Source organism: Triticum urartu, chromosome 3A, assembly GCF_056163025.1.
Source record: "Triticum urartu cultivar PI428250 chromosome 3A, HENAU_Tu73, whole genome shotgun sequence".
Lineage (NCBI taxonomy): Eukaryota > Viridiplantae > Streptophyta > Magnoliopsida > Poales > Poaceae > Triticum > Triticum urartu.
In genome coordinates this window covers 7,625,040-7,746,935 of record NC_141875.1, presented here as the reverse complement: position 1 = coordinate 7,746,935, position 121,896 = coordinate 7,625,040, and the positions used below count along the sequence as shown (strand labels likewise).

General features: G+C 45.2%; 5 protein-coding genes, 1 long non-coding RNA gene and 3 pseudogenes across 6 annotated transcripts; 2 read left to right on the top strand and 7 right to left on the bottom strand.

Annotated features, from left to right (window-relative positions):
• Positions 1 to 2,812: 2,812 nt before the first annotated feature.
• LOC147977653 (protein P21 pseudogene) lies at positions 2,813 to 4,064 on the top strand (annotated as a pseudogene).
• LOC147977652 (G-type lectin S-receptor-like serine/threonine-protein kinase SD2-5) lies at positions 2,939 to 6,558 on the top strand. The gene is made up of 4 exons (XM_087514500.1): positions 2,939 to 3,546; positions 3,647 to 4,060; positions 4,981 to 4,990; positions 5,936 to 6,558. Exon 4 carries the CDS (start codon positions 6,076 to 6,078, stop codon positions 6,556 to 6,558), a length of 483 nt encoding a protein of 160 aa, XP_087370626.1. The 5' UTR covers positions 2,939 to 3,546; positions 3,647 to 4,060; positions 4,981 to 4,990; positions 5,936 to 6,075.
• A 4,872-nt stretch (positions 6,559 to 11,430) lies between these two features.
• On the bottom strand, positions 11,431 to 12,485 carry LOC147977651 (uncharacterized; annotated as a pseudogene).
• A 1,188-nt stretch (positions 12,486 to 13,673) lies between these two features.
• LOC147977650 (uncharacterized) lies at positions 13,674 to 28,170 on the bottom strand. The gene is made up of 3 exons (XR_015617898.1): positions 27,684 to 28,170; positions 14,314 to 14,486; positions 13,674 to 14,124 (listed from the first exon to the last, which is right to left on the bottom strand). It is a non-coding gene; the product is annotated as an uncharacterized LOC147977650 (long non-coding RNA).
• A 628-nt stretch (positions 28,171 to 28,798) lies between these two features.
• On the bottom strand, positions 28,799 to 30,527 carry LOC147977649 (uncharacterized). Its single transcript, XM_087514499.1, has 2 exons — positions 29,423 to 30,527; positions 28,799 to 28,818 (listed from the first exon to the last, which is right to left on the bottom strand). The coding sequence occupies exons 1-2, from the start codon at positions 30,525 to 30,527 to the stop codon at positions 28,799 to 28,801; spliced, it is 1,125 nt and encodes a 374-aa protein (XP_087370625.1).
• Positions 30,528 to 32,225: 1,698 nt separating this feature from the next.
• On the bottom strand, positions 32,226 to 38,968 carry LOC147977648 (uncharacterized). Its single transcript, XM_087514498.1, has 6 exons — positions 37,615 to 38,968; positions 36,730 to 36,782; positions 33,494 to 33,515; positions 32,876 to 32,962; positions 32,592 to 32,821; positions 32,226 to 32,426 (listed from the first exon to the last, which is right to left on the bottom strand). The coding sequence occupies exons 1-6, from the start codon at positions 38,966 to 38,968 to the stop codon at positions 32,226 to 32,228; spliced, it is 1,947 nt and encodes a 648-aa protein (XP_087370624.1).
• Positions 38,969 to 44,811: 5,843 nt separating this feature from the next.
• On the bottom strand, positions 44,812 to 45,378 carry LOC147977647 (uncharacterized). The gene has a single exon (XM_087514497.1). It carries the CDS (start codon positions 45,376 to 45,378, stop codon positions 44,812 to 44,814), a length of 567 nt encoding a protein of 188 aa, XP_087370623.1.
• Positions 45,379 to 63,468: 18,090 nt separating this feature from the next.
• Positions 63,469 to 64,856, bottom strand: LOC147977646 (uncharacterized; annotated as a pseudogene).
• Positions 64,857 to 87,307: 22,451 nt separating this feature from the next.
• On the bottom strand, positions 87,308 to 88,300 carry LOC147977645 (uncharacterized). Its single transcript, XM_087514496.1, has one exon. The coding sequence runs from the start codon at positions 88,127 to 88,129 to the stop codon at positions 87,308 to 87,310; it is 822 nt and encodes a 273-aa protein (XP_087370622.1). The 5' UTR covers positions 88,130 to 88,300.
• Between the last annotated feature and the right edge of the window lie 33,596 nt (positions 88,301 to 121,896).

Sequence of the window (121,896 nt, the reverse complement as noted above, 5' to 3'; positions counted from 1 at the left end):
CTTGCTAAGATGGATGTATAATGATGATATGATTAAGAAAAAGGGTTCCCCGCTTTATATTATAAAGCAACAACGCAACATCAAGAGCACCGATACAAACACACGCCAACACCGCACTCAACACACACACCCAAGGCAAGATACAAAGGTGCTGGGCACCGACACACCACCCCAACGACTACTAAGCACACTACAAATGAGCAAAGAAGAACCGCTTTGAGCCGACGGAGACCGCCACAAGAGCGATCCATCGAGGAGGGCGAGACGGCCAATGTCGGAGCGGGGACTCCAAAACGGTGCCTCCAAGAAGGGCACGATTACGGAAGCCGCCACCGTCCGATCCCGTGGATCAAGTTTTCACCCGGAGCAACACGAAGGGAGTAAGAGCATTGCGATGATGCCTGCAAGGAGGAAACGACGATCGTGTCCGCCACCGCCGTTGGCCAGTCCAAAGACTGGGCAGGTGATGTACCCCGTTGCTCCGACCCCTTCGATGCAACCCCGCTCCACCAACCACCTGCATCCATGCCACCCAAGCGGCCATGTCTGCTCGCCCACTCCCGAGGCGCGCAATCTGCCCAGGACCAACACGTCTCCCACCGCCAGGGCCGCCGCCCTGCACCCAGACCACCCCGAGACCATCAAAGGAGACGGCTTTGGACAGCTGCGCCAACCCCGACCACAGTCGGAACCAGCCGCGACCGTCCCGCCTCAAGCATCGCCAAGAAAGCGACCAGAAAGCACCATGTCGGGGAAGGGGGAAGGGAAGGAGCGGCACACGGCCACGACGGGCACCCCCTGTGCCGGCGACGGGCGGCTCAACCATGTCGGAGCCCCCATACCTCCTACCGGCCTCCCCCCCCCCCCCCCCCCCCCCCGAAGCACCTGCTTCGCCCAACACGGGTACTAGCGCAAACCGGCGAGAGACCCCCAACAGCCGCCCGTCCGCCGAAGGAGGGTAGATCCGCCGCCCCCGTCGCCAAGGATGGACCCAAGGGAAGCCCGCCCCGCGCCGCACGTTGTCGTCCAGATGCTGGGGAAAAGGAGCTGGCAAGAGTCCGGAACGCGCACACACCACCGCCGCCGCGACCACGCCACCAGCACTGCCAGACGAACCAGGGCAGCACCGGTCGCCCGTGGCCCCTGCTGGCCTCAGCCCTCGCCGCCAGACAGGCCACCGGCAGCAGATCCGGCCGGATCTGACTGGGCCATCGCACGCGAAACCACCCAGAGAAGAATCCCCCATCACCACCTTGGACCGCTTCACCAGCAGCCGCTGCGCCGCCTCCAAGCCGCAGGGAGAGGCCGCGCCTCCGCCGGACGGCGCCACCATCCCCACGTGTGCCCGCTGCCGCACCAATGAGCCTCGCCGTAGCCCAGCGTCTCCGGCGGCCAACCGTACCGCAACGGCTAGGGGATCCGCGAGGAGGGGAAAGGAGCGGCCCCGCCGCCGCCTACGCCGGCCGGGCTTTGCCCGGTGGCGCCTCTAGGCGGCGAGGGAGAGGGGGCCGGAGGGGAGGGTGTGGGTGGCGGCTGCGACAGGATCCCCCGTCCGCTCGCGGGAGTGGCTCAGGGGATAAGGTTCGAGGCACTTCATGATATGATTCAACTTCAAGGTATTGTTCTGAGAGATATGCATACGAGAATCAATCTTGTTAATCATTTCTTCGCAAGGTATTGTTCTTAATTCTTTTTCTTCATATTTGATGATGGTTAATAAAGTTAGAAATACACTCCAAAACTCTCTCCTTGGGGAAGCCCCTCCATGGACAGGCGGCTGCTACTCGTGCTCGCAGGAGAAGCAGGAAACGAACGGAACTTTTTTTTGCGAAAAAGGAAACAAACGGTACTGGATGACCAGGCAAAAAAAAACTAACACCGAAGTAACAACTAACTGTCCCAAGCACCCATATTTTTTGCTACTAAAGAGTAAAGACCCATATTTCGGCCCCATTCAAAAATATGGCGCTAACACCAACCGTCGTTCGGTGAAGTTTCATTGCCCACGCGCCCATGCCGGACGATTCCAGCCGACGGCCACCCCAAGCCCTGCCGCTCAAGGCCGTCCGCCCCTACCCACACCACGCTCGCCACGCCGCCCGGTACAGCCAATTCTAGCCGTCCCCAAGACACACCGCGCTCGGCACGCCACCACCTGGTCCTGCCAATTCAGTCCGTCCCCAAGCCACACCGCCGCTCACCGAGCTTGATTCGAATCCGGGCAATGCGCCAAGACCCCAGCCGAGCCGGGCCGCATCGCCACAAATTTTAGTTTGCCTTGAATATGAGTCGAATTGGCATATTCTTTCATTCATGGGTATGAGAAAAGGTTACGCAACAAAGTAGAAAAGGAATTGGCTACCCAAATATTTTCTCTCCTCTATCCATAATGGATTTGGATGCACAAAATTTGTGTGTGCTATTGGAGATTCTCTAACGATGGCCGATGAGTACATCACAACTTGTTATACCATCGAGAGTAGAAACCACGACTGAGAGAACTTGTCAGTAGTACCATATAGCTGAGTTGCCGGCCATCTCAACAGATATACAACAAATCTGGAGTTAACAAACGAAAGCTATGTTCGCACTACAGTAAGGTAAGTTATATGGCCGGGTGACTTGACTGGTAGTGGCGGACGGCAGTTGACCATTGAACGTTTCCAGCACGCATTAACAAGTGTTTAGACAACTGCGTCCTGATGTTGTTGATCTCGGTTCCTCTTAGTTCTTATCCATAATTTCATCCCCAGAAATGTCCTATTACATACTCAGACGAAAGAGAATTTATTCAGTTGTGCTTCAGCTAGCAATGCGAGCAAACTGCACAACACAAATGGCAGCTACGGCTACCTCCTCTCTAATTCTCCCCCACTCGCCTCCCCTCCTCCTCTGCATCCTGCTCCTCCTGCTAGCTGCTACCACCAAGACTACACTGACCATCACCAACCAGTGCCCCTACACGGTGTGTCCAGCCACTTTGCCGGTGGGCGGCGGCTTGCGGCTGGACCCAGGGAGGACATGGACCCTAGACGTGCCCGATAAGACCAAAGGAGGTCGCATGTGGGCACGCACGGGCTGCTCATTTAATAGCAAAGGCAAGGGGTCATGCGAGACAGTAAGCATCCCTTCACGCTTGCGCGGAGTTCTTTCTCGATCAGCTTGAGCACAACAGTTTATTTTACATCTCCCTCGACGACGGCTTCAACGTACCCATGGAGTTCCTGCCAGTGCCGGTCGAGGGGCAAGAGGGAAGGTGCAGGGGGCCACGCTGCGTGGCCGACATCACGTCGCAGTGTCCAAGCGAGCTCAAGATGCCGGGAGGCTGCAACAGCAAATGTCCAGTGGTATCAAAATTGCCCTGCAACTATTCAGACTTCTTTCCGCAGATGTGCCCAGAGGCAATCATTGACTCAAGTGATGCTACCTCAGTTACAGTAAATGTATTCAGCTGTGCATGGGGAACCAACTACCAGATCAACTTCTGCGCTTCAATCAATCTAACGCCTCCACCTCCAAGTCCTCCGCTTCCATCAGAACCTCCGAGTCCACCTCTTTCATCGTCCTCCTCTTTCATCAAGACCTCCAAGTCCTCCTGACTCGACTGCTATTGGGCCATCCAGCACAGGACCTTCGCCTAGAAAAGTAGGCACAGCTATTTCGGTTGTAATTGCGGGTTCCATAGCCAGTTTTGTTTTAATTGTCGCATTCATCCTTTTCGTCGTACATGGAAGAAGAACACCAATTAGGTTCACGTATCAACAGTTAGAAGTGGCAACCGCGAGCAATTCAAAGACAAGCTTGGGGAAGGAGGATTTGGGTCAGTTCTTGAGGGACTGCTAGGCGAGGAAAGGATTGCTGTAAAACGTTTGGATCAAGCTGGTCAGGGAAAGAGAGAATTCATGGCAGAGGTTCAGACAATCGGAAGCATTCATCATATCATTCTGGTAAGGCTATTTGGTTTCTGTGCAGAGAAATCCCACTGGCTCTTGGTTTATGAGTATATGCCGAAAGGATCATTGGACAATGACAACACTGCTCCTCCTTTACAATGGAGATTGTGATTCAAGATTATCTTTTTTTGAACGGTCACCGGGGGGAGAGGATCCCCACCTGGATATATTGCTCAAAAGGTTGCCAAAGCCAAGAGTCACTCCTTAACTTTGGCTGATCCAGTTTATAAGGGAAACCGGATCACAAACCTAAACATGTTGACCCCGTTTATGAGGGAAACCGGGCCGAAAACCGTACAGGTAACAAGGTTAAAGAAGATGAGAAAAAATTGCCACCCAGGAGAAGGCATGACCTAGCTAGCAGGCAGAAAGACAAACACCACGCGAGAAACAAGTAGATGTGAGGTGCTGTCGAGGGATCACAATACTAAGACTCTGGAAACAACCTAACGCACCGCACCGGCGTTCGTACCGAGCCCCACGGCACAACGGAGGATCAACCAAAATCAATCAGTGCCAAACCTAAACACGAACCTTGACTCGGAGATCCACCACGGGCGGTCTAAACGATTAGCAAGTTGGGGAGGCATCATTGCGTCGTCATTGAGCAAATGTGAAGCAAGACAGCACCAAGAGCCCAAAGCTCACCGTAGCACAATGGCAACCATGGGAGGGTCTTGAGCATGCACAGGAACAGGACGGAGACCACGCGAAGGACAGCCAAAGAGAAACACATGAAGAAGAAACACACCACCGTCGGCCCCAAGCTGGCCACACCACCACCACCAAACGCACCACCCCTATCACACGCAGCAACAAGAGCCGTCGCTTTGGGCCCCCAAGATGATGCCTCCAAGGAGGTCGTGCTGTTGAAGACGCAACACCATCATCCAATCCGGCAAGCCCGATCTTAGGTTTTCACCCGGAGACCACAAAGCAAAGTACTGTAGGTGCTGGAGCTCCACAGCGGCACCTCCGGCAAGGAAGGCGACGTCAATAGATGCCGCTACCGCTGACATCGACAAAGTCGATGCAAGGTTCTCACCCGAAGTTTGAGCACATCCCTACAGCAAGACGACCTGAACCATGGCGAAGCAGATCCACGCGACATAGCTCGGAGACCACGCCTCCAGGAAAGTATACGACGCCGGGGTGGCGCCGTCGTGGTCGGCTCACACCATGGGTCAGCAGGGATTTTTCCCAGAGCAACAATGCACCAGACCCGATTCGGACCACTGCAGGACAATTCCCGCACGAGATCGCCGTCCGGGCCATCCGCCACCATGACGAGCTTGCCTCGAGCCAGAAGCAAGCCACACATCCACCAGCGCTGCAGGCAGCGCCAACCAAGCCGCTGAGCACCATCCCACGACCGACCGCCTCGAAGATCGCCAGATCAAAGACGGGGACGTCGACAAACTCCGACCACTACAAAATCTGGAGCTGGCGCGCCAGCCGCTCCATTCCCACCTCGCCCCGCAGCTCCCCAGACTCGAGCTCACCTTGACGCTACACCGCAGCAGCCCCCAAGAGCCAGCAAGAAGCCGACCCGTGTGGAGACGAAGGACCCGAAGGCAGGAAGGGAGGTGCCACCCCACCCCACTCGCCAGGAAGGAGCCACCGGGCCGCAGCCCCCGATCCAGCCAACGATGCCACCGCGGCCGCCAGCCGCCGGAGCCGCGGTGTCGCGCAACTAGGAGGCCAGACTCCCCCACCGTGAGCCCCTGCAAGGCGCCAGATCCGCGCCGCCGGAGGCCTAGCGCGCCCGAGCCGCGCCCCGCATGCCCACTCGTGCTGCCCCACGCCCACCCGTGCCTTCCCGAACGTGACCGCCCATGCCAGCACGATTGCCGCGCCGAGCTCCCGTCGAAGCAGACGGCCCGCGCCGCACCTGCCCGAGCTGGAGGAGGGAAGGACCCCGCCGCCGCCGAGCAGCGCGGGCTTCGCTCCCGGGCCGCCCGCGGGAGCGACCGCGATTCAAGATTATCACTAACATAGCTAAGGGTCTCGCTTATCACCTGGGGCCATAGCTAAGGATGTCAAACCACAAAATATCCTTATAGATGAGGACTTCAATGCTGAACTTTCTGATTTTGGTCTGTGTAAGCTCATTGATAGGGACATGAGCCAAGTTGTTACTAGAATGACAGGCACACCTGGATATTTAGCTCCTGAATGGTTGACATCACAAATTATAGAGAAGGCTGATGTCTATAGCTTTGGCGTGGTGGTCATGGAAATCGTGAGTGGAAGAAAGAATCTCGACACTTCCCGTTCTGAAGAGAGCATCTATCTTATTACCCTATTGGAAGAAAAGGTGAAGAACAATCACTTGGTAGATTTGATTGACAAGAACAGTAATGACATGCAAGCACACGAGCAGGATGTAATTCAGATGATGAAGCTAGCAATGTGGTGTTTCCAGATCGATTGCAAAAGAAGGCCTAAAATGTCCGAGGTAGTGAAGGTCTTGGAAGGTACCATGGATGCAGAGAGCGATATAGATGATAACTTTGTTGCAACAAACCAAGCGAATTTTGGCATTGCTGCAAATGTGACGTCTTCGGCTGCACCTCTCGCTTCACATCTATCAGGCCCCGGGTGAAATGAGACAATCCTGACAAGATAGGCAATTAGATTATGAGCAGGACAGAAAATTTGCTTAGGTAAAGCAAATGAAATGTCTGTTGTGTAGTTGTATCTTCTCAAATTACTAGAATCTGTAAGATACTTCAACATTGAAACCATGTTGTTCTACAACAGCTGGACTGAATTTATTCATTGGAATGTTCAGTTTCACTGTGTAATGCAGGTCTCTTTTTAGATCAATTAATGCAGGTATTTTAGTAGTCATTGTAATTGGAATTTACAGCATGTTCCAAAAAGCTGCTAGGCTCCAAGAAAGCAGAGAAATGGACAGAGTGAAATAAATTTTGACACTAACTAATACAACCCGGATCAGTTAGATACCGGAAGCGCTTTTAAGTTCTCCCAGTTTCGATTGTGCTTGTATTACATGATAATAGGCTGTGATGTGCTTGTAGTGGGTACTGTACATGATAGCCGATCTCCAACTCAATTAGCATTATGGAAGGTAATAATAGAGTGTGGATACCAGGCTGCTCGTCTCTGCTACCGTGACCATGTAATGCTCCTTGGTACCACCATGCTATACTGAATATTAGTGAGATTTGACGAGAATACGAAAATTAATAGCACTCGTGGGACTGGAGGTGCATGAGAAGTTTGTGCATACCATTTAGTGACACTCGCGGGATTCCTGAATTTTGTCCTCCGTACCAGCAGCGAGCGATGGATTGGTACGAGCAGCCCCAGACCTAGAGACACTCAAACCTGTGGTGAATCGTGGCCAACTTCCAGAAGAAAGGAAGAGGAGGAAGGTTCACCTTTCCTGATGCGGTGGCGGTGGCGGAGGAGGAGGTCGACGGCAGCCGCAGTAGAAAGTAGCTGCTGTGGCGGGGGAGGGAAGCGTGCATGGCGGCCTGCCACAGGAAGCGCACGGGAAGCTGGTCCAGTCGCCGGCGACGCCGCCGGGGGGTATGGTGGGGCGACGGAGGAGGGAGGGAAGGGGATGGGCGGACGGGCCCTGCTGACTTTCTCTCCCTGTCTGTGCCAAAAAAAAAACGACTTTCTTTCCCTGGTCGATCTGGGCCACCAAACTAACGGACCCATCCTCCAATGTGGGCCCGCGATAGCTTAGCAGGCTGGCTCACAACAATGCGTTCGCTTTTGAAGGGCCGTTTTTCGGGTGGACGGTGGACCGGTTTAGGAAGCTTCAGCACAAGTTTATTTCCTGTGCATTTTCTATACCCAAAATCTAAAAAGTGGCGGCGCGCTAATTGACGAGAACGAGCGGTCGGGCTTCCTAGCCATGCATGAGTTGTTTTTCTTGTCTGCTAGTGCATGTCGTTATCACCATTTAATGTGTTTAGACTAGTTAGTAGCTTCACGTATAATTATTTTGGTTTTCCGGATTTTTAAAAAGACATATCTTTCAAACCGCACGTCGGATTCAGATCCGTCTTCACTGTTGAATTCTTTGCAACGAGAACTTTGAAACTAGATTGCGCAAGAGTATGTTTCGACGAAATTTTTTTGATGCCAACTTTCACGCTCTATTGTGCACTTTAGTACTGCTTTGTGCAACTTTAATACTGCATGGTGCAATTTTTTTCAAACTCAGTTTTTTGAAGTTGCATCCACAGTAGTTGTAGTTGCACACATAGTAGTCCTAGTTGGCACATGCACGGCCACAGAGTTGCACAATTTGGTCCGCATAGTCGCATATGAATTGTCATAGCTTGTAATGTAGTCTAGTTGCACACACATTGATGTTTAGTTGGCATGTAACGTAGTCTAGTTGCACACACATTGATGTTTAGTTGGCAGAACACTAGTTGCACGCACATATGCTTAGTTGGCTTGTAATTTAGTCTAGTTGCACACATATTGATGTTTAGTTGGCAGGACACTAGTTGCACACACATATGCGCAATTGACGTGGCAATGTACTCTAGTTGCACATAAATTGATATTTAGTTGGCAGGACTAGTTACACACATATATACTCAATTGGCGTGGCAATGTAGTCTGGTTGCACACGCATTGATGTTTAGTTGACAAGACTATTGGCACACACATATACTCAGTTGGCGCGGCAACGTAGTCTAGTTGCACACACACTGATGTTTAGTTGGCGTGGCATGTACTCTATTTGCACACATATTGATATTTAGTTGGCAGGAAGACTAGTTCGTCAAAACATTCTCATATGGGATCTACTTTTGAAGAGCACGTCGCGAGGGTTCTAACGGTGAAAATGGATATTAATTTCGAAGTGCGATCTAAAAGTTATGACTTTTTAAAATTTAAAAACCCAAAATAAATGCGTTCATATCTGTTTACATGTTTGCTTTTGTAGTATTTTTTTTAGTACGTGGTACTTTTTCTAATTAGAATTGTTTTATTAATTGGAAGGGACAAATTATTACCTTTTATGAATTAGGGACTAAAATTGTCTGTTTTAGACCGGCCGCTCGGGATGACTAGCGAGCAGCCGGCCGCTCGCTAGATCGGTCCTTTTCTATATCGATTTTATCTTTTTCCTTTTCTATTTTCCAAATATACGCTGGCTTGTTCCAGATATATGTTGAAATAATTTTGTATACCCATTGAACAGTTTCCAAGTACACATTGAAAAATGTCTGTTCACTAAATACTATGAATAAGTTTTTAACACGTGCAAACATCTGTACAGGGTTAGAACATTTTTCTTTTTGTTGCAACGAACGTGCATATTTACTAATGTACACACATTTTTGAATGGATCATATTTAAAAAAAATACTTGAACATTTTTTTTACATAGAATAAAAATGTGAATGGTATGTTTTTGAAACAGATTAATATTTTTAAAGAGTAAAATACACCACAAGTCCTAAAAGTATTTGAGGGGTGTCAAGTTAGTCCTAATACTATAAAAACTACTCCCTCCGTCCCATAATGTAAGATATTGTTGACACTACACTAGTGCCAAAAATGTCTTACATTATTGGGACGGAGGGAGTAGATGATAACCCGCGTGTTACTGTGGTAACCGGTGCAATATATTTCAATTAGATTTGATTGTGTGGAATATAATTTTTTAGATTATTAACATGTGAACCAAAATGAAATACATATGTCTTATTATATAGTTGTAAAATATTTATTGAACATAAGAAAACAAATAGAATGAAGAACATTTTTCCATGCATGGTTGCATGTGGTGATGGCTCTTTCTTCATGCATGGTTGCATGGTGGGGTTGATCTTATCTAGTCTATAATTATACGGGGCATGCTTGCATGTGGAGATAAATAAGTTAGTGGGGATGAACTTCTTTGGTATATGTAAGATGCATATCTGGATCCTAAATGTTTACCAAGTGTGTCAGCCACAATCCTATTCAGACTCCATCAACTTTCACTTGCACAAATGACAGGTTAACTACTTTCACGTGACAACCTGTTGCAACCCCCCCCCCCCCCCCCCATGTCACCGCTTCTATTTTTTGGTCCTCCTACTTGCATACGTCCTTTCTCTTGCCTTCCTCTCCACTTGGATGGCCGCAGTCCACCTCGGCCCCCGAACGTCGCGAACATGATGAGCTCTTGTGTCACGCGCTTGAAAAACTCTAACACGTCTACTCGCGCCGCCAGGGAAGGTTCATCTGCTGGGGAGAATGTTAGAATAAAACTCTCATACAAAATCAAAGACGATAGCAAGGCACGATATTTGTTAATGAGGTTCACCGAGGCCAGGTACATCCCTGGGGTACTGACTACATGCACTTCTCCCCAAAATGCTGCAACACCTGCCTCCCAGGTACCGACACATGACGTCGGTTCCCCCGTGTGCCTATTGCTATCAAGTCGTCATGGGTTACAAGTTGTGGTGCATCCTCATTATATAAGAGGCCTAAGATACAACTTGTTCGACTTCAACCCGACTCGTGTATCCACTCAATTGCATCTCCAAGTCCATGTAATCGCACATGTACAAATATACGACACAAATATAACAGAGGAGGTGGGGATGGAGTCATCGAGACTTCCGCGTTGTGGTAGGAGGAGGACCGGGGCTGGAGCCTGCCTGCTACTTGCGGCGAGCGCCGCCCTGTGCATCGCTCTTCGGGGAAGGAAGACGCCACTGCATGGGGAGGGGGTCTGGGGCCATCACGTCGGAGAGCGATATTTGCGCAACACAAATGTAGGATGGCGGCGACTAGATCGTGGGAGAGAATCAGAGGAATGAGATGGATTGCTTGGTTAGATTGGGCTAGATGGTATCCATGTAGGTTCTATGCAAAGAGGAGAGCCAAAAAAATGCTGATGCAGCGCCGCTAGGACTGCCGGTGACACACTTAGCAAACTTTTAGGACCCATAGGTGCATTTTCATAGTATTATGACCAACTTGACACACACGGAATAGATTTAGGACTTGTATATTTTACTCTTTTTAAAATGTGATTAAACATTTTGTAAAGTGATATGAACACTTTCTACAATCTGCTTGAACAATTGTTTTGTGTTTTTACGAAAAGAAATTTAAACTCTCTCCTGGCCAAAGAGAAGAGTAGCCAAGTATAACCATGTACACATAAACAAGATACGACGGATCCGACTTCAAATATCACTCGTCCAGCAAGAAATTCCCTGGACTGGGTTATTCAGAAGCGTCTTGCTTTTATGGAGTTAAGATACCCAGATAAAAGAATAATAGATAAAGAATATAGCTAGCTTTGAGATTTCAAACATGCCAAGTGAGTTATAAATTTACTGTTTGATTTGGTATCCTTGAAGACAAAAGACGGCTTAGATGATAACACAGTTCTTCCATCTAGCAAAGGGACGATTACTAAGTTTTATTACCGGGAATTGTTTACCATCTTCAAGTTGTTAGTGAACATATTATACTTATGATATAAAAAAGGATGAGCAATCACCTGGTGGATAGAAACTCTTGAAAAGATAGAAGCCATAGACATCCTCGGTTGTATAAAGTCTCTTGGATTCCATCGACTTGAGTTGAACCATGTATACATTCTCATCCACACACAAAAAAATTGTATTAGTAATCTCATCATAGCACACTATAGTTTTCATTATAGGTAACTCAAGCTGGGGAGGGAGGCCAAGAATGATGTGCATTTGAATGGTTTTCCACGGCACCCATGTGCCAACACCACGACAGTTCATGTTTCTCTGCCACATTTGAAAATGCGGGTAAGACAAGACGGCAAAGCCAATAGCGCCATCCTCAGCCAGGATGATCGGACGCTCGCGGACTTCCTCTGTACCAGGAGGCACACTGATCACAGCTAGACTTTGCTCTTCCAAATCAAACTCAATTATGGTATCACTACCCGTGGACAACCAGTAAAGAGCCGTGCCAACAAGCAACCCAGGACAACCGGCCTCAAATACTTGACGTGGACCGACCATCGAGATGAGATTGCCCCATGCATCAGTCTCGGAGAAATAAACTTAAAGGGGCCCGAATGACAGGCGCCGTGCACATGGCCAGGGTCGCTGGCAGTGCACATCACTGTACCCATGAAACAGCCCCTGTCGAACTCCGTCGGGATGGGCACGCGCTGCTGCTCGCCGGTGATGGGAGCGCACACGACGAGCTCCCACCTTTCACCGTCTACGATGAGAACGCGGCCGTCCCGGCATCCGAGCATGGTGCAGTACCGTTCGAAGTCGATGCTCATTGGGACGCTGTCTGGAGGGTCCAAGATTGGGTGGAACACGACAACCTCGTAATGCTCCGGATAGTCTTTCACAAAGAAACCGAGGATGGGCGGCCCCTCCTTCCCGTGGTGGTCGACGAAGCTGGAGAGGAATGTGGGGTCGGTGACGAGGCCTCGCCACCGCTTGCAGACTGCGGAGGCGCACGGGAGGGAGGACGGCAACGTCGAGAGACGGAGGAGGATCTCTCGGAGCAGATCGTCGTCTTCGAGCGCCATCAAGCTGCCGCGATGGCTAGTCGTTTCAATCGGCACCCTCTTTGTCACGGAGAGCCCGCGGCAGGCCGAGGGAGCACGGCGGAGAGGCAGGAGGGAGTGGCGGAGGACGGCTCGTCGATGGATCGGGAGAACGGCGGGGAGGCTGCGTGCCTGCCGGAGCCACGGGCAGACTTATGTTGGTTTTATGACGCTAGATCAATTCACCAGGAGCTGAAACGGCGTACGTGCAAAGCTAGCTGAAGAAGCAAGCTAGCTGGCAGCCTCCTCTTAGGTGAACCTCGCTAGCACCCTGAGGTGCTTATACACGTAACACGTCCACGAGGAACTACGAAGACAGACTAGGACTAGAAATCCTAATCCTACTACGACTCGTACTTGCTCCTATTCCTAATCCTACGTGTACTGAGGCACCGTGGTTAATTTCTAGGGTGTGTCTAGGGCATATCTAGATGTGCTCTATTTATTGCACATCTAAATGGGTGAATCAAGCATAAAGAGGAAAAGAAAAAAGAAAAAAAAAGTATATACAAGAATCTCAACGTAAGATCAATGATATAGGACTTAGATGTGCAATACTTATGACACATCTAGATGTGCTTTAGCAAAACTGTAACTTCTACTCCCCTGGTGGTTTTGGTTTCGTGTTCAATCTTTTCCTTTGGGGAAGTACAATTCACACCTGGACTCTTTTCCAAGAAAGTCAGGAGCATCACCGTCACGTGTGTTTACTGTTTACTCACCTGTATATACAGCAGGTATATACAGTATGTGTGTTTACTCAACTTTGACGTTGCTGCAAGTAGCCAAGTTTCCTGGCCAACAACATCACTGTCACACGTCGAGCCACCAGTTTGGCTTGTAAAATTACCACTCCTTTGTAGTTTAGAAAATAAAAAGGTTTTGGGATTCCGATAAGGGTACCCTTCCGATAATAGAGATGGCAGTAGGAAGAACGAACATCGATACGAATATGATGAACTTGATGATTGCGTGACAGTGAGTGAGGTAGTAGAGATACTAGAAGATGAGGTCGATGGCTTGCAAATGCCTTCGAAGCTAGATTCGTACTCCCTCCGTCCCAAAAAACATGTCACAGGCTTAGTTCATTTATAATTTTGCTAAAAAGCCCTCACAGATTTAAAACCATCTCAAATAAGTCCCTCCATCCCCGTCTTCTTCCTCCGCCTTCCTCCGCCGTTGACAGGGGCCGGCGCCGCCCAGCTGCGCGATTCGTCGCCCACCGGGAAGTCCTCCGCCACCGTCGCCACGTACCCGCGCCCGCCTCAAGCTCCAGCGCGTCCTCCTTGAGCTCCCGCGGATCCTCCTCGAGCTCCCGCGCGTGCGCCGCCGCAGTTCCTCCCGGCCGTGATCCCCTTCGGGCGTCGCGGGAAACTGGACCAGGAGCTCGCGTGCTTCCTCCTCGATCTCCCGCGCGAGCCCCTACTGCTCCTTCTCCCCTGCCCGCGCGCCCGTGCGGTTGCTTCTCCCCTGCCGCCGGTGGAGCTCGTCTGCCCCTGCTGCTGCTCATCTTCCCCTGCTGCTATTGCTCGTCTGCCCCGACGCTGCCCGTGCGGCAGGGCCGTCGCCGCCGCTGCTTCCCTGACGCTGCTCCATCCCTGCCCGATCGAGGTGATTTCTCCTGCCACAAGAAACAAATTGATTCCAGTGTCAAGCAAAGTGATTCCTGTACATGATTCCAGTATTATTGGAAACAAATTGATTCTAGTGAGAAAATCAAGCAAAGTGATTCCAGAATTTTTGAAAACAAATTGATTCTAGTGTTATTAGTGAGAAATTCAAGAAAATTGATTCTAGTGAGGCGCAGGACCTGCTACTTTGCTCCCGTGAGCCTGCCCGTCGTGCTGCTACTCTGCTCTTGCTAACTGCTTGCAGTGTTGCTGCTGCTGATGCTCCATCGCCCGTGCTGCTGCTGCTGACCATCTGTTGTTGATCCAAGTGACCGTGGTGCTACTGTCTGATCTCTGAAGAGGGTACTGCTACCTAAAAATTGTGTGCCTGGTAGATCAAATGATTGTGTTGCTCTGCAGTCAAATTTAAAAATCTCTGTTACTGTAATTGCAGTAGATCAAATGATTCAAATCCAGTCACTGTTACAAGATCCTGAAAATTCAAATTCAGTCACTGTTACAACCCCAAAAAGAATTTATGGGTGCCTGATAGATTAAAATTTTAAATTGTGTGATTGATAGTGTTGGAAGCAATTGTGTGTGACTGTTGACTGCAAATTTTCGGAATGCAAATTTGTAATGCATGAAACATAAGGCACATATTCACACTAAATCAATTTCGATAGTGTCAAATCATACAGTAGTAGTGACAGTAATTTTGATAATTCAAGCAAATTAATTGAACCTATCTATGCTTGACATGGCACAGAAAAAATGAGTAGATGCAGAGCAATTATGATCTAAACAAACATTGTCTCTAGAACTGTTACTAGAGGAACTACTGTAAGTAGAGTAAAGTTGGTGGTGAATGAAGAGAAAAAAAAATGGGCCAGTTGTTAAGCCAAGCAGAACAAGATGATTTAGTGGCATTAGCACTTTAGCAGAGCACATCACGGTTCAGAGATAGAGAAGAAAAAACCTGCTCCAAAGTAGCAGAAATAAGACAAATTCATTCATGGCAGTAAAAAAGAGGTTAGGAGCAGAATCATGAGATGATAAGTAGAGTAGTTATATATGGCACTTGCTAGAGGAACTGCTACTAGCTCTGGGACCTCTATCAGTACTAGAGGAACAAACAAGTGAATGGCTGTAGAAACTACTATAAGTAGAGTAAAATTCAATTAAAACTACTGTAAGTAGAGTAACTTCAGTTAAAACTACTGTAAGTAGAGTAACTTCAGTTAAAACTACTGTAAGTAGAGTAAAGTTCAGCAAAACTACTCTAACTAGAGTAAAATTCAGTAAACTGGATTAGTTTGACATGAAGGTACACTGAATGCATTTCTCTGACAAAGTCCTGTTACAGAAATTGACAATATATACACATACATAAAGTAACTCCCCATTGGAAGTCAAGAGAAGCAAGCAAGCAAGAAAGGAACAAGGCATGGTCAAAATTCAGTTAAGATACATACAGTAAAATCCAATTGTATGACAGGAGTTGAAATCCAATTCTTTCTGAAATGACAGGAGTTGGAAGTTTCATAAGAAATGAAATGGTGTTACAAAGGCTCCTGTCATAACATTTCTTAGTCAGTAGTTCACATTTTTGTAATGGTTGCAAGGCTCTTGTCATTCTACTCATTTTTTGTGTGTATATCCTTGTTATGGTACCATGATGTACTCATCTTTTGTCATTGCTAGCAGGAGTATGGATTTGAACATGATGCCTCAAGAGGAAGACGATGAAGGTATTAATTTGAATTTGATGCCTCAAGAGGAGGAACCTCAAGTGGCAGAGAATGTAGTTATGGATTTGAACTTGATGCCTCAAGAGGAAGACGATGAAGATATGAATTGGATGCCTCAAGAAGATGAAGGGAAAGAGGATGAAGCTCAAGAGGAAGAGGATGAAGTTATGAATTGGATACTTCAAGAGAAGAGAAGAGAATTGTCATATAAGGAGAGACATGGTGTTTACTTTGCATTGCTGGTAATCCAGCTCAGAGATGGATCTGTTCAACCAGACGACAAGCTGCTAGTCTCAAACCTGTTGGACATAAGTGTACGATCTGTTGACAGAATCTGGGAACAGACTAAAAAGCAAATTGTCGATGGCAAATAAGTAGATGTGTCAAGCAAGAAGCCAGGAAGATCCGGCCGAAAGAGAAAGGAGTTAGATCTAGAGAGGACCTCAACAATCCCACTGAATAAAAGAAGAACAATTCGATCTCTGGCATGGTCTCTAGGTGTGGCCCGATCGACCCTACATAAGAGGTTCCAGTTGAATGAGCTCAACCGCATCACAAGCACCGTGAAGCCTCACCTCAAGCTAGAGAACAAGCTTGCGAGATTGAAATTTTATATGTCCATGGTCGATGACAATTCGATCTCAACTTCTCGGGCTATGTTAAAACCAATGACGAATATGGTTCACATCGATGAGAAGTGGTTTGACATGACGAGAGTGAAGAATATTTACTATGTACTTCCAGGAGAACCTGAACCGAAGCGCACCGTGTCAAACACTCACAGCATTGGGAAGGTGATGTTCCTAACAGCTGTTGCCAAGCCTCGATATAACAATGAGGGGGAGCTAACATTCGATGGGAAGGTCAGCATTTGGGCATTCGTCGAAGAGACTGAGGCGAAGCGGACAAGTCAAAACAGAACAAAGGGAACAAAAGTGTTGACATCAGTGAAAGTAACCAGGCCTGTGTGCAGAGATTATCTAATCAATAAGGTTATCCCGGCAATTCAGGATAAGTGGCCTGACGATGATGAGGGAGCAACAATATTCATCCGACAGGATAACGCAAAGCCTCATGTCCTTCCCAATGATGTAGCTTTTCGAGAAGCTGTGGAACAAACTTATCTTGACATCCGATTGCTACAACAGCCCCCAAATAGCCCTGAGTTAAATTGTTTGGACCTCTGCTTCTATAACTCTCTCCAGTCTCTAACCGGCTGCAGGTCACCTACAAACATCCAGGAACTGGTACAGGGTGTGGAAGAGGAATTCGAGAACTACGATCCCGACAGGTTGCACAGAAGCTTTATCACATTAGAAGCAGTTATGTTTGAAGTTATGAAAGACAAAGGAGAAAATCAATATAAGTTGCCCCACTTGCACAAGGATCGCGTTCAGAATGCTGGAATGGAAATAAGCGGTGTATATTGCGATAGTCGGGTAGTTGTTGATACTAGGGCCATTATAGAAGAAATGGAAATTGCAATAGGAAAAGAAAGTGAAAGGAAAGAATTAGCTAGAGAAGGGAAACGAAAGAAGAGTAAAGGGAAGGGAAGGGAAGTGAAGTGAAGAAATGGCCAGAGAAAGGAAAATAATGTAGCCAAGAGGGGACAAAAAGGCCCTTATGTCATGTAGTCAGGTAGTCGTTGATACCTGGTGCTCCTTGTGTATGTCTTGTGTAATCTTGTGTCAAGAGGGGACAAAGAGGCCCTTATGTCATCTCCTTGTGTATGCCTTGTCTATTCCTTGTGTCAAGAGGGAATTATGTGGGTTATTTGGATTAATTGAATTATCTGGGTTATTTGAATTAATTTGGGTTATTTGGATTTATTTGAATTATTTGAATTGATCTGGATTAATTTTAGTTATTTGAATTAATTTGGATTAATTTTAGTTATCTGAATTAATTTAAAATATTTGGATTTACAATGTGCCTCAACTATCCTATCTTGGAGCAACAAATGATCATGTACAATTTGAATTTGAATTTTTTGTTCTAAAGACGGTTTGAGCATTATGTTGGGGAACATAGCAATAATTCAAAATTTTCCTACGTGTCACCAAGATCAATCTATGGAGTCATCTAGCAACGAGGGAGGAGTGGATCTACATACCCTTGTAGATCGCGCGCGAAAGCGTTCAAGAGAACGGGGTTGATGGAGTCGTACTCGTCGTGATCCAAATCACCGATGACCAAGTGCCGAACGGACGGCACCTCCGCGTTCAACACACGTACAGCCCGGTGACGTCTCCCACGCCTTGATCCAGCAAGGAGAGAGGGAGAGGTTGAGGAAGACTCCATCCAGCAGCAGCACAACGGCGTGGTGGTGGTGGAGGAGCGTGGCAATCCTGCAGGGCTTCGCCAAGCACCACGGGAGACGAGAAGGACTTGGGAGAAGGGGAGGGCTGCACCAGAACATTGGTATGGCTGCCCTCCCACCCCCCACATATATATAGGGGCAAGGGAGAGGGGGGGAGGCGCAGCCTTGGCCCTTCCTCCAAGGAAGGGTGCGGCTAGGAGGAGTCCCTCCTCCCCAAGGCACCTCGGAGGTGCCTTCCCCCTTTAGGACTCTTCCTTTCCCTCTTCTCTTGGCGCATGGGCCTCTTGGGGCTGGTGCCCTTGGCCCATATAGGCCAAGGCGCACCCCCTACAGCCCATGTGGCCCCCCGGGGCAGGTGGCCCCACCCGGTGGACCCCCGGGACCCTTCCGGTGGTCCCGGTACAATACCGGTGACCCCGAAACTTGTCCGCTGACCAAAACAGGACTTCCCATATATAAATCTTTACCTCCGGACCATTCCGGAACTCCTCGTGACGTCCGGGATCTCATCCCGGACTCCGACCAACATTAGGTAACCACATACAAACTTCCTTTATAACCCTAGTGTCATCGAACCTTAAGTGTGTAGACCCTACAGGTTCGGGAGACATTCAGACATGACCGAGACGTTCTCCGGTCAATAACCAACAGCGGGATCTGGATACCCATGTTGGCTCCCACATGTTCCACGATGATCTCATCGGATGAACCACGATGTCAAGGACTTAATCAATCCCGTATACAATTCCCTTTGTCTATCGGTACGATACTTGCCCGAGATTCGATCGTCGGTATCCCGATACCTTGTTCAATCTCGTTACCGGCAAGTCTCTTTACTCGTTCCGTAACACATCATCCCGTGATCAACTCCTTGATCACATTGTGCACATTATGATGATGTCCTACCGAGTGGGCCCAGAGATACCTCTCCGTCACACGGAGTGACAAATCCCAGTCTCGATTCGTGCCAACCCAACAGACACTTTCGGAGATACCTGTAGTGTACCTTTATAGCCACCCAGTTACGTTGTGACGTTTGGCACACCCAAAGCACTCCTACGGTATCCGGGAGTTGCACAATCTCATGGTCTAAGGAAATGATACTTGACATTATAAAAGCTTTAGCGAACGAACTACACGATCTTTGTGCTATGCTTAGGATTGGGTCTTGTCCATCACATCATTCTCCTAATGATGTGATCCCGTTATCAAAGACATCCAATGTCCATGGTCAGGAAACCGTAACCATCTATTGATCAACGAGCTAGTCAACTAGAGGCTTACTAGGGACATGGTGTTGTCTATGTATCCACACATGTATCTGAGTTTCCTATCAATACAATTATAGCATGGATAATAAACGATTATCATTAACAAGGAAATATAATAATAACTTATTTATTATTGCCTCTAGGGCATATTTCCAACAGTCTCCCACTTGCACTAGAGTCAATAATCTAGTTCACATCGCCATGTGATTAACACTCACAGGTCACATCGCCATGTGACTAACACCCAAGAGTTTACTAGAGTCAGTAGTCTAGTTCACATCACTATGTGATTAACACTCAATGAGTTCTAGGTTTGATCATGTTGCTTGTGAGAGAGGTTTTAGTCAACGGGTCTGAACCTTTCAGATCCGTGTGTGCTTTACAAATCTCTATGTCATCTCCCAGATGTAGCTACCACGTTCTATTTGGAGCTATTCCAAATAACTGTTCTACTTGGAGCTGTACTAAATTTTTGCTCCATTATACATATCCGGTATCTCTACTCAGAGCTATCCGGATAGGTGTTAAGCTTGCATCGACGTAACCCTTTACGACGAACTCTTTTACCACCTCCATAATCGAGAAAATTCCTTAGTCCACTAGTTACTAAGGATAACTTTGACCGCTGTCCTGTGATCCATTCTTGGATCACTCTTGTATCCCTTGACTGACTCATGGCAAGGCACACTTCAGGTGCGGTACACAGCATAGCATACTGTAGAGCCTACGTCTTAAGCATAGGGGACGACCTTCGTCCTTTCTCTCTATTCTGCCGTGGTCGAGCTTTAAGTCTTAACTTCGTACCTTACAACTCAGGCAAGAACTCCTTCTTTGACTGGTCCATCTTGAACACCTTCAAGATCATGTCAAGGTATGTGCTCATTTGAAAGTACCATTAAGCGTTTTGATCTATCCTTATAGATCTTGATGCTCAATTCTCAAGTAGCTTAATCCAGGTTTTCCATTGAAAAACATTTTTCAAATAACCCTATATGCTTTCTAGAAATTCTACGTCATTTCCAATCAACAATATGTTAACAACATATACTCATCGGAAATTCTATAATGCTCCCACTCACTTCTTTGGAAATACAAATTTCTCATAAACTTTGTATAAACCCAAAATCTTTGATCATCATCAAAGCACACATTCCAACTCCGAGACGCTTACTCCAGTCCTTAGAAGGATTGCTGGAGCTTTGCATACTTATTAGCATCTTTCAGGATTGACAAAACCTTCCGGTTGTATCACATACAGCCTTTCCTCAAGAAAATCATCGAGGAAACAATGTTTTGACATCCTATCTACAAGATTTCATAAATAATGCAGTAATCGCTAATATAATTCCAACACACTCTTAGCATCGCTACGAGTGAGAAAGTCTCATCGTAGTCAACTCCTTGAACTTGTCGGGAAACTTCTTAACGACAAGTCGAGCTTTCTTAATGGTGACATTTACCATCATTGTCCGTCTTCCTTTTAAAATCCATATGTACCTAACAGCCTTACGACCATCAAGTAGTTCTTCCAAAGTCTACACTTTGTTTTCATATATGGATCCTCTCTCGGATTTTATGGCCTCGAGCCATTTATCGGAATCCGGGCCCACCATCGCTTCTCCATAGCTCGTAGGTTCATTGTTGTCTAGCAACATGACTTCCAAGACAGGACTACGTACCACTCTGAAGTAGTACGCATCCTTGTCATCCTACGAGGTTTGGTAGTGACTTGATCTGAAGTTTCATGATCACTATCATAAGCTTCCACTTCAATTGGTGTAGGTGCCACAGGAACAACTCTTTGTGCCCTGCTATACACTAGTTGAAGTAACGGTTCAATAACCTCATCAAGTCTCCACCATCCTCCCACTCAATTCTTTCGAGAGAAACTTTTCCTCGAGAAAGGACCTGATTCTAGAAACAATCCCTTATTGCTTTCGAATCTGAGACAGGAGGTATACCCAACTGTTTTGGGTGTCCTATGAAGATGCATTTATCCGCTTTGGGTTTGAGCTTATCAGCCCGAAACTTTTTCACATAAGCGTCGCAGCCCCAAACTTTTAAGTAATGACAGCTTAGGTTTCTTTAAACCATAGTTCATACGGTGTCATCTCATCGGAATTACGTGGTGCCCCTTTTAAAGTGAATGTGGTTGTCTCTAATGCCTAACCCATAAACTATTGTGGTAATTCGATAAGAGACATCATGGTATGCATCATATCCAATAGGGTGCAGTTATGATGTTCGGACACACCATCACACTATGGTGTTCCAGGCTGTATCAGTTGTGAAACAATTTCCACAATGTCTTAATTCTGTGCCAAACTCGTAATTCAGATATTCATCTCTATGATCATATCATAGATACTTTATCCTCTTGTCACGACGATCTTTCAACTTCACCCTGAAATTACTTGAACCTTTCAATAATTCAGACTCGTGATTCATCAAGTAAATATACTCAACATCTACTCAAATCATCTGTGAAGTAAGAACATAACGATATCCACTACACGCCTCAGCACTCATTGGACTGCACACATCAAAATGTATTACTTCCAACAAGTTGCTTTCCAGTTCCATTTTACCGAAACTGAGGCTTTCAGTCATCTTGCCCATGTGGTATAATTTGCATGTCTCAAGTGATTCAAAAATCAAGTGAGTCCAAACGGTCCATTTGCATGGAGTTTCTTCATGCATAAACACCAATAGACATGGTTCGCATGTCTCAAACTTTTCAAAAACGAGTGAGCCCAAAGATCCATCAACATGGAGCTTCTTCATGCGTTTTATACCGATATGACTTAAGTGGCAGTGCCACAAGTAGGTGGTACTATCATTACTATCTTATATCTTTTGGCATGAACATGTGTATCACTACGATCGAGATTCAATAAACCATTCATTTTAGGCGTAAGACCATTGAAGGTATTATTCAAATAAACAGAGTAACGATTATTCTCCTTAAATGAATAACCGTATTGCGATAGTCATAATCCAATCATGTCTATGCTCAACGCAAACACCAAATAACCATTATTTAGGTTTAACACCAATCTCGATGGTAGAGGGAGCGTGCGATGCTTGATCATATCAACATTGGAAACACTTCCAACACATATCGTCAGCTCACCTTTAGCTAGTCTCCGTTTATTCCGTAGCTTTTATTTCGAGTTACTAACACTTAGCAACCGAACCGGTATCTAGTACCCTGGTGCTACTAGGAGTACTAGTAAAGTACACATCAACACAATGTATATCCAATATACTTCTATCGACCTTGCCAGCCTTCTAATCTACCAAGTATCTAGGGTAATTCTGCTCCAGTGGTTGTACCCCTTATTACAAAAGCACTTAGTCTCGGGTTTGGGTTCAACCTTGGGTTTCTTCACTAGAGCAGCAGCTGATTTGCCGTTTCATGAAGTATCCCTTCTTGCCCTTGCCCTTCTTGAAACTAGTGGTTTCGCCAACCATCAACAATTGATGCTCCTTCTTGATTTCTACTTTTGTGGTGTCAAACATCACGAATATCTCAAAGATCATCATATATGTCCTTGATATGTTATAGTTCATCACGAAGCTCTAGCAGCTTGGTGGTAATGACTTCGGAGAAACATCACTATCTCATCTGGAAGATCAACTCCCACTCGATTCAAATGATTGATGTACTCAGACAATCTGAGCACAAGCTCAACAATTGAGCTTTTCTCCCTTAGTTTGTAGGCTAAGAAAATCGTCGGAGGTCTTATACCTCTTGACGTGGGCACGAACCTGAAATTCCAATTTCAGCCCTCGAAACATCTCATATGTTTCGCGACGTTTCAAAACGTCTTCGGTGCCTCAATTCTAAACCGTTTAATTGAACTATCACGTAGTTATCAAAATGTGTATGTCAGATGTTCGCAACATCCACAGACAACGTTTGAGGTTCAGCACACTGAGCGGTGCATTAAGGACATAAGCCTTCTGTGAAGCAATGAGGACAATCCTCAGTTTACGGACCTAGTCCGCATAATTGCTACTTTCAACTTTCAACTAAATTTTCTCTAGGAACATATCTAAACAGTAGAACTAAAGCGTGAGCTACGACATAATTTGCGAAGACCTTTTGACTATGTTCAGGATAATTAAGTTCATCTTATGAACTCCTACTCAGATAGACATCCCTCTAGTCATCTAAGTGATTACATGATCCGAGTCAACTAGGCCGTGTCCGATCATCACGTGAGACGGACTAGTCAACATCGGTGAACATCTTCATGTTGATCGTATCTACCATACGACTCATGCTCGACCTTTCGGTCTTCTGTGTTTCGAGGCCATGTCTGTACATGCTAGGCTCGTCAAGTCAACCTAAGTGTTTGCATGTGTAAATCTGTCTTACACCCGTTGTATGTGAACGTTTGAATCAAACACCCGATCATCACGTGGTGCATTGAAACAACGAACTGTCGCAACGGTGCACAGTTAGGGGGAACACTTTCTTGAAATTTTAATGAGGGATCATCTTATTTACTACCGCCGTTCTAAGCAAATAAGATGTATAAACATGATAAACATCACATGCAATCAAATAGTGACATGATATGGCCAATATCATATTGCTCCTTTTGATCTCCATCTTCGGGGCTCCATGATCATCATCGTCACCGGCATGACACCATGATCTCCATCATCATGATCTCCATCATCGTGTCTTCATGAAGTTGTCTCGCCAACTATTACTTCTACTACTATGGCTAACGGTTAGCAATAAAGTAAAGTAATTACATGACGTTTATGTTGACACGCAGGTCATAAATAAATAAAGACAACTCCTATGGCTCCTGCCGGTTGTCATACTCATCGACATGTAAGTCGTGATTCCTATTACAAGAACATGATCAATCTCATAAATCACATATATAATTCATCACATCCTTTTGGCCATATCACATCACATAGCATACCCTGCAAAAACAAGTTAGACGTCCTCTAATTGTTGTTTGCATGTTTTACGTGGCTGCTATGGGTTTCTAGCAAGAACGTTTCTTACCTACGCAAAGACCACAACGTGATATGCCAATTGCTATTTACCCTTCATAAGACCCTTTTCATCGAATCCGATCCGACTAAAGTGGGAGAGACAGACACCCGCCAGCCACCTTATGCAACTAGTGCATGTCAGTCGGTGGAACCAGTCTCACGTAAGAGTACGTGTAAGGTCGGTCCGGGCCGCTTCATCCCACGATGTCGCCGAATCAAGATTGGACTAGTAACGGTAAGCATATTGAACAAAATCAATGCCCACAACTACTTTGTGTTCTACTCGTGCATGGTAACTACGCATAGACCTAGCTCATGATGCCACTGTTGGGGAACGTAGCAATAATTCAAAATTTTCCTACGTGTCACCAAGATCAATCTATAGAGTCATCTAGCAACGAGGGAGGAGTGGATCTACATACCCTTGTAGATCGCGCGCGGAAGCGTTCAAGAGAACGGGGTTGATGGAGTCATACTCGTCGTGATCCAAATCACCGATGACCAAGTGCCGAATGGACGGCACCTCCGCGTTCAACACACGTACAGCCCGGTGACGTCTCCCACGCCTTGATCCGGCAAGGAGAGAGGAAGAGGTTGAGGAAGACTCCATCCAGCAGCAGCACAACGGCGTGGTGGTGGTGGAGGAGCGTGGCAATCCTGCAGGGTTTCGCCAAGCACCACGGGAGAGGAGAAGGACTTGGGAGAAGGGGAGGGCTGCACCAGAACATTGGTATGGCTGCCCTCCCACCTCCCACATATATATAGGGGCAAGGGAGAGGGGGGAGGCGCAGCCTTGGCCCTTCCTCCAAGGAAGGGTGCGGCTAGGAGGAGTCCCTCCTCCCCAAGGCACCTCGGAGGTGCCTTCCCCCTTTAGGACTCTTCCTTTCCCTCTTCTCTTGGCGCATGGGCCTCTTGGGGCTGGTGCCCTTGGCCCATATAGGCCAAGGCGCACCCCCTACAGCCCATGTGCCCCCCGGGGGCAGGTGGCCCCACCCGGTGGACCCCCGGGACCCTTCCGGTGGTCCCGGTACAATACCGGTGACCCCGAAACTTGTCTGCTGACCAAAACAGGACTTCCCATATATAAATCTTTACCTCCGGACCATTCCGGAATTCCTCGTGATGTCTGGGATCTCATCCGGGACTCCGAACAACATTCGGTAACCACATACAAACTTCCTTTATAACCCTAGCGTCATCGAACCTTAAGTGTGTAGACCCTACGGGTTCGGGAGACATGCAGACATGACCGAGACGTTCTCCGGTCAATAACCAACAGCGGGATCTGGATACCCATGTTGGCTCCCACATGTTCCACGATGATCTCATCGGATGAACCACGATGTCAAGGACTTAATCAATCCCGTATACAATTCCCTTTGTCTATCGGTACGATACTTGCCTGAGATTCGATCGTCGGTATCCCGATACCTTGTTCAATCTCGTTACCAGCAAGTCTCTTTACTCGTTCCGTAACACATCATCCCGTGATCAACTCCTTGATCACATTGTGCACATTATGATGATGTCCTACCGAGTGGGCCCAGAGATACCTCTCCGTCACACGGAGTGACAAATCCCAGTCTCGATTCGTGCCAACCCAACAAACACTTTCGGAGATAACTGTAGTGTACCTTTATAGCCACCCAGTTACGTTATGACGTTTGGCACACCCAAAGCACTCCTACGGTATCCGGGAGTTGCACAATCTCATGGTCGAAGGAAATGATACTTGACATTATAAAAGCTTTAGCGAACGAACTACACGATCTTTGTGCTATGCTTAGGATTGGGTCTTGTCCATCACATCATTCTCCTAATGATGTGATCCCGTTATCAACGACATCCAATGTCCATGGTCAGGAAACCGTAACCATCTATTGATTAACGAGCTAGTCAACTAGAGGCTTACTAGGGACATGGTGTTGTCTATGTATCCACACATGTATCTGAGTTTCCTATCAATACAATTATAGCATGGATAATAAACAATTATCATGAACAAGGAAATATAATAATAACTTATTTATTATTGCCTCTAGGGCATATTTCCAACACATTATGGTTATGGTTCTTCACAAATTACACTGTCAATTTCATTCTTTAAACAGTGTGTTGCAAGAGAGATAATTCTAAGAAGTCAGAAAAATTCAATCACAAGAAAATTAACAAAAAATGAAAGATAACCTAACATTACTCCTCCGTTGTACTCCAGTGGAGAGCATTATAAGAGAAATGCTCAACTGTAGGTAATGCAACATCATGGGAGCCAAAAGAAAACAAAGATAGTGGCTGAAAAAATTACTCCAGTTCATTGTGCTGGAGTACTCCATCAGCAACAATCGTAAGTGGCAAAGAATATTCAACTTAACAATCAGCAGCAGCTTCATTATTCCATTAACAGTACTGGAGTAAGCTACTGAAGCTACAACCAATTAGGAGGCCCACACTACTATCCTGGAAGATGCAGCTATTACTCCTTTGGTTTACAAACTGGACTTTTAACTGACTTTTAAACTGAATTTTTACTTCAAAATAAGAGTACCATGCCTTCTTAATTGAATTTTTAACATAATCTCTCTCTTGGCCTAGGAGTACTCAATTTCAATCTCTCTCTTAGCGTAGGAGTACTGAATTTTTACAGTAGATTTACACTGATTTTCCAACTCAAGCAGTATCCATTCACTTATTTTGATTTTCCAACTCAAAATAAGAGTACCATGCCTACTTAACTGAATTTTTAACATAATCTCTCTCTTGACCTAGGAGTACTGAATTTTTGAACAATAAATGGACACACATGACGGCTACTCTTGTTTGCAGTAAGATGAATGTATTACGGCTAACTTGGGCAATTTACTGCATAAGCAAGTTTTAGGCTCTCAGAAACAACTGCACAGAGTATAATTCACAAGTTGACATCACACTTTACAAAAGCACATCTCAGTTTACAGGAGTACATCTCACATTCACTAAAATTCAGTAGACAGAGAATAAGTGGTTCAGAGAATACACACATTCAGTAAATTCAGTAAAGATGAAGTTGGTGACTAGCAGAGATGAAGTGATTCAGTAAAGATGAAGTGACTCAGTAAATTCAGAGAATACTCAAATTCAGTAAATTCAGTAAGTACTTCATCTCGGGCACTGGTTTACAGAGAATACTCAAATTCAGTAAATTCAGTAGACAGAGAGGTTCATACCCAGGTTGTAGCCGCCGCCGCTGCTGCCCAGGCTGTAGGACTTGGAGATGCTGGAGAAGATTTGTAGTGGCCGCTGCTGCTGCCAAGTGAGCAGGCACGACCCACTGGACAGCCGTTGCCGCTGCCGCGGTGTTACAGCCGCCGCCTCCGCCGCTGCCGCTGCCGCGGGTCTTCCACCAGAGAAACAACGAAGAAGAAGAAGTCGCAAATCCACGAGCAAATCCACGAGCTTAAGCTTGTTGTCGTCGTCGGGCTCATCAGCGCGGCGGTAGCTGGGGAAATCTAAGATTTTTATGAGGAAGGGGGGAGCTTGGGGAGGAAGGTGAGCGGCAGATGCAGCGGCGGAGCAGGAGGCAGCTGCGGCGGGGGAGCGGGGAAGCGACGGCGGCGGGGAGCAGCGCAGCTGGGGATTCTGTCGGAGGAGGAGGACACGACGAGTGCGGATTTGGTCGGGAGAAACTGAAGGGTTTTTTTGAAAAAATATCCTCGCGACATGTTTTTCAGGACGGAGGGAGTATGACAGAAAACCTCTGGGGTGGCAATGACACCGGGTTAGGCGGTATATAGGGGAAGAGAGGGGTGGTAGGAAGTGCCTGTGGCCGGATTAATGCCTTGATTAATGGCAGGTGCAGCGAGGCAGGTGGCGTGCAGCAGGCAACTCGACCTGTGTGGGAGTCCATACCGGCAGGGGACTCGGAGCCGTGTGGGTCGCCATTCTCTTCCAACGAAGAATGATGAGTCCTCTGGCTTATATGAACCATAACAAATAACTGGACAACAGCAGCAAGAAGTCTTCTCACCATCGAACAAATTTCTACCATGCTAATTTTGTCGTTCATGAAAGCATCAAATTATTTGTAGACTGGAACCAAAACTGAAATGTTAAAATTTCGTTTGGATAGACAAGATTACATGCCAATTATTTCTTTTTGAAAAATTACAACACTTATATTTCCCTTATCTGGTATATTCTGCGATACTTCCTTCGGCCCTGTGTTTTTCCCATTAATCTCAAGGCATAAAAAAAGAGCATGGGTAGATCCTGATCACAATCGATCTATGGTGATGAACATGCTTGTGAAAAACTAAAACAGTTTAATTCTCACAAACTATATTCAAGTGATATTCTTACTTGCTGAACGATTTCAGCACATTATTAAATCAAAAAATGAAACATTCATCCCAATGCACTGTGCTGCGCTTCAGCTCAATCACATCCAGCAGTAATGCCTATGCCTAGAAGCATAAAATTTAATTAATGAGAATGCCGACGAAAAGAGAAATGGATAAGAGAAGACAATAGTAGTTGGTAATTAACATATATAGTTGAGCTTAGAAATATCACTTGAGCAAAATATCTCATTTCCATCTATATGTTACATAGTGTTGGTGCAACGGACGTGTTGATATGGACCTAAAATTAATAACTAGATCAAAATAAGATAAAAGTACAAGATAGAAAATATAACTAGCTTTGAGGTAACAAACATGCCAATTGAGTTACCGATTTGTCATTTGATATGGTATCTCGGAAGAGTGAAAACATCTATACTGGATGATAGTTACTAAATAGTACCACTATATGTCCGTTTGTATATCTAGCATAGGAAGAAATTATAATTAAATTTAAGTTGTTATTGAATAGTATAGTAGCATAAGGATAATATTTGGGCAATCAAGTGTAAGATATAACCAGATCATACACATATATAATATAAGGCCTAAGGATGAACAATCACCTGGAGGACGGAAACTCTTAAAAGGATAATAGCGACAGCTTGCATAATTAGTGACTCCATCAAGTTTCTTGAATTGCATTGACTTAAGTTGAACCATATAGACTCCCCCGCGCATATGTAGAACTATTGCTTCAGTATCCTCATCATACCCAATCAATCGTGTCTTTTTTATCTTAACCCGCGGAGAGATCCCAAGAATTGCGTTATTCCGCAACAACCAAGTGGTAACACCTTGATAATTGACCTTCATCTGCCACATTTGAATGCTATATTCAGTTAACACGAAAAGACCAACATGACCATCCTCTGCTTTGATGAGCCGATGTTCGTGGGGTTCATTAAGACCAGGCCCCTTGATCATGGTGAGCGTCCCTCTATCCAAATCAAATTCAAGTATGTCATCTTTCATGGGCAACAAGTAAATGGCACTACCAGTTAGGGTCCCATGATTATGAGCATAAAAACTCGCACGTGTTGCCGATGTGGAGACGTAACTACCCCATATACCAGTCTCTGAGGAGTAAACGCATGCGCTGAATGTTTTTGTATATGGAGTCATGGACATCAGTGCCACCTTGTATGAGCTGGACTGGCAGCTACCGTGCATGCAGTCAGGCGCTGTGGCGGCACAAAGCACCACCCCGTCGAGGTGGCCACGGGTCCACTGGAATTCTGCCGGAATCGGCACGCGGTGTTGCTCACCTGTAATGGGTTCGCACACAACAAGCTCTGCCCGCCACCTGTCTTTGATGAGGACACGGCCGTGACCGCAATCGAGCACACGATAATCACGGCGATCGCTGCAGTGTCCAAGGTCAAAACGCTCCAAAGGGGTGCCCTCCGTGGGGTCTAGGATGGGGGTGAACACAATCTCCTTGTCGCTGCACACGAGGGCGCCAAGGAGGGGCGGCTCCAAGCGGCGGCGGAGGAACCTGGGGTCGGCGACGAGGCCTCGCCAACGCTTGCAAACTGCGGAGACGCGCCGGAGAGAGGACCGCTGCGGTGGGAGACGGAGAAGGATCTCCTCGAGGAGATCGTCGTTGTCCAGCGGGGAGGCAGGCGCCGCCGGAGGCGAGCTGCTGCTGGTGGTAATTTCGTCGCTCATCTTGATTGGGGATCAGGAGTTCGAGACGACGGAGGAGACAGGGAAGTAGAAGACGTTCGGCGTACGTTTCTTTGCAAGGCAAAAGCAAAGCAACAGCGAATTGTTTCCCCGGTCCTGCGCGTGCGTGCATCCTTTTAAACAGCCTCGTACACTCGTCCAGATGGAAACAAATCTGATTTCACGTTCTGGCGGACGTGTACGTGGGCAACACGGAAGTCTTTTGTAGTTGGAACCCTCAACTGATCTTGCGCCTTGGAAGCTAATCGGTGTAGCTTTCACAGCTAGTTTCCATCTCGTATTTTCTGACCTAGTATGTTTCCTTTTCTTTCTTGTTTTTTTGGAAAAACTTCCAATCTAATCATCAATTTTCAAGATAGTACAAAGAACACCGAAAGTAAAAATTGCATCCAAGTATGCAGACCATCTAATGACTACAAGCACTAAAGCAAGAAGAAGGCGCGCCGCCATCATGGCCCTGACTCAGCGGAATCGGGCAAACCTTATTGTACTAGATAGTTGGGAAGTCATTGTGCTAAGATCCTACAGTCCAGTGCATCAGAATAACAACCGCCGCCTATAGAGAGGGAAGCATTAACCGGAAGAATCCAACATGTAGACACACGAATACAGACGAGCGAAGACCGGATCCACGTGGATCCACTGAAGACAAACGCTGGTCGAATCCCGCGAGATCCACCGTAGACAAACCTTCACACGCCTTCCAACGATGCTAGAAGCATCGCCGGAACAGAGGCTAGGTGGGGAGACATTATACCATCTTCAGACATTTTAGTTTGCAGGACATACATTCGTATACAACAATGTCATACAGTCAGTAAGTAAATTGTAAAGCAAGAAGTACCGTAGTTATAATTTTGGGTCCTCCACAGACAATGCAATCTCAGTAGCGACAACTCCATTATTTGACTTGTCGACACTATCTGTATCCTCAGCTTTCTGATATGGAGAGATGCCACCTTGTTCCTGCGAAACTGCATTTGTCCCACATACCTATGCTTCAGAATGTACAAGCTCCCAAACAAGCAGGTTCTAGGCCCTTTTCTTGCAACCTTTGCGAAAACAGAGCTGCATTATCCTTGATAGTTCGATTTATAAGCTTCTCGTACTCCGTCAATTTGCCTGAATACGATTAGAAAGATGAAAAGATAAAAAAAAAAAAGAGCACAAATATAAGCCTGAAGTACAATAACAAATAAGTACATTGCCTCTATTAATGTAAATGCAACCTCTTGTTAACGAGGAATCGAAGTATGACCATAATTTCAAATGAGCATGAAAACTGAAGTAAATTAGTGCATCTCTGGCCAATTTCTTGAAATGTAAGGCACTTATATGAACCCTTATCACTTATATAGACAAATATTTCAACATTCATAGCTTAGTTTAGTTCAAACAATAGTGCAAACACTGATATAGGTAGCATAATTTAGTTCAAACTGCACTGTAGATTACGAAATTAAACTAGTCCAAGGAAAGGTCGGTCACTTCTGCGCGCGTCACCTCGAGCTGCTCGAACGCCTCCCAGTTCTCCTGTACCTCATGTCCGGATACCACTCGGTGGTCGATTTCGACGGGCGTCAGCATATTTGGTGTGCCGGTTGGGAAGCTGATCTTTGCTTTGCAGCCGTAAAATGCCACCGCCTTGATGTCGTACGCCTTCGCCGCGAGCTCCGTTGATTAGTGGGAGCCCAGCCAGTACCGGACGCCTGTGTCAGTGTCTCTGATTTCTGACACCCACGTCCCCCATGACCGCTGCTGCACACCGTGGTACTTATTCTTCGTCAGCGGCGGCAGCGGCAGGTCGGCATTGAGCATGAAAGGCGGGCGTCGCTGCATGGGAGCATGAGACCAATGCATGCATGAGATCCTCCTCTCTAGCTAGACAAACATTGCAACGGCTAAGAGGTTTAATGTGTTTATGCTTGAGGGTAGCTTCATCAGGGAGAATTCCACATAGTACTCTCCACCAAAATACTCTCACCTTGGGCACAACTTTGAGCTTCCGGAGAGATGTTCACATCTGTTGTTCTGATTTTGAGGTACCATAACAGTCCCTTCCTCTACAGCAACACTCTCTTTTTGATTCACAAGAGCATCATACGCCGACTTGACAGAGTACACACCTGAATTTTCAGAAGCCCAAGCAAAGAAATCATCCCCACCACCAACGCGGATTGATAAATTCAATATAGGTTCCGCATCCGGGGCTAGGAATGTTTCACGAACAAGTTCTGTTTTCCATGTCCAGTTACCATTATCAATAAGCTCATCCACTGATTGTAGAGATGTATTAGTAGGTCTGAACATAGGGGACATACTTATGGTACCTGGGATCCACTTGTCGTCCCAAATCGAGATGGAACGACCATCACCAACGCGCATGATCATGCCCACCTGAAGAGCCTCCCGTCCTGCTACAATCGTTCGCCAAATAGGAGAGGCAGATTGCGGAACCGTAGCTTGCATGAAATTTGTATCCGGGAAGTACTGACCCTTCATGACACGTGCACACAAGGGATCAAGACTAACCATGAACCTCCAACCATGCTTAGCAAGAAGCGCTAAATTGAAAAGTTCCATGATGCGAAATCACATTCCACCTTTGACTTTTGGAGATGCAAGTGCCTTCCAGGAAATCCAGTGCAAAGACCTTTTATCCAGAGAGCTACTCCACCAATATTTAGCCATACTTGAGGTATATTTCTTACACACTTTCTTCGTGAGCCGAAAAAATGACATGTTGAACGTAGGGATAGCTTGGATAATAAACTTGAGCAAAATCTCTCTCCCTGCACAAGCAAAATTACGTTGAGACCATCCCTGCATATTACCTCGAGCTCTTTCTCCAATGTGGTCGAAAGTCTTCTTCTAGTTAGGATTTTTTGTTTGTACATCGGAATATCGCGGGCTATACACTGTATTTTCTCATCCCCCCAAAAAATCACTTCGCCCAGGAGCAGCCTGCATCTGCGAACAATGATGAAAAATGATAGTTCAAATCAGTGGTAAATGTGCATGTCCATAGGAAATTCAGAACCACTGTGTGGGGATCCTCCCAATCGGAGCCCAACCGCAGCTCGCTCGCTGGAGAATCATTCTCGGTCATACACTCGAGAATCACCGCCTTTTAGCTCACAACAACAATTTGTGGAATCGTCGCCTCTTGGCAAGAAATCAACAGCATCGCCGGCATAGCCTTACATTAGATACAGACCTCTCCTCCCTCTCGCAACAGGTTATGCCTGTTCGATTGGACAGATGTAGACATGTATTTTCCTATCCCACATGATTTCCAGCATCTGATGGAGCAGTTGTTTTCAAGCTTTTGCACAAACTGCAAATTCCTTTTGCCAAGTGTGCGCATGTCTGCTTGGTTGGTTTCAGGCAATATGTATAGTTACGTACGAATGAATCATGCAAAGTTTGATCATAAGGCAAGTTAATTTTTTTTCCACCATTGGGCGTTAGTATTATGGGCGGCGACAAGGCAGGGTGCTGCTACTGAATCGAGTGAAACATTCAAGCGGAGGGCGAGGTGTTTTACCGCTGCAGATTCAAGTTGGATTCTAATTTGTGCAAAACAGATACTCTACTTGGAACAGAAGCTATCCAAGGAACTGACGTCGACAACAAGAACCTGATGGTGCATGTCCAACTGACGGAACATGCGTTGCACTATTTAAACGATATATGTGCTTCATGAGGCTACTATACTAGTTTAAACGATATACCTTGAAGAGAAATCCGGAAAGATTGTGCAGCCTACTAGTTTGCTTTCTGTTATCATCGCAGGAAACGCTTTTGCATCTTTTAGAAGCTGCTCACCCTGGTCATTATTCACCCTTTGTATAAACTGCTTTAGCAAATATGCCCAAAAAATAATCCTACTCTTCTTTTGAACTAGCACGCAACAGTGTACCGAAAATGGTAGATGTGTGCGTGCCTCTCATGGCAGTCCTCCGTCTACAAAGTTGGCTGGAGTACATACTGATACCGGATCCGTTCTTAATTACGAGTCCCGACACTTTGTTCGGATAAGCAAGATTACATGGTATCACTACAGGATCAACATGGTGCAGCAGACTGTCTATAATTCTCTACCATTCAAACCACTGTTCGGCCTTTCTCCTAAAATGACTGAACACATGGACTTTCCGCACCCAGCATGCCACTTTGTAACACATTCTATAGCAATTTCCTGTCATCTTGTTAGTTCAGACCAAATAGCATTTTGCACACTCTCTCTAGTCACATATCTGACAATGCACTATAGTAATTTCCTACTATTAAGCGCAAGGGAAAAGAAGAGCACTGATGGATCAGGACCACATTAGATCGAACATCGACGGCATGCTTTTCATACCACAGCTGCCAAGCACACACAAACAAACACATAGCTCTAGATACTTGGGCAAGAAACACTCATTGTCGAAAAGAAAAGCTGCCAACCACAAACATGTAAAAAAACAAGATGTACCAAAATCCGAATTGAAACGATACTCAGAAAGCTGAAATTCCCAGGAATAGGTGTTCAAAAGCATCTTGCTACATTAGACTAGAGTAGCATGATAATTTTTTAGATACTAACATATAAACAGTGCCGACCACATTGTTGCCGTGTAAAAAAATTGAAATGCCCTAGAAGTCCACCAGAAAATTACAAGCTAAGAACGCAACCTCACTCGCTGCCGTTCAGTCCCACATCTTTGGCAGTAAACAACTGCTGTGAGAATGGAGAACCCTCTGGCTCCTCGCTATTTTGAATGGATCCAATTCTATTGAGTCGGACTCATAGTGATCATTTCTCTTTAACAATGAATGACCAAACGGGATCCATTTACACGGAAGTAATCTGAAAAAGAAATTCAATTCTATCGTCTTCAAGAAAAAACAGAAATTATGTTTTCATTATGGTCTAACAGAACGACAATTACTTAGATATGTACATATCGCTGGAAAAGCATATGAACAACTACAAAGTACTGGCTAGCAGTACCAATCTCACTCCCAGGGCAAGAAAAATCTAGTCTCTGCCAATTAAATTTCTACAACAATAATTCCAGTTGTGTAAATGTCAAAATAATTTGTAGGCTGAGACCGAGAGAGTGCCTACAAGTGCTTGTTTTGGGCAAATCTGTCCACATCTGATTTGATATAACTCTCTGAAATGCAAAAGATGCAAAAGTTGTAAAAATTCTAGAGCAACTTACTGGCATTGGGATGCCATTCTTTTCAAACCACATCAGAGGAGCACACACAAACATACAAGTCTAAATATGACAGCATGAAATCAAAAGCATAAATGTCAAAAGAAACTCTCCTGGCTGACCAAAAGAACTGCCAAGCACACACATGTAGAAAAAGCATGACAGCATGAAATCCGACTCGAAATAATAATGGGATAATTAAGCTGAAGTTCCCCGGATTAGGTATTCAAAAGCATAATACAATACATACTTGCCTAGACTAAAGTGCACACACAACAAGTTTTTCAGATAACATATAAACACTGCGGACACATGGATGCGATGCAACAAACTTGGCAACAACTAACAACTGCAGCATCCCTTCTTCAGCTGGAGAAAACAAAAGCGTTAATATGTTAGTAACCTGATGCAGATATAGACAAAACCTAATAGTAGCATCTACGAGTATGTAACAGCGTATTAACAAGGCGTATGTACAAACTCATGATCAACTCAGAAACATAAAGTAGAGCTATATCATATCTCCTCATAAAAACGGAAGAGCCATATCATATGAAAATAAAATAAACCCTTTAGCCTTTTGACAAAAAATATAGGTGATGAAATTGAATGAGGTGAGTGATGTTTGTAATAGCGAAATGGGCTAGTAATATGTTACTTTCAACTTAGAAATTATCAAACAGCAAAACCAAAGGGAGAACTTTGGGCATACAACATGTGGACCATCTGCATATCATTTATGATCCAACATGAGTCGTTTTCTAATTAGCGTCGCCTCCATTTCAATTGTTTCGCTGTGTTATCAGCATGTGCTAATCTTTATAGCCAAATGGACAGTAGCTTGAGGGTGCATGGTACCCACACTGGCCACCATATATCCTCCAAAGAGAAAATCAAACAGTCCAAATCTCACAAACTATATTAAGAAGACCTTCTTACCTGTTGACTCGTTTCAGAAAATTTGCACATCAAACCAGAGTCATCCTGACATTTTCAGCTCCATTGGTTCCACCGTCAATGGTTCTGCCTAGAAGCATAAAAACTCCGACAGTTAACACCAGTTCCACAATAAGGACAGATGGATTGGAGAAGGCAACATAAGAGAGTTAGAAAGATGAGCTGAGAAATATAATTTGAGCAAAATAATTTGCCAACATAACTTATATCTACAGATGTGTTATAAGTCACTCTTGACACTAGCAATAGATAAACAAAACCACATCCGGTGTAAAATGCAAGGAACATTCATACAAGCAGCATACTTAGCTACCTCATAATGGAGAATTTAGCTTGTAAGGAGAAAAACATGACCTGTAAATTTACTCATGTGAACTCATTCATCGTAATGTCAAGTAGACAAAATTATGCCAAAACAAACTCTAGAAGCAAAAGTGTTATTGGCTATTCAGCTTTAAATGAATGCATTCCAAGACAAGAAATGCAATATATTTCTATGTGCTACAAACATAAAAATCACCTAAAGAAGGGGTCATGAACAAATGAGAAATGGAAATTATTTAAAGAAATCATGAATTTAACAGAGATAATAATAATAATAGATAAACTAGCTAGGGCGCTGAAACTAACCAACTAAGCTAATCATTCGACATTTGATTTGGTATCTTATAATACAAGCACATGGAAACATAACATATAATAAAGTAATATATATGGCGATAAATTCGTACATCTAGCAAAGGTGCAATTAATAACTAAGTTTTATCACAGGAAATTTTTTACTAAGTTTAAGTTGTAAGTGGACATTTAAGAATCAAAATAACTGTATGCGAGAAATCATGTAAAGAACATAACTAAATTGGGTTACCCCTAAGATATAAAGACCAAGGATGAGCAATCACCTAGTGGATAGAAACTCGTAAAAGTATAACAATAATGTGTAGAACCGGTTCCATTAAGTATCCTGGCTTCCAATAACTTGGGCTGAACCATATAGACACCGTCGTGCCCAGCTAATAAGATTACATTATTATCCACATCATACCCCACCACTTTGAGCGATTCATAACTCTGCTCAGTCCGAGGAGGGACCTTAAGAAGTTTACGCAATGAAACAGTCTTCTGCAACAACCATATGGCAACACCTTGACAATCAACCTTCCTCTCCCACATTTGAAGTTCAAGGTGAGACAACGCAGCAAGACCAACAGCGCCATCCTCTGCTTGAATGATATGGAAGTTGTCGAAATCATTCACATTCATACCAGGAGGCCCCTTGATGACGGCAAGGTTTTGTGCGCCCAAATCAAACTGAAGAATGCTGTCTCCCTTATCCTTAGCCGGCCAGTAAAGGGCATTACCTATAAGGGTGCTAGGAGAAACACCAAAAGGAGTATCATCTGGAGCCTCTGTTGAGATGATATTGCTCCATGTGCCAGTCTCGGAGGAATAAACGCAGGCGTATGGATGCTTACATTTTCTGTAGGACAACAAGACCACCTTGAAAGGGCATGAGTGGCAGCTGCCATGGACGTGATCATGGGCCGGGGCGGCGCAAAACACCGCCCCGTTGACCAAGCCACCAATTCTCTTAAACACCAGCGGAATGGGCACGCGATGCTGCTGCTTGCTGGTGATAGGATCACACACAACAACCTCTTCACGCACCCAGCCGTCGACGATGTCCCAGCTGGTGAGGAGGACGCGGCCGTGGCGGGAATCCAGCACCTCGCTAACCTCGGAGTTGCTGGAGCGTTGTTCAAGGGAGAAGCTCCCGGGTAGGATGCGGTCGGGAGCGGGGGTGAACCTGATCTCCTCATGGTCGCCGTGCTGGAAGAATCCGAGGAGGGGCGGCTTACGATGGCGTGTATAGAACCGGTGGACGAACTTTTGATCGACGACGATGCCTCGCCACGGCTTGCAGACGGCGGATGCGCGGGAGAGTGAGTGAAGGTCCAGGGGGAGGCGGAGCAGGATCTCCCTCAGGAGATCCTCATCTTCAAGCGGAGAGGCGTCGTCGCCCACCTCGCTCGCGTGAGTCTGGGGGCGGAGGCGCTTACCGCGGCTGCGGCGGGTCGCTCGTTCGCCCACCTCGCTCGCCTGGATCTGGGTGCTCCGGCGCGTGCTGCGGCGGTGGCTGGCCACTCCGGCGCCAGCCTCATCTCGTGGGTGCGCCAGCCCGGCGCCCTCGTCGCCCGCGTGGATCTGGGAACGGAGACGCGCGCTGCGACGGCCGCCGGGGTGGAGGTGGCTCATGTCGGCGCCGCCAGAGGAAGACCTAGCTAGCTGACGAGTGGGGACTGGGGTTGGTTTCTTTCTGTCTGCTGCTATGCTATGCTAGGCTAGGCAGTGGGCTTTCTGTCTGCAGCAGTGAGCGGTGGGCCCTGCCCCTGACCGACCCATCAAGTGCATGCAACTCTCCTACTACCTCAAAATCAAAAAACAAAAATGCATGCAACTCTTTTTTTGTCGGGAATCTGAATGTGAGTGAACAATGGAGACATACATACAATTTGATTTTCAGTTTCGTCAGAGCTCACACTATGCGGCAGCTAATTATATGCATCTGCACATATTTGTCTCGGTATAAATAAACCCATTCATGTTAATTGAGTCTCAATTCTACTAGTGGGTCATGTACAATTTCCTCGCCCGATGTTTGACAGTAATTTCCTCACCATATATGTTCACTTCTCCACTCCGCCCCGATGAGCACACGTACAATACTTACTTTTAAAATGTTTATGTACTTTTCAAGCTCAGGCATTGAGCGGAACATGAACGACTGTGTATATTCTCTCCGTGGTATAGAATATTTTTTTAAAATAATTATTGAACGACACAACGGAGTGGCAATGCATCTTGTCGTGGCGAAGCAAGAACACATAAAAAAAATACATCGAGTACATGGTATCAACCCAACGCAAATAAAAACCTCGAGACCTAGGGAGTTGACTGATGCAACCCGGATTATATGCCATAACCATAGTAAAAGGAAACACTAGCAGATAGACGGTGCAGAGTCCAAAAGAGACCACATGAGAGCTCTAATAAAGGCAACGCCGAAACCACCGGCAGAGACCACGAGTAGTTGTCATCAAGGAGATGTGCTATCGATAACCCTCCAACTGCACACATAGGAGTGGTAGCATCTTTTTTTATGCAAGGACATTTTGATAGCAGTGGGTTCACTTAAATCACTGAGAGATGATAGTGATCTCCTAGGAGAGATCGTCATCCGCCTGCTGCCGCAGTTGTCCTTCCGCGGACCTCCTATGTGTGCATTGGGTCATTGGAACCCTATGGAGAGTTGTCGCATTGGGTCATTCCAGGGACCTCCTTGTTTGTATGGATATGAGAATGGAGTCACGGGTGCCACTGAGACCAAGAGGAAGCGGAGCGACAGTTGCGTGGGCAATTGCCACCTACTAGTGGTGGGGCATGCTACTACCTCATCACCCGGTTGTTTTCTGAAAGTTTGTCAGGATACTCGGATCACATCCCGTGTCCAAAAAAATCATACTTTTCTTCTTCCACTGTTCTTAGCTGCCGATGGTATGATATCAAGCAATCTGAAATCAAACGGGGCTTTGTAGGAATGAATCAGGGTGTCTCTCTGCTATTGTGCTGCTAGTCCTAGGATCATTTTGTAAAGATAAAGAACATGCCTTTCAGCTATCAAAAGTTAGGAACCCATTTTGTCCGACATCCTCGAGGCCTCGATAGCGGCTACAGACGACAGAGGCGCGCGGGAGGGAGGACGGTTGCGGCCGGAGGTGGAGGAGAATCTCCTGGAGCATATCGTCGTTGTCCGGCATGAAGGCAGGTGCCTCAGGCGAGGCGTCGCGTCAACGGCGTGCCATTCTGTAGTTCTCCTAGCTCACGTGGATCTGGGGGCGCAATCATTCCGGGGACTGATGCGCGTGAGCTCTGGTGGCCTCGTCGCTGGTTTAAATATGGAGGTACGGAGGCTCGGCGGATACCTAGATCAGTATTTGGGTGATAGGGTTAGGTGGGCAAAGGGTTTTTTTTCTCTTTTCTGAACTGGTGTGGCATGCTCTGGTTCTATGTCGTGACGCGTAATTTTTGTTCTTCTGTGTTCTCTCTTTCTATATACTTTGATAGAGCAGATACACGCTTGTTCTCTGATCTGATTCCCAAATCTTCGTTCGTGCAACATTTCTAGTACATACTGAATTAACATATTTTTGTTAACGGCTATACCATGCCGAACCACCTATTACCATGCATGATATACCCATGTTCCCCTTTAGATGCATCTCGTGTCAATACTTGCCTCCGTTTCGTTTACTGCAGTTGCGTCATTTTTTTTCTCACAATTCGATTTTGCCGTTGAGCGCGAGCCGAATAGGCTCTCCCTGCTGAGCAAGGTTTTTCTTGCCAGGCCAGACTAGCTAGCTCCTTAAAACAAGTTTATTTTAGCGCTACCAAACACATGACCTAGCCCAGCGTGGCTATAGCTAATAAACCAAACGCACCCCAAATTACCCTGAAACAACTGCAAGTGGAGGTGGTGCGCCTTGGATTGCTTGCCATATGGATGCTGTAATAATCTTAATTGTGGTTTGTGATAGTTATTCAACTGAGAAAGACTGCATTGTCGCTACCGTTTCCCTTTTTCCGAATGTTGTTAAGCATTCAAAACGTCTGCTGAAAATGTAACGGGCCCTTTTGCTCCAGAAATAAAATGGTTGACAGTTGCTTGTTTCATTCAGGCAATGTTTGACACATTTCATTTTAGAGAAATGAATGATACTAACTTTGGTTGCAAGATAGATGATTTCTCATCTCACACATATTCCTTTTTGTGGTAGCCTACTTTGGGGAGCTGCCCCAGGAACCGATGGTGCATGACCATGGGAAGAAACAGAATTGTTTTGAACCAGCGGGCTATACTACTAGTTTTTTCTTCAGTATGTCTTGTAATTACTACTACTTTCAACAGACCAGATAGGCTACACCTGTTTTTCAGTGAGATTTCCTAACACCAGAGGAAGTTCCTTCTGTGCAACATCCATATCACACATTATATACAGTTCATCAAGATCACGATTTGAAAATAAAAAAATTAAATGCAAACATTCTGCTGCAAGTTCCAGTTCGTGGCAGAATGCATGCACCCCGCAGAAAGATTTGCAAATAGAATGCATATTCTGTAAAATGGTACAAATAAATGAACTGCTGGATGTCTGAAAGTAACAAACATGCTATCAGCTTCCCTAAATAATACTTTTGTATAGAAACCAGCATTGCAGCAAGCATGGCATTGAATTAAATTAAATAATGTGATGAGAAAAAAGAGCATGGACAATCGGTTATCTCCGAGAGCCAATCCTCTTTGACTGAGACAACCCACTAATAATTGACCCAGAGCTGACTCTGGCCTCCAATTATCAGTACAACTATATGACAAGATACTGGCATTATATATACACGGTATTTCTATATATTTCTTGTTATAATGTTACTAGATAAATAAATAGTAGAGTGACGAATAAAACAAAGGTAATTCTCAAGCCAAAAAGTATGTCTTTATATAAGTAACTGATCAACAAGGAGACTAATAACTAGGTATTTGTTAAGGATATCATGGTATTAACAGAATACTTTACTAAATGCCTCTGAAGCATTTCGTGTCTTCTTCTAACAGTCACTGAAACAAACACAAATCCAACTATATGCAGCTTAAAATATTGAAGACAGTCTCTGTTCAAAGCATTGTGGCAACCTGAAATCCAACTACGTAGAGTTTTGAGTGCCTACAAACTGAATGCCACCAATTATTTCACCAATGTATTCGCTATAATAATAAGCATCCAAGTCTACAAAGGAATGCAAGATTTTTTTTGTAGCATATGATTCAAATGCTGATACTTGGGGCTGAAATTGGCATGGCTCGAAAAGAGCTGCCAAGCACACGCAAGTAGGAAAAAGCAAGACATGATGAAATTCGACTTGAAATAATACTAGGATAATTAAGCTGAAATTCCTTGTATTAGGTATTCAAAAGCATCCTGCTACATTACATACTTGGCTAGACTAAGGCACGACAAGTTTTTGAAGATAACATATGAACACTGCTGGCCACATTAATGTGATGCGACAAACTTGTGACAACTAACAACTGCAGCAGCCCTTTCTTTACCTGGAGAAAAACCAAAGTGTTCATTTGTTAGTAACCCATTATGGACGAATATAAAATCAAATAGAAGCACCTATGTAACAAAGTGTACGGACAAAGTTGCACATGCTCTGCTCCCTCCCCGTGACTTGACTTCAGCCACGTTCCCAGTCTTTCCGTCTACTACGTTGTGGCTAAATCAGGAATGTGCATGCGGCTCCTACTGGCGCACATGCTTATGATCAGCTCAACAAAAATAAATCAACTCAACACTATAGAAAATAGCTATTTCATACCCCCCCCCCCCCCCCAGACACAAATTTGTTTGGTGGAGGAGGTGAATGATGAGACTGATGTTTCTAATAGTAAAATGGACTACTAATACATTGGTTTCAACTTACAGAACATAAACAAGCCAAATCAAGGGAGGACTTTGAGCATACAATATGTGGATCATTTGCATATCTTTTATGATAGAACATGAGTCATTTTTACTTAGCATCGCCACCATTTTAACTATTTGTCTATGTTATTAGCATGTATGAATCCCTATAGCCGAATGGGCGGTAGCTTGACGGTGCATGCTACCCATTGGTCGCTAGATAATATCCAAAGACAAAATCAAATAATCCACATCTCACAAACTATATTCATAAAATCTTCTTACCTGTTGAACCATTTCAGCCCATTAGCACATCAAATCAGACAGTCGTCCTAACATTTCAGCTCCATATTCAGCAGTAATAGTTGTGCCTATAAGCATAAGATCAAGTCAGCCATTAAATTCGACAATAAAGAAAAATGGATAAGAGAAGGCAACATGACTGTTGCAAAGATGTTCTAATTTGATCGAAATAACTGCCTTTTATAGATGTTCTAATTTTTTGTGAGCAATAGATGTGTTATAAGACACTTGAGGCTAGCAATAGATAAACAAAACCACTTCTGTCATAAAATGCAAGGAATATTCTAAAAACAATATACTTAGCTACCTCATAATTGAGAACTTAGTTGGTAAGAAGAAAAAAAAAGGCAATTATACTCATGTAAACTCATTTGTCAACATGACAAAATTATGCCAAAACAACAAACTCTACCAACAAAAAGTGACACTAGATATTCTGTTTCTGTTTTAAATAAATGGATGTCGAGACAAGAAAATTATCATTTATGTGTTACAACTGTAACAATCACGTGCAGGAGGGGTCATTAACAAATGAAAAAATCACTATTATTTCAGAAAGCATGTATTGAATGGGAAGTTGATTTGATGGAGTTAAGATTAATCATAAGCTCAAAACAGATAATAACAGATAAAAAGATATGGCTAGCTTTGAGATTTTAAACGTGCCAACTAAGTTACATAGCTTACATTTGATTTGGAATTTTCGAGGATGGAAGACAACTGTATCAAAATATAATAGATACTAAAATAATATGGCTACAAGTTGGTCCATCTAAGCAGAGGGATAATTACTAACTTTTATTACTAGAAACTGCTTACTAACTTCAAGTTGTAAGTGAACATTCAAGAATGACAATAACTATTTGTGAGCGATCATGTCCAGAGCATAACTAGATTTGGTTATTCCTACAATATAAAGAGCAAGGATGGGCAATCACCTGGTGGATAGAAACTTGTGAAAGGATAAAAGTAACTAGCAGAACGGATCCCCTTAAGTGTTTTGGATTGCATTGACTTGAGTTGAACCATATAGAGATTGTACTACATATATAAAAATATTGCATCCGTGTCCTCATCGTACCCCACGAATTTGCCACACAGTTCCCTCCATTTCCTAGTCTGAGGAGGGAGCTCAATAATGTCATGCAATGCCACATTCTTCTGCAACAACCATATGGCAACACCCTGACAGTCGACCTTCCTTTGCCACACTTGAAGGTTACGGCAAGAGAACACAGCGAGACCAACATCCTCATCCTCTACTTGGATGATCTAAAAGTCAACGCAATTATTGATACAACGAGGCCCCTTGATCACCATAAGGTTCTGACTATCCAAATCAAATTCAAGTATGTTGTATGGCCCATACCTAGACGACCAGTAAAGAACATTACCAACAAGGGTGCCAGGAGAACGATCAAAAATATAACGTGGAGCCTCTGTTGAGATGATGATATCACCCCAGATGCCGGTCTCCGAGCAGTAAACACAGGCGACGGGTCGATGACCCCGTTCGAACACCAAGACCACGTTGAAGGGGTATGAGTGGCAGCTGCCATGCACATGGCCCTGGTCACCAGCAGTGCAGAACACTGCCTCGTTGAGGTAGTGTTTGTTGATCTCCGGCAGAATAGACACCCGGTGCTGCTTGCTGGTCATAGGATCGCATACAATGATCTCTTTCCCCGCCCAGTCTTCGATGAGGACGCGGCCATGGCGGCAACCGAGCACTTTGTTATACCGGGGGTTGCTGTAGCGTCCAAGGGAGAAGCGTTCTGGCGGGATGCGGTTCGGAGGGTCCAGGATGGAGTGGAACTTGGTCTCGTGGTCGTAGATCATACTCGAAGACGCCGAGGATGGGCGGCCCCTCCTTCTGGTGGTGGGCGCGGAAGCTGTGGAGGAACCTGGGGTCCATGACGAGGCACCGCCACCGCTTGCAGACTGCAGAGGCGCGCAGGAGGGATGGCAGCCTCGGGACGCGGAGGAAGATCTCCCTTAGGCCTTGTACAATGGTAGGTGCCTAAGGAGGTGCTTAGAAAAATAAACCGGATTTTTCTGTAGCACCAGTGCCTATTTCTGTAGGAGAGACGCTTAGTTAAGCGTCTACCCTATACAAATAGGCACTGGTACTTAAGAAAAGCCTGATTTATTTCTCTAAGCATCTCCCCTAAGCACCTTGCATTGTACAAGGCCTTAGGAGATCATCGTCTTCCAGTGGGGACGGAGGAGCCGCCGCAGCGGCGGCCTCACGCTCACTCATGTGGATTCAGGGTTCGAGGGTGAGCGCCTGTGAGGGCGGGTTAGCACGGCGCGGAGGCAGGCGATGCGGCGACTGAGCACGATGGATTGGCGCGAGGCATGGAGGACGACTCGGCCGTGGGGAAGGAGGACGGGGAGGATGGCGTGCCTAACGGAGCGATGGGCGGATGACGAAGATCCGCGGAGGTCGGGGCAGGGCTGGGGATAATCTCAGTTGTGGCGTGACAAAGGGTGAATGGGCAGTGCAGATGGCCGGCCGGAGTGCAGCCGCCGCCACCGTGAGAGGTGATGAGGTTGGGGGCTAGGATTGTTTTCCATTGTTTGAAAAACGAAAATCCTAGACTTACGAACGAGTTACGAAAGCTTACGTAACTTTCCTCAACACAATTCTCTCGCCACCCCTGATTTTAACTGGGGTGGGTCCCCCCTTCGCACCGCCCCAATCATATTTTGCCATGTGGCTAATTACGTAGCATTTACGTTAATGCCTTCGTAGGTGTAGCAAAGCCCTTTAAAAAAATGGTTCCTCCTTGACCATTTGGTGCGGGGTAGTATGGTCTTTCCCTTTGCAAAGTACTAGGTCATCTTTTTAGACTCATTCTTTGGATCAACTTTAGTTTTTTTTTGCAGGTAAACCTTTTTTTTTCTGTGAACCGCCCCCAAGGCATTTTATTCATTTTGGCGGAATAAGTCTGATTGTACAACGTCAACCAGAAAATCAGGAATTACATGAAAATCAATAGAACTAGTGTGGATCGCCAAAGACTCTTTGGCAAAAGTATGGGCAGCAACTTTTGCATCACCTCTACAAAAAAAATGCCCTGCTATACCTGGTACACCCAATATATAAAATGAATAAATCAATTATCACTTGTCATTTTGTGACTCAAGGGACCGAATTACTGAGGCTATGACAGGATTGGACAGCTAGTTCTCTTCCGTTAATTGATAGATGACTCAATAACATCACCAATATCGATGCTTTTTTTTTGCATGTCCATTATCGATGCATTTAACGGAAGTCCATTATCAATCGACAACAAGACATGTTACAAAGATGTCGGAAAGCATCGATGAAGGCTTGGGGCCATTCTTAAGCGACAGTGGGCACATCCATATCGAGCAGTCTAACCATTTATCCTCTAAGTTAATTACCATCTATGAGGATGACTACGATGATAAATATATGACAAAGGTCTCAAGCACTATCTTCCAAAAAGTTGTAGTCCCTCCTATTCAAAATAAGTGCCGTGATTTTACTTCAAATTTGAACTAAAAACATGACACTTATTTTTGATCGGAGGGACTAGTAAATAGTGTCTGTTTAGTGTGAAATCATGTGCTAATAGTTTATTCCGTATGAATTTTTATTTGGAACTAGGCAGATGTAGTATATACATGGAAGATGCCATTGTATATATGCTCATGCTTGCAGTCTAGAATCGTTTGTCGCAAAACACATATACTAGCAGTCTTAGTAATCATGTCATATATATTAGAACTTTGAAGTACATGTTTGATTTGCCTCTCCATTGGTCGTATCTTGTGCATGCAAGAGCTTTTCTTATTTTCCAATCTCAAACATAAATAAATAAATAACAATTTTTTTTTGTTTGAAATGAGAGGGGTTACCCCTAAATAATAAGATCTTAGCAGAGATTAGAGAAACTAGCAATTGTTTGAGAGAAACGAACAATCATTTCATACTTATGGTACCTTTATACAACTACTAGTACTGTTTTGATGTTCAAAATGTTGAATTTAGTTTTTTTTGGATAAAACTCTCTGTTTGAGAGCATGTTTTGGGACTCCATCAAATGAGCCCAAATTTTCCCTATGTGCTTATATGATCAATTAAAGTCACCATGCCAAGTTATTTTGTTTTTCTACAAATTTTGCATTTTCTAGAGTTTTCTTGGTAAAAAAAGGCCGATAAATGGATGAACGTATTGCTACTTGCATACGTGTCGGAAATCGTTCAAACCTGACATGGATGCCTACCATGGACATGCCCACCTGCTTGCAAAAGTTGGGGTCATTTGAAAGATGTCCAAACATAGGCCATGTTTAACGGAGGGTGTTCGCACAGGCCAGAAGGTTTCGTTTGAGAGCACGCTATTTTCCGATATCCTTGAAATGGCCGCAATGTTTTTTTCCATGGCCTTGTATGACCAAATAAAGGTACCATGCCAAATTGTTTTAGTTTTGGACATTTTTTGCATTTTCCGAAGTTTTCTCCGTCGAAAAAGGTTGATAAATAGCCGAACATGTCGCAACATGCATACGGTGTCGGAAATCATTCAAACCTGCTATGGATGCCTGACATGGGCATGTCCACCTGCTTGCAAAATATGTGGTCATTTCAAGAATGTCCAAAACTAGATTGTGTTCAACGGAGGGTGTCCGGGTAGGCTAGAAGGCCGAGGAGAGAGAACTGCAGGCGTGCGGGTGCTTGAGGAGGGAGAGCAGCGTGTACAGGGGAGAGGTGGCGTGCGTGGGGGAGAGATTTTCAGGGAGGTTGGGGTTGATCGGTGGGATGAGTGGCTTGTTGCGCTCAACATCGTTGGTGAGGTTTTGAACAATTAGATTATGTGATACGGTGTAGATGCTGATTTGGATATGTGCTTTTGTGTTTTTATACGGGTATAGTAGAAATATAACGGTAACCAATGTGAACCTGTTTGGTTTTCTTTTTTGTCAGTTTATGTTTGGCCGATTTTTCTTCTCTATTTTTCTATTTTTTATTCTTTCATTTTCATTCCCTCTTAAAATTCTTGTACTTTTTCAAAATCATCAACTTTTTCTTAAATCTGTGGACTTTCCAAATTAGTGAGCATTTTCTTAAATTTGTGAACTTTTGTTTCAAATCCTTCAACTTTTTTCCAGAGCCCATGATTTTTTTCAAATTGATGAACTTTTTTCCAAAACTAATGAAATTTTCTCAAATTCGTAATTTTTCCCAAAATCGATGAGATTTTTTCAAATCTCTGAACTTCTTTTCAAAATATTTGTTTTCAAAATCGATGAACATTTTGAAAATTGATGAACATTTTCAAAATCTGTGAATTCTTTTTCATCAAGATCACCATCAACTTTTCGGAATTTGTGAATTTGTTTTCAGAATCACAATTTGTTCCGGAATTCATGAAATCTTTTTAATTTTGCGAACTTTTATTGAAAGCCATGTTTTTTTTAATTCATGAGTTTTTTTCTTTTTTGCTTTTTTGGAGTTTGTAATTTCTTCTGTTTTTTATCAAAAAGTTCACGAGCGAATTAATGAAAGCGACCTGGGACGAGCGAATGAATGCGGCCTTTTGTGTTGAGCATACGAGCGAACGACGAGCAAAGAAAAACTTGTCCAGCCTTGAATACAGTTGCGTGGGTGCCAGTTCTCCTGGAGTTTCCTAACGGACGCTCTTCGCGTCAAGTAGTCGTACTTGGCACAGAGGCGTGCGCCCTGGCGACTGAGATGGGCCGGCCCAATTTTCTAACGTACGGAGGTGCTACAGTATCCGGTTTTGGAAATTTCTAGAAGGTTCCTGAAACGGTTTTCACAGCTTTTTATTTTTTGTTTCTTTTTTTATTTTTCTTTTTTCTGTTTCTCTTTTACTTTTACTTTTCTTTTTTCTTTTCTATTTACTTTTTTCAGTTTTACTATTTCTTTTCTAATTCCTTTTGCTTCTGGATTTTTTTGTTTCTATTGTTTTCTAGATTTCAATTTTTTTCGAAAATTCAAAAGAAATTCATAAGTTCAAAAAATTTCCCTGTTATTATTTTTTTTCAAAAATTCGAAAATATTCTCGATTTTACAAAATGTACGCATATTTGAAAAAGTATTCTCCGCTAAAATAATGTTCTTGTTTTAAAATTTTGTTCCTAAATTAAAAAAAGTTTGCACATTTCAAATAACGCTATTTCCTTATTTTCTTCATAGTTTCAGAATTTGTTCACATATACAAAAAATGTCCCTTCATCATAAAATGTCCATGTTTTCAAAAAAAAATCCACTTTTTCAAATTTTGTCCACAATTTCAAGAAATGTTCCATTTAAAAAACTTTCATAGACCAAAAAGTTGTTCACACCTTTAAAACTTGTTCCTGATTCTCAAAAAAAGTTTCCGTTCTAAAAAAAATTCAACAATTAAAAATGTTCTTGTTCGCAAAATTAGTTCACTAATTAAAAATTGTTCCTGTTTTCGGGAAGTGGTCACCAATTCAAAAATTGTTTGCACTTTTTCAAAACTTGTTCGTGATTGTTCAGAATTTGAAAAAATGTTCCTAATTTTTCAAGATTTGTTGAGCGATTCGAAAAACGATCATGTTTTTTTTTAAATCGCAATTCGATAAATTGTTCACATTTTCTGAAAACTTGTTCGTTTCTATCAAAATTGATCGTAATTTTATAAAAAGTTCCTGCTGTTAATATTTGCCTACAACTTCAAAATTGTTCTTGGTTTTTGAAATTTGGTTACAAATTCGAAAAATTGCTAACATTTTTTTAAACTCATGTCTGTTCTGTCAACAATGTTTGGACATTTTAAAAAATATATTCATAATTTACAAGAAAAGATTAAAAATGGAAAACAATCCGATCTGCCGATCTGACCAGTTCTAAAGTTTTCGCATTGCCTTTTCACCACCAACATGAATCAGGCTTAGTGGCTAGCTAGCTCTGTCCACAGGACCACGGTCGCGAACTTGAATCCCAGCTGAAGCTTCGCGTTTCTCGTTCATTTTTTACACCACTCATTGCCTGTGTGGGCCAGCCCAGTCGAGGAACTAACCTGTGCGAAGCATCGTCATTCTGCAACAGAATGCGGCAGATAGGAAGTCCCTGTTCTCCTAGCCGGCGCTTAAGGTGCCGACTAAGAAGTCTCGTTGTGCTTGGCTCAAATCTGAATCCCAGGCCCAAGAGCACATCTATATAAATGATAGGCTAGAAACAAACACATCCCAAGGGCCCTGGGTGCATGGGGTTCAGCTCCAACCCTTTTTTGGGTAAAGGGCGTTTTATTATCTCAAAAATGTAGCTCAAGCGGATACAAAGCATTATGAGTGACACTCGGCCTTTGCATAACTAAGATGCACACAGCCAATTCTAAAAAGTTTGACAGAAAGAAAAGAAACAAAATTGACGAAACGGCAACAGTAGAGTTCTATAGACCAACACTATATATACCTATGTCGAAAGCGATGGTGGGTCAATCCGGAGGTTATGCTGCCATCCATGTTGGGAAAAAATCTCCATAGCCACCTGCTCCAATCGCGTAGACACCGTCTGAAACAGCGGTTGGTACTCCGCTCGCTGTAGTGTAGACCATGTACGAAGCGAGTGCGTACACCTGAAAATAACCTATAGAGGAGAAGCATTTTTGTCATTAGAAACCAAATCATTTCTACATAGCCATAGCGACCACATTAAGGCATACGCTTCCACCCTTATTAGCGTTTTGAACTTATTTGGAATACCATCCAACCAATGACCAAAAATATTGGTAACACTTGTGGGCGGATACAAGTTTGACGCTATTTGGATGTTTGACCACGTAGACGTGCGAACTTGCATTGAAAAAAGAGGTGTTTGATTGTCTCGTCATGAGTACAAAAACAATACTTCTTACTCCATTGTCAGTTGCGCCGTGCGAGGTTGTTTTTGGTTAGCACAACCCCCCTACGAAGATACCACATGAAGATTTTGACCTTTAGTGGAATCTTCGACTTCCTTACTTTCTTATTATTATTCACCGGTACCTCAGAATGCGTGAGTGCACGGTACATGGAGTCTACTGTGAAAGACCCCGATGAAGTAAGGTTCCAGCGAAACACATCCCGACCTTGTGTCAGGTTAATCGAATCCAGCTTGGAGAATACATTATGCCATGACGTGAGGCGAGGCCCAATCAAATCCCGCCTGAACGAAATATCCGGTGGAGATGAACTGAGCACCTGCGCAATAGTATTATTCTTGTCGCGAGCAATGATAGCTTGGGGAGATCATAAGACCTTGTATCAACCCCTGAAAAAAAAGATCTTGTACCGGTATAGTTTTTTTCACAGCAAGTTGCAACTTCAGCTCGCCTTGTGGATGGGTATTCTTCACCCTCTCTTCTATGAAAATATGATACGCATGCTTATGCTTATGCGTATTCTAGAGAGAAAAATTCAGTGCGCCTTTATGATGAGTGATTATATTACAACTTTAGATGTATGCATTAGGTTTAGTTCTACTGTACTTGCTACTCTCCAGTGATTATAGAGTATTCCACACCATTCTTGCTAATCGAATATTTTAGCTTGCTTAGCTGGTAAAAATAATCATGGGAAAACTTAGTTCATGAAAAACATTTAAGCATAGAATGAGTGGAGAGTCGAGGTGAAATTCTCAAACCACAAGTCATGGATCATTTCATACTTCCATTGAAAGTCCATACTTTTCTTGATCCCTTTTATTTTCTCTCAAGGATTTGCTTAGATTCATGGCCACAACGCCCATAAAAATATTACCTGAAGCTTGTGCCATGGGCAAGGCTTAGATTCATGGCCACAATACCCATAAAAATATGAGCTGAAGCTTGTGACATGGGCAAATAAGTTTGTGTGAGATCGTATGAGAAAACATAAGAGACCGTTTAGAGTATTGAATTTAAGGTGGTGTGCAAAACTCTAAAAACGTTTAGGGCCCCTCACCGCTCACTCAGTTGAGCTCGAATAATTTATTTTATTGTTTTGATTTTCCTCTACTAAGCAATTAGTCACTAAAGACATGGAAGCTTCTTTGATAATTTGTTTGAAGTAGTATGCTAGTACTCATGTAAGATGTTGTAACTTTTATGAGCACCAGCACGCTGCAATGCTCTCATTCAATTGTAACGACTCTTGCTTCATGAACATAAATAACCTTATTCTCTCTACTACGATTTTGCTCTAGGACATGAAAAAGTCAAAGCTTGGGAATGACGATGAGCGAATTTTGCCTCATATTTTACTTAGTGTTTTAACACCCTAGACGTAGGATTTTCTATGTTATTTTCTGCAAATCGCTCGCAACTTGTTATCATATTTTACCGGGATGCCCAACCAGAAAACACATATTTTGGTTAAAAAATATGTTGATTGAACATCATAAAAATATTCCTTGTGAAGAGATGAATTGGTGGGAAAGAACTGCGCTGCCTTTGGGTCTCCAGAAGAGCAGACGGCTCGTCTCTCTCGTACCAATGGTCACCTCTCCACCATTTTTCCTGATCGACTATTCTCATGTCATGCAACAACATCTTAACTACGAGGAACAGAGAGACTCCACCATATGAAAGAATACCAGAAACCTCACCTCCCTAGGGGTAATCAGTAGAAGGGCATCCATCTCGCCATTGCTTTGCTCAAGGTGGCTAAGACACCGAGCTTGTCCATCTCCATCAACATCCACGCCATTGCCATATACTCTCTCATCCATCGCATTAAAATCCCAAAATCTGTGGTAGATCCGCACTTGTGTCACTTTAACCATTCACTCGCTATTCATATGATTACCTCTATGATGCGTTGTGTCCCCGTGTCTGAGTAGTTTCCTAATTCTTGGGGGAGGAACCCTAGTATCGATATGATGCTTTACTAGTTCGATAAATGACAGTCTCTAGGGAAAAGGCCATTTAATAAGATCCAAAATGGATTTAGGTAATCACGGGCCTTGAATCAGAATGTGGCGGGGTTGTGGTCAGCAAGTGGTGGGCGAGGTGAGAGAAATACAAAATAATCTAAAATAGGAAACCAAACGAATACATTGGATTACGGGAAGAGTTGGCCACACATAATTGGTTGGCTACGAGTTCCTTCAGATTTTCTTTTCAAAATGGCTTGCACCAATACAAGGAAAAAAACAAAGAAAAAATGATGATTCTGCTACCTCTTGAGCTTGCGTTGGTTTTCCCCGAGGAAGGGATGATGCAGCAGAGTAGCGTAAGTATTTCCCTCAGTTTTTGAGAATCAAGGTATCAATCCAGTAGGAGGCCACGCTCAAGTCCCTCGTACCTGCACAAAACGATAGCTACTCGCAACCAACGCGATTAGGGGTTGTCAATCCCTTCACGGTCACTTACGAGAGTGAGATCTGATAGATATAATATTTTTGGTATTTTTGATATAAAGATGCAAAGTAAAAAGTAAAGGCAAAGTAAAAAAGCAAAGCAATATTAAAGTAATGGAGATTGATATGATGAGAATAGACCCGGGGGCCATAGGTTTCACTAGTGGCTTCTCTCAAGAGCATAAGTATTCTATGGTGGGTGAACAAATTACTGTTGAGCAATTGACAAAACTGAGCATAGTTATGAGAATATCTAGGCATGATCATGTATATGGGCATCACGTCCGTGACAAGTAGACCGAAACGATTCTGCATCTACTACTATTACTCCACTCATCGACTGCTATCCAGCATGCATCTAGAGTATTAAGTTAAAAACAGAGTAACGCCTTAAGCAAGATGACATGATGTAGAGAGATAAATTCATGCAATATGAAATAAACCCCATCTTGTTATCCTCGATGGAAACGATACAATACGTGCCTTGCTGCCCCTTCTGTCACTGGGAAAGGACACCGCAAGATCGAACCCAAAGCTAAGCACTTCTCCCATGGCAAGAACTACCAATCTAGTTGGCCAAACCAAACGGATAATTCGAAGAGACTTGCAAAGATAACCAATCATACATAAAAGAATTCAGAGAAGATTCAAATATTATTCATAGATAAACTTGATCATAAACCCACAATTCATCGGTCTCAACAAACACACCGCAAAAAGAAGATTACATCGAATAGATATCCACGAGAGAGGGGGAGAACTTTGTATTGAGATCCAAAAAGAGAGAAGAAGCCATCTAGCTACTAACTATGGACCCGAAGGTCTGAGGTAAACTACTCACACTTCATCGGAGGGGCTATGGTGATGTAGAAGCCCTCCGTGATGACGGCCCTCTCCGGCGGAGCTCCGGAACAGGCCCCAAGATGGGATCTCGTGGATACAGAAAGTTGCGGTGGTGGAATTAGGTTTTTGGCTCCGTCTCTGTTCGTTTGGGGGTACATAGGTATATATAGGAGGAAGGAGTACGTCGGTGGAGCATCGAGGGGCCCACGAGGCAGGGGGCGCGCCCTAGGGGGGGCGCCCCCACCCTCGTGACCGCCTCTCTGATGCCTTGGCGTAGGGTCCAAGTCTCCTAGATCACGTTCGGTGAGAAAATCACGTTTTCGAAGGTTTCATTCCGTTTGGACTCCGTTTGATATTCCGTTTCTTTGAAACACTGAAATAGGCAAAAAACAGCAATTCTGGGCTAGGCCTCCGGTTAATAGGTTAGTCCCAAAAATAATATAAAAGTGGAAAATAAAGCCCAATATAGTCCAAAACAGTAGATAATATAGCATGGAGCAATCAAAAATTATAGATACGTTGGAGACGTATCAGATTCATGTTAGGACATCCCTCTCCCTGCAAAAAACTTTGGTGGGTCTTGGCAATGACACACCTAAGTGGTGCCAGCAAACAGTTTCAGGGGTGGTTGGCGAAGGCCGAAGCAGGACTTGTCGTCGATTGTGGAAACCGAGAAGTTATTTGTGCTTGCATAATTTTAGAGGTAGGCAGGATGAGTCTATAAGAGGGGAATTGGTTAGGGGGCTCATCGACACCAAAAATTTTAGAGATTTTATGGTGGAGCCTCCGATCGGAGATGAAGAAGACAAGAGGAAAAACAATATGCTTCGTCAATTGGGGGTAGAGGGGATGGGGGACGAGGTTTTGTGGGGTTGTAGTGCCCTCTTTATAAGGCCGAAACATCATACCATGGATGTAGTTTCTGAAGGAGCTCAAGGAACTATGATGGATCCGACGAGGTGTTGTAGACAGGCTAAGAGGGCGAATAGAGGGGATGGAACCAATGACATGCAGAGGGAGGTTGAGATGCATGAGATCTGTGTTGGCAACTCCTTGGTGCAAGAGAGTCATCTGCTCAGGAGGAAGAAGAGAGAGAGAGAAGGGAAGTGAGTCAGGTAGTGCATCTTGCGGCTAGCTACAGAATCTCAGGAGCCCGCCGCGCGATATAGGCGACCGGGCACGCAGCGGTGTAGATGGGAGACCATGACATGCGCACATCGCGGTAGAGCGCCTGATGGTACAATGTTGTCGTGTTTGGTCTCCAATTAACATGCCAAATGACAAGAGAAAGTCCAAAACAAACTTTGAAGTTGTAGACGAACGTTAAATCAAACCCTAAACTTCGAATCCCAAAAATTGGCACTCTGAACTTGTATCCCGGTCTATTTTGGCTCCTATACCTGTTTGGCATACTAGGAATAGTACAATCCCGACTGGGATAACCTGCTACTCTGACACACATGAACTTGGGCTGGCCCACTATACTAGAACAAGAATTCGTGAAGCTTAAAAAATCTTCGCGCATTTCTAAAATTGTTCATAAGTTCAAAAAATATCCATGTCTTCTATTTTTGGCACAAATTCAGTTTTGTGTTTTTACAAAACTGTTTTGAATTTCAAATTTCTAATTGCATTTCTAGAAACTGTTTGCGATTTAAAAAAATTGTCAAAAAATGTTCAGAATTCCAATAGTTTTTAACATGCTATGAAAAATGTTTCAGATTTTCAAAAACTCAGTCACATTTTCTAAATAATTGTTTGGAATTTTTTTTGTGTTTTGAAAAACTCAGCATTTCAAAATTGTTCACAATTTTTTAAGAATGTATTGATTTTTTTCATAGTTTTTTTATATATAAATATTTTTGTTTGTTCTTATAAAGGACGCACTATCTACCATCACTAGTAGTCGTTAGGGTGAGTGGCTACTGGCGCGCACCTTGAGTGCGAGGTCGCTGGTTCGAGTACGTTGTTTTTTTAGGAATATGATTTTTGTAGTAAGTTTTCTACGGAAGTTTAAAATAGACCGTGTTCTATAGGGAAGTTTTTTTAGGAAGATTTTCAGGAAGTTTAAACTAAAATTACGTTTATTCAAAAATATGTTTTGAGGGAAGTTTTTTTAACAAGTTTAAAAAAGGTTACAGTGTTTTTTAGGGAAGTTCAAAAAGTATTACCGTGTATTCAAATAAGAGCTGAAAACATGTATTTTTAAAATTGTTGATAATGTATTTGAAAAATGTCCAGAGTGTATTAAAAATTATGTTTTTAGGGAAGTTTATTTTATGAAATATTTTAGGGAAGTTTGAAATATTTTTATTGTCATTAAGAAATATACTGTGTGTATTTCAAAATGTTTGCTGTATATTCATAAACGTGCTTAAAATAAGGATTTTAAAAAATATACATAATGTATTTTGAAAATGTTCAAAGTTTATTAAAAAAATACACATGTGCCCTAAAAATGTACATTGTATACTGAGAAAAAGTAGACATGTGTCAAAAACAAAACCAATTAAAACCGGCAAAGAAAAAATACAAAGAAAATCAAGAAAGAAACAAAAGAAAACCAAAAATATAATGAAGAAAGAAAAAAAACAGTGAAAACATAAAGTATAACGAAGGAAAAAAGAAAACTGTTGAAAAATCAAAGAAAAGCTAGAGGAAAAAGGCAAAAGGGGGGAAAAACATAGCAGAGCGAGCGAACCTACAACTATGCATGTGCGGCGTGAATGACCACTAATGTGCCGGGCTAAACACTCTCAAGGCTCAAAATATACCGGGATTGATAAATTCAGAGTGCCAATTTCCGGGTTTCAACGGTCAGGATTTGATTTAGCTTTCGCCTACAAGTTTAAGGTTTGTTTTGGACTTTTTTCAATGGACAACTGTTTGCCATGCGGTCTGGAAAATGTTCGTTGCTTGTCTCAGCAACTGCAACTGACGGGAAGTTTTAATGCATTGGTTCGACCCACTATTGATAAAGGTTGGAAATTATAGTCAAAAAACGTGTAGATGTGATTATGAAAAAGAAATCATGGTGATCTTTGTTCCATTTCTCTTCTTTAAAAATCAACATGCTCAAAAGGATCCAACAAAATAGATAATGGGCATGAACATCCTAGGTGACATATTGGAGGATCTACGACCAGTCTCCTCAAACACCCTTCAAACGCCCGGAAGGATGGCCCGGTTAGTGCCTAGTCAAAAAAAATGCGACCCTGCCGGCACCTCAAACCGGCCTCAAACGACCTAGTTGACCGGCACCCTTCATATCCAACACAAATATGGGGTGGATATGGTGTGGACCGGGTGCGCCCGAGCGCGTCTGCCATGTCGGAGCCCACAAACGCTGGCCCACCCAACCCTACATATATTCATCCCCATCCGCTCCCCGGAGCAAACGCTAGCCACTCCATTCTAATCCCTTCCCCTCCGCCCCAAGCTCAATTCCGCCGAACTCCATCCTTCTCGAGCATGGCGGGTAGCGGATCCGAGTCCTCCATCGGTCGATATGCCCCAAGATCTTATCCCACCGGGCCCAAGGAGGAGATGGTCACCCGCATTGCACTTCGCCACGCCTGCGAGGAGAATGCTTGACAGCGGTCAGACTCGATCTGCCGAGAATCGATCACCTCCGCCCAAATGGCGCGTAGATCAGATGCGCGGTGCGTCGTCGCTGCCTCGCCGGAGGCAGTGCGCTCCATCTGGTGTCTGAACGCCTTGGCGGACGTGCAGCTAGCCCCTACGTTGTCGAACCAACGACGAGGCCATCTGCGGCCCTTTCGCTGAAGGTATGGCGCGACGTGCCCACCATGTCAAGCAGAGGGAGCAGGAGAACAAGCTGAGGGTATGGTGTCGGCCTCCCCCAAACACAACGGAATGCTCCTTGAAGGTATAGACCTCTCATCAATCAACACCGTGAAGGCCCCGGACACCGACTAGGAAGAGTAGGTCATGGGAGACGGTAGCACCTCGAGTCCCGTGAACCGGTGCGCGTCGCATGTCCTACTCAATCTCGGTGACCGGAGCAACATTTCAAGGGGCGCAGCCAACCGCCGGAGATGGGCATGGCAGAGCCGGACAACCTCCACTTAGATTAGGTTTGACGTAATTGTATGGATTTGAGGTTTCATAATTTTTTTTGAAAGATCCAGCACTGCTGGCGTTTCATTGGTTTAGAAAGAAGAAGGCGGGAAACATGATCAAGTGATCAGGTGGGTGGCTAGAGTAGAGCCCAAGAAAAAGAAAAATAAAGCGGCCTTGCTGTGCAAGCAGCAGAGGGCCAAAGAAAAGATCCTTAGGCTATAATTTTCGGACTGTCTCCGAAGGGGCTCATGAGATGCTTTGCTCCCGCCACTCTCCATTGATCCAGAGCGCGCCGGACTGCGGCAAGAATGGATGTGGCCGAAGGGCACTTGCCTCTAAAAGTTGCCTCATTTCGCTCCTGCCAGATCTCCCAAGTGATCAGCACGATCATCGACTTAATCCCCTTCCGCGCCTCGCTCGGGGTTTTTGCAGTGATCTCTCTCACCAAGGCAGTGGCGTTGGTGTTTGGTCTCCAGGTGCCCGGATGGAGCGCGCCGCAGCCGTGCCATGCAACCGCAGCTTGCCAAACTGCTCTGGAGATGGTACATTCCCAGAACAAATGCTGGGAGGACTCCAGTTGTCTTGCACACAGGCCGCAGAAGTAGTTGTTGGGCCATCCTCGTCGTTGCAATCTGTCGTTGCACCATAGCCGATCCTGGTGGAGGAGCCAGGAAAACATCTTTGTTTTCGCCGGCGCCCACGTCTTCCAAAAGAGATTGGTGAAGCCCGGCCTTCTTGAGGTGTCGCATTGGGCCAGGTAAGCCGAGGACGTGGTGTATACGCCGGAGTTGGACGCCGTCCATCTGATGTCGTCCAGGACCCCTTGCACCAGAGCGAGGTCAGCCGATCCAAGGACGCGCCACAGGCCGATGAAGTCAACCACCAGATCAGTGCAGTTGCCGTGCTGAAGATCAGCGATCCACCGGTCTCCTGACAGGGCCTCGGCCACCGACCGATTCTTCCTCCTTGCATGCTGATACAGCGCGGGAAAGCGCCTGTATAGCGCCCCCTCCCCTCCCCCCCACGTAGCCAGTTTGAGCGCCAGAAAATTGCCTGCTTCCCGTCGTGCACCGAGACCTTGGTGCAATCCTCGAAGAGCCGCCGGTCTGTGTCATCGCACGGGGGATCCGTGCCCACCCATGGACGCTTCGGGCTTGTCCAGGCGAGCCAGAGCCAGCGTAGGCGGAGCGCTCTGCTGAACTTATCAAGATTGTGGAGACCCAGACCCCCGGAGTTAGTCGGAGAGCAGACGCGTTGCCAGTTCACCTTGCAAGTGCCGCCGGTGATCTCCTTCTCATGTGCCCACAGGAATTTGCGATGAATCTTGTCCACTTCAGCGAAGAACTTCTTTGGGGCTCGTAGAACGGTGATTGCGAAGGTGGGCATGGCCGACAGAACAGACTGAACCAGAACGTGCCGGCCGGCCAACGTCAGGAGCTTGCCCTTCCATCCTGCGAGGCGGTTTCTGATTCTATCTAGAACAAATTGAAGCTGCACCATCCTTAACCGCCCCAAGGTGATTGGCAGCCCTAGATACATTAGGGGGAAGCCCACCTGCTTGCCACCGAAGCTCTGAAGGATCTCTGCAAGGTTCAGATCAGAGCATCGGATCGCTGAAACCGTAGATTTCTCTTGGTTGATCGTTAGCCCCGTGGCCTCCCCAAAGAGTTTCGAAATCTTCATGAGCGCCTCAACCTCCCCTTTGTCAGGGTTGGCGAAAATCACAGCGTCGTCGGCATAAAGGCTAACCCGGGTACTGCTGAGCTTGCCAGGGAGGGGCGCAAGCATGCCATTTTCCGTGGCGGCCTGTAGGATACGATGCAGCTGGTCGATCACTAATATGAACATCAGAGGGGACAGGGGGTCTCCTTGACGTAGCCCTCTTCGATGCTTGATGTGTTTCCCCGAGACCCCATTGAGCATGCATTCAGACGTTGATGAAGAGAGCAGGACGGCAATCCATTCCCGCCAATGATTGCTAAATCACAGCCTTCCCAATAGCTCCAATAAGTACTCCCATGAGATGGAGTCAAACGCTTTTGCGAAATCTAACTTGAACAACAGGGCCCTCCTCCCTTTTTTGTGCAGAGAACGAACAGAGTTTTGCACGAACAGGAAGCTGTCATGGATGCACTTGGATCTCTGAAACGCACTCTGGGCCGAAGATATTATTGGTGCAATGACACTGGCCAAACGGATGGACAGAACCTTTGCAATTAGCTTGGCGATCGAGTGAATGAGGCTCATGGGCCTGAAATGCCCCACCTTTGTTGCCCCATCCTTCTTTGGCAACAGGGCGATGAGAGCGCCGTTGATCTCCTCAAAATTTGTTGCTGCCATGGAGTGAAAGTGACTGAACACGGCCATGATATCGGGCTTGATTGTTTGCCAGCACGCTTTGAAGAAGCCGCCTGAGAAGCCGTCCGGCCCTGGCGCCTTTTTCGTCGGAGAAGCACAGATCGCAGCCCACACTTCAGCTTATGTGAATGGAGTGTCGAGACCTCGGGAATCCACAGAGGGCAGGTGCAGTTCATCCCAGTTGAACGTGCAGCCGCGCTGGAGGCTGGATCCAAGGAGGGAGCTGAAGTGGTCATGAATGATGTTGGCCTTGTCATCGTGAGTAGTGGCAGTGCGGCTGGCCGTGGTGAGTGAATGAATGAAATTGCGCCTTCTTCAAGAGCAGATCTTTGCATGGAAGAACCGCGTGCTGGCGTCGCCCGCCTTCAGCCAGAGCACGTGTGATGCCTGCCTCCTTCTTGCCCGCTCAATCGCCGCCAGCCCCAAGACCCGGAGTTTCAGCTGTTTGCGTAACTGAAATTCAACGGGGGACAGGGGGCGCTGCTCCTGGGCTAAATCTAGTTGCAGAATGACATCATTGGCAATTTGAAGTTTGAGCTTCGCCTCCCCCCCCGAACAGCTGCTTACTCCATATCAGCAGATCCTTCGCTGTTCTCTGCAGTTTCACCTTGATTCTGATGATTGGGCAGGTGTGATCAACAGGCCTCTCCCAGGCCCGGTGGACGGTTTCTTGAAAATGCGGAAACCGCACCCAGAAGCTCTCGAAGCGGAAGCAGGCACGTCTTGGCGGAGCAGTGGCACTAGCTAACAGCAACGGATAGTGGTCGGAGCAGGAGGTTGAGGCCGCCATCAGCATGAAGGAGGGGAAGAGCGATTCCCAATCGTTGTTGCAGAAGATTTTGTCTATGCTACAGAAAGTTGGAAGCTCCTACTCGTTACTCCATGTGAACTTTCTATTTTTGCACTTTATCTCGCGCAGACCCGCGAAGTCGATGCTCTCCTTAATCTACCCATGATCCTTCTATTGATATTAAGATTGCTCTTGTCGCTGGCCCGCTATATGATGTTGAAGTCGCCCATCAGAAGCCAAGGCTGCCCTAGCGGCGGGGCTGCGGCGGCGATCTCGGCTAGAAACACATCCTTTAGGTTGTCGTCGGTTGGGCCGTAGATGTTTGTGAGCCAGAACGTGGTCGAGGAGGCAATGTCGCGAACGGGAACGGTGATGGAGAACTGCCCTAGCGCGTGGGAGTCTACGAGCAACACCTCCTTGTCCCAAAAAATGGCGAGGCCCCCTCTGGTGCCCATCGCTGGCAGCACCGTGCAGCCATCTAGCCTACTACCACCTACATCGCGGGCCAGCTGGGGCGTCCAGGTTTCAAGCTTGGTTTCTTGCAAGCAGAGGATGGCTAGCCTATGCTTGTCTGCTACCTCTCTGATCACCTCCCTCTTTGCCGGCGAGTTCAGACCCCGCACATTCCAGCACATCATGGCACAATTGTTTTCATACATGGGGACACCTGAAATTTCTTCGTCGACTACAGATACTACTGCAGGAAGAACATGCGAGAGTACAACACACCACCAAGCAATCCAGGGGGCGTCGCCGGCCACCAACAGGCCCAAAACCCCGGCGACGACAGGACCTAACCCACTCTACCAGGAAGACTAACATAGACACTGATCCTAACTCAGACCAGCTTAAGGCTGGCTGTCGACGGAGGCTACTACTGGGATGAACTAGAAACATCACATATCAGCCGCATCGGCAGCACCATCAGGGTCGGCCATGCCGGCCGCGATCTTGAGCGCCTCTGGGTCCATGTCGGTGAGCTTTGCAATGCCCAGGATGTCGCGTTCGGAGAGGGGCTCGTTGAACTTCTTCGCCAGCGCCGCGGCCGCCTTTTCCATGAACTTGTCCTTGGGGCCAAGGCCGCCCAGCTCCTGGATCAGCCGCATGGTGCCCCGCTTGGACACAGGCACCGCGTTGTTTGTGGCAGCTTGACGGGCGCTCTGTCTTGCCGGAGTTGAGGAGGAACGTGTCTTTGGTGGGGCCGAGGACCGCTTGGGGGCCGCGGCGGGGGTGGGGAGGATGGCCTGCGGTGGCTTCTTGAACAGCTTCATGATCATGCCCTCTTCTCCCTTCTCGCGCTCGGCCAACTGCAGGTGATCAACTTGTTGGGTCACCGCTCCCACCTGGAGCTCGACGTTCGCCGCTGTTGGGGCGGCACGGCAGCGCATCAGCAAGTCAGGGCCCAGAGCACGGTCATGGACCTCTCCAAGCTCAGGCCCCAAAACGTGATAACCCGCAAACTCCAGGGGCTTGGACAGAGCGTCCAGCATGGCACTCTCGAACTCCTGCTGCATCACGTCGGTTCTGCCAAGGGGGGAAACCGCCCTTCCCCTGTCGAAGAAGAACGTGGCGAGGATGGGTTCGACCTCCGGGGCCGGGCGGCGCAGGGGGGCGGGGTGGTGGAGACGCGGCGAAGCAGCGGGAGAGGAGGGGAGGCGGTGATCACCGGCGGGGGAGGGCTTGCAGAGCCAGAAGGCTGGCGCTGCGAGGAGTGTCCCCTGGCCCGATGCTCCCTCCGGCCGCTTGAAGGAGTACTGCTCCGCCTGCGCCGCGCCTCCGCGGCGACGGGGCCCTTGTCCTTGCCGCGCTCGAGCAGCGTGTCCTTCCAGGAGCGGCGGCCACGGCTGCCGTTTCCGTTGCCGCTGCCGTCTTCGTCCTCATGGTCCCGATGTGCGCCGCGAGGAACGCCGTGGCAGCCCGAGGCGGAAACCTGCGGGGCAAGCCGGAGGGGTTGGCTCTGGCCGTCCTCCGCGCCTTCCGCCCAAGACCCTGACTCGATCTGAGGCAGCGGGCGGCCGTCCTCCGACTCCGAGGAAGGGATGCCGCTCTGCGCGGAGTGGGAGGAGCGGTCGGAGGAGGGTGGAGCCCAGTCTTCAACGCGGTCGACGTGAACAAGCAGGTCGTAGCGGCGCACGCCCGGCGGCAATGGTGTGTTGCAATCCGGGGGAGCGAACCCCAGCACCTCGTCGACCCGTCCCGCGCCGCGCTTCAGCACCCAGAGGGCGCGCTTCGTCGGGATGTGGGCGACGTCCCACACCCAGGCCCAGAAGGAGAACAGCCTGGTGTTGTCGCGGGCGATGGTGCGACTGTCAAGGCGGTCGACGCGGCAGCAGTTGCCGAACGCCTCCTCGGCGACTTCGAGGGTCCAGAGCTGCATGGGGAGGTGTTCGACCACCACCCTGACGTGCAGCGTCAGCTTGAGGAGAGCGGCGTGGTCGTCTTCGTTCCAAGCCCGGATCAGGAACTTGCTGCCCTCCGCCGCGCCGGACGGCATTGTCCCGGTGAGCCGGGAGGTCGAAGATGACAAGGAAGTCCTCCGGCTTGTGGGCAGTCACCCGGAGCTGGTGCGGCGGGGAGCGCAGCTGCTCCTCGATGGCGAGGCCCACCGCCATGGGGGTGGTGGAGCTCCTCCGGTCGACCGCGGACAGCGTGACGGCATGCAGGCGTAGAACATGCTCCTCATGCTCCACCGCCGGCGAGGCGACGATGAACTTGTGGCTGGTGCGGGGCCGACGCGAGGGGTCGGCGTGGAGGAAGCGGTCCATGACCGGGGCCGAGGCGGGGGGCGGTGGAGCGGGGGCGGGAGGGGCGGGGAAGCGGAGGCGCTGCTGCACCGCTTGACGCGGTTGCACAGGGCCAAGCCTGGCGCGGACAGGACCGCTGGCGCTCTGCCGGCGGGGATTTTGTGGGCACTTTGAGGTATATGGTTGTGTAAATGATTTTTTGAGGTGTGACTGATCAATGTTCACGGATGCGCCCGTCTTTGCGGGAGTTTGAGGGTCGAATTTGATGTACCGAGAATATAGACGGTCTTAGAGTACATATGTTTTGGAAGGAAGGAGGGAGAGAAAACCCAACGACTAGTATCGAAGTTTCAGTCCCGTCAAAAAAAAAGTATTGAAGTTTCAGTTATCTCCTGCCGCCGCTCTTTATAAATAATCCCGAGAGTCGAATCCCGAGCACACCACCCCATCTCCTCCAAGCGCATTCCAATCTTCCGCGCAGCGCTCTTGGCCCAATCTTCCGCCAGAGCCAGCAAGAAGAGCAAGAAGCGTCTGGGGCGCGCGTTCTTGGCCGGCATGGAGTCGACGTCGTCGCCGGCCGGTGGATCTTCCGGCTCCTCCGCGGCGGGAGAGCACGAGGCCGTGGCCACGGACCAGAGCCCGTCGCCGCGCGCCGCGCTGCTGGCCCAATCTCCCGCGAGAGCCGGCAAGAAGGGCAAGAAACGTCAGGGGCGCGCGTTCTTGGCCGGCATGGAGTCGACGTCGTCGCCGGCCGGTGGATCCTCCGGCTCCTCCGCGGGAGAGCCCGAGGGCGAGGCCGCGGAGCAGAGCCCGCCGCCGCGCCTGCCTCAGTCGCCCGCCAGAGCCGGCAAGAAGGGCAAGAAGCTTCACGGCCGCGCGTTCTTGGATTCGACCGGCGCAGTTTGGCTGGAAAGGAGGGCCGTGCCACTATCAAGATCAAGATCGTCGTCCAGGGCAGCAAGGGCAAGCAAGAAGCCCAAGACCCGCAAGGAGCTCCCGGATCGCCTGTTCTGGTACGGCATGAAGTCGACGTCGGCGGCGGCGGCGGCAGGGCCCGGCCCGGACGACCTCTCGCTGGAGTCGATCCCCGTCGTCGACGCAAGTCTGCACCAGATCCTGAAGAGCCTGAACGCCTCCGCCCCAGTTCGCATCTACGGGAAGTTGCTGTCGAAGTCGGACCGGTTGCTCGACCAGAGCCGGCTGCTCATGTCCTGCAAGAAATGGAAGAAGCACGGGCTGGACGATGTGCTGACCGTGGAGGAGAAGCAGCTGATTGAGAAGCAGATCAAGGTGGACATGAAGGCCTACGACCGCGACGGCAACTCCTACGACCTCGCCTGCAAGAAGCTCCACTGCAACGGCGCCTACCGCCTCATCGTCGGCTGGGGCAAGTTCCTGAAGGCCAACAACCTCCACGTGGAGCCCAAGGCCAAGCCCAAGGAGCTGGAGCCGGCCATGGTCGACCTGTGGGCGTTCCGCTCGCCGGCGCTCGAGTTGGGCGTCGTCACTGATCACCCGGACGGCCCGCTCGGGCTCGTCGTCGTGCACTACCTCCAGCACAACGCCCCGCACGCCCAAGCCGCCATCGACGAGATCCATGCGTCATTGCACGGAGCGGCCGTCGCGCCGGTTGATGCCCCACACGACGACGACGCGGTGGCCGCAATCGAGGCTGACGGTGGCGGTGAGGCCGTTGATGCCCCGGCGGAGGCTGATGCCGAGTGACCGTGGCGGTGAACCCGCCAGGCCAGTTCACGATCGATTTCCGTCGTTCTGTTTTCACTAGTAGGCTACTGTAGTTATTAGGCAATTGATTGATCCTTGGCACGACACAAGGAAGAAACATTGATTGGCATGTTGATTTGCTATCTTAGTTTTCGGCATGAGACTCCTAATTAATTGATGATAGTTCCATTCAAGCTTGCGAAGTGTGATATCCAATTTCTATATGCACCCCGGTCTTGTGAGTTTGAATTTGTGAAGTGTGTTTATCGAATTTGTGAATGTTTCCATGCCCGTCGATTACATATTTGAGTCGCAAAGATGAGTTTGGCCATGGCGTGGTGGAGTTTGGTGAAATCATAGAGATGTTGATTTGTTTTTTTTTATTTCTCCGCATGGCTATATAAAGACTCCTAACTAATTGGAAAGATTCATTTAAATGACTTTTAGTAATGCAATTCCAAACGCACCAGGTCTCATGAATCTGAATTTCTCATGTGTGTTTATCAAATTTGTGAACGATTACATACAGATGCATGATCACCGATGCATATTTAGGTAAACTACCAAAGGTGAGTTGGGTCATGGTGGCGGAGTTTGGTCAAATCACATAGCAATGTGTATGAAGAAATTCACTTGGTCATTGGCATGTCGATTTGCTTTCTTTGTTTCGGCATGGACATATGAGACTCCTAATTAAATGATAGTTCCATTTAACTGATATCCAATTTCCATATGCGCCTGATCATGTAAGTTTGAATTTGTGAGGTGTGTTTTTGCGAGCGTTTCCATGCTCGCGGATACATATTTAAGTCACAAAGATGAGTTAGGGCATGGTGGCGGAGTTTGTTCAAATAATAGAGGAGGATCAACTCCATATAAAAAATAATCACTCCGCTCCTTTTTAGTCCCGTATATAAGATTTGTTTGAAGTCAAAATATGTAAAAGTTTGTAGAACAATGTCATGAGTATCTGGAGTAGAAATGTGCATGAAGAATTTCACTTGGTAATAGAATAAGGTCGTGTTAATATGTATAACTTGTTCTTTTTTTGCGGGAATCATCAAGCTTTATTCATTCACTAGCAGCTCCAGCGCGATCAGCCATGAGGCTGGTCACGAGGAAACCAGGGGGGGAGTTCATCCAACAATCAGACACGCCTAGGGTGCTTGCATGTTTCGCACACAGGTGAGCTGATGTGTTGGATTGTCTCAGTACATGAAGAATATCAAAGTAAACAAACGAAGAGGCTAGCCCTCCAATTTCGAGAAGAATAGGTGCTATAAGAGAGCGCGAGAACTGTCGCGAGTTCCAGAGCTGAACCAGCTCCAAGCAGTCGACCTCGAAGATCACCCGCGAAAAACCCCGAAGCTTGCCGAAGATGACACCATCTCGCAGAGCCAGCGCTTCTGCGATTAATGGATCCGTGATATTCTCATGCGGCTTGCTCCAGGCAGCAATGAAGCCGGAGGAAGTGCATGCAACACCACCTGCCCCGCTTCTGTTTTCAGTCGGAGAGACACTACCATCCGTGTTGATCTTGATGTAGTCTGGGCCTGGTGATCTCCACCCATAGCCAGGTAGAGTTCTGGTATACTCCATCGGTAGCTCTAACAACATTAGTGTTTCCCTGATGCGCTTTAAGGATTGGACCGGCTCCATACTAATCCTGTCATGTGTTATGTTGTTGCGGGATGTCCATATAGCCCACATAACAGTGATTATCTTAGCTCGATCCTCCTCCGTAAGACGAGATTCACACAGAATATTTGTTTTATTTGTATAACTTGTTCGTATACAAATAAAACAAATATAACATGTTCGCACATACGTAGCTAGACAAATGAAGGTTGGTGCTCGAAAACAAAAGACCACACCTAAAGATTAACAAGGCTAATTACTAGAAAAACTAGATGATTCCTTGCGAGTTGCTGCGGGGATTTTTCGTTAATTTTCATAGTAACATCCACATAGCAAAGATGAAAATTTGAATCAATAATATGATACATTTCATATATAGGTAATGGTTCAAATATACATATGGTAATCAATAATATTGTAGATTTCATATAGGTAATGCTTCAACTTTATAGATGGCACAAATGATGTTACAGAATACGCCAGACGGTTTCTTTAAAGCTATGCTCATCCAAGTGTATCCATGTATCATGTCATACTCTTGTGACCATGTTCAAATAGGACAGTACCATCCAACTTGTAACGCCCTCGATGCGGCTATAGCTCCTACGTGTCGAGGCACGACTTAGAGACATAACCGCATTGAAAGCAATGTCGCAAGTTAGGCAATCATCACAACATCCCATGTAATATATATAATAAAAAGGGGAGATACATAGTTGGCTTACACTCGCCACGTCACATCAAAGTGCATAAATAACATACATCATCCAAACACTCATGGCCCGACTACGGCGCCAAAATAGAAAATAACCCAACATGCGACACGGTCGCGATCAAACCCCAACTGGGCACCACTACTGATCATCAGGAAAAGATACATAGTAACACTGAGAGTCCTCGTCGAACTCCCACTTGAGCTCGTACTCGTCACCTGGAGCGGAAACACCTGGACCTGCATCTGGAGTTATAGTATCTGTGAGCCACGGGGACTCAGCAATTTCGCACCCTCGCGATCAAGACTATTTAAGCTTATAGGAAGGGGGAAGGCAAATATATGTGGAGCTGCAGCAAGCCACTAGCATATAAGGTGGCTAACTTATTCGCAAAAGAGAGCGAGAAGAGGAGCCAAAGCACGAGCGAGAATCTAGAGGAACAACCTGCGCAAGCATTACTCCAACACCGTGTCCACTTCCCGGACTCCGCCGAGAAGGGACCATCACGGTAACACACACGGTTGATTCATTTTAATTAAGTTAAGTTCAAGTTATCTACAACCGGACATTAACAAATTCCCATCTGCCCATAACCACGGGCACGGCTTTTGAAAGTTCAATCCCTGCAGGGGAGTCCCAACTTAGCCCATGACAAGCTCTCACGGTCAACGAAGTTATAGACCTCCACCCAAGACGTTCCGATCAGACTCGGTATCTCGGTACAACAAGACATTTCGACAGGTCAAAACTAAACCAGCAACACCGCCCGAATGTGCCGACAAATCCTGATAGGAGCTGCACATATCTCTTTCTCAGGGCACACTCAGATGAGCGCTCCATACAACTAAAACCAAACCTCGAGTTTCCCCGAGGGGGCGCTGCACAGGACTCTAGTTCGGACGAACACTCGGAGGAGCACTGGCCCGTGGGGGGCTAAAATAAAGATGACCCTCGGGCTCCGGAAACCCAAGGGAAAAAGAGGCTAGGTGGCAAATGGTAAAACCAATGTTGGGCATTGCTGGAAAAGCTTTCATCAAGGCGAACTATCAAGGGGTTCCCATTATAGCCCAACCGTGTAAGGAACGCAAAAATCCGGGAACATAACACCGATATGACGGAAACTAGGGCGGCATGAGTGGAACAAAACACTAGGCGGGAGGCCGAGCCTTCCACCCTTTACCAAGTATATAGATGCATTAGGATAACATAGCCATATAATGATATCCCAACAAGTAAGTAAATGTTCCAACAAGGAACGGCTCCAATCTTCACCTGCAACTAGCAACGCTATAAGAGGGGCTGAGCAAAGCGGTAACATAGTCAATCAATGGTTTGCTAGGACATGGTGGGTTAGAGGTTCAACATGGCAATTGGGAGGCTGACAAGCAAAATATAGGCATCGTAGCATTGGCATAACAAAAGAGCGAGCAAACTAGCATAGCAAAGATAGTAGTGATTTCGAGGGTATGATCATCTTGCCTGCAAAGCTGTCAGAGTTGACTGGATCCTCAAAAGCAAACTCAACGGGCTCCTCGTTAGCGAGCTCGTCTCCCGGCTCTACCCAAACAAGACAAACAAGCAACAAGGATACAATCAGCCACGTGCAAGCTCAAACAATAAGATGCAATGATGGTATGCTATGCGGGATGCGATGCGGGATGCAAAATGCAAGATATGACAGGAAATGCATGAACCTGGCTTCAACTTGGAAAATCAAGTATGCCACTGGAAAGAGGGGATGAAACCGCTTGAAAATGATATAAAGATCATCGGAATCGGAGTTACGGTTTGGAAATGGCAAGCGATTCAAATATGACACCGGTCTGCGATTTACAGCAAGTAGGCATCTAAATGCAATGAAATGAACATGCTACAGCACTCAAACATGACAACAAAAGACATGGCAGGGAAGAATTCAAGATGCTTAACAAAATACTAGCACTGAGCCACGGCCAATTCATCCATTATGAGGTTCAAACAAGCATGGCAAAAACGCAAATGCAAAACAGATTTCAGACTTGGTGAAATTAACACTTGTCTGAAATTTCAGATCATGAAGCCCTCTTTGGAGCAACAAAACAACATGATACATGACCTGATTATGTCAAAGAAGGACATGGCATGGAGCTACTCAACAAGCTTAACAAAAGACCCTTAGTGACCTGTGGCCAAAAGGGATCACAAAAAATACTAACAAGCACACGAACATAGCTAAAACACAATCAGTTTTCAGACTTAGTGAAAACTAAGACATGCTGAAATATTACTCACGAGGGCATGTAAACGAGCTCGATGCACTCACTACGGTGCAAGTCATGGCAAGGCAAGCATACATCCATTAAGAAGGCACAAAAAGCTAGCTAGACATGGCAAGAACAATGGAATAGCATGCACGGATCAACTACAATAGCATCGGCAAAATCGCAAACAAGTTGACGATCTGCCCAGATTCACAACGAAGCAAAAGTAGAGCTCGATTGACTCAAGCTAGGTTGCTCCATAATTGCAAGTAAAGACATGGATGGATAGAGCATAACACGGTCGTTGACTGATCATCCTCAAAAGAGGCACGGATCACTAGGAAACAGCATGAACATATGGCATCATGAACTAAATAATCCCAGACTTAGTGAAAACTACTAAGTCCCTGAAAACAGATTTACCGGGTGCCTCTTTTTGCAAGCTTGCACAAGTCACCACACACATCACAAAAATGCATGGGTTGCATCTCTGGAAATATAACAAGATGCTTAACAAAACATATGAAGGACTCACAGGCATATCATGCACACAACAATCATGGAAAAAATGACAAAAGTCTAAGATGTACTAGCAGATCTGACAATTAACTCACGAAGCCTCCTTCTAACAGAATTTCGGGCATCAAGATAAATTCAAATGAAAATGATGCAATGGAATGAAATTATGTACTCGTCGAGACGAACATTTTGATATACTATATGTCCAAAACGGAGCTACGGATGCGGAGACATGGCAGGTCAAAGTATGCACAAAAATTAGGGGAAGAGGGGAAAAAGTCAACCGGCTAGGGTTTCAGATCCAGATCCGGATCGGCGGCGCGGATCCCGAGGTTGACCGGACTTGGAGCTCGCCGGAGTTCGTTGGTCGCCGGAGAGGAAGGAGAAGGCCGGGGCGGCGTGGGACTTGGAGGTGGCCGGAGCAGCGCGGTGCGGCGGCGGAGTGGAGCAGCGCGGTGCGGCGGCGGAGTGGAGCGGCGGCGGGGTCGTGGGAGGGGCGGCCGGGCCGGGCGGCGGAGAGACGGCCGCGGCGGCGCAGTGGCGGCTCGCGGCGGCGCCAGCCACCGGAGGTGGAGTAGGCGGCGGCGCGGTGTGGAGGGAGGCGCGGGGGCGCGCGGCGGAGAGACGGGCCGCGGGGGCCGGAGCCGGGCCTCCCGGCCCGCGGCGGCGGTGGTGGCGGCGAGCGCCACATGGCGGCGGCGGATTGGCTGCGGGCGTCGGGTCGGACACGTCCGGCGCGGCGGAGAGGGATTTAGGGTTTCGGGGAGAGGGAGAGATCCGAAATTCGGGGGGTCCTATTTATAGGCATAAGTGGAGCTAGGAGAGTCCAAATGAGGTGCGGTTTTTGGCCACGCGATCGTGATCGAACGATCTAGATGATGGAGCGGAGTTTGGTGGGTTTTGGGCCAAATTGGAGGGGTGTTGGGCTGCAACACACACGAGGCCTTTTCGGTCCCTCGGTTGACCGTTGGAGTATCAAACGAAGTCCAAATGATACGAAACTTGACAGGCGGTCTACCGATAGTAAACCAAGGCCGCATGACAAGTCTCGGTCCAATCCGGAAATGTTTAATCCCCATACACGAAAGAAAGGTAGAAATGACCATCGGAGGAGAACGAAGCGCCGGAATGCAAAACGGACAACGGGGAAAATGCTCGGATGCATGAGATGAACACGTATGCAAATGCAATGCACATGATGACATGATATGAGATGCATGACAACGAAAACAACACACGGAGACAAAGACCCAAACCCGAGAAATAAATATAACTTAACGCCGGAAACAGCAAGAGTTGGAGTACAAATTGGGAAAGTTATGTCTGGGGCGTTACAACACTCCACCACTATGAAAAGATCTCGTCCCGAGATCTAGGACTGAAAGAACGTCGGGTACTCAGAACGGAGGTGATCCTCGCGTTCCCAGGTAGCTTCACGGTCGGAATGGTGTGACCACTTGACTTTGAGAAATTTGATTGACTTGTTGCGGGTCTTGCGTTCAGTCTCTTCAAGAATAGCAACTGGGTGCTCACGATAAGAGAGATCTTCTTGGAGCTCAATGTCCTCGAAGTTGACTGTGCGGTCAGGAGTCTTGAAGCACTTTCGAAGCTGAGAGACATGGAACATATCATGAACATTTGCAAAGTTTGAAGGAAGCTCGAGTTGATAGGCGAGGTCGCCTCTCTTGCTGACAATCTTGAAAGGTCCCACGTATCTAGGGGCAAGCTTCCCTTTGATACCGAAGCGATGAGTCCCTTTCATAGGAGAGACGCGGAGGTAAACATGATCTCCGATCTCGAAAGCCAAATCATGGTGCTTACTATCATAGTAACTCTTCTGGCGGGATTGGGCTGCTTTGAGGTTATCACGAATGACTTTGCACATTTCTTCTGCCTCTGTAATTAAGTCATTACCCAGCAGCTGACGTTCACCGGTTTTGGACCAGTTGAGAGGGGTACGGCACTTCCTGCCATACAGAATTTCAAATGGGGCCTTGCCCGAACTTGCTTGAAAACTGTTGTTGTATGAGAATTCAGCATAAGGAAGACAATCCTCCCACTTCATGTCGAAGGAGATCACACAAGCCCTGAGCATATCTTCAAGAATCTGGTTGACACGCTCGACTTGACCGCTTGTTTGAGGATGGAAAGCTGTGATGAAGCGGATGTTAGTGCCCATGGCCTTCTGAAAAGAATCCCAAAACTTGGAGGTAAAGATGCTGCCACGGTCTGAAGATGTCACTTGAGGAATACCGTGCCGAGAGACAATTCGAGAGGTATAGAGTTCCGCCAATTGAGCTGCAGTGATCGACTCTTTGATAGGCAGAAAGTGAGCCACTTTGGTGAGCTTTTCAATGACAACGAATATAGCATCATTGCCATGCTTGGACTTTGGAAACCCAGTCACGAAGTCCATTTCAATGTGGTCAAACTTCCATTCTGGAATGGCAAGAGGTTGGAGGAGACCAGCTGGCCTTTGGTGTTCTGCCTTCACTCTTCTGCAGACATCACATTCATTCACGAATTGGGCGATCTCGCGCTTCATTCGAGTCCACCAATAAGCTTGCTTGAGATCCTGATACATCTTTGTACTCCCAGGGTGGATGGAGAGGAGAGAATTGTGAGCCTCGTTCATGATAACTTTACGAAGGTCACCTTTGGGTACCACAATTCGATCCTCGAAGAAGAGAGTGTCCTTGTCATCAAGGCGGTAGCACTTGTACTTGGACTGACTCTTGGCAATCCCAATCTTCACCTTTTTCACCATAGCATCAAGAAGCTGGGCTTGGCGAATCTGGTCTTCTAAGGTAGGAGAGACTTGCAGGTTGGCGAGGAAACCTTGAGGAACAACTTGCAGATTCAGTTTGCGGAAAGCTTCACAAAGCTCGGGTTGATAAGGCTTAAGAATCAGACTGTTGCAATACGCTTTCCTGCTCAATGCATCAGCAATCACATTGGCCTTGCCTGGAGTATACTCGATACTCGGATTATACTCTTGAATCATTTCGACCCATCGAGTTTGCCTGAGGTTGAGATTAGGCTAGGTGAAGATGTACTTGAGACTCTTGTGATCAGTGAAAATGTCCACTTTTCTTCCCAACAGAAGATGTCTCCAAGTCAAAAGAGCATGCACAACTGCCGCAACTCGAGATCATGAGTGGGGTAGTTCTTCTCATTAGGCTTCAACTGGCGAGAGGTATAAGCAACAACTTTCTTTTCTTGCATCAACACTACGCCAAGACCTTGGAGAGAGGCATCACAAAAGACCTCATACGGTTTGGATTCATCAGGCGGAGTCAGAACTGGAGCAGTGATCAACTTCTCTTTCAAAGTGTTGAAAACAATATCACACTCCAGAGACCAAACGTACTTGACGTGCTTCTGAAGAAGATTTGAGAGAGGCTTCGCGATCTTAGAAAAGTTTTCAATGAATCTTCGGCAATAGCTTGCGAGACCGAGGAAACTGCGGAGTTGCTTCACGTTCTGAGGAGGTTCCCAATTCACAATTGCAGACACCTTCTCAGGATTCATGGCAATGCCCTTGGCAGAGATGATATGACCAAGATAAAGAACCTCATCGAGCCAAAATTCACACTTGGAGAACTTGGCGTAGAACTGATGTTCCCTGAGCTTATCAAGCACCAAACGCAAGTGTTTGGCATGATCTTCCTTGTTCTTGGAGAAAACCAGAATGTCGTCGAGATAGGCCAAAACGAAGTCATTGGTGTAGGCGTTGAAGATGAAGTTCATCATGCGAGAGAAAGTCGGAGGAGCGTTGACGAGGCCAAAAGGCATGACAGTGTATTCATATGAACCAAAGCTTGTCCTGAAGGCCGTCTTGGGAATATCTTGCTCACGGATACGAATCTGATGATAACCCATACGGAGATCAAGCTTGGAGAATACTTGGGCACCTTTGAGTTGTTCAAACAGCTCATTGATGTTGGGAAGTGGGTATTTGTTCTTGATGGTCTTCTTGTTCAATGGTCGGTAATCAACACAAAGTCGGTCCGATCCATCCTTCTTCTTCACAAAAAGAACACCACAACCCCACGGAGAAGAACTAGGCCGGATGAGACCCATTCTCTCTTGCTCATCGAGTTGTTTCTTCAGCTCCTTCAACTCTTCAGGTCCGAGCTTGTAAGGACGTTTGCACACAGGTTCCGTGCCGGGCTCAAGATCAATAACGAATTCAACTGGCCGGTGCGGAGGAATTCCTGGGAGCTCTTCTGGAAAGACGTCTTGATATTCGCAAACGACTGGAATTTGGGAGATAGCATCCAGTTCACCCTTCTCATTGAGAGAAAACAGATAGATGGTATCATCACGAGCGGCAAAGAAAATTACATCCTCAGACGAATGAGTCAATTGAATCTGCCTGGCTGCACAATCAAGATGTGCCTTGTGCTTAGAAAGCCAATCCATTCCGAGAATAAGATCAATATCCGAGTCGCCCAGAACAATAGGAGAAGCTAGAAACTTGTAGTCACCCAAAGTGATAGTAACATCCGGAACGCAGATATTAGCTGTCATTTGCTTGCCCGATGACACAATTTGCAAAGAATTTTGCAGATACTGATAATCGCACTCATACTTTGATGCAAAAGGTTTAGAAATGAAGCAATGCGATGCACCAGTGTCAAAAAGAACTCTTGCAGGAATATCGTTAACAGGAAGGTTACCCATGATGACATCTGAAGAGTCCTTTGCCTGAGCTGCATTCACCATATTGACCTTGGCATGCTTGGGGTTATGCTTGACCACTGCTGTACTTGCCGATCTCACAGGAGGGGGAGGAGGAAGACGCCTCTGGTTGAAAAACTTGTTGGCATAGTGACCCTTTTCTTGGCACTTGTTGCACGTGACCTCTGAAAGCGGACGGTGGTACGAAGCACTTGATCTTGGAGGTTGAGACGAAGACTTGTTCTGAAAGCCAGGGTTGGGTGGGTGGGAAGAACCACTGCCACTTTTGCTCTTCTGCTGATACGGCTGACGAAACGGAGGAGGAGGAAGCCAATACTTCTGCTGCTTGGCCACTTGAGTAGAGGAAGAAGGAGTAGCATCTCTGACTCGCTTCTTGGAAGCATCACACCTCAACTGAGCAGCCTCTTGCTTCAGTGCCATGTTGTAGAACTCATCGTATCTCAACGGCTCAAAGAGGACAAGAGCGAGCTGAATTTCTTCTCTGAGACCACCCCTGAACTGATATATCATACTCTTCTCATCAGGTACGTCCTGCTTGGCAAAGCGGGCGAGCTTCTGGAACAACTTGTTGTAGTCATAGACAGACAAAGAGCCTTGCTTCAGATTGCGGAATTCCTGACGCTTACTTTCAACCACACTTCGAGGGATGTGATGAGCTCGGAAATCTTGACGGAAATCATCCCAAGTGATCAGACGTCCACCTCTAGAATCCTTGTACTGCTGGAACCATTTTGCAGCCTGATCTCTGAGTTGGAAGGAAGCGAACTTGACGAAATCTTCAGGCCTGACGTTGCTGCACTCAAAATGCTTGCCCAGATCCACAAGCCAATCGTCAGCATCGGAAGCCTCAACACAATTGCTGAACGTCTTTGGACCATTAGCAAGGAACTGGTTCAGTGTAGCAAAATGATTCTGATTGTTGCCTTGATTCCCTTGCCTGCCTTGATTGTGCTCTTGGAGGATTTGCATGATCAACTGTGTGTTTGCATTGGTTGCGGCCATCACAGCTTGCCATGCCTCCGGAGGAGGTGGAGGTGGTGGCGGATCTTGATTCTGGTTCTGACTGGTGCTCTTAGCGGGAGCCATCCTGAAGAGGTTGACCACCGTTAGCACATAGACAGATAAATGAAGCTGAAGCCAACGGAATGAAAATTGCAACATAAAGTCTTCACATCCGAACAAAATGACCGAATGCATTTCTCTTGAAGTGGTCACATATCCCTAAATTGCGAAGCCACGTAGAATTAGGTAGAAGAAGTAAATCAACAAGGTACGGATCAGGAACGAATAATCGGTAAGAAATCCCAATCTCAAACCAATATCCATGGAAGAAGAACTAGAGCTACGAGAATTCCCACCTATGAAACTCCCGAAACTTTCCGGTTATGCAATCAGGTGTTGGGGATACAGGGGAAGCATAATATCTCACCCAAACTAGCAATTCCTACATCCAGCTGTATCCATCCTTCAACACATAACCAAGAAACCTTCGGAAACCGTCTACCTCAACCTTCGAAAAGCATCCGTTATACAAGTTATGGTGATACTCCCGAACTCCCGCCCCAGTACTGGGTGGCGTCGAGGTTATCTCACCAACGAACTGCATAAAAGAGATTTTCGATGTCGGCGAAAATATCTCAAGTATTCCAGAATTGCAACGATAAAATTATGATGACAACACCTCAGAGCTCAACTCCCCGGGACACTTCCACTAAACCCCTGACAGGAGGCACCAAGACAATGTTCTCATCATAAGCCATCGGAACGATTCCAAGATACTCGCGTGATCCTAAATTTTTTTTAGTGAAATTTGAGAAGAGAAGAGTCAAAACTCTACGTCAGGATGCCTTACCAGAGCGATGAGGAGACTGGGAAGTAAAAAGAATTCCTATGCTCTCCGATATATAATTCCTAAATGACTCAAAACTTTTTTTTCTAGACACAACTCGGCTGCTAAAAACGATCAAGCAATGGGGCTCCTAAGGTCGGGGAAGGCTCTGATTACCAACTTGTAACGCCCTCGATGCGGCTATAGCTCCTACGTGTCGAGGCACGACTTAGAGACGTAACCGCATTGAAAGCAACGTCGCAAGTTAGGCAATCATCACAACATCCCATGTAATATATATAATAAAAAGGGGAGATACATAGTTGGCTTACACTCGCCACGTCACATCAAAGTGCATAAATAACATACATCATCCAAACACTCATGGCCCGACTACGGCGCCAAAATAGAAAATAACCCAACATGCGACACGGTCCCGATCAAACCCCAACTGGGCACCACTACTGATCATCAGGAAAAGACACATAGTAATGCTGAGAGTCCTCGTCGAACTCCCACTTGAGCTCGTACTCGTCACCTGGAGCGGAAACACCTGGACCTGCATCTGGAGTTATAGTATCTGTGAACCACGGGGACTCAGCAATCTCGCACCCTCGCGATCAAGACTATTTAAGCTTATAGGAAGGGGTAAGGCAAATATATGTGGAGCTGCAGCAAGCGACTAGCATATAAGGTGGCTAACTTATTCGCAAAAGAGAGCGAGAAGAGGAGGAAAAGCGCGAGCGAGAATCTATAGGAACAACCTGCGCAAGCATTACTCCAACACCGTGTCCACTTCCCGGACTCCGCCGAGAAGGGGCCATCACGGTAACACACACGGCTGATTCATTTTAATTAAGTTAAGTTCAAGTTATCTACAACCGGACATTAACAAATTCCCATCTGCCCATAACCACGGGCATGGCTTTTGAAAGTTCAATCCCTGCAGGGGAGTCCCAACTTAGCCCATGACAAGCTCTCACGGTCAACGAAGGAATAGACCTCCACCCAAGACGTTCCGATCAGACTCGGTATCTCGGTACAACAAGACATTTCGACAGGTCAAAACTAAACCAGCAACACCGCCCGAATGTGCCGACAAATCCCGATAGGAGCTGCACATATCTCTTTCTCAGGGCACACTCAGATGAGCGCTCCATACAACTAAAACCAAACCTCGAGTTTCCCCGAGGGGGCGCTGCACAGGACTCTAGTTCGGACCAACACTCGGAGGAGCACTGGCCCGTGGGGGGCTAAAATAAAGATGACCCTCGGGCTCCGGAAACCCAAGGGAAAAAGAGGCTAGGTGGCAAATGGTAAAACCAATGTTGGGCATTGCTGGAAAAGCTTTCATCAAGGCGAACTATCAAGGGGTTCCCATTATAGCCCAACCGTGTAAGGAACGCAAAAATCCAGGAACATAACACCGATATGACGGAAACTAGGGCGGCATGAGTGGAACAAAACACTAGGCGGGAGGCCGAGCCTTCCACCCTTTACCAAGTATATAGATGCATTAAGATAACATAGCCATATAATGATATCCCAACAAGTAAGTAAATGTTCCAACAAGGAACGGCTCCAATCTTCACCTGCAACTAGCAACGCTATAAGAGGGGCTGAGCAAAGCGGTAACATAGCCAATCAATGGTTTGCTAGGACATGGTGGGTTAGAGGTTCAACATGGCAATTGGGAGGCTGACAAGCAAAATATAGGCATCGTAGCATTGGCATAACAAAAGAGCGAGCAAACTAGCATAGCAAAGATAGTAGTGATTTCGAGGGTATGATCATCTTGCCTACAAAGCTGTCAGAGTTGACTGGATCCTCAAAAGAAAACTCAACGGGCTCCTCGTTAGCGAGCTCGTCTCCCGGCTCTACCCAAACAAGACAAACAAGCAACAAGGATACAATCAGCCACGTGCAAGCTCAAACAATAAGATGCAATGATGGTATGCTATGCGGGATGCGATGCGGGATGCAAAATGCAAGATATGACAGGAAATTCATGAACCTGGCTTCAACTTGGAAAATCAAGTATGCCACTGGAAAGAGGGGATGAAATCGCTTGAAAATGATATAAAGATCATCGGAATCGGAGTTACGGTTTGGAAATGGCAAGCGATTCAAATATGACACCGGTCTGCGATTTACAGCAAGTAGGCATCTAAATGCAATGAAATGAACATGCTACAGCACTCAAACATGACAACAAAAGACATGGCAGGGAAGAATTAAAGATGCTTAAAAAAATACTAGCACTGAGCCACGGCCAATTCATCCATTATGAGGTTCAAACAAGCATGGCAAAAACGCAAATGCAAAACAGATTTCAGACTTGGTGAAATTAACACTTGTCTGAAATTTCAGATCATGAAGCCCTCTTTGGAGCAACAAAACAACATGATACATGACCTGATTATGTCAAAGAAGGACATGGCATGGAGCTACTCAACAAGCTTAACAAAAGACCCTTAGTGACCTGTGGCCAAAAGGGATCACAAAAAATACTAACAAGCACACGAACATAGCTAAAACACAATCAGTTTTCAGACTTAGTGAAAACTAAGACATGCTGAAATATTACTCACGAGGGCATGTAAACGAGCTCGATGCACTCACTACGGTGCAAGTCATGGCAAGGCAAGCATACATCCATTAAGAAGGCACAAAAATCTAGCTAGACATGGCAAGAACAATGGAATAGCATGCACGGATCAACTACAATAGCATCGGCAAAATCGCAAACAAGTTGACGATCTGCCCAGATTCACAACGAAGCAAAAGTAGAGCTCGATTGACTCAAGCTAGGTTGCTCCATAATTGCAAGTAAAGACATGGATGGATAGAGCATAACACGATTAACAAAACTCGTTGACTGATCATCCTCAAAAGAGGCACGGATCACTAGGAAACAGCATGAACATATGGCATCATGAACTAAATAATCCCAGACTTAGTGAAAACTACTAAGTCCCTGAAAACAGATTTACCGGGTGCCTCTTTTTGCAAGCTTGCACAAGTCACCACACACATCACAAAAATGCATGGGTTGCATCTCTGGAAATATAACAAGATGCTTAACAAAACATATGAAGGACTCACAGGCATATCATGCACACAACAATCATGGCAAAAATGACAAAAGTCTAAGATGAACTAGCAGATCTGACAATTAACTCACGAAGCCTCCTTCTAACAGAATTTCGGGCATCAAGATAAATTCAAATGAAAATGATGCAATGGAATGAAATTATGTACTCGTCGAGACGAACATTTTGATATACTATATGTCCAAAACGGAGCTACGGATGCGGAGACATGGCAGGTCAAAGTATGCACAAAAATTAGGGGAAGAGGGGAAAAAGTCAACCGGCTAGGGTTTCAGATCCAGATCCGGATCGGCGGCGCGGATCCCGAGGTTGACCGGACTTGGAGCTCGCCGGAGTTCGTCGGTCGCCGGAGAGGAAGGAGAAGGCCGGGGCGGCGTGGGAATTGGAGGTGGCCGGAGCAGCGCGGTGCGGCGGCGGAGTGGAGCGGCGGCGGGGTCGTGGGAGGGGCGGCCGGGCCGGGCGGCGGAGAGACGGCCGCGGCGGCGCCGGCCACCGGAGGTGGAGTAGGCGGCGGCGCGGTGTGGAGGGAGGCGCGGGGGCGCGCGGCGGAGAGACGGGCCGCGGGGGCCGGATCCGGGCCTCCCGGCCCGCGGCGGCGGTGGTGGCGGCGAGCGCCACGTGGCAGTGGCGGATTGGCTGTGGGCGTCGGGTCGGACACGTCCGGCGCGACGGAGAGGGATTTAGGGTTTCGGGGAGAGGGAGAGATCCGAAATTCGGGGGGTCCTATTTATAGGCATAAGTGGAGCTAGGAGAGTCCAAATGAGGTGCGGTTTTCGGTCACGCGATCGTGATCGAACGATCTAGATGATGGAGCAGAGTTTGGTGGGTTTTGGGCCAAATTGGAGGGGTGTTGGGCTGCAACACATACGAGGCCTTTTCGGTCCCTCGGTTGACCGTTGGAGTATCAAACGAAGTCCAAATGATACGAAACTTGACAGGCGGTCTACCGGTAGTAAACCAAGGCCGCATGACAAGTCTCGGTCCAATCCGGAAATATTTAATCCCCACACACGAAAGAAAGGTAGAAATGACCACCGGAGGAGAACGAAGTGCCGGAATGCAAAACGGACAACGGGGAAAATGCTCGGATGCATGAAATGAGCACGTATGCAAATGCAATACACATGATGACATGATATGAGATGCATGACAACGAAAACAACACACGGAGACAAAGACCTGAACCCGAGAAATAAATATAACTTAACGCCGGAAACGGCAAGAGTTGGAGTACAAATTGGGAAAGTTATGTCTGGGGCGTTACACAACTATTCCCAGCTAAACCTTTCAAAACCTTGTTATGCAGCTACTGTCATTAACAATGCTGATAATTTTATGTGCTGCTAACTGGGACAAAAGATCAAACATCAATCTTATCGATAATTTGTACATTCATCATCATTTAGAAACAACAGGTACAACAGACTCCGACTTGATTACATAGCTGCATAACTATAACATCAATAACTATTAAATTAATACCCAAATAAGCATGTTGAAAACGATGTGCAAGTTGAACACCTGTAATGTTGGATGCTGGGAGGTTTATCCGAATCTTGTTAAATGCAAATAAACATAGAGAAAAATACATAAAAAAAGTAGCTGTCAAACAAAGAAAACTGTATAGTAGCACACACATATGCAGAACTATATATCCAAATGCAAAACATTATGTAAAAAGCTGAGAAAGGTCAGTATAAATAAAATATGATTCATTATAAACCTATGAACACTAATAGAATAATAGTCTCTTTTATTGTCTTTTGTGCTAATCAACCTTAAAACTGTTACAGCCATGTGGCCCATACAATAATCTAACAGCAGAGAAGCAACATAGTAGGGTGTGACTGGGAATGGAGGAATAAGGGAGAATCCAGTATGGAGAGGCGATTGAAGCAGGTCGCATGCGACATTGAAGAGCTACCGATGTGTCCAACTTCACACTAAATATTGCAAGAGTAAACTGTAGAAAAAGATGTCATGCATATAATTCCAGTTCAGTATACTCAATACATTCAGTTTTGCAACCAATTTTGAACATCAAGTTAGTAATATATTGGATGACTAAACAAACTTATTGATCAAAACAGAAATCAGAAATGAGAAATTGGAAGTAGAATATATAATGATGGATAAAATTAATAGGTAGGTGCTAAAGCATATATCTCTCGTCACATGTTCACTTTATTTTACCATAGTGGAGTTCGAAACTATCATAGAATAAGGTGATCACACTTGTTAGCTCATCGCTATAACAAAGTGGCACATGAAATTTGAGAGATATCTATTAAAAAGTGATTTGAGATTCCAAGTTGGCAACATAATGAATACATTGGAACCATCATCGGGTTTAACACAATAGTTCTAATCTTAGTTGTAGAAAAATGAAGATGACGATCCGGGTGTCCAAATCATCCAACACCTAAAGAAGTCCATATTTATTATTCAACCAGTATATGTCATGGCGCAAAATTAATCAATGATACACAATTCAGAAATAGCAGCTAAATTTAGAGATTAATCAAGCACACAAGAAATAAGAGTAAGCAATAGGTGACAACAATCTATACCTATAGGAACCGTAAATCTGAGGTGCATGGGTATGCAGCACACGAAGAACAACCAAGGTGAGGCCCCGGATGTCCAGTTCATCCAGTATCTAAGGAAGTCAAAATTGGTGATTCAACCGACAACATGTCATAGGGAATGTCCAGGAGCAGATGGGAGGAAGTTGATCACCATTGGTAGCTGTATGAGTGGTATGGCAGACACCCACCCGTATGGGGGACGATGGGAATGAGATGAGTAAAGGTGGAGCACCCAATTTAAACAGAAATCCACCAGTTTCCTGTGGAGATCGTGGGGAGAGGAAGTGAACCATCTTTTATTGGGTGGCTATAGATAACCTGCAAAGAAGGGTTTCCTTGTTTTTTAGGAGAAGCTTTTATTGGGTGGCTATAGATGGCAACTAAGAAGATAACAGTGTGGGTCATTTGGAACATAGGGTTGCACATGCATTTAGTCAGTGGGATACGCAAAAAAATCTGAAGAACAACAGTAAGTTGTGTGACAAACCAGAATGTCGAGTCTTGGGGAAGGGGAAGACGTCATTACTGATGGAAACGACCTCCTCGCCATTGATGACTGTTGTCGAGCAAAGGAACACTACTAGGGAAAAGCCTATAGGTAAATCAGTAGTAGTAGTAGCATGGGGTAGGTAGCCGACACTACTGTTACCTAGAAGTAGCGCAGCCCAAAACCACGTGTTGCGGGTAAACTTTGGCAATAGCGCGGTGTTTGGTACTGACATACTGGTTGGCCGATGACCAAACGACAGACGGCCTGCATCCCATCCGTGCCTAGAGGCTCGAAGCAGAGTAACGGGGTGCACCCAGCTTGGTTCGTCTCTTGCTCCTCCATGACATGGGGTAGGAAACAATGGAATCACGCCTAGCCCGTTTCGTAGCGCCCTAGGAGACGTCGTACCAGCAGCCGCATGTCGGCCGAAGCAGACGAAAGATGGCGGTTGAGTGTGGCGGTGGACGGGCGGCGTGATCAGGATGATGTGTTGTGAGCCGGCACAACGCGCGAGCGAGGGGGCGTCCATGGTACGGCGAGGTATCCCACCATGAATACAAACTCCAAGCAGGACGTAGGGTATTGCTCCTCATCAAAGGTGCTAACTTAGGTAAACTGTGTGTGCGTGCTCCATTCTATTACATCCAGTCACGTTCGCCATCCTACCGAGGGTACTGATGGATGGTTTCTGCTCCCTCACTTGAAATGACTTACAATTCCAACGGATATTTACAATCTAAGAATGTCATATGCATTCTTGCGAGTGCGATTATAGACTCATCGTTGTCCAATCTCGTGTCTTCAACAACAAACAACTCATAACTGCTTTAAGAATGAAGCGTCCTCTAGCTCATACAAACCACTAAGGTAACTGGACAACAACAACAACAACTTCACTCTCAGGGTAAGAACGTCCCATCATCGAAACTTCTATATCATTAGTTTTAGTCATGTAAACATTGATACAACTACTTGACCAACACTAAATTTTGCCTATGAGGCTTCATATTGTTGATATGATGCGCATTTTATTTCATCTGCAACAGATCTTGAATTTGTAAAAGTAAAATAAAAATCTAGAGCAACATCCTGGCATTCCCAGAGCTGCCAAGCACATGCAACACATATTTTTGAACCATGGCAGAGGTGCGATGTCGTTCTTTTCAAGCACACAAACCTACAAATACCTGGGGGAGATACTCTCCTGGCCAAAGAGAATACTACCAAGCACCCACATGTAGAAAAGGCAAGACATGATGAGATCCGACTTGAAATGATACTAGGATAATTAAGTTGAAATACCCCAAATTAGGTATTCAAAAGCATCTTGCTACATTACCTACTTGACTAGACTAAAGAACGATGACATTTTTGAAGATAACATATAAACTCCGCCGACCGCATTTGATGTGATGCGAGAAGCTCGGTAATAAGTGACAACTGCAGCACCCTTCACCTTGAGAAAAAATGTGTTAATTTGTTAGTAACCTGCTGCAGACACCAAAAAAGCCTATAGTAGCACCTACGAGTATCTAAATCCTTCACCCTTTTCACATAAATTTTGTAGGTGATGGAGTTAAATGAGCCGACCGATGTGTGTAATAGCAAAAGGGCTGCAAATATATTACTTTCAACTTATGTATTATGATATAGAAACCCAATGGAGAACACTCGGTTATCAACATATCATTTATGCTCCAACACGTAGCCTCGTCACCATTTTAATTGTTTATGTATGTTGTTAGCATGTGCGAATCCAAATCTCATCCACATCGCCAATATTTTGAGGGTGCATGCTACCCACATTGTCTGTCACATATCTTCCTTTTTTTGCGGGTTACTGTCACATATCTTCCAAAGAGAAAAATCAAACATTTAAAAACTCACAAATTATATTCAAAATATCTTCTTACCTGCTGAACCGTTTTAGCGCATTAGCACATCAAACCAGATAATGATCCCAACTTATTAGCTCCATTAATTAGTTCCACCAGCAATGGTTGTGCCTAGAAGCATAAGAGTTCCGACAATTAACAACAGTTCCACGATAGAGACAAATGGATAAGAGAAGGTAAGATGAAACAATTAGAAAGATGAGCTGGCAAGTATACCTTGAGCAAAATAATTCACTTATATAACGTATTTTTATAGGTGTGTTATAAGTCACTTAGCTATTACACAAAAGTAGTCATAAAATGCAAGTGATATTCATAAAGGTAGTCACTTAGCTACCTCATAATGGAGAATTTAGCTAGAAAGAAGATGAAGAAAAGGCATAGCCTAGAATTTTCTCATGTAAACTCATTCTTCATCATGTCAACAAGACAAAATTATGACAAATCAATTTATTTCTATGTGTTACCAAAGTTATGACAAATATTCACATGTAGGAGGGGCCATGAACAAATGACAGAATCACTATGGTTTTTAGTAAGCATGTATTGAACCGAAGTTGTTTTGTTGGAGTTAAGTTTAGTAACAAAATCAGAAGAAATAATAATGGATACAAAATATCCATCCTTGAGGTTTCATACATAGTATCAACTAAGTTAATATTTGACATTTGATTTGGTATTTTCGAGGAAAGAAAACAACTATATCAAAAGATAACACATACTAAAATAATGTGGCTATGAGTTCATCCATCTAGAATAGGGACAATTACTAAGTTTTATTACCATAATTTGCATACTAAGTCCAAGTGTAAGTGTACAATTAAGAATCACAATAATTTTATGTGAGCAACCATTTACAAAAATAACCAGATTAAGCTACTCCTACTATATAAGACAGAGGATGGGTGATCACCTGGTAGGTAGAAACTCCTGAAAGGGTAGTACTTCGTAGAGCATGGTACATCAAGTTTTGTGGAATGCATTGATTTGAGTTGAACCATATAGGCACTATCATGCATATATAAAAAGATTGCATTGGTATCGTCATCATACCCCACTAGTTTGGTCCATGGCATCGTTTCCCAATTCTGAGGAAGGGTCTTAATAATGTTACGCAATTCAACTGTCTTTTGGGACACCCATATGGAAACACCTTCAGAATTGACCTCCCTCTGCCACACTTGAATCATTAGATAACATGGCAACACCAACAATCCTATCATCTGTCTGTATAATCTGACACCGGCATATGCTAAAATCATTCATACTGCGAGGCCCCTTGATTAGGGTAAGGTTCTGCCCCTCCAAATCAAACTCAATTATAACGTCTCTCACATACCTGGACAACCAGTAAATGATATTGCCAACAAGGGTGTTGGGACAACAAGGACCATACATGGTCTTAGGTTGAGTCTCTATTGAGATGAGATTGCCCCATTTGCCGGTCTGTGAGGAGAAAACACGAGCCAAAGGTCGTCGATCATCATGAATGTACATGGACAACAGGACCACTTTGAAGGGGCTAGAGTGGCAGCTGCCGTGCACATGGCCCTGGTCGCCCGTAGCGCGGAGCACCGCCCCGCTTAGATAGGTCATGTCGAACGCCGGTGGAACGGGCATGCGGTGTTGCTCGCCTGTGATGGGGTTGCACACAACAACCTCTTTACTCTTCCTGTCTTCAATGAGGACCCTACCGTGACGGCAACTTAGCACACAGTAACGTACTTTACTGTAGCATCCAAGGGTGAAGCGCTTTGGAGGGATGCGGTCGGGAGGATTCAGGACGGGGTGGAACACATTCTTGTGGCTGTTGCGACACACAAGCAAGCCGAGGAGGGGTGCCTTCCGGTGGTGAGCACGGAAGCAGCGGAGGAACTCGGGGTCAGTGGCCACGCATCGCCAGCGCTTGCAGACAGCGGATGCACGCAGGAGGGAGGACGGCTGCGGCGGGAGGCGGAGTAGGATCTTCCAGAGCATATCATCATTGTTGTCCAGCAAGGTGCCGCGGCGGCCGCGGATTACTCGGGCTCCCTCGTCGCTTGTGTGGGTCCGGGGATGGAGACGCGTGCTTCGTCGGCTGGCCACTGTGGCACCCTCATCACTGGCGTGGATTTGGGGGTGAAGGCTCGGGCTACGACGGCGGCATATTCCGGCGTCCAACTGGCTGCGTTGTTGACGTTTCGTGTCGACGTACGCCGCCAAGGCAAGGCAAAAGATGTAGCTAGCTTTTCTTTTTTTTTTTTGCGGGCAAAAGATGTAGCTAGCTATAGCTCGGGGAAGGAACACACGTACGTGGTGTACGGCCGGGAGTCTTGTGTTGACCGGCGCGCACGTACGTACAGAAAGGCTAATTAAGCAGCGATTACGGTTCGTGTTTAATGTTTATACAAGGTGATGGGTTCTACTCCGAGCCGGTCATAGACCCCAACGTGATTGATTCCTTTTTTTTTTTGAGGAGTCCTATACGTGATTGATTCCAACGGCCCTCAAACTCCCGACTGGGCTAGCCCATCATCGCGAGCCCACCCGAGGTAGCGAACCAACGCACTGCATAAAACCGGTGCATGGTAGTGAACCGGTCATGGTAGCGAGCATCTTTTTCTGGCTGGTTTCTTGTTCGGTTTAGGGAAAGAAAAAATATTTCTGAAATGTGAGAATTTTTTAAAAAAATTGATATTCTTTGTTTTGAAAAATCTGACAATTGTTTGCAACACGCACAAACATTATTTTGTAATGCAATTTTTGAAATTGTCAAATACTATGTTTTGAAAAACATAAATATTTCCATAAATCCGAATATTTTTATAAAGCTAATCCCTCCGATCCATATTAATTATTGCTGATTTAGTAAAATCCGAGGGAGAAACATTTTTTGAAATTGCCAAAAAATTACTTAAACTCACAAAGTTTAAGAAAATTGATAATTTTTTAATATCCATCTACACATTTTCTAAAAACTCCCCCCCCCCACCCCGAAATTTTCTAAACATTATCTGAAATCACGAATATTCTTTCAAAATCAAGGCTTGTTTTTGAAAATTTGAATAGTTGGGAAATCTAGCATTTTTCCTAAATTTTTGAACATTTTATTAAACAAGGAAAGGAAACAAATAAATAAAACAGAAAACCGGACAAAACCGAACATGAATCGTATGGAAAGTTCCTAAAAGCCAGGATTCTATAGAGTAGGTAGCTGCTACTTAGGTCGATCCATCTCCTGGTCATTCACCTTTTTGAAACTTAGACTGTTTGTCGCAGAATGCGTCAAATAGGGATCACCGTCCCTTCGTCCCGCATCTGCTTCCGAATTTCCGTTTTGTCAAGGTTAGATGGAGCACTACAGCCAAAGGCCAGGGTTGTGTGACCTAGTACATGGGCGACCACGCAGAGTTGTGGGCTCTAGGGCGCCTACGCACGGAGCTCCCATGGTGTCGTACTTGGCCGCTATGCCCTTGACATCCATCTTATTTGTTGACTATTTTTGCCCCTGCTACTTTCATTTCAGTATTATAATAAACATTGAAACAACATGTAAACTGAAAACAAACCATTGAGTTGGTGAAAAAAAACAGTGGACCTCCAAATCCACGTATGGATTGGAGCACACCCTCCAAACGCACAACCCATCTGCCTGATTTAGGCCGGCCCATTTCGCGTGGTCCGCATTTTTTACATTTATTTTTTTTTATTTTTCATTATCCACTTTGTTTTCTGTTTTACTATTAATTTTATGTATAATAGAAAACGTACACAGATTTAAAAATATTCAAAACTACAAACAGAACTAGTGGAACCACAAAATGGTCGTGAATTCAAAAAGAATGTTCCCAATTTCAGAAAAAAATCACGAATTTCGTAAATGTTTGCAAAGTTCAAAAAATGTTCACAAATTTAAAAATGATAACAGATTTAGGAAATATTTAGGGATTCATTAAATGTTCTAAAAATTTAAAAATCCAAATTACAATATATGATGAAAATTTCATAGAGTTTCCTAATTTCAAGAAAATTCCATGAATTTTCAAAATGTTCTAAACTTTCAAACATCTTCATGACTTCAAAAAAATGTTCCGTGAATTACAATTGTTTCTCTCCAAAGAGTTCATCTATTCATAAAATGTTCAGAAAATTCAAAAAAAAACACTAATTTAAAAGCTTATTCCCAAATTTCAAGAAATGTGAATGCATATAAAAAATGTTCATAAAGTGGGGACAAGTCTTGAAATTGAATAGATGTTCATGCATTTGAAAATTATTCTAGTATTTTTAAATATAATGAATTTATAAATTGTTTCTGATTTTAAAACTGCACACAATTTTAAAAAATCCACAAATTGAAAATTTTCATGAATTCAGAAAAGTCAACAAGTTTGAAAAAAATTCACGAATTTGAAAAGAAAGGTAAAAAGGATAAATAAAAATAAAAAGGGAAAAAGAGAAAAATAAAAAATAAAGGAAAGATAAAAAAAGTTCAGAGAGGGTTCGAAAATGTTTCTAGAACCGGTGGGAAAAAAACGGAATGGACCGGCAGAGGACAGGGCGCGTGTGGGGTTACAGGGTAGGTTGCTTGTTTTATACATAGTTCAAATGCAGGCGCTCATACTTACGCACATAGACTGACCCCTATAAACACACATCTTATCACTATAAACCTCTGAGAGACTAAGTCGATACATCATCTTAAGATCGACTACAGAGGCATTTGCAGTAGGTCGATAATCCAGCTACTTATGTATGAAACAGGAAGGCCCCATAAATAGTCGATCAGTTCGTATTGTCACGCGTGCAAGTCCACAGCAATGCCCAACCCACTTCTTATCGATGCATCATTTTCATGGAGAAAACGACTCAACAGTCTGTAGAGGAAAGTATAGCCCCCCACCCCCAACCACCTCAACGGATCAATTTCCCCCTCGACTCCAAAACCAGATCAATTAGACCCCAAGGTGGTATTGGACATAATTTTAGGTGGTATTTGAATAGGCAGTGCTGACTTGACAAGATGACTTGTCAATGATTAAATCGGGTGGTTTTCTCGGGAAGGAATTGCTTAGGTGATTTATTTATTTTCTTTCTACTCAGCTCCCTCAACCTCTCCCCGACTGTTGTCATCGCCACCCACCTGCCTTGTCACTAGAGTTGATAGTTGCCCCACTGTCCCCGCCCGCCAACGTCATGGCCATAGGTGAGTTCTGTGATCGGCTGATGACTCGACCCCCTCCACCCCCCCCCCCCCCTCCGATGATCGCACAGCTATGGAAAAGTAGGACTCGGTGGGAGTTCTGGGGTTTGGGGAAGGACACAGTTGTGGACAACAGAAGCATCAGATTTAGTTGGCATGACCGTGAGTTGGTAGCCATGGTAGTGGTTTCGGACGCCTGCCATGACAGTAGTTTTGGACGCCTGCCATGGCAGTCAAATCAAGCAGGTTATTTTACAGAAGAGAGGGGAATCATGGGAAACTTGGCTTATATGTGCATATATTGAGATAAGAGGAAATTGGAGTGTGGATGGTGGTGTACTGATATAAAGTTTGAATTTCTTTTGTAGTGATATGAAGTTTGAATTATTTTTGTAATGTTGTAAAGATTGATTTTTGTGTGTACTGATATGAGGCTTCAATTTTTTGTACAAGGGGCGTTGAGGAGGCGCCAGATCCAAAGGAATGCTTTAGTGTCTAACTGCACTATTTTGGCAAGTTCGATATAGTGAATGGCTTGATCGACTACAACGATGGACTGATGGGGCTATGTTACTTGTGAAGAGAAGCAAAGTGGGTCATGAAGAGTTCTTACTACATTCAAAAGTTATGTATCAAGTAGAAAGAGGGCACTGCGAGGGCAAATTTAGTTATAAAATGCACTGCCTTGTTCGAGGAAAAATATTGAGGGATGGTTTGCTCTTTCTCCATGACGATGCAACTACTGAGAAGATGGTGCATGCAACTTCACATGGGGAATATGCAAAGACCTTCGTGGAGGAACTGTTCATGTAGAATTTAGTGGTGGCAACTTCTGAAGAAGAACTGATGGATTTGGACGCATTATTTTTTCCTTTTCACACATGACTCACTCACGTCCAATCTTCGTGAATCGTGCCTTTATTCGACCATCCTCAATTCCCCCATAGCCCCGGCTCCATTTGCATACACCATTTTCAACAAAGGGAATATAATAATATCGTGGAGATACCAATTACACTTAGCCTCTGCAACAATGCAATGTCGTAAAGACATTGTGGATGCACACGGCCAAAAGACAAAAGGAAGAAGAAGAAGAAGAAAAGAAAGAAAGATCCCGTTACAGTGATCAATTCCTTGTAGCTGTAGCATGAACCACCACCTACACAACACCCAAAGTCTAAATTCTCCAGAAGCGATGCCTCCATGAAGAAAATAGTGTACAAGCACCGTCATCTTCCGATCATAGATCTTAGATTTTCACCCTGGGGAAGATCCGCGCTCTCAAAACAATGCCTTCAATAAGGTCACTGCCAGGCGCAACCAATTAAAGCTAGAGCTTGGGTTTTTCACCCTGAAAGCCAAGAATTTGTACTCCACCTGTGTTGCCGCCCCCACTTGCCTATCCCGCTGCTACGAGTCACGATTCACCAAGAAAAGTCCTCATCGCCAGAAAGACTCTATCCGCCATTAGAAGGCCTCAGACCTAAGCCACCATGACTTCTCTGCCACTGTCTTCACCATGAAAATCGAAATACCGACAAGTCGCGTAACGTCAACAGGCACCGAAGCTCCGCATCACACCCTCCTGAAGCCACCCGGGCTGAAATAGGGGCGCATACGACCGAATCTCATCCGATCCAGGAATCTAGAAGCGTCAAGCACCCAATGAAGATCTTCGGCGGAGCATTCCGGAACTCGTCAACTGCCATATCCATAAGCGTTGGAAACCGGCAGAACACCATATTAGAGCAAAAAGAACCCAAGAACCGCACCACCCACCGGTTCCCAACTGCTGCCACCACCCGCACCACACAGAGATGAATAACTGAGCCGCACCGAGCTCTCACGGCCATAGAGACAACCGAGGTCGCTGAAGAAATCAGGGCCGCCCCGGCGCCCATCTCCACCGGACGAATCACGCCGTCTAGGGCCGCCATGAATCTCTGGCCAGAGATCTCGCTATGCGAGAAAGGTTAGGGCCCCCGCTGCCATCAGCCGCGCGAGAAGGACGAGGACCCACCACCATCGTCAGCCTCGCAACCTTTGACCGGAGGCTTCCTTCGGCGGTGGCGGGGGGAGCAGGATCGGAGGGGGAAGGGGTGGCCGCTGTGCTAGGGTTCCGCCTGGGAACGACACGGGGGCAGGAGCGATCAGTTTGGTTCCATCCTAGATAGAACTAGATGATACCCCGCGTGTTGCTGCGGAAATTTTATATTGATAAATAGAAATATTGATGGAGTTCGGAATAGAGAAATCATGATAGTGTTTTATGCTAACAATTAATGCAAACATCGAAGTTCTTGCCATGGTATGAAACTGAAGCAAACATACCCAAACGAGAGTTGTTCTGGATTGCAGTTGCACGGCCGGCCATTAGTGCAAGGAATATGGAACAAATTTGTCATTACATCTATAGAATAAGTACTGCTTCATTAGTGATAATGCATGGCAAAGAAGCAAATATAAATTTTTCAAAAGAGAAGAGTATTCATTCATGCAGATACATGCACGTACTGGATCATCATGAAATGATCTCAGCCATAATTAAAGTTGATCAACCTAGTGATGGCTAATTGCTGATTTGGGAACAGGAAGAAGGCAGGGTAGATCATGAGAAGCTTGCATGGGCGTGGTTGACAATGTCCTGCATGTGGCGAAATAAAAAAAAATATAGGTTGCAAATATAAGGTGCACGTTTATTCAACATAAACGTAAATTCAGAGGCAAATTCAGAGATGGGGACTTCATGCGAACATCAAAAGTAAGATAGCAGAAGATTAGAAGTTTCAATGTAAATTAGAAAATCAATCGAGGAGAGTTTATGTAACAATGTGAGTAGCAAGATATCTACAGCCTCTATCGAGTGCGCTCAAACTCTTGCTCCATGAGCTCCGAGCTGCTCACCTTGCTGTTACACTTAAACATTATGAATGAGAGAATACAGTCAAACCGCTCCTTCCTCTGCTCCCTGCACTGCTAGATCGCCAGGATGAGATCGCTCTCCTGGCTATTTGTCCTATGGCAGTTGCAGGAGAAGAAACAGTGAGAATCTGCAACCATGTGGCGGTGAATAATAATCTCAAGGAAAAAATTAGACTATTAGAGTGACGTGTTTTCGGGGATAAATCTAGTAGGAACTTACTTCAGTCTCCTATGTAATGGATTTGTGAGTGGCTCTATCTCAGAGATCTTTCACATATGCTTCTACAAAAGGAAGGACATGGAAAGATTATTTGCACATATGGAAGGGGAAATATCTTAGACATGCGAACTGGCAGCGAGGTACACAGGCGTCCCAGCCTTGGTGGCTTCTCCTTCTCGTTATTCAATTTATAAGGAGATGGGTGACCTAGCTAGAAGCTGAAATGAAAGTGTTGCGGAGCGACTGAATAGTGGCGGAAGGGAGATGAATGAAAAAGATATGACCTGTTCTTTATCTACCAATGAGTATTTCTTTGGGGTTTTTGTACGCATTTATCATTTTATTAAAAGCCTTAATGAAGAGCGAGAAGTCAGAGAAACGGGTGCAGGAAGTGGGGAAGGAAGCGTTGCAGCCATCGGTGGTTTAAAGCTGAAAATAAAACGCACGAGAGTGCTAGTCTTCTGTGCGTTGCGTACTATTGGAAACGGAAGGCATGATGTGGCACGCATGTATGTTTGGAGATGATGATATGGCAAGATTGTTGAGGTGGATATGCTGCATGTTGAAATAAATAGTTGTAGTGGGGATCAACTTCTTAAGTATATAGAATAACCTCATAGACCATGGCGACTTGTCGTGGTCCACTGAATTCCCTTCCTCCTCAATAGCCTTCCTCTCTGTTGGAGGCTTGGAGCAGCATGTTGACACCGGGCAAGCCACACACGTGCACTGGTGCACACCCACTTGATGTCGTGGACATTTATCCTCTTATTTTTTTATGTCTCATCGCCGATTGGAGTCGCATGCCACTCATGTTAGTAGTTAGTGAATAACCTATACTGCCTCTGTTTCTAAATATTTGTCTTTCTGAATATTTCAACAAGTAACTACATACGGAGCAAAATAAGTAAATCTACACTCTAAAATATGTTTATATACACCCGTATGTAGTAGTTAATTTGAAATCTCTGAAAAGACAAATATTTAGAAACGAAGGAAGTACTTTATTACAAACTCCCATTTCGCATTGTAAGTGATTGAGCGTGCTTTCTCAAGCATGTGTAATAGAATGGGAAATATTTTTTCTTGCAGACAATTTGCTGCTAGAAATAGCCTGAGAAATCACAAAAAAAATGGTTTTGGATATACGACTATAACTGCTGGCCTCAAAGGTAGAAAGAGTAGAAGAGTAATTCTCAGTTATTGATGACGTTTAGTTGTCTTTTGATTATTAGGTGTGTGGTAATTTTCGAGCACCTACATTCACTTGTCCACAATGCCCCGGTATATATGGGCGAACCATTGCGTGTCCTCCCCCTCCAGATCGCATCTGAGCTCCCGCATCGTCCCCCTTCCCACCCACCCAGGTGACTCGGGCGGTGGCGGGCACCATACTCCCATCCCTTCCTCCCCGTCCTCCCATACCATCGCTGTCGTCCGGAGCCCCCGAGGCAAAACCCTACGCGGTAGCCGGCGGTGGGGCTCCTTTTCTCCGCTACTTGGGGATGGACGATGCGGGCCGACCTATCTAGGCGGCGGCAGTGGGTGGGCGCAGGGCTCGGCGGCACAGCAGCGGCGGCTCATGGTGCCGGTGTGCTTGCGAGGGCAAGCGGCGACGCGGTGTCCCTTAGATTGTCAGTGGTGGCCATCACCTCCGTTAGAGGTGGTCGGCCTGCGGCTGGGTGGTCGGACTAGATGAAGGATCTCGAGATCCGTCATCTAGTCCCGGCTACGAGTTGGCAAGACATAGTTGCCGGTGAAAACCGAGCAGGCGGCGGGCAATGGCGGCGTTCTGTGTCGTTATCTTGATGAAGGCATTGTCGTGTACCTAATGTTGACCCACTCATGTATCTCCAAGGGTAACCCTAGGATTGGGTCTTCTAGATCGGACAATGTCAGCATTGCCGTGTCATTCCTCTCTTAGGAGCATCGTTTGTGGAGCAGTGCTGAAAGACAGAGGTAGGAGGTGGAGCGTCTTCATCTTGCACGGAGCTTCAATGGAGATGTCAAGACATGCCTGGCCAGCTGTTATGCATGTTTGGCAGGTGCTACGCACGACAGATCTTCTAGAGGCTTTGCGTCTGGATCGACGAGCACAGGGAGGTGGCGTCGTGCTGGCGTCGACGGATGGCCATACCGACAAGGATGATGCGGATCTCTCTTCTGAAGATGGGTCAGCGGTTCAATTATGATGGCGATTTCTAAAACGTATGCATGTGGTGTACGCTTTCGGTTTGCTGCACCGGCTGTTGGTTCCGATACATTATGTAGATGGATCGGCGACGATACCGGTTTTAGATATGAAGAGTGAGAGCACTTCACATTATCGAATTGTAGGTGTGAGTGGTGGCTTCGGATGGCTTGATGTATGTTCTTGTGAGACCTTTGTTGAATATTTAAGAAAGATGGTCGTATGCATTGATTGGTGCAAAACAAAGTGTCAACATGTTATATCTGTTGTATTTTTGTGAACAAGTTTTATATATACTGTCATGGCATGGCCATCTAAATGCCCCTTGGTCTATGGCAGGGAGTGTGCATTTGTATATGGAGTTTATGCTTTGATCACGCTCGGCCACTGTGCATGCATGGCCCAACTAATCTTTGGGATCGAAATATGCATCTGCGAACATGGAAACGTAGGCAAATTTGACAAAAGCACATCGTAAATTGCGTGACTGGAAAGCTTTAACATGAATTCAGTACTAAAATGTATTCCAATCAGGAGACCTTCTCATATAGCTAGCTATGTCAAAACATAAAGAAATCCGGTCAAAATGCCAATGTTTCGTGCCAAGGATCAATCATGCCCAGTAACTAGTCTAGCAGTGGAACTGGAAAACAGAGTTGCAAATCGATCGATCTACACTAAATTCATGGATGGGGTCGGGGGCCTTCCCTCACCCCGGCTCGCCGCTATCAACTATCATCAGCATCAGCATCGTCCTTCGCCAGGATATCCTTGACGATGGAGAAGGCATGCTTTGCCGGGCCGTCATTCTGGTGATAGTGTACTAGGAGGAGTCCCAGCCGGCCGCCTTGCTCGTCGGGGACGCCCACCTTGAGCGCCGGCGAGCGGAACGCAAACACCCGGATCCTGATGGGCTCCATGGCGTCATTCTTCGGATCCACGGTCAGCTTGTGCAATTTCAGGAACTTGCCCCAGCCGCCGACGAGGCGGTAGGAGTCGTTGGACTTGACGTAGTTGATGCTGAGGAGGTAGGGCTGGCCGGTGCGGTCGTAGGCCTGCGCCTTCACCCGCGGCTTCTCTGCTTCCATCAGGAACTTCTCCAGCGGAATCGGCTGCTTCTTGGAACGCAAGTTCTTGCACGAAATCTGCAGGCGATTCTGGTAGACCAGTCGATCCGACTTCCACAGGGGCCCGTCGTGGATGCGCATTGGGGCGAGGGCCTTCGGGGTGATAGATCACGTCCAGCAGACTGGGGACATCGTCGGCGGTCGAGTCCGGCGAGAGCCCGTCCCGGACCATGCCGGCCTTCTTGGGTTTCTTGCTTGCTCTGGCCGCGGTAGGCTGCGCGCGTCGGATGCCAGCGGCGGGGCGCCGCGGGCTCTGATCAGCGGCAAGATTCTGAATCTCAGCGGCGGTAGGCGATGGGATGGAAATACGCTCGTGCTCTTGGATTCTTCGAGTATAAATAGAGAGCAGAGCGCACGCAGGACGAGCGGGTGCTCTGTAGGGAGCGAGCAGAGTATTTCCATATTTTTTTGTACACGCTGGATTCCATATTTTCCACATATTTTATATATATGGAAACTATTCTGAAACTGTGTGTCCTATCTTTATGAAAATGGTTCATATAACTGAAATCGATTAAAATGTGTATGAAAATTTGACTTCCAAATGTTGAAAATTGTGGGAAATGTCTCTGAAATGTTTTGAAAAGTATAGCAACTGATCCTATGTTTATGAAACTGGTTCATATAACTGAAATCGATTAAAATATGTCTGAAATGTGTATGAAAATATATGAACAGAAAATAAAATTTGACTTCAGATGTTGAAAATTGTGTGAAATGTCTCTGAAATGTTTTGAAAAGCATAGCAACTGATCTGTGCATAAAATGTTTATGGAAATGTTTCAGAAAAAATTGTTGAAATATGACAATATTTGTAACATTTATAATTCTTGAAATATTTATGGAATAACTGAAATATGTGCTACTTCAATTTATTTTATAATAAAATTTAAAATAATATGTGATAGCTGAAATTGTTGGGAAATATGTGTCGGATAATATTGATTTTTTATTTTAAATTAAGTTAGAATATTTCTTAAATAATTGAAATTTGTGTTTTTTACAGAATTTTAATATGACTGAAATTGTTAAATTTGAACCAAAAAGGGAAAAATATTTTTAAAATTCTTTGTTTGAGAAAATTATTATGAATTATTATTATTATTCATTATATTCTATATTTTCAAAATTTTAAATTATAGTATTATTAACTATTTCTAATATATAAATAAGGAAAATGCATTACATATAACAAATAGATACTATCCAAGATACATACAATGCTATACACATGGCGGCCACATGCTTGTCAGAGCGAGGCCTCCACAGTGGTAGATCTTCAACAAGGTTTACGAGGGGGCTATGTTAGCATTGCATAAAGAGTGGAGAGGGTTAATCTAATGCATTATGTCACATTTGGCCAAAATAGTGCTTGGTACTAGGGAAGAGTATTTGTACCACATGGGTGCTCCACCTCCCTGTATGAACATTCAGCTCAAAAAAATACCGAGAAATTTGAGAAAAAACTGGGATTTTGTGATACCAAACTTGTCTGTCTGCTCTACTTTCGTGTAAAATTTCATGAAAAAAATATCAAGAAACATATTCATGCAATAAACACAAAAAATTCTGATGTATAAAAATAACAGTTTGGATGGATTTTAGTTTGAACAGTATTTCCTTCGCCACGGATATGTTTTCTGGTATTTTATCACAAAACATCACACGATAGTAGATTGAGCACCCAGGTTTGATATCTCCAAGATCCTGATTTTCTTGATTTTTATTGGTATTTTTTATATTTATTATCCGTATAGGGCTGTGGAGCAACCAGGAGCCCATGTCTATTTCCCTCGGTGTAGAGCATTAATAATATATTGAAATAAAGTTAGTTGCTGGCATGGCCCACCTTGGCCCTAACTAATTAACCTCAGCCACTCATCCTCTGTATAATCATCATATATTTTAGAAACAATATGAATAATTTAATATTTGTAGATAAAGTTTGAGGGCCATGAAAATGCGGACCCTTAGAATGCCCACCAACGCCAGAACCGCCGTGTTCGGGCAATGTAAACCATCCAACATTGTGTCGCATTGGTTCATGGGAGCAAACTAAGGGGAAGTCTACACGTTTGTCATGTACATGTCTGACCTGTAGGTCCCACCCAAGTCCCTTTTCGCGTGAAAGGGTTGCCACACATTCATGTTTATCAAGTCACTGCAGAGAGGACATGACTCAATGACATTGATGCCAATCACAACGAGGCGACTAGATGATTGGGTAGTGCCGCTTCAATGTCGGCACAAATACCGAGAAGACTAATACGGCCAATGCGCCGCATCCAAGGCGACCATCCTCCACGGTGTCCAACTCCTCCACCAAAGAGGATATCATCCTCTCCTCTGATGATGATGAGGAGTAGGAGTCGTCCCTCCTCGTGAAAGCCACGACGACAGAGGAGGAGTATCAGGGACACCTGGCACTCCTCATCGAGTGGTCAATTAAGGACCATAGTCTCGCGCGGCCCTCATCGCCTCTCCACCACGTCAAGGCAGAGCCAGCGTCGTCACCTCTCCAGTGCATCAAGCAGGAGAATCCCTCCCCGGTGCAACCACGGCGTCCAAGTCAGACGCCTGATGACGTAGGAGTCGGCGTCGCCGCAGCACAAGCGGTATGCCCGCATCAACCGATCGGTGTGACTGTCATGCCGCATCTAGTGCGACAAAGTCATGAATGATTTGGTGCCTCCAACGATCACGAAGGTGCACGGGCTCCTCCTCCACTACCTTGTGATGGTGTCCTGATTAAGGGGTGAAAGTGCAACTATCCCTAGGTGGTTTTGGTAATTCATAACAACATATAGCTCATTGAGCTAATGCTATTCGAAGATGATTATTTTAGGAAAGCTCAATGATTGGCATGGCATGGATGTTGAAAGTGGATCCCTCAAAATGCTAAGGACAAAGGATTGGCTCAAGCTCAAAAGCTCAAGGCTCTTCATTTTATATTTTAGTGATCCAAGATCACATTGAGTCTTTAGGAAAAGCCAATACTATCAAGGAGGGATGAGGTGTTGCTTAATGAGCCTCTTGTTTCATGTGCTTAGTGATATGCTCAAAAACCCTCAACTACTTTCTCATGTCCACATTTGACCTAAACCCAAAGCCAAACTCGGCCCTACCGATTCTTTCAACCCGGCGCCACCGAGTTTCACTTGTCATAGCCATTGCCAAACCCTAGCAAATCGGTTCTACCGATAGGGATCTCGGTCTCACCGAGATGGGATTGCAAACTCTCTGTTTCCCTTTCGTAACTTTCCGGTCTCACCGAAGGAGCGGATCGGTCCCACCGAGATTGCAATGTAAACTCTCTGTTTCCTTTTTGTAACATTTCGGTCTCACCGAAAGAGCAAATCAGTCCCACCGAGTTTACCTGACCAACTCTCTGGTTAGCTTATTACCAAAATCGGTCTCACCGAGTTTGTGTAATCGGTCTCACCGAGATTACGTTATGCCCTAACCCTAACCATATCGGTCCTACCGAGTTGCATGTCAGTCCCACCGAAAATCTCTAACGGTCACTAGGTTTACTATTTCGGTCTGACCGAGTTTGTTGTTTCGGTCCCACCGAGATTGGTAAATTGTATGTAACGGTTAGATTTTGTGTGGAGGCTATAAATACCCCTCCACCTCCTCTTCACTCGTGGAGAGAGCCATCAGAACACATCTACACTTCCAACTGATATGTTCTGAGAGAGAACCACCTACTCATGTGTTGAGGCCAAGATATTCCATTCCTACCATATGAATCTTGATCTCTAGCCTCCCCCAAGTTGCTTTCCACTCAAATCTTCTTTCCACCAAATCCAAATCCTGTGAGAGAGAGTTGAGTGTTGGGGAGACTATCATTTGAAGCACAAGAGCAAGGAGTTCATCATCAACACACCATTTGTTACTTCTTGGAGAGTGGTGTCTCCTAGATTGGCTAGGTGTCACTTGGGAGCCTCCGACAAGATTGTGGAGTTGAACCAAGGAGTTTGTAAGGGCAAGGAGATCGCCTACTTCGTGAAGATCTACCGCTAGTGAGGCAAGTCCTTCGTGGGCGATGGCCATGGTGGGATAGACAAGGTTGCTTCTTCGTGGACCCTTCGTGGGTGGAGCCCTCCGTGAACTCGCGCAACAGTTACCCTTCGTGGGTTGAAGTCTCCATCAACGTGGATGTAGGATAGCACCACCTATCCGAACCACGGGAAAAACATCCGTGTCTCCAATTGCGTTTGAATTCTCCAAACCCTTCCCTTTACATTCTTGCAAGTTGCATGCTTTACTTTCCGCTGCCAATATACTCTTTGCATGCTTGCTTGAATTGTGTGATGATTGCTTGACTTGTCCTAAAGTAGCTAAAATCTGCCAAGAACTAAAATTGGGAAAAGGTTAAGTTTTTATTTGGTCAAGTAGTCTAATCACCCCCCCCCTCTAGACATACTTTTGATCCTACAAGGGGTCTCTCGTGATGATGGTTCCCAGTGAGATGGGCTAAGGAAGGGTAAACTACCTTGGTTGAGACACCCATGTCGAATCCAGGGAACAACATGCTCGTCCTTGGAGTGCATGGAGTTGGCAACACAGATTTCACATGTCTCAAACTCCCCTAGCACGTCGTTGGTTTCCCTTCGATGAAGCCATTTGCTTTCCCCCTTGTCCTCTTCTTCATCTCTGGTGAGAGGCTCCACCATCATATTTCTGACAATTCTAAGAAAATACGAGCATTGTATTTTTCATGAAAACTATTTCTGTAATGTAGTTTCACAAAATAACACTAAGAGATTCATAATTAAGACTATGTGAATATCTAAATATACCTATTTGAGTATAAGGGAGTGTCAATAACCTCCAGATACCATCGTGATAACTAAACTTAAGAAATTATCGAGAAACTATTTGTGAAATATCTTGAAATTGACTTATACTCCCTCCTTTCCAAAATATAAAGTGTATTATAATCTTTAAAAAGTCAAACATTTGCATGTTTGACTAACTATTTTAGAAAAAAATATCAATATCTACAATATCTGATTTGTATCATTAGATCCATCACGAAAAGTACTCCCTCCTTTTCTTTTTAGTCCGCATATAAGGTTTGGTCAAAGTCAAGCTTTGTGGAGTTTGACTAATTTTATATTAAAAAAATAAACATTCAGAATATGGAATCAATATTATCAGATGCACCATGAGACGTATTTTCATACTATATAGTTTTAGTATTGTAGATGTTCATATATTTTTATATAAATTTGGTCAAACTTTGTGTAGTTTGACTTTGACCAAATCTTATATGCGGAGTAAAAAGAAACGGAGGGAGTATTTTCCTATTTCGTTTATTTTTACTATAGATGTTGATACTTCATTCTACAATATTGGTCTAACATACATATGTCTGACTTGCACGAAAGCCGATTCACCTTATGTTCTGGAATGGAGAGACACTACTGAAGGATGCTGCTAACGCGACACTACGATCAGAGACCCTTCGAGAAACTGTGTGTGATGCAATAATCGCAAACGGTGCTATATGAAAAACGTCAGAATGTATAAAACGTTTGCGATGACGGATGCATCAAACACGGTTCAGGTTTTAGTTGCGTGTGCGATGAAGGGCATACGGTTCAGTTCAGTTAACTATTTGTGATGAGGAGGAACAAAAGAAAAGGGTAGCCAGATGAAGGCGTGTGCGATACACAACATACGGTTCACTCGGATGAACTGTTTGTGATTAGGCAACACAACAGAAACGGTGGCCAGATCAAAGGTGTGTGTGATATACGGCATGCGGTTCACTCGGATGAACTGTTTGTGTTGAGACATGAGAACAGAAAACGGTTTAAATGAACAAGATGTGTGTGATACGAGGCAAACAGGTCTGTAATCGGAGACGTGTGCGAAGACCGATATCAACACGGACGATTACTGCTAACAAGCCGTGTGTGTTGTGAGCAAATGATTGCTGGTATACAATTGTGAGTGATTGATGAAAACATCACCAACGGGTTCCATTGTTTAGTCCGTGTGCGATGTGATTTTCTTTGTCTGCACAACATCTACGCTTGTCTACAAAGCATCAACATATATACTTAAAAAGACAGCATTGCATAACCAAATTAAGCATACAATTACACAAGTGACTACACAAAAAACATTTCCACACAACGAAGAAATCAATTACATGCACACTAAAGTAGGAGAAACGAGGATCTAATCATCTACTTATTGTTGCGACGACGACTGCCATTCCTCTGCTTCCGGCTGGATCCCTGGCTGTTTTGGGGAAGGAGGGACTTCCTCATGTCAACGACCTGCCTGTACATGTCGTAGCTCGTGTACGCCTCCTTGGCTGCGTACACGACGTGAGCTTTGTCGAGTTTCTCCATCCAGGCCGAGTGCCAGGCACGCTTGTCCTTGTTGCACGAATCCTTCATGTCTCTGTAGTAGGGGTCGATGATGGCCTCGGCGAGGTGAACTAGTGAGTCCTTCTCATGCTCCTTGCTGCCCCTGATCTTGTATTGGCCCTGGATGTCGACAAGATTCTGGCAGGTGATGCATGAATTCTCGAGCGCCTTTACATCGTTGGTGTTATCCACCATAGCGAACATGTAGTGGGGGCTGTTGACAAACCTGGGGAAACGCTCGCAAGGCCTTGTGGCCAGGCACTAGTGGTAGACGAGGACGTGGTGGCGCGCGCACATCTGGGTGATGGCAACCTTGGGACGAGAACCGGCATGAGCGCGGGTGTACTCGATGTCGAACCCGACCACCTTGCACTTCTCCTCGACAAGCAACAACTCCATGATGTGGATGGAGTGCTCCACCCAGACCGGGTCGTTGGTGTACACCACCGAGAGGTCCATGAACCTTCTGTGGGTGTCCACCACGGCATGCATGGTGAACTACTGCTCATCGTCGGCAACCGCTCGGAGTGCCATTGGAGCCGCGCAGGATACCCTCTAAGAATTTCTCGTGGTGGGTGTGCTTCTTGCAATGGTGGGGCGCGATCGAAAGGTTGAAGAGACACAAGGGTAGGTTAAATGGCCGCTGTAATAAATGGGGGTCGGCTGGCCTGTAATCGTCACGTCTTGTCACAACGTTCATAGCGGAGGATTCCAGTGCACGTTTGACAACACTGCACCGCACGCGTGGGCTCGAAGAGGCGCCAAATGTATCGTCGGTGAGCCTGTTCCTGCGCTACTGCGCTGTTTACCGCATAAGCTTCCCGCCCAGCTAGTTTGACCACGCGTCGGCTAGAAGAGGGACAAATCATGGGCGTTTATTGGCAAAAACTTTGTAAAAACGAAGTGTGTGGAATGACTTTGGTCATAAGTTTACCCTTGGGTGATGAGGTCAAAGTGACACAGAAGGGTGATGATGGACACTTGAGGGCGATAATTAATTCTGCGCTCTACACTGCACACGGTGGAAGAAACCAACTGTGTGCAATAATGTTGAAGATCGCAATCGAGTTAGCTATACAGATCGTGTGATGTGAGATCGACAAGGTAAACTGATTCGAGAATGGATAATAAAATCTAAGACCATTGCATATTAAGGTCAAAATAGTGCTAGCAATATATGAGTCTCATACGATGCCATTTCAACGATTGTACCACAAAATCTCAAAATGTTACAAGGTTCAAATTCCAGAGTTATATGGCTCAAATTCAAAGATTACAAGGTTCAAACTGATATTAGAAATGAAATTCAGCTCATTAGCTGCAAACGCTCGCGCTGATCCGCTGAACATGAATATCAGAGAGGTTCAAACTAATATCACCGCTTCTAAGTCTGGCTTCGAAACCTCACATTTTTTGCAAAGGGGTCAGCCACTGAGAAGTCATGTATGGGGTTGACACGATGACTTCTGATTACTATGTCATCTGAAGTTCCAAAATGAAATTCAACATTTTTGGAGCCTACTCCATTCTGCCGCAGGCGCCGGCGTTGATCAACAAACCATTCATTTTTGCGAAATAAATGTAGGGCAAACCTCATTTCCTTCAGCACCCTTACTCTGAGAACAAAGAACCTGGCGAATATAATCTCCGGTAAGGTCCCTCGGTAGGAGTTCAAAGTAATTTCTGAGAGATGCAGATCTAGGCATTCAACGTGATTGTTATATTGTATCACATTATCCACCACTAGGCCTAATCTTATCTGCAAAATAAGAAAACGTGTTAGTGCCTACATGCAGTTTTGAACATTACTACAGGCCTAGCTATTTGGTTTGCAGGATTTGTAAAATGCACTAACATGCCATCTTCGATCTGACATGATTAACATGGGCATTTGATGAAAAATGTAGCCTTCTTCACAAGAGGTTGGAGTGGATGAAAAGTTCCCTAAGAAAACTAGTACAGATGAATCCAAAGGATAAATGCTTATTCATTGTAACCATATGGATCAAGCAACCTATATTGGGGGGGGGGGGCAGAATAAGGCATAGCCTAGTGGTGGGAAGGGGCTGATGCCTTCCCACCCACCCAGGTTCAAGGCATGGTACTTGCAATTTGGGGTTGTTGCACCAATTATACTGTAGGGGGTTCCCTTACAGTCTTTCTGTTAAAAAAAACCTACATTGGGGGGGGGGCATGTATGTACTGAAATCCTCCAAAAGAACCTTCATAAATCGTACTACATTGTCATTGTAAACTTGGAAAAAGGTGTCACAAATTGAACTCCCTTATGGTTAACATTTAACAGGAAAGGAACATCACCTCGATATATAGCTTCTCCAGGCACGGTAAGCATCTCAGGAAACTGACAACTTGCTCCAGGTCAGGCTCAATAGATTCTAGTGCCAAGACCTTCACTATGCGGAGTTTCGGGGTCAAGCTTGTCGGAATCATTTTCTGAATGACAGACGAACAAACATATTCAAAATTAGAAATAATGTTAATTTCTAGAAGGAGAGGTAGAAGGCGGCTGTTTTACTTGAACGAGTGTGGATCCAATAACAAGTTCAGAGTATTTGTCAGACGAGTAGCCCACCACTGTCAATTTTGGCGCAGAAATGACATTGATTCTTGTTGGACCTTCTTGATCAACTACAAGTAATCTCTCAAGTGCAGGTGTATCCTGGATGACCATACCGTGGTACACATCTTGTGATGTCTTCCTGCCGCACCAACAACGCACATAAATAGTTTGGAGAGTCATGAAGGTGATGTGGAAGGTACTCAACCCATTGATCACTTGAAGACGAAGGCACTCGAGTGCAGTACAGCCACGGAGCAGGCGCTCCATGTCACCCTTTGAGAGGCAGACGGCGACGAGCTCGAGGTGCTTCAGTCGTGGTAGAATAAGAGCGAGCGCGTCATTAAGGGGCGGGAAATTGCAGTTCCTGAACTTGGCGATGCGCAGCATGGGTGCGTGGCGGAGTGCGGACGTTGGCAGCGACCGCATATGCCCATCATTAAAAGTGAGCTCCTCGAGCTGATCTAGGGCGGGGGATCGGAACCAGTCGTCAAGCTTGGCTCGGTCCTTGCCATTGGAATGGAACTTGCCCATTATAAGGCCTTTGGCTGGGCCAAGGTGACTGCCGAGGATCTTGGAGAACGCATCCAAGCTTTTGCGATAGCCATGGGGGGTGCCATCGCCGGGAAACGAGGGTTGTCCGCGGCCCATATTTGATTGGGAGGAGGGAGATGATGACTCTCAACATATCATCAGGGAGGCTGCTGATAAAGTCTAGGCCTGCTGGAGTCACTTGCGGTTCTAGCTCGCCCCGCCTCTGCTTGTTGGCAGCCCCGTTCTTCACCTCCGAAGTCTCCCTGTCAGCGGTGCTTTCTGATAGAAATGGAAGTACATGGAATATTTAGTTAAAACAGGGCAATAGAAAAGTGTATTGGTAACTAGAAGTTATTAGGTAGGAACATAGTAAGAAAAGGGAATAACAATTGGCTGCTTAAATACTACACAATTCATTTGACATTGCTGGGTAAGTCAACATATGCAGATAGTTGAAAAGAAAACTTACTTCGAACAAAGTCTAGATGGATGATTTTGTCGGGGAAGCTAGCATATATCAACGTACATAAGAATACTCACACATAGATAATAAGCGTACACGTACATAAGAATAGTTCAACCATAAGTACATACTTCAACCATTATTAAGCATACTCAAGCGTACATAGTTCGATCCATCCCACATCTCATCTCACAATGCTGCCGGCATGATCCTGAAGCTTCTCTAGGTACTCGGCATACGCGCGGTGCGCCACCCTGCGAGAATACTTCTGCTTGAAGGAGCCAACGGCCAATCCTCTTGCATGCGCCAGAACACTTAGATACGCGTCATGAATCTTGTGGTTGCAAAATGGGCATCCATAGCCGTCGTTCCAGGTCCTAATACGCCTGTTATGCATTCCCGCATAAAGATCCCTCAGGATTCGCCTCTTGTACCTCCTCTGGGCATTCATCCTCGCTGTCAGACAGCACCTATACAAATAGTAAAACAAATTTGGCATCAAATCAGTGATTACATGCCGTGAAGTAGGATTAGGAATTTATGGCTATTTATTTATACATATCCAGACATTATGGTTCGATTTTTAGGCACAGTCATCTATGTATAGACCAATCTCGAAGAAAATAATGGCACTAACATATGTAGGTCATTCAAAATCAATTGTTAAGTCCTTGCTAGGAATTATTAGCACGAACACTAACCCTAATCGGATTACTAGCAAAAATCATTTGCACGGATGAAACAATTAATCACTTATCACCTGTACCATTCAAACAATCAATACACTACACGGATCTAACGAAACTTACTCAGATTTCATGGATTGGGAGAACATAACCACATGATTTCTATTCCAAAAAGGGGAGGCAGGAGTAACCAGAGAACCCCTATGATCTATTTGACACCTAAATGTGTATAGATGACTAACCATCTGTCCGTCATCGTCGGAGTCGTCGTCGGAGTGGTCGTTGGAGTCATCGTCGGAGTGGTCTTCGGAGTCAGTGTGGAACTCCGCCTCCGACTGTGGAAGCTCAACGCCGTCGACGATGTCAGGGTGCAACGATAACTCGTCGGCGGTGAAGGCAACCTCTGTCTCCATCTCCACGCCGTGCTCCGGTGATTTAGCAGCCCCGGCGTCGCCACTCCCTCCAATGGGGCGCTTTGGCGGCATCCTCATACACTGACGGCTTTGAGGACTGAGAGCGGCGTCGAGGATGCAAGCGGAAAGAGAGGATTGTGTGTGTGCGTGTGTGTGCGTGTGTGTGTGTGTAGCGAGGATGGGGGTTGCGGCCGCTCGGGCGCACCATTAATATTGAGTAGTGGGAGTTGTGGGAGAGAGGCAGGCGGCGGTCAAACCGATGGCTCGCCTCCCGGTGAGCCTGCGCACCGGACTGCTAGCATGCCTACCAAAGTTTCACACAGCTACTCGCATGCCTCCCGATGACACTGCGCAGCAAGCACGTCTCCGTCAATTCACACACCTGCACGCACGCCTCTGAAGGAAATATGCCCTAGAGGCAATAATAAAGTTATTATTTATTTCCTTATATCATGATAAATGTTTATTATTCATGCTAGAATTGTATTAACCGGAAACATAATACATGTGTGAATACATAGACAAACAGAGTGTCACTAGTATGCCTCTACTTGACTAGCTCGTTAATCAAAGATGGTTATGTTTCCTAACCATGAACAAAGAGTTGTTACTTGATTAACGGGATCACATCATTAGTTGATCTGATTGACATGACCCATTCCATTAGCTTAGCACCCGATCGTTTAGTATGTTGCTATTGCTTTCTTCATGACTTATACATGTTCCTATGACTATGAGATTATGCAACTCCCGTTTGCCGGAGGAACACTTTGTGTGCTACCAAACGTCACAACGTAACTGGGTGATTATAAAGGAGCTCTACAGGTGTCTCTAAAGGTACATGTTGGGTTGACATATTTCGAGATTAGGATTTGTCACTCCGAATGTCGGAGAGGTATCTCTGGGCCCTCTCGGTAATGCACATCACTTAAGCCTTGCAAGCATTGTAACTAATGAGTTAGTTGCGGGATGATGTATTTTACGGAACGAGTAAAGAGACTTGCCGGTAACAAGATTGAACTAGGTATTGGATACCGACGATCGAATCTCGGGCAAGTAACATACCGATGACAAAGGGAACAACGTATGTTGTTATGCGGTCTGACCGATAAAGATCTTCGTAGAATATGTAGGAGCCAATATGGGCATCCAGGTCCCGCTATTGGTTATTGACCGGAGACGTGTCTCGGTCATGTCTACATTGTTCTCGAACCGTAGGGTCCGCACGCTTAAGGTTTCGATGACAGTTATATTATGAGTTTATGAGTTTTGATGTACCGAAGGAGTTCGGAGTCCCGGATGAGATCGGGGACATGACGAGGAGTCTCGAAATGGTCGAGACGTAAAGATCGATATATTGGACGACTATATTCGGACATCGGAAAGGTTCCGAGTGATTCGGGTATTTTTCTGAGTACCGGAGAGTTACGGGAATTCGCCGGGAGAAGTATTGGGCCTTGATGGGCTTTAGTGGGAAGAGGAGAAAGGGCCTGCTGCGCTCCCCCTCTCCTCTAGTCCGAATTGGACTAGGGAAAAGGGGGCCGGCCACCTTTTCTTCTCCTCCACTTCCTTCTCCCTTCCTCCCCTCTTGGTGGACTCCTACTAGGACTTGGAGTCTCCTACTAGGACTTGGAGTCCTAGTAGGACTCCACATCCTGGCCGCACCTAGCCTTGGCCGGCCTCCTCCTCCTCCATCCTTTATATACAGGGGCAGGGGGCACCCCATAGACACACAAGTTGATCCACGTGATCTTATTCTTAGCCGTGTGCGGCGCCCCCTGCCACCATAGTCCTCGATAATATTGTAGCGGTGCTTAGGCGAAGCCCTGCGACAGTAGTACATCAAGATCATCACCACGCCGTCGTGCTGACGGAGCTCTTCCCCGACACTTTGCTGGATCGGAGTCCGGGGATCGTCATCGAGCTGAACGTGTGCTAAAACTCGGAGGTGCCGTAGTTTCGGTGCTTGATCGGTCGGGCCATGAAGACGTACAACTACATCAACCGCGTTGTCATAACGCTTCCGCTGTCGATCTACAAGGGTACGTTGATCACACTCTCCCCTCTCGTTGCTATGCATCACCATGATCTTGTGTGTGCGTAGGAATATTTTGAAATTACTACGTTCCCCAACAGTGGCATCCGAGCCTAGGTTTTATGGTTTGATGTTATATGCACGAGTAGAACACAAGTGAGTTGTGGGCGATATAAGTCATACTGCCTACCAGCATGTCATACTTTGGTTCGGCGGTATTGTTGGATGAAGCGGCCCGGACCGACATTACGCGTACGCTTACGCAAGACCGGTTCTCCCGACGTGCTTTGCACATAGGTGGCTTGCGGGTGACAGTTTCTCCAACTTTAGTTGAACTGAGTGTGGCTACGCCCGGTCCTTGCGAAGGTTAAAACGGAGTCTATTTGACAAACTATCGTTGTGGTTTTGATGCGTAGGTGAGATTGGTTCTTACTTAAGCCCATAGCAGCCACGTAAAACTTGCAACAACAAAGTAGAGGACGTCTAACTTGTTTTTGCAGGGCATGTTGTGATGTGATATGGCCAAGACATGATGCTAAATTTTATTGTATGAGATGATCATGTTTTGTAACCGAGTTATCGGCAACTGGCAGGAGCCATATGGTTGTCGCTTTATTGTATGCAATGCAATCGCGATGTAATGCTTTACTTTATCACTAAGCGGTAGCGATAGTCGTGGAAGCATAAGATTGGCGAGACGACAACGATGCTACGATGGAGATCAAGGTGTCGCGCCGGTGACGATGGTGATCATGACGGTGCTTCGGAGATGGAGATCGCAGGCACAAGATGATGATGTTTATGTTTTATGCATCTTATCTTGCTTTGATTGACGGTAGCATTATAAGATGATCTCTCACTAATTATCAAGAAGTGTTCTCCCTGAGTATGCACCGTTGCGAAATTTCTTCGTGCTGAGACATCACGTGATGATCGGGTGTGATAGGCTCTACGTTCAAATACAACGGGTGCAAAACAGTTGCACACGCGGAATACTCAGGTTATACTTGACGAGCCAAGCATATACAGATATGGCCTCGAACACGGAGACCGAAAGGTCGAGCGTGAATCATATAGTAGATATGATCAACATAGTGATGTTCACCATTGAAACTACTCCATCTCACGTGATGATCGGACATGGTTTAGTTGATTTGGATCACGTGATCACTTAGAGGATTAGAGGGATGTCTATCTAAGTGGGAGTTCTTAAGTAATATGATTAAATTGAACTTAAATTTATCATGAACTTAGTCCTGGTAGTATTTTGCAAATTATGTTGTAGATCAATAGCTCGCGTTGTTGCTTCCCTGTGTTTATTTTGATATGTTCTTAGAGAAAATTGTGTTGAAAGATGTTAGTAGCAATGATGCGGATTGGATCCGTGATCTGAGGTTTATCCTCATTGCTGCACAAAGGAATTATGTCCTTGATGCACCGCTAGGTGACAGACCTATTGCAGGAGCAGATGCAGACGTTATGAACGTTTGGCTAGCTCAATATGATGACTACTTGATAGTTTAGTGCACCATGCTTAATGGCTTAGAATCGGGACTTCAAAGACGTTTTGAACGTCATGGACCATATGAGATGTTCCAGGAGTTGAAGTTAATATTTCAAGCAAATACCCGAGTTGAGAGATATGAAGTCTCCAACAAGTTCTATAGCTAAAAGATGGAGGAGAATCGCTCAACTAGTGAGCATGTGCTCAGATTGTCTGGGTACTACAATCGCTTGAATCAAGTGGGAGTTAATCTTCCAGATAAAATAGTGATTGACTGAATTCTCTAGTCACCATCACCAAGTTAGTAGAACTTCGTGATGAACTATAATATGCAAGGGATGACAAAAGTAATTCCCAAGCTCTTCGTGATGCTGAAATCGATGAAGGTAGAAATCAAGAAAAACATCAAGTGTTAACAAGACCACTAGTTTCAAGAAAAGGGCAAAGGGAAGAAGGGGAACTTCAAGAAGAACGGCAAGCAAGTTGCTGCTCAAGTGAAGAAGCCCAAGTCTGGTCTTAAGCCTGAGACTAAGTGCTTCTACTGCAAAGGGACTAGTCACTAGAAGCGGAAATACCCCAAGTGATTGGCGGATAAGAAGGATGGCAAAATGAACATAAGTATATTTGATTATTGATGTGTACTTTACTAGTGTTTATAGCAACCCCTCAGTATTTGATACTAGTTCAGTTGCTAAGATTAGTAACTCGAAACAGGAGTTGCAGAATAAACAGAGACTAGTTAAGGGTGAAGTGACGATGTGTGTTGGAAGTGGTTCCAAGATTTATATGATCATCATCGCACACTCCCTATAATTTCGGGATTAGTGTTGAACCTAAATAAGTGTTATTTGGTGTTTGCGTTCAGCATGAATATGATTTGATCATGTTTATTGTAATACGGTTATTCATTTCAGTAAGAGAATAAATTGTTGTTCTGTTTACATGAATAAAACCTTATATGGTTACACGCCCAATGAAAATAGTTCGTTGGATCTCGATCATAGTGATACACATAATCATAATATTGAAACCAAAAGATGCAAAGTTAATAATGATAGTGCAACTTATTTGTGGCACTGCCATTTAGGTCATATTGGTGTAAAGCGCATGAAGAAACTCCATGCTGATGGGCTTTTGGAATCACTTGATTATGAATCAGTTGATGCTTGCGAACCATGCCTCATGGGCAAGATGACTAAGACTCCATTCTCCGGAGCGAGCAACTGACTTATTGGAAATAATACATACTGATGTATGCGGTCCGATGAGTGTTAAGGCTCACGGCAAGTATCGTTATTTTTTGAACTTCACAAATGATTTGAGCAGATATGGGTATATCTACTTGATGAAACATAAGTCTGAAACATTTGAAAAGTTCAAAGAATTTCAGAGTGAAGTGGAAAATCATCGTGACAAGAAAATAAAGTTTCTACGATCTGATCGCGGAAACAAATATTTGAGTTACGAGTTTGGTCTTCAGTTAAAAACAATGTGAAATAGCTTCACTACTCACGCCACCTGGAACACCACAATGTAATGGTGTGTCCGAACGTCATAACCGTACTTTATTAGATATGGTGCGACCTATGATGCTTCTTGCCGATTTACCACTATCATTTTGGGGTTATGCATTAAAGACAGCTGCATTCACGTTTAAAAGGGCACCATCTAAATCCGTTGAGACGACACCGTGTGAACTATGGTTTGGCAAGAAACCAAAGCTGTCGTTTCTTAAAGTTTGGAGTTGCGATGCTTATGTGAAAAAGTTTCATCTCGATAAGCTCAAACTCAAATTGGAGAAATATGTCTTCATAGGATACCCAAAGGAGACAGTTGGGTACACCTTCTATCACAGATCCGAAGGCAAGACATTCGTTGCTAAGAATGGATCCTTTCTAGAGAAGGAGTTTCTCTCGAAAGAAGTGAGTGGGAGGAAAGTAGAAAACTCGATAAGGTAATTGTACCTTCTCCCTTATTGGAAAGTAGTTCATCACAAAAAATCTGTTCTTGTGACTACTACACCAATTAGTAAGGAAGCTAATGATGATGATCATGTAACTTCAGATCAAGTTACTACCGAATCTCGTAGGTAAACCAGAGTGAGATCCGCACCAGTGTGGTACGGTAATCCTGTTCTGGACGTCATGTTACTTGATCATGACGAACCTACGAACTATGAGGAAGCGATGATGAGCCCAGATTCCGAGAAATGGTTTGAAGCCATGAAATCTGAGATATGATCCATGTATGAGAACAAAGTTTGGACTTTGGTTGACTTGCCCGATGATCGGGAAGCAATTGAGAATAAATGGATCTACAAGAGGAAGACAGACGTTGATAGTAGTGTTACTATCTACAAAGCTAGAATTGTCGCAAAAGGTTTTCGACAAGTTCAAGGTGTTGACTACGATGAGAGCTTCTCACTCGTATCTATGCTTGAGTCTGTCCGAATCATGTTAGTAATTGCCGCATTTTATGAAATCTGGCAAATGGATAAACAAAACTGCATTCCTTAATGGATTTATTAAAAAAGAGTTGTATATGATGCAACCAGAAGGTTTTGTCAATCCTAAAGGAGCTAACAAAATGTGCAAGCTCCAGCGATCCATCTGTGGACTGGTGCAAGCATCTCGGAGTTGGAATATACGCTTTGATGAGTTGATCAAAGCATATAGTTTTATATAGACTTGCGGTGAAGCCGGTATTTACAAGAAAGTGAGTGGGAGCACTACAGCATTTCTGATAAGTATATGTGAATGACATATTGTTGATCGGAAATAATGTAGAATTATTTTGTAAAGCATAAAGGAGTGTTTGAAAGGAGTTTTTCAAAGAAAGACTTCGGTGAAGCTGCTTACATATTGAGCTCCAAGATCTATAGAGATAGATCAAGACGCTTGATAAGTTTTTTCAATGAGTACATACCTTGACAAGATTTTGAAGTAGTTCAAAATTGAGCAGTCAAAGAAAGAGTTCTTGCCTGTATTACAAGGTGTGAAGTTGAGTAAGACTCAAAGCCCGACCACGGCAGAAGATAGAAAGAGAATGAAAGTCATTCCCTATGCCTTGGCCATAGGTTCTATAAAGTATGTCATGCTGTATACCAGATCTATTGTATACCCTGCACTGATTTGGCAAGGGAGTACAATAGTGATCTAGGAGTAGATCACTGGACAGTGGTCAGAATTATCCTTAGTGAAATAAGGATATGTTTCTCGATTATGGACGTGACAAAAGATTCGTCGTAAAGGGTTACGCCGATGCAAGTTTTGACACTAATCTAGATGACTCTAAGTCTCGGTCTAGATACATATTGAAAGTGGGAGCAATTAGCTAGAGTAGCTCCATGCAGAGCATTGTTGACATAGAAATTTGCAAAATACATGTGGATCTGAATGTGGCAGACCAGTTGACTAAGATTCTCTCACAAGCAAAACATGATCACACCTTAGTACTCTTTGGGTGTTAATCACATAGCGATGTGAACTAGATTACTGAATCTAGTAAACCCTTTGGGTATTGGTCACATGGCGATGTGAACTATGGGTGTTAATCACATGATGATGTGAACTATCGATGTTAATCACATGGTGATGTGATCTAGATTATTGACTCTAGTGCAAGTGGGAGACTGAAGGAAATATGCCCTAGAGGCAATAATAAAGTTATTATTTATTTCCTTATATCATGATAAATGTTTATTATTCATGCTAGAATTGTATTAACCGGAAACATAATACATGTGTGAATACATAGACAAACAGAGTGTCACTAGTATGCCTCTACTTGACTAGCTCGTTAATCAAAGATGGTTATGTTTCCTAACCATGGACAAAGAGTTGTTATTTGATTAACGGGATCACATCATTAGATGAATGATCTGATTGACATGACCCATTCCATTAGCTTAGCACCCGATCGTTTAGTATGTTGCTATTGCTTTCTTCATGACTTATACATGTTCCTATGACTATGAGATTATGTAACTCCCGTGTGCCGGAGGAACACTTTGTGTGCTACCAAACGTCACAACGTAACTGGGTGATTATAAAGGTACTCTACAGGTGTCTCCAAAGGTACATGTTGGGTTGACATATTTCGAGATTAGGATTTGTCACTCCGATTGTCGGAGAGGTATCTCTGGGCCCTCTCGGTAATGCACATCACTTAAGCCTTGCAAGCAATGCAACTAATGAGTTAGTTGCGAGATGATGTATTACAGAACGAGTAAAGAGACTTGCCGGTAACGAGATTGAACTAGGTATTGGATACCGACGATCGAATCTCGAGCAAGTAACATACCGATGACAAAGGGACCAACGTATGTTGTTATGCGGTCTGACCGATAAAGATCTTCGTAGAATATGTAGGAGCGAATATGGGCATCCAGGTCCCGCTATTGGTTATTGACCGGAGACGTGTCTCGGTCATGTCTACATTGTTCTCGAACCCGTAGGGTCCGCACGCTTAAGGTTTCGATGACAGTTATATTATGAGTTTATGAGTTTTGATGTACCGAAGGAGTTCGGAGTCCCGGATGATATCGGGGACATGACGAGGAGTCTCGAAATGGTCGAGACGTAAAGATCGATATATTGGACGACTATATTCGGACATCGGAAATGTTCCGAGTGATTCGGGTATTTTTCGGAGTACCGGAGAGTTACGGGAATTCGCCGGGAGAAGTATTGGGCCTTGATGGGCTTTAGTGGGAAGAGGAGAAAGGGCCTGCTGCGCCCCCCTCCCCTCTAGTCCGAATTGGACTAGGGAAAAGGGGGCCGGCCACCTTTCCTTCTCCTGCACTTCCTTCTCCCTTCCTCCCCTCTTGGTGGACTCCTACTAGGACTTGGAGTCTCCTACTAGGACTTGGAGTCCTAGTAGGACTCCACATCCTGGCCGCACCTAGCCTTGGCCGGCCTCCTCCTCCTCCATCCTTTATATACAGGGGCAGGGGGCACCCCATAGACACATAAGTTGATCCACGTGATCTTATTCTTAGCCGTGTGCGGCGCCCCCTGCCACCATAGTCCTCGATAATATTGTAGCGGTGCTTAGGCGAAGCCCTGCGACAGTAGTACATCAAGATCGTCACCACGCCGTCGTGCTGACGGAACTCTTCCCCGACACTTTGCTGGATCGGAGTCCGGGAATCGTCATCGAGCTGAACGTGTGCTAAAACTCGGAGGTGCCATAGTTTCGGTGCTTGATCGGTCGGGCCGTGAAGACGTACGACTACATCAACCGCGTTGTCATAACGCTTTCGCTGTCGATCTACAAGGGTACGTTGATCACACTCTCCCGTCTCGTTGCTATGCATCACCATGATCTTGCGTGTGCGTAGGAAAATTTTGAAATTACTACGTTCCCCAACAATTGCTGCACAGAAAAATTATGTCATTGATGCACCGCTAGGTGACAGACCTATTGCAAGAGCAGATGCAGACGTTATGAAACGTTTGGCTAGCTCAATATGATGACTACTTGATAGTTTAGTGCACCATGCTTAACGGCTTAGAATCGGGACTTCAAAGACGTTTTGAACATCATGGACCATATGAGATGTTCCAAGTATTGAAGTTAATATATCAAGCAAATACCCGAGTTGAGAGATATGAAGTCTCCAACAAGTTCTATAGCTAAAAGATGGAGGAGAATCTCTCAACTAGTGAGCATGTGCTCAGATTGTCTGGGTACTACAATCGCTTGAATCAATTGGGAGTTAATCTTCCAGATAAGATAGTGATTGACAGAATTCTCTAGTCACCATCACCAAGTTAGTAGAACTTTGTGATGAACTATAATATACAAGGGATAACGGAAACAACTCCCAAGCTCTTCGTGATGCTGAAATCAACGAAGGTAGAAATCAAGAAAAACATCAAGTGTTGATGGTTGACAAGATCACTAGTTTCAAGAAAAGGGCAAAGGGAAGAAGGGGAACTTCAAGAAGAACGGCAAGCAAGTTGCTGCTCAAGTGAAGAAGCCCAAGTCTAGTCCTAAGCCTGAGACTAAGTGCTTCTACTGCAAAGGGACTGGTCATTGAAAGCGGAACTACCCCAAGTGATTGGCGGATAAGAAGGATGGCAAAGTGAACATAAGTATATTTGATATACATGTTATTAATGTGTACTTTACCAGTGTTTATAGTAACCCCTCAGTATTTGATACTGGTTCAGTTGCTAAGAGTAGTAACTCGAAACGGGAATTGCAGAATAAACAGAAACTAGTAAAAGTCGAGGTGACGATGTGTGTTGGAAGTAGTTCCAAGATTGATATGATCATCATCGCACTCTCCCTATACTTTTGGGATTAGTGTTGAAACTAAATAAGTGTTATTTGGTGTTTGCGTTGAGCATGAATATGATTTGATCATGTTTATTCCAATACGGTTATTCATTTAAGTCAGAGAACAATTGTTGTTCTGTTTACATGAATAAAACCTTATATGGTTACACACCCAATGAAAATGGTTCATTGGATCTCGATCGTAGTGATACACATATTCATAATATTGAAACCAAAAGATGCAAAGTTAATAATGATAAGTGCAACTTATTTGTGGCACTGCCGTTTAGGTCATATTGGTGTAAAGCGCATGAAGAAACTCCATGCTGATGGGCTTTTTGAATCACTTGATTATGAATCACTTGATGCTTGCGAACCATGCCTCATGGGAAGGATGACTAAGACTCCGTTCTACGGAACAATAGAGCAAGCAACTAACTTATTGGAAATAATACATACTGATGTATGCGATCCGATGAGTGTTGAGGCTCGTGGCAAGTATCATTATTTTCTGACCTTCACAGATGATTTGAGCAGATATGGGTATATCTACTTGATGAAACACAATTCTGAAACATTTGAAAAGTTCAAAGAATTTCAGAGTGAAGTGGAGAATCATCGTAACAAGAAAATAAAAGTTTCTACGATATGATCACAGAGGTAAAATATTTGAGTTACGAGTTTGGCCTTCAGTTAAAACAATGTGAAATAGTTTCACTACTCACGCCACCTGGAACACCACAGTGTAATGGTGTGTCCGAACATCGTAACCGTACTTTATTAGATATGGTGCAATCTATGATGTCTCTTGCCGATTTACCACTATCGTTTTGGGGGTTATGCATTAGAGACAGCTGCATTCACGTTAAATAGGGCACCATCTAAATCCGTTGAGACGACACTATATGAACTATGGTTTAGCAAGAAACCAAAGTTGTCGTTTCTTAAAAAGTTTGGGGTTGTGATGCTTATGTGAAAAAGTTTCGTCCTGATAAGCTCAAACCCAAATCGGAAAAATATGTCTTCATAGGATACCCAAAAGTTACTGTTGGGTACACCTTCTATCACAGATCCGAAGGCAAGACTTTTCTTGCTAAATTCGGAAACTTTCTGGAGAAGAAGTTTCTCTCGAAAGAAGTGAGTGGGAGGAAAGTAGAACTTGATAAGGTAATTGTACCTTCTCCCTTATTGGAAAATAGTTCATCACAGAAATCTGTTCCTGTGACTACTACACCAATTAGTGAGGAAGCTAATGATGATGATCATGTAACTTCAGATCAAGTTACTACCGAATCTCGTAGGTAAACCAGAGTGAGATCCGCACCAGAGTGGTACGGTAATCCTGTTCTGGAAGTCATGTTACTAGACCATGACGAACTTGCGAACTATGAGGAAGCGATGATGAGCCCAGATTCCGCAAAATGGTTTGAGGCCATGAAATCTGAGATATGATCCATGTATGAGAACAAAGTATGGACTTTGATGGATTTGCCCAATGATCGGCAAGCCATAGAAAATAAATGGATCTTCAAGAGGAAGACGGACGCTGATAGTAGTGTTACTATCTACAAAGCTAGAATTGTCGCAAAGGGTTTTCAACAAGTTCAAGGTGTTGACTACGATGAGAGTTTCTCACTCATATCTATGCTTAAGTCTATCCGAATCATGTTAGCAATTGCCGCATTTTATGAAATCTGGCAAATGGATAAACAAAACTGCATTCCTTAATGGATTTAAAGAAGAGTTGTATATGATGCAACCAGAAGGTTTTGTCAATCCTAAAGGAGCTAACAAAATATGCAAGCTCCAACGATCCATCTACGGACTGGTGCAAGCATCTCGGAGTTGGAATATATGCTTTGATAAGTTGATCAAAGCATATAGTTTTATACAGACTTGCGGTGAAGCCTGTATTTACAAGAAAGTGAGTGGGAGCACTATAGCATTTCTGATAAGTATATGTGTATGACATATTGTTGATCGGAAATAATGTAGAATTATTCTGCAAAGCATAAAGGAATGTTTGAAAGGATTTTTCAAAGAAAGACCTCGGTGAAGCTGCTTACATATTGAGTATCAAGATCTATAGAGATAGATCAAGACGCTTGATAAGTTTTTTCAATGAGTACATACCTTGACAAGATTTTGAAGTAGTTCAAAATGGAATAGTCAAAGAAAAAGTTTCTTGCATATGTTACAAGGTGTGAAGTTGAGTAAGACTCAAAGCCCGACTACGGCAGAAGATAGAAAGAGAATGAAAGTCATTCCCTATGCCTCAGTCATAGGTTCTATAAAGTATGTCATGCTGTGTACCAGATCTATTGTATACCCTACACTGATTTTGGCAAGGGAGTACAATAGTGATCTAGGAGTAGATCACTGGACAGCGGTCAAAATTATCCTTAGTGGAATAAGGATATGTTTCTCGATTATGGAAGTGAAAAAAGGTTCGTCGTAAAGGGTTACGCCGATGCAAGTTTTTGACACTAATCCAGATGACTCTAAGTCTCAATCTGGATACATATTGAAAGTGGGAGCAATTAGCTAGAGTAGCTCCATGCAGAGCGTTGTTGACATAGAAATTTGCAAAATACATGCGGATCTGAATGTGGCAGGCCCGTTGATTAAGATTCTCTCACAAGCAAAACATGATCACACCTTAGTACTCTTTGGGTGTTAATCACATAGCGATGTGAACTAGATTACTGAATCTAGTAAACCCTTTGGGTGTTGGTCGCATGGCGATGTGAACTGTGGGTGTTAATCACATGATGATGTGAACTATCGATGTTAATCACATGGTGATGTGATCTAGATTATTGACTCTAGTGCAAGTGGGAGACTGAAGGAAATATGCCCTAGAGGCAATAATAAAGTTATTATTTATTTCCTTATATCATGATAAATGTTTATTAGTCATGCTAGAATTGTATTAACCGGAAACATAATACATGTGTGAATACATAGACAAACAGAGTGTCACTAGTATGCCTCTACTTGACTAGCTCGTTAACCAAAGATGGTTATGTTTCCTAACCATGAACAAAGAGTTGTTATTTGATAAACGGGATCACATCATTAGTTGATCTGATTGACATGACCCATTCCATTAGCTTAGCACCCGATCGTTTAGTATGTTGCTATTGCTTTCTTCATGACTTATACATGTTCCTATGACTATGAGATTATGCAACTCCCGTTTGCCGGAGGAACAC

Excerpts from the sequence above, each read along its gene's own strand:
- LOC147977652 (XM_087514500.1), top strand. The coding sequence starts at position 6,076 with ATGAGCCAAGTTGTTACTAGAATGACAGGCACACCTGGATATTTAGCT.
- LOC147977649 (XM_087514499.1), bottom strand. The coding sequence starts at position 30,527 with ATGAGCGACGAAATTACCACCAGCAGCAGCTCGCCTCCGGCGGCGCCT. Across the intron at positions 28,819-29,422 it reads TAAGAGTTTCCGTCCTCCAG|CAAGTAAGAATATCACTTGA; the intron begins GTGATTGTTCAT and ends GAAATCGTTCAG.
- LOC147977648 (XM_087514498.1), bottom strand. The coding sequence starts at position 38,968 with ATGAGCCACCTCCACCCCGGCGGCCGTCGCAGCGCGCGTCTCCGTTCC. Across the intron at positions 36,783-37,614 it reads TACGAGTTTCTATCCACTAG|GCAGAACCATTGACGGTGGA; the intron begins GTGATTGCTCAT and ends TTATGCTTCTAG. Across the intron at positions 32,963-33,493 it reads GCAGGCTGCTCCTGGGCGAA|CAGGACGGGAGGCTCTTCAG; the intron begins GTGATTTTTTGG and ends GAACGATTGTAG.
- LOC147977647 (XM_087514497.1), bottom strand. The coding sequence starts at position 45,378 with ATGATCTACGACCACGAGACCAAGTTCCACTCCATCCTGGACCCTCCG.
- LOC147977645 (XM_087514496.1), bottom strand. The coding sequence starts at position 88,129 with ATGCTCTGGAAGATCCTACTCCGCCTCCCGCCGCAGCCGTCCTCCCTC.